The following is a 144179-nucleotide window of genomic DNA, read 5'->3' as shown; positions in this document are numbered from 1 at the left end:
CCCGGGTAGACCGAGTTGGTATGGGTACTCCAATATCTGAGGAAAGCAAAGTTGCTGGAGTCAAACTTAATATGAGTAAAACTGAACTAATAATTTTTCCACCGTCTCTGTTCACCTCCCTGCCTGAAGTAACAATAAATGTTAATAACATTCCCATAACTTCAGTTCCCAAAGCTCGGTGCTTGGGGGTGATATTCAAATCATCTCTCTTTTATTCCTCATGTTCACTCCATAACCAGCTCCTGCCATCTCCAACTCAAAAACATATCTCGCATTCGTCCTTTTCTCACTCAAGACACAACTAAAATGTTAATACATGCTCTTATAATATCTCGTCTGGACTACTGCAACATACTACTTTGTGGACTACCGTCTATCAGACTGGCCCTGCTCCAGTCGGTACTGAACTCAGCTGCTCGTCTCATTCATCTTTCTTCTCGATCTTCCTCTGCCGACGCTCTTTGTCAAGTTCTTCACTGGCTGCAAATTAACCAGAGGATTCAGTTCAAACTCCTAACCCTAACCTACAAAGCTCTCCACAATCTCTCTCCCCGGTACATATCCTCACTCATTTCCAGATACAAACCCAATCGCAATCTCAGATCGGCACATGATCTTCTGTTGTCCTCCTCTAGAATCACCTCCTCACATTCACGCTTACAAGATTTAGCACGCGCTTCACCCCTCCTCTGGAATGCCCTCCCACAACACATCCGTCACTCGCCAACCTTTGTTGCCTTTAAACGCTCTCTAAAAACACACTTGTTCCGACAAGCATATGCGCTACCTTAGGCCACTTCCCTTTGCCCTAAGACCAAATTGCACTCCTACTAGATATCCTAAAACACACAGCCTCTATATATTTGCTGCATACTACCCCTCCTCTTGTTTCCCCCCATTCCCTTTAGATTGTAAGCCCGCAAGGGCAGGGTTCTCTCCCCCTTTTGTGTCTTGGCAACCATCATACATGTTATTCATCATGTTAATTTTATCACTGTCATCACCAATTCTATAATTTGCTTTTGTATCATTCTTTGTATTTTGTCACTAATTATGTATCTTGTATTTTGGTGTATAGCATTGTCTGTATTATTATGTACCCCATGTTTGTTTCTTACTTTGTACAGCGCCACGGAATATGTTGGCGCTTTATAAATCAATAATAATAATGGGGCCGTGTGGATCGATAGCCGACCGGTTTCGCTGGGTTACCCGGCTCTTCAGGGCACAAGACCGTGTAATCTGCCGGCAGATGGGATGGGACACAATCTAAGATGCTGTCCAAGAAAGTATAGCACTCACGAAGTGCTGCTGTGTATAAACGAAGCCAGCGCTCTATATGACGCCTTCCCGATTGCATAAAATGAATAGAGCGATTCCCAATTTGTGCCCTAAATGCCAGGCTCCTGTGTACCTTCCTTCTTTCACCTGATATGGGAAAGCCCCTGTAACCAGAAGTCCAATTCAATTGTTTATTAGGTGTCTTTTCTGATGAAGGTGTTTAAACTAATACCAGCAAATTCATGAAAAAACCTTCTTTGCTGCAAGGCAGGAAATTACATTGAATTGGTTCACACCTAATTACCCTACTAAAGCCAAATGGATAATAGCTTGACCAGGCTCTCCCACATAAAATGCTTATATATGCTCATGCAATATAGGGCAAATGGCAGGAGCGCTAACAACATGACTAAAGTCATCTGAGGTGCCCGATAATGACCACCTCAGTTGTTAGGCGTGTGTATAGTAACCCCCAACCACCGCTACACTAGCAGTTTGCCGGGCGAATCAACTTAGCTAAGCAACGACCAACTCCTTTGTGCACAGCTGACTCCGTGTCTGTACTGGTCGGTCCATCGATGTTGTCAAGGGGATCGGGTCCCCGACAGGCGAGATCAGTCAAACGTGTACTTTAATGCATAACAAACGTCAGTGCTCTCTTATCGGGAGAACCAGTCGTTTAAATTCAAAGTGCGCATGCCATGAATATGGTGCTATATGTCAGCACTGTGTAAGGACCGATGCACACCTAAAAGCTCTAATGTAATCGCGAATGCTCAGCGCTTTTAGAATTGTTTTTTTTCTAAGAGATGTGCCTAGCGATTTTCTATTTATATCTAGCGATTTTTGGAGCGTTTTTGTGTAGCATTTTTTTTAATGTACAGTAGAGCTGCTAGTGTACTGGCTAGTGTACCAGAAAAAACGAGAAATTCCACGATGTCCATTACTAATCAAACCCAAACTCCTTAACCCCACCACCAGCAAAGTTGGTGAACCATATGTTCTCCAAATGCACACTCAGGGGTGTAACTAGAAATCCCCGGGCCCCCCTGCAAAAAAAAAAATCCCGGGCCCCTCTCCAATCTCTAAGAGCTTCATGCTACTTCCTGTTTACACAGGCAGTAACATGAAGCACTTACTGATCGGGAACCTCTGGCGCGATGGAGGTATGTGTTCAGCCTGCCGCCGCCTGCCCACTGCCACTACTGATTGCAAGGGGGAGCGCTGAGAGGAGAGCCCGGAAGGGGGGGGAAAGTCCCCCTCCCCGCTGATCTGTGACATGCTCTCCTCTTATGTTGCGACCCCTCCTGTACCCCAAAAAGACCCTGAGCGGGCCCTAAGGGGGCACCGCCCCCCCCCCCTGCAGGGGCAGAGGTCGCATCTCCTATTGTTATGCCCCTGTGCACACTGATATCTTTTTTTTACTCATATGACACATAGGGCATGATTCACAAAACTTTTTCACCTGTTTTCTCCTTATCTGTGTTCCCAAAGAGCAAAAATATAATATGATTAAGGTCAGAAAAGTAACATTGAAATGAAATTAATCAGGTACAACTTACTTTGATTATTTTGCTTGTAAATGTGCTGAAAGGTTATTTTCATCAATGGTGATAAATAAGTCATTAATAAGAAGTATTGTGAATAGAGCCCATAGTGTTGATATATTACATTTATTAAGATATGTTAAGGTAAACATTACATTAAACAAATGCAATAAGGAAAAGCATACAAAACATTAGGTTTCACAGTCTTCCTTGATATGCAAAAAGGTCCACGACAACGTTGACCAGAACTTAAGTAAATTAACAGTGGAGTGAAGTGCAAGTACATCCACAGCCAATAACTTGGACCCATCCTACCTTATGCTATGTACACGCAATAAGATAGTTTGGCACAGGGGTCTAGTCCTGGGAAAAGAGGTGAGTGGACTCCCCCCAATAACCCCTGCGCCGCGCTTAGCGTTGCGCAACAAAATGGGCGTGGTCAAGCATAACATGGGCGTGGTCATGGGTGGGGCCAAATATACATGACCTTAGCAGTGATGTAAAAGGTCTGCCGGGGAAGTTTGAGCTTTGCCGTATTGTATCCCCCAAAAATAGATGTAATCTGACAGTATTTCACCAAAAAGACACATGGCCTCAATTCACTAAGGTTAACTCCTGTCTTAAATAACTCTTCTGAGCTGTTTTACAGTTATCACCATGGTGATATAATTGTGATAACTGTAAAACAGCTCTGAAGAGTTATTAAAGACAGGAGTTATCCTTAGTGAATTGAGGCCATAATCTGGTAGAAATTCCTCCAAAATACAGATAATATGGCAGTGGTTCCCCCAAAATAGACAATGGCCTCAATTCACTAAGCTTTATCAAACACTTTATCAAACGTTTGATAATTTACCTCATGGTTAAAATCTAATTTTGAATTCACTAAGGTGTTATAGATTTATTGAATGTTTTATTGCTAAAACGTTCAATAAATCTATAACACCGTAGTGAATTCAAAATTAGATTTTACCCATGAGGTAAATTATCAAACGTTTGATAAAGTGTTTGGTAAAGCTTAGTGAATTGAGGCCAATGTGGCAGCAGCAGTTCCCCCAACATACACACAATCTGGAAGCAATTCCCCAAAAGACGCGAAACCTGGCAGCGGTTTATCCAAAATACACGTAACACCCAAAATACATGTAATCTGGCAGCAGTGGTCCCCCAAACATAAACAATCTGGCAGCAGTTCCCTAAAATACACGTAATCTGGCAGCAGCCGTTCCTCTAACATACACATAATCTGGCAGCTGTTCCCCAAAATACACCTAGGGCTTGATTCACTATGCGGTGCTAACCTACTTAGCACGTCTAAAGTCTTTTGGCGCGCTAACCAGGGTGCTAAGTAGGCTTTCTCAATCAGATCGTGCGCTATGTACCGCGCGCAAAGTTTTGCGTGCGCAAAGTCCTATGCGCGCGCTAAGTCCCATAGGCTTTAATGGGCACTTCGAGCGAAAAGCTTGTTTAGACGTGCTAAGGGGGTTTTCACAGGCGTGCTAACAGTTAGCACCGCTTTGTGAATCAAGCCCCTAGTCTGTTAACAAAGGTTCCGCAACAATGCAGATAATCTGACAGCAGTTCCCCCAAAATAGGTACCCCCAGCATAGGTAGCAAGGTCTATAGGTGTCCCCAGTATAAGTAGCCATGAGTATAGTAGTCCCCAGTGTATGTAGCCAGAGGTATAGGTGCCCAGTATATGTAGTCGGGTATAGTAGTCCCCAGAATATGTAGCCAGAGGTATAGGTGCCCAGTATATGTAGCCAGGGGTATAGGTGCCCAATATATTTAGTCAGGGGTATAGTAGTCCCCAGTATATGTAGCCAGAGGTATAGGTGCCCAGTATATGTAGTCAGGGGTATAGGTGCCCAGTATATGTAGCCAGGGGTATAGGTGCCCAGTATATGTAGCCAGGGGTATAGGTGCCCAGTATATGTAGTCAGCAGCATAGGTGCCCAGTATATGTAGGCAGGGGCATAGGTGCCCAGTATATGTAGCCAGGGGTATATGTGCCCAGTATATGTAGGCAGAGGTATATGTACCCAGTATATGTAGTCAGGGGTATATGTCCCAGTATATGTAGTCAGGGGTATAGGTGCCCAGTATATTTAGCCAGGGGCATAGGTGCCCAGTATATGTAGGCAGAGGTATATGTCCCCAGTATATGTAGTCAGGGGTATATGTCCCAGTATATGTAGTCAGGGGTATAGGTGCCCAGTATATTTAGCCAGAGGCATAGGTGCCCAGTATATGTAGGCAGGGGCATAGGTGCTCAGTATATGTAGCCAGGAGTATAGGTGCCTAGTATATGTAGGCAGAGGTATATGTCTAGGGGAAACAAAGAGCGCTCTCTGGTGCATTAACCTTTTAATGAGTCTCTTCACGCACAAGTAAATAAAAACGTACAATGTATCACTTTAAAATTCGCATATCACACTTTACGTGTAAGTCTCAGCTCCTCCTCGTCCTCTTCAACTCCACTCAGCACGCATCCACACTGTGGCCAGTAGTGAGGGGGACCCCAAAGAAGTCCAGCGCCAGCGGGTACAGGGACGCGGAAGGAAACTCCGGCAGCTGCCTTGCGCCTATTGCGTCATTACGCGTTTCGGCGTCCTACGCCTTCGTCAGATGACGCAATGGTGCAAGGGACGCATAGGAAATACCATCTGGTTGCCTAGCGACCAATTGTATGGCGGTCGCATAGGCTCAGGGAAGCGGGGAAAATGCGAGATCCTCGCAAAGGGTGACCACGGGAGGCGTTACCAAACTGAGTGTCTTAGCAACAAAAGCGTCCCCCCGCTGCTATTATCATCAGCGGGATGTTTACGGGAGTTTTTCCCCGGGATTGTCTCTACATAATTTATCTAAAATTAAAAAGTTATTATATAAAAACAAGTAGTTTTATATCAGGATGATACCATTTATTGGCTAACTAAAAATGAATAAAAATAAGCAAGCTTTCGGTCTTGCAGCCTTCGTCTGGCTTAACAGGATATAAGCCAGACGAAGGCTGCAAGGCCGAAAGCTTGCTTATTTTTATTAATTTTTAGCTAGCCAATAAATGGTATCATCCTGATATAAAACTTCTTGCTTTTACTGATGGCTAACACGGTATAATACCCTACTGCTATTATTATATAAAAAATGATTTCTTTTTTAGAAAAGGTAATTTCATATAAAAAAAAAATAAAAAATATATATATATAAAAAAATTATAATACAAATCTAAAAAATCGATATCTTATGTATGTATCTTATGATATATTAAATAGTTTATAAATTTCTTGAATTTTATCATTTAAAACACAGGATCTATAATTAAATCCATTTATACTTTTATAGGGACCAAAAGTGGAGTTATACCCACATAGTGATCTTCAAAAAAAGGGGGGGTTCCTTCATTATTGCTCACAGTTCACCACTAAAATTCACATGAAAAGAGGACTATACTAAATGTGTTCATGTATAGTTACCATACAGTCTAAAACAGTTGCAATTGAACACAAGAGCAAAATTATATTGTCATGCCCAAAAGCCCGGGGGAAGCAAGGAAAGAGGGGTGGGACTGGAAATGAGGAGGGAAAGGGGAGGGAAGGGTGAAGGGAAAGACAAAGGGAAAAGGATAAGGGGAAGGGGAGGGGGAAAGGGAAGTGTGAAATTATATCCCAACTCTCTAATTACCAGCAAGAAGGAAGGCTTATTAAATATATGTGGCGACCTCCACTGCCTCATTCAAACCCACTGGGGTTAAAGAGTTTAGCTTGAAAATCCAAAAGGATTCTCGCTCACATAGCTTCTTATATCTTAACCCTTTATTCATATCTTTAGAAATCACCTCTAGACCTAACACTCTTAAATCATCTGTTTTTCCTTCATGACTCTCCTGAAAATGCCTAGGAACGGAGTGCTTCACACATTTACTCTCTATTTTTCTTCTGTGCTCCCCTAATCTTTGGCGCAAAGGCCTTGTGGTTCTGCCAATATAAAATTTATTTGGACACCCACATGTTAGTGCATAAACCACAAAGGAGGAGCCACAGTTAATGAATTCTTTAACTTTCACTAGATCTCCATTACTATCCAAAAGTTCTGAGGTGCGGTGACGAATAAACTTACAGCACCTACACAATTTTTTATTACATCTATAATTTCCCACTAACTGTGGAAAAAATGAACAGTGATTAGGTTGATTAGAGGAATCTTGTCGGGGACTACTAATATTACTAGGAGCAATTTTATTTTTGATAGATTTAGATTTTTTGAAAATTACCTCCGGATTTTCTGACAGTTCATTTCTCAACAATGGATCCTGTAGAACTAAGTGTCAATTTTTCTTTACAAAACTTTTGATTTTATTGGCACTGGTATTATCTGCTGTCACAAAAGAGGGCCCTCTTTTGGCACCTCCTTTAGACTTATTGGACGGTGAATATTCTATTTTTCCTTTATTTCTAACCTGAATCCCACCTTGAAATTCCTCAACTACACTGGAAATATATTGTTCGTCATAACCTTTCTGTAGGAACTTGTTAGCAAGGATCTTGCTTTGTTCATCATAATCTTTAGTCTTAGAACAATTCCTTTGTAAATGGCAGAATTGGCTTTTTGGTATGTTGCGAATCCATCATGGATGATGACAGCTTGACACATGCAGGTAAGAATTCCCTGCTGTAGATTTAAAGTGGGTCTTGGACTGTATACATTTATTTTGGATATCTGCCATTAGAACGAGATCTAGAAAGACAATATTCTCATGATCAAATGTGTGAGTAAATGACAAGTTGAAGCTATTTGTGTTACAGTACCGTACAAAACCTTCAAATTCCTCCTTTTTTTCCATCCCAAATGATCAAAATGTCATCAATAAAAAGAGTGTAAAACACCAAATGTTTTTTGAATGGATTATTTTCCCATATATTTTCCTTCTCCCAGAGGGCCATAAACAAATTGGCGAAGCTGGGGGCGAATCCCGCCCCCATCGATGTGCCACAGAGGTATATGTCTCCAGTATATGTAGTCAGGGGTATATGTCCCAGTATATGTAGTCAGGGGTATATATCCCCAGAATAGGTAGTTACGTGTCCCTCCAGCAGGAGGGGAGCAGCGCAGTGGAACGAGAGTAGTGGGCAGCGGTGGAGAAGGGGGGATGCCTCCCTCCTCCTTCCCTCACCTTGGGGCTCTCCATCCCTCGCTCTCCCCTCCAGAAGAAATGTGCGGGTGGCTGGCAGCGGGCGGGACTTACCTCCTTCTCGTTCCGGCGCGAGAGGGAGCACTCCACTGCCGCTAGTCTGGTGTAGACCAGAGCAGCGGCACGCAGATCTTACCCGGCGCTTGGACCGATGAAGAGGTAAGTCCCGCCCGCTGCCAGTCTCTCGCACATTTTAGTTCTGGAGGGGAGAGCGAGGGAACCCAAGGTGAGGGAAGGGGGGGGGGAGACATCCCCCCCTTCTGAGACATCCCCCCCTTCTCCATCGCTGCCCACTACTCTCCTACCACTGCGCTGCTCCCCTCCACACATGCCAGGGTGGACGGCGTCCACCCTCTGAAAAAAGCAGATGGACATCGTCCACCCGCGTTCACACCCCAACTTGACCCCTGGTATAGCAGGTAGATTGTTCAATAGATAATTTCTGTGGAACGTTTTTCTGATTGATTTCTCATAGAAAAGAAAATCGATTGGAAAATTGATCAGACAGTAAATCGGCTGAAAAATCTCATTGTGTGTACCTAGCATAAGAAGATCATATTGTCTTGGCAAAGAACTGTATCAACCCCATTAAAGTGCCCCACATACTGTTAACGATTCTGCTGTGCTTCCAAACTCAGGCGCACAGGAGGTGCTGATTGCATTGTTGTCAGTGCCGCACCTTCAGGACGTCGAGTACCTGGTATAATCACTCCGTTTACAAGTCGTCCTTGTCCACTGCTGCATTTATTTTGCTCCATTTTGCCTCCTTAGAAATTACACAACAAGCCAGCACAATTTTTTCAACTTTCTTCAGTGCTACATTGATTGCAGTTTGAAAAATCTGGAATCTTTGTGCTATAATTCCAAAAGCGTTTTCTACAAATGCGTCTGGCTTGGGACGAGCTGTAGTTTTACGCTCATGATTCAGGGCCTCATGGGGAAGGGTTTCAGCAAGTTCTCACTCAAAGCAAATGCTTTGTCTTCTACAAATACAAAGTTGAATCCTTCAGCGGTTTCATTGTTTGTTGGTAAATTTAGGGACTTGCTCTACAGTCAATTGCCAAAAATTGTATGTTTCATGACTACACCATATGATCAGAGAGAGATCTGTTGGCTGCCCATACACTCCAGGCCAATTCCCTATCGATTTCAGCATGAAATCTTTCGGGAATTGGCCTCTTGACGCTGCCTCCCCACACCTGGCTTCATCCCCCCCAAATGTTTTATGATACCCGTGCATTAAGATACTTTTTTTTTTCTCACTTTTTTTTTATTTATTGTTATTAAAGGTAAACTTTAACATTGTAGAAAAGAAGAAAACATTTTACAGTTGTCAAAGGCATTTCTTCATGTTGGGACAATCAAGAATAGAATAAACGGGGAACAAAAGTCTTTCGTAGTAGTTTGCTGATGTTTGATGAGAAATGGTAAATAAGTTCAGGTAGTCCCGGTAGGTATTCCAACATATTGGGAGAGCTGGTAAGTCCTATGACAGTGTGTGGAACATTTTAAAAAATTTCACAGTAACTATTGGAAATATAGCCTTAAAGAAACACTAAATATCTAAAGATTATAAGGGAGTTCACATTGGTCGACAAGCCATATAGATAAGTCTAGCATATACGTAGGGATTTAGGAATGAATGAGTGGGTGCATTAAGATACTTTATGTGTCACACTGTTCCCCGAGTGTCCACGTTATTTACACATTGGTGCCCACGAGGCTGATGGCCATATAGCACTTGAGGTGCGTGTGATATCATGTGCTCTATGCCGGTAGTCTCCTGAAACCCGAATGTGAAAGTACGGTGGACACAGAGGTGGGTACTCGGGGAGCACATAACACAATTGTGAGGGACAGTGGCCGGAGGCAGTATTGCGTTCGTTATTCACGATTATCGCACGCCGTTACTGCTGCGCACTCGATTGACCACATTGGCCCGTGATTTCCCAGCATGTCTGATCAATACATTCAACCAATATTAACCCCGAATCAGTTGAATTGTTGAATAGACGTTAGTGGCTTCACCGATTTTCATCTGATTCGATAATTAGCTGTGGGCAGACTGATAAGGCTGTTCCTGAACGATCCGCCCGACAGTGCATACACACGCACTACAGTCTGCTGAAAACCCGCCCAGCGGGAGGAGCCGACGGACCCATCATTGGCTGCTGTAGTGCGTGTGTACGCACCTTTACTCGTACATGAGGCTTTACAATAGAAGAAACAGTTCATTGTAGTAGATTAGGACAGCATCTTTAGTAAAATGAGTGCCCTTGATAGTGGTTATCTGAATAGAAAGTTTACTTATGCAGTAATTCTGGTGTGTCTTTATCTGTTTTTCTAGAGGTCAGCTTAAAAGTAAATCTGCTTAAAAAAACATAAACCCATCATGTAAATGTAGTGTAGGAGCCAGGAATTAACTGCATATGTAATGCACCTTTTGTGACTTTTCTCTCAAATCTCACCATTGGTTAATGAGATCTTTCAGACTTGAAAGGTTGACTAGGACTGGGCACATACAGTTCAAGCAGCCTGGCACCATCTCAATAGGGAGTCAGGGCTGGGACCCACTAGAGCAGGGGTGTCAAACTCAAATACAAAGTGGGCTGAAATTAAACACTGGGACCGAGCCACGGGCCAACCGCAATGTCTAGTGGCTCACTCCCCTATACAGGTCCATGGTGTCTAATACCTAATACACACAATTAGATTTTCTGGCAGATCAATTATATCCAGCATGTCCGATTTGATTTTTGATCGATTTTCCATTCCCTTCTATGGAAAATTGATCCAAAATCAGATCGAACATGCTGGAAATTTCAATCGCTAGCAATGTCCCGAAGCGCTTTGCCAAATGTAAGTGGATGGAGTAAATCTTACTGGAGCCACTGTGATTAGGGAAATCGCAATCGCAGAACATGCAGCATTTTGGGAGCATTTCCATTGTAATTCATTGTATAGGAGCAGGGAAATCACTTCGCTTACAAAGCACTACCACAAATCACTAGCGATTACGATAGCACTTTGCAGCGGGTCCCAGGCCTCAAGGCCGGTTCACATGCCTGACTTAAGTCGGCTGAGGCAAAACTTTGGTTGGGGACCCCCACTCAGAAAAAAATAAAAATTATATACAGAATATAATTTTGTTTTGAGTGGGGGTCCCCAACCAAAATTTTTCTATGGGGCCTAGTGATTTCTAGCTACGTGTCAGGTTCTGATTAATCAAGAATGTCATTGTACATGTTAAAAATTGGTGAATGAATTTGCTCCAAATTGATTAGTTTGGACTGCTTTGTATAATAGGAAAAGCCGTAGGATAATAATAATTAGTTTTTGTAAAATGCTTTACTCCTGTCGGATTGAAAGTGTTGCGAGGCAGCCACTAGAGCACACTAAGTAATAATTCCTATACTGTATGTGTACAGCGCTTTTCTCCTGTCGGACTCAAAGTGCTTGTGAGGCAGTCACTAGAGCGCACTCAGTAGGCAGTAGCAGTGTAATGCTGGGGATACACGGTACGTTTCTGTACCGTGTATCGACCAGCTGATCCGGCCAGATAATAATATTCAGCTGGCCCGATCATGCCACTCGACCCGCGCCCGGGGACGAGCGGCAATCGATCCGCGCGCACGCCCGGGGATGCGCCGGCATCGAGCCGCTGGCTCGATCCCGCGCAAAAAACGAGCCGTGTATGCCCGGCATTAGACAAGACAAATAACATTTATATTGCGCTTTTCTCCTTGTGGACTCAAAGCGCGTCCTGAAAGAGGCAGTTTCCTGCCTCCTCCTGCTTATCTTGCATCCTGGCCGCCCAGGACACTCCACCTTTTATCGACACTTTGTGAACCTATGGATTCCAGGCTTGATCACCTCTGGGCCAGCCCAAGGTCATGCCCCCTTTCGCCTAAGCTACGCCCTGCTCTGGGGATCCTTGACCCGGGCATGACCCAATGAGGCGACCCCACCCTTCACCTGAATAGCCAGCTAATAATACCGCCATGGAGTCTTGCCCAAAGACCTCCTTACTGAATAGGTGCTGGCTTACTGAAATAGGAAGAGCCAGGATTTGAACCCAGGTCTATTATGTTATGCTGGGAATACATGGCTCGATTCTCAGCCATTTAGATGGCTCGATAAATAATTTCCGACTTGTCCGATCACCGGCCCGATCATTTCACCGCTCGAATCCACATTGAGGACAATGCAAAAAGATAAGAAAAATGAGCAGACGATAAGAGAATTGCCTGCGTAATTGAGTGGGGAATCGAACGAGCGGGAAAACCGAGCTGTGTATGCCCAGCATTATAGGCAGTGCCCTTAACCATTACACTATCCAACCATTAAAATGGCACAGTTCATAGTAGGAGAATGCAACTTCAAAAGGATTGTTTTGCATCGTTCGTATAATCGTTTTAAATTGACTCATTTATGGCCAGTTTAAGTAACAAATATAGAGGCTTGAAGGTATGTATTACAGATTTGATTAACACTAGATACTGGTTTGATGGAGGCTGTTGTCTGGTGTGGTATTGAGTGCACCAGATGGTCTGTACTTGTGTAAATAACTACTGCATCAAACAAGTGACAGAACTGCTTTAATGTCTGATATTTTTAGCAGGCTTTTCATGAGGCATATGTATAGCGGAAAATGACGAGGTTGTCCACGCCAAGGAACCATCTGACGCATACATTTGTGAGCTAAGGCTTTCTCTTTACCCAGGGGCACAGAGTGAGCTTAGTCATGTCTGCTTGAATACGGACATTTGTTTTGTAGTCCCTGCCTATCCTGCTGCAGGGCATTCTGGGCGTGGCGGAATCCATAGTGTTTGGAAGTAATAAGTCACAGCTTATTAGCATGTACTTGACATTTTACAGTTATTTAGCTTACTACACTGAAGCTGTTTGTTATGGAATGAGAGCCATGCTAGGCCCATCACCTGAAAACTTACATTCAGTGCTGTGCAGCTTCTGACATTTTGATTGGAATTTTGTAATATTAAAGTAATGCCTTTCTTTTATTTAAAGTAAACCTAAATAAGAACTTTTTATTTTCTGTTGAAATCAGCTATTGGGGCATATTCATCTTTGTGTTATGGGGCCAGGGCAGCAGCAGTGGGGGTTCGATGGCCCATAACAATTTACTGCATTGAGTAGTACAGGGCATGCAATGCTCAACAGATTTTGGCAGAATAATTGGGTGTAACGTGTGGTGGGTAATGCAAATGTATTCCAATCAGATAGGGATTACAGTAATCGCGGTTTGGCATGTAGGGCCATAATTGACTTGTATATATTGCTAGCAAAATATTTTACTTTACTATTTTATAGTGCAGACGTTTCCTCCGCACAGCCTTCCAGTGACCAGAGACTCTCCAGACTGACTCAGTTCAGCTAGGCATATACTGCACATTGTTTTTTACAGATTTTATGCTACATTTGAAATACATTTTGGATCTAAGAATAATCTATAATTAGGACATTTCCAATCAATATTTGATGAAGATATGGCTAGGACAGGAATTCAGAATTCACTTCTGCCTCACTTGTGTCATTCAGCCAGTCCGGTTTTAAATGTACTGACAGTACAGCAACAGTGAGACTCCAGCCTCTGTTAATGCAGCCACAGTAAAACCCTAGCTCCTGTCAGTATAGCCACTGTCTGACTCCACCCTTTGTCAGTACCGTACAGCTATAGTGTAAGCCCAAACGTCTGTGAGTGCAGCCACAGTGTGGTGCCAGTTTTCATCATTGCACCCGCAGTATGGCCCTAACCTCTATTATTTTAAGCCACAGTGTGACCTCAGTTTATATCATTGCAGCCGCAGTGTGACTGTAACCTCTGTAAGTGCAGCTACAGAATAGCGTTTCCGCTGCATTTGCAAACCTAATCAATTGTCACTGTTTGTCTGAATGCACATGTCCTAGCCTTGCCTATCCAGGAATGGGAGTGTAGTGGGAATATTAGGGGAACCCCGATGAAGCAAGATTGCGAAATTGGTCGGGAAGGAGATGGGCAGCATCTGTGACACTACCCCAGTGCTGGCCAGCATACACACGCATTTTAATATTGGGGTTTAAATTGCTTGATCCCCGTATGTAAGTTTTATTATTTTATAGTTTTTACTTGTAACATGCTTAATGCACCAATAAAAGCAGTCTACACTCAGTACTGCCCTTTGTCTTTTATGATCACTTTTTGAGCTGATATTTGTGGACGTCCCACTGGAAACCTTTGCAGTGCCTGAAACAGCTTGGGAACAGCATAAACACCCATTGGGGATAGATGAGTACTTGTTTATAAATTGTTCACTCTCATTCACAACCTTATCAGGGCCGGTTTAAGCAACAATGGGGCCCCAGGGCAAAATAAACCTGCCCCCCCCCCCCAACATATACCCAGGAACAAAAATCGGCATTAGGGGACCTTTTTTGCAGCTGGTATAGTCAGGGTGTGAAGTCCCAATCAGTCGGAGCTCCACATTCTGGCTATCCCAGCCTGCATGGGGGACAAGCGGTTAAAAAGTTTCAGGAGGGGGGACCCCACATAATTTAAAAAAAAAAAAAAATTCCACACTCTAAACATAAAAAAAAATTGGGAAAATAGGCAAAAATGCCAGGGATCTTCATACAGCCATATTGCGGCTGTATACCGATCCCTGGCCAAAGTGCTGCGGCTGCGTATAGACCCCCTGGAAACCCCGTCAGGAAATTTATTGCGCTTTCGTTTGATGCATGTAAAACTACACTACCGTTAGGTTTGCTACTAAAAGTGACATTTACCGCATTTAAAAGTATACTTTTTTCCTTCGAAACTTTAAAATCGATTTTCTCAAAAACTATAAGGTCTTTTTGAAAAAATGTTTTTTCCTCTTATTCCTAATAATCTCCTTAACATATCTTGCAAATTTAGGGTTTCTAGCTTTTAAGATGGATTTGCTATTAACCATTAAAGTTGGCAGGTTTTTAAATGTGTATTTTTTTTCCTTTGAAACTTTAAACTCGATTTTCTCAAAAACTATAAGGCCGATTTGAATTTTTTTTTTCCTCTTGTAGCCACCGGGGGCCCCTACAAGCTCTGGGGCCCTGGGGCAGCTGCCTCCTTTGCCTCTATGGTAGCGCCGACCCTGAACCTTATAATGTGGTATGGTCTATGCTGGTAGGCCTTTATTTCCCTTATTGGTGGTGGGCATCACAAGAGTTGGTGTAATCAAAAGATATCACACTTTAGATTAAGTCCTTATTATAAGCACTGTTTTGATCCATGAGACCTGCGCCGATTTCTATATATGCATACTGGATTGTTGTGGCTATGTAACATGCTGACACATCATTGCATTCCAGTGGTTCTGGAGGTGTGTTTAGCTTACAAGGACAACAAAGGAGAAATTTGCATGTTTAGCAGTGATGCATTGTGGGACACCTCATATGCTCACTAACCTAAATAATCGCAAATACCTTCTGTTTTAATAGAAACCAGAGACTAAATTTAAAAAAAAGTTTTATACATACCTGGGGTTTCCTCCAGCCCCATGTGCACACATCGCTCCCACGCCACTGTCATCCACTGCCTGCAGCTCTGGTATTTGGTCCCGTTAGTTCTGCCAGTCGCAGCCAGTCTGCGCAAGAGAAGTGCGCCCTCTACATATCTCTCCAGCAGCCGCCAGAGAGGTACGTAGAGAGAGCACTTCCCCTTGCGTAGACTGACCCCGACTGAACTAACGGGACCCGGTACCGGAGCTGCAGAAGGCAGAGGACGGAGGCGTGGGAGCGATCCATGCACATGGGGCTGGAGGAAGCCCCAGGTATGTAAAAAACTTTTTTTTATTATTTCGCCTCTGGTACACTTTAAGACGGCAAATTTCCGATCCAATCCAATCCAAAAAATCTTTATTGACAGGACCAAATACATTTAGCATTGCCAAAGCAAAACAAAACATTAACATGGGGGGTGGGGGGAGGGGATTGTGGGAATAGGGGAAGGATATAGGGGGTTGGGGTATATAGTCCATAGGTGTGTGGAGAATGTAAGGGACAGTATGGGGGACTGGGATATACAGTCCATAGGGGGTGTACAGTCCATGTGGTATCATGTTCCTCTCAGTTGGTGGCAGGCTGTGACATATCGGGCAACTATTTGCATGGTTGTTTCCTCCTCCCCAGTAGGATGTAGAGTTTCCTCTCCTCATCTGTGGAGGTAAAATCCTGGATCTGGTCAGAGAGTCTCTGGAAGTGGACAGTCCTCATAGGTGTGTATTTGCTGCAGTGTAGCAGGAAGTGGGCCTCATCCTCCAAGCAGCCCCGTTTCTATGGGCGTGCGATGCGTGCAATCGCCCGGGGCGATGCATTGTTGCGGCCTGAGGGGGGCGCTGTGGCGGTGGGAGCCGGTATAATAGTAATAACTCACCTTCGTTCAGCAGAATAGCCGATCTCGTCCCACGCTGCTTCAATGTACTTCCTTTCTCGGCATCTGTCTCAGTAACAGCTCCCCCTGTGTTGATGTTCCGCATGTCAACACAGGGGGAGCTGTTACTGAGACAGATGCCGGGAAAGGAAGTACATTGAAGCAGCGTGGGATGAGATCGGCTATTCTGCTGAAGAAAAAGGTGAGTTATTACTATTATGCCCGCTCCCACCACGCTGCCTGCCCACCTATCTAAGCTATACTGCAGCACTTACCTACCTACCTAATCTATACTGCAGCACCTTCCTACCTACCTAACCTATACTGCAGCATCTACCTACCTACCTAATCTATACTGCAGCACCTACCTACCTACCTAACCTATACTGCAGCACCTTCCTACCTACCTACCTATACTGCAGCACCTACCTACCTACCTCATCTATACTGCAGCACCTACCTACCTCATCTATACTGCAGCACCTACCTACCTACCTAATCTATACTGCAGCACCTACCTACCTAATCTATACTGCAGCACCTACCTACCTACCTACCTACCTACCTAATCTATACTGCAGCACTTACCCACCTACCTAATCTATACTGCAGCACCTACCTACCTACCTACCTAATCTATACTGCAGCACCTACCTAATCTATACTGCAGCACCTACCTACCTAATCTATACTGCAGCACCTACCTACCTACCTACCTACCTAATCTATACTGCAGCACTTACCCACCTACCTAATCTATACTGCAGCACCTACCTACCTACCTAATCTATACTGCAGAACCTTCCTACCTACCTAACTTATCCTGCAGAACCTACCTACCTACCTAACCTATACTGCAGCATCTACCTACCTAACCTATACTGCAGCACCTACCTACCTACCTCATCTATACTGCAGCACCTACCTAATCTATACTGCAGCACCTACCTATCTAATCTATACTGAAGCACCTACCTAATCTATACTGCAGCACCTACCTAATCTATACTGCAGCACCTACCTAATCTATACTGCAGCACTTACCCACCTACCTAATCTATACTGCAGCACCTTCCTACCTACCTAATCTATACTGCAGCACCTACCTACCTAATCTATACTGCAGCACCTACCTACCTATCTAATCTATACTGCAGCACCTACCTACCTAATCTATACTGCAGCACCTACCTACCTAACCTATACTGCAGCACCTACCTACCTAATCTATACTGCAGCACCTACCTACCTAATCTATACTGCAGCACCTACCTACCTAATCTATACTGCAGCACCTACCTAACCTACCTAATCTATACTGCAGCACCTATCTACCTAATCTATACTGCAGTACCTACCTACCTAATCTATACTGCAGCACCTATCTACCTAATCTATACTGCAGTACCTACCTACCTAATCTATACTGCAACACCTATCTACCTATCTATACTGCAGCACCTACCAAACCTACACTGCAGTCACTTACCTACCTAACCTATACTGCAGCACCTACTTACCTAACCTATAATGCAGTCACTTACCTACCTAACCTATACAGCAGTTACTTACCTACCTAACCTATACTGCAATCACTTACCTACCTACCCTATACTGCAGTCACTTACCTACCTAACCTATACTGCAGTCACCTACCTATCTAAGCTATACTGCAGGCACCTACCTTTCTAACCTATACTGGCACCTACCTATCTAAGCTATACTGCAGTCACCTTCCTAATAAGCTATACTGCAATCACTTACCTACCTAACCTATACAGCAGTCACTTACTTTCCTAACCTATACTGCAGTCACTTACCTACCTAACCTATACAGCAGGCACCTACTTATCTAAGCTATACTGCAATCACTTACCTACCTAACCTATACTGCAATCACTTACCTACCTAACCTATACTGCAGTCACCTACCTATCTAAGCTTTACTGCTATTACTTACCTACTTAACCTATACTGCAGTCACCTACCTATCTAAGCTTTACTGCTATTACTTACCTACCTTACCTATACCGCAGTCACTTACCTACCTAACCTATACTGCAGTCATTTACCTAACCTATACTGGCACCTACCTATCTAAGCTGTACTGCATTCACCTACCTATCTAACCTGTACAGCAGTCACTTACCTACCTAACCTATACTGCAGTCCCCTACCGATCTAACCTATACTGCAGTCACTTACCTACCTAAACTATACTGCAGTCACCTACATATCTAACCTATACTGCAGTCACCTACCTACCTAACCTATGCAGCAGACACCTACCTATCTAACCTATACTGGGGGCATCTACCTATCTAACCTATACTGCAGGCACCTAGCTAATTAACACATACTGGTGGCACCTACGTAGCTAACCTATACTGTGGGCACCTATACCTGGCTCCACGGTGGGGGGGGCGATTTTTACACCCTCGCCCTGGGTGAAATTTAGCCTAGAAACTGCCCTGCCTCCAAGACCCCCTGTTCACATTGTCTGCACAGTCTCTACTCCCGGGGCTTCCATGTCTGTCTGTGGCACCCTGTCTCTATCTCCAGCAGTGGCGTAGCTAAGGAGCTGTGGGCCCCGATGCAAGTTTTATAATGGGCCCCCCAAGCACACTATACATAACAATTGATACGGCGCACCAAAACTTGCCAATGGCAACTACAGTGTCAGAGGTGCAAGAAGGGGATGGGGAATAGTTTGTTAATGATTGCCATTATTCAAAGTATCTATAGAAGTGATTATTACCAGCACAGGACCAATAGGGCGCTAATACTGTAGTTGAGGGAGGGCACTTCGGGGCCCCTCTGGCCCAAGGGCCCCGATGCAGTCGCAACCTCTGCAACCCCTATTGCTACGCCCCTGATCTCCAGGCTGTGGGCACTCAGACGGTACAGACTCAGGGTCTGTCTGTCCTTGTGGTGGTGTAGCCTCTCCAGATATGGAGCCATTGTGTACTCCCTCTGTAGTGATTGGTAGGCAGTGAGTTTCTGGGAGTTCTTTATGTCACTTCTCCATTGCTCTATGTATCGTTCCTTGCAGCTTTCTATGGTCCCTTTTCTCTTTTGCATATCTTTTTTTTAGAAAGAGGGCTTTTTTGGTCCTTTTTAGCCCCTTACACACTTACAGGCATTCTGATTCACCATGAGCTTGCTGGGCAATTCTAGTTATAGTAAACTTCTGGCTATAGTAAACTGTCCCTATGTCCCAGCCAGGCCTCTTTATAAATACAATGTTTGACAAAGTCTGATATAGTAAACTACTTGGCCAGGTCCCTTGAAGTTTATTATAAAGGGATTCTACTGTACAAAGTATACAATAGTAAAACCTTCCTGTTCATTTTAATACAGTGAGATAGAAGTAAACGCAAAAGCACTCAGCACTTATCCAGTGGCCATCTGAGGATTCTGTATTGAGTCATAGGTCCGGCTTCAGCTAAACACAAAGCTTTTCCACCACTTCAGGAAGTCATTGTGTTTCCGCTAAATAAAATGTGGCTTGTTTTTCCCTCTTCACCTCAGTTTATTAAGCAATAGGAAAAATATTTGGATAGTGTGCCTGTAAATTTTCCCTTGAAGCTGTATTGGTTTAAAGAGCCAACACACCGCAGAGATGTATTCTAAAAGGTTTAAAGAAAACGTAACCTTTTTTTTAAAATTTATTTGGGATATTGCCAGATCTCCCATTCAGACTGACTATAAGCACCAGACAGGCAGGGCATAATTCTTAAAGTTTACCTGAAGTGACACATGACGTGATGAGATAAACATGGGTACATATTGTACTAGTCCTACTAAGAAATTGTCTGAGGTCCAGTTTTATTTGTTTCCATTGCAAGGGTAAAAAATTAGAGCTTTTGCCTTTGCAAAAGAGGTGATCAAGCAGCAAAACACTATTTTGTTGAGGAAATACTACTGATAAGGCAGAGCTGTAATGTTAAAACAGGTGTCATTTATATTTTTATTTGCAGCTGAATGAACCAGATTCTGCATCAAAATGTCATGGCTGTCGTTTAGAAGTCAGAAGTCTGAGTTTCAGCCCATAAAGAGAAACTCAGACCAAAAATTGAACTTTATCCCAATCAGTAGCTGATACCCCCTTTTACATGAGAAATCTATTCCTTTTCACAAACAGACCATCGGGGGCGCTGTATGACTGATATTGTGGTGAAACTCCTCCCACAAGTAACCCTTCCCACAAGAAAAGTTCAAACTTTTGTGGGAAATAGCTGTTTACAGCTGTTTCCAACTGCCAAAAACCATGCAGCAGCTACATCACCTGCCAACAGTAAAATGCTCACTGGAGTTCCTCATTAACCATTTGTACTACACACAATTATACTCATAAATGTATGTATTGCTTTTGTTTACTTTAAGGAGCGGCCTTAGGATGCTCCACAATGCCATGCAGTATTCTGAATGAATAGATCTAGAGCCTTGGCTGGCTGGAAACATATCAGAGATTTCACCAACAGGATCCCCTGATCCATCTTGAAACTGAACAACCATAAGAGGTACCCTAGATCAGTGCTGTCCAACTTCACGGGCATGGAGGGCCATTTTTTTCTCAGACCCCATGGTGGAGGGGTGAAGGTTCTTGCTAAAGCCGCAACCCCCCCCCCCCCCCCCCCCATCAAGGGAAAAAAATACAATTAAAGGACAATTAGATTGGCAGCACTTTCCACAAAATGCAATTTAAGATTTTGGTGAAGTTGCGTGGCGTACATGGCGCGCCAAAAACCATGGGGGCTCTGTTGCGAGTAGAGCGGCATGCCGAAAAATGGGTGTGGCCATGGACAAGAATGTGGGTGTGGCCACGGGTGGAGACAAATTTACATGAACTTAGCAATGTGGGACATTAGATTAGGACAGTGGTGGCGAACCTTTTGGAGGCCGAGTGCCCAAACTGCAACCCAAAAGTCACTTATCTATCGCAAAGTGGCAACAGCAATTTAAACTACATACAAACATTTTAACGCATACATGAACATTATGGAAAATCCAAGCTGAAAATAAACTCTGAAGATAAACAATTTCATCCATCCTACTCCTGAAAAATGTATTTTTTTTAGAACCTCCCAGTTTTATTTTCCGTAGCTTTTCCATAGTCTCGCAGTTCGCAATCATGTGACCCCCAACAAGACAAATTCAGCAATCATGAGGCCCCCAACAAGACAAATTCAGCAATCATGAGGCCCCCAACAAGGCACATTCAGCAATCATGAGGCCCCCAACAAGACAAATTCAGCAATCATGAGGCCCCCAACAAATCATGAGGCTCCCAACAAGACAAAATCAGCAATCTTGAGGCCCCCAACAAGACAAATTCAGCAATCGTGATGCCCCCAACAAATCATGAGGCCCCCAACAAGACAAATTAAGCAATCATGAGGCCCCCAACACGACAAATTCAGCAGTCATGAGGCACATAAATAGAGAGCATTTCACATAAATAGGCAGAAGATAGTGACAGGTGCCCCCCCAGTAAGTGACAGGTGTTCCCCCAGTTAGATAGTGACAGGTGTCCCCCCAGTTAGAGAGTGACAGGTGCCCCCCCAGTTAGAGAGTGACTGGTGCCCCCCCAGTTAGAGAGTGACAGGTGCCCCCCAAGTTAGAGAGTGACTGGTGCCCCCCCCCCCAGTTAGAGTGACTGGTGCCCCCCCAGTTAGAGAGTGACTGGTGCCCCCCCAGTTAGAGAGTGACAGGTGCCCCCCAGTTAGATAGTGACAGGTGCCCCCCCCCCCAGTTATATAGTGACAGGTGCCCCACAAGTTAGATAGTGACAGGTGCCCCCCAAGTTAGATAGTGACAGGTGCCCCCCAAGTTAGATAGTGAAAGGTGCCCCCCAAGTTAGATAGTGACAGGTGCCCCCCAAGCTAGATAGTGACAGGTGCCCCCCAAGTTAGATAGTGACAGGTGCCCCCCAAGTTAGAGGGTGACAGGTGCCCCCCAGTAAGAGAGTGACAGGTGCCCCCCAGTTAGAGAGTGACAGGTGCCCCCCAGTTAGAGAGTGACTGGTGCCCCCCAGTTAGAGAGTGACTGGTGCCCCCCAGTTAGAGAGTGACAGGTGCCCGCCAGGTAGAGTGACAGGTGCCCCCCAGGTAGAGAGTGACAGGTGCCCCCCAGTAAGAGAGTGACAGGTGCCCCCCAGTAAGAGAGTGACAGGTGCCCCCCAAGTTAGATAGTGACAGGTGCCCCCCAGGTAGAGAGTGACAGGTGCCCTGCAAGTTAGATAGGTGTCCGCCTTACCTCATTGCAGCGCTGCCCGCCAATGCCTTCTCCTCTGTCCCCGCTGGGCTAGCGCTGCCTCACAGATCGCGGCGACTGAAACAAGCAGAGCACGCGCATAACACCCGTGCGGCAGAACGTCACATGCGGAAGTGACTGATTTCACTTCCGCATGTGACGTACTCCGTGCGGGTAATATGCGCACTCAGTCGCCTCGCTCTGTGAGGTCTGAGCTGTAAGGCAGCGCAGCGGGGACACAAGAGAGGCCACACAAGAGGGAGCAGGCATGGCGCCCATAGCGCACGCCATGCCTGCATCCCGGGGAGAGGAGCGGGCCGCAACAGGAGGCCTGGCGGGCCGGATGCGGCCTGCGGCCCGCCAGTTGGACAGCGCTGCCCTAGATAATGGCTTCAAACAGAGGCCTCAGGCAAATTAACCAAAGGCTGCAACTATGGAACAATGACCACCTAGCTTTTTTTGTACTGCGTTAAACTGCACAAGAGTAGTTGGAACAGAGCCGGGCTGAGGCAGAGGCGAGAGAGTGCAATGGAGGAGTAGAGTTGGGCCGAATGGTTCGCCTGCGAACGGTTCCATGCGAACTTCCGTGGTTCGCGTTCGCGTCCCGCAGGCGAACCTTTGCGGAAGTTCGGTTCGCCCCATAATGCACATGGCGGGTCAACTTTGACCCTCTACATCACAGTCAGCAGGCCCAGTGTAGCCAATTAGGCTACACTAGCCCCTGGAGCCCCACCCCCTTATATAAGGCAGGCAGCGGCGGCCATTACGGTCACTCGTGTGCCTGCATTAGTGAGAGTAGGGCGAGCTGCTGCAGACTGTCTCTCATAGGGAAAGATTAGTTAGGCTTAAGGCCCATACACACGGCGGATTTGCGCGAACAACGGGTCGTTTGAACGTTCCGTCGTTCGCACGTTTCCGCATGAAATCCGGCGTGTGTACAGACTATCGTTCGGGAGATAAGACTGGTTACCAACGATCCGCCGGGCGGATCACTGGTAACCAGTCTTATCTCCCGAACGATAGTCTGTACACACGCCGGATTTCATGCGGAAACGTGCGAACGACGGAACGTTCAAACGACCCGTCGTTCGCGCAAATCCGACGTGTGTATGGGCCTTTAGCTTGTTCCTGGCTGCATACCTGTTCTGTGAACCCACCACTGCATACCTGTTCAGTGAACCCACCACTGCATACCTGTTCAGTGAACCCACCACTGCATACCTGTTCAGTGAACCCACCACTGCATACCTGTTCTGTGAACCCACCACTGCATACCTGTTCTGTGAACCCACCACTGCATACCTGTTCAGTGAACCCACCACTGCATACCTGTTCAGTGAACCCACCACTGCATACCTGTTCAGTGAACCCACCACTGCATACCTGTTCAGTGAACCCGCCACTGCATACCTGTTCTGTGAACCCACCACTGCATACCTGTTCTGTGAACCCACCACTGCATACCTGTTCAGTGAACCCACCACTGCATACCTGTTGTGTTCAGTGAACCTGCCACTGCATACCTGTTCTGTTCAGTGGACCCGCCACTGTATACATGTTCAGTGAACCCGCCACTGCATACCTGTTGTGTTCAGTGAACCTGCCACTGCATACCTGTTCTGTGAACCCGCCACTGCATACCTGTTCTGTTCAGTGGACCCACCACTGAATACCTGTTCTGTTCAGTGAACCCGCCACTGTATACCTGTTCTGTTCAGTGAACCCGCCACTGTATACCTGTTCAGTGAACCCGCCACTGCATACCTGTTCTGTTCAGTGAACCTGCCACTGCATACCTGTTCTGTGAACCCGCCACTGTATACCTGTACTGTTCAGTGAACCCGCCACTGCATACCTGTTCTGTTCAGTGGACCCGCTACTGTATACCTGTTCTGTTCAGTGAACCCGCCACTGTATACCTGTACTGTTCAGTGAACCTGCCACTGTATACATGTTCTGTTCAGTGGACCCGCTACTGTATACCTGTTCTGTTAAGTGAACCCGCCACTGCATACCTGTTCTGTTCAGTGAACCTGCCACTGTATACCTGTTCTGTTCAGTGAACCCGCCACTGTATACCTGTTCAGTGAACCCGCCACTGCATACCTGTTGTGTTCAGTGAACCCGCCACTGTATACCTGTACTGTTCAGTGAACCCACCACTGCATACCTGTTCTGTTCAGTGAACCTGCCACTGCATACCTGTTCTGTGAACCCGCCACTGTATACCTGTACTGTTCAGTGGACCCGCTACTGTATACCTGTTCTGTTCAGTGAACCCGCCACTGCATACCTGTTGTGTTCAGTGAACCCGCCACTGTATACCTGTACTGTTCAGTGAACCCGCCACTGCATACCTGTTCTGTTCAGTGAACCTGCCACTGTATACATGTTCTGTTCAGTGAACCCGCCACTGTATACCTGTTCAGTGAACCCGCCACTGCATACCTGTTGTGTTCAGTGAACCCGCCACTGTATACCTGTTCTGTTCAGTGGACCCGCTACTGTATACCTGTTCTGTTCAGTGAACCCGCCACTGCATACCTGTTGTGTTCAGTGAACCCGCCACTGTATACCTGTACTGTTCAGTGAACCCGCCACTGAATACCTGTTCTGTTCAGTGAACCTGCCACTGTATACCTGTTCTGTTCAGTGAACCCGCCACTGTATACCTGTTCAGTGAACCCGCCACTGCATACCTGTTGTGTTCAGTGAACCCGCCACTGTATACCTGTACTGTTCAGTGAACCCACCACTGCATACCTGTTCTGTTCAGTGAACCTGCCACTGCATACCTGTTCTGTGAACCCGCCACTGTATACCTGTACTGTTCAGTGGACCCGCTACTGTATACCTGTTCTGTTCAGTGAACCCGCCACTGCATACCTGTTCTGTTCAGTGAACCCGCCACTGTATACCTGTACTGTTCAGTGAACCCGCCACTGCATACCTGTTCTGTTCAGTGAACCTGCCACTGTATACCTGTTCTGTTCAGTGAACCCGCCACTGTATACCTGTTCAGTGAACCCGCCACTGCATACCTGTTGTGTTCAGTGAACCCGCCACTGTATACCTGTTCTGTTCAGTGGACCCGCTACTGTATACCTGTTCTGTTCAGTGAACCCGCCACTGCATACCTGTTGTGTTCAGTGAACCCGCCACTGTATACCTGTACTGTTCAGTGAACCCGCCACTGCATACCTGTTCTGTTCAGTGAACCTGCCACTGTATACCTGTTCTGTTCAGTGAACCCGCCACTGTATACCTGTTCAGTGAACCCGCCACTGCATACCTGTTGTGTTCAGTGAACCCGCCACTGTATACCTGTTCTGTTCAGTGGACCCGCTACTGTATACCTGTTCTGTTCAGTGAACCCGCCACTGCATACCTGTTGTGTTCAGTGAACCCGCCACTGTATACCTGTACTGTTCAGTGAACCCGCCACTGCATACCTGTTCTGTTCAGTGAACCTGGCACTGCATACCTGTTCTGTGAACCCGCCACTGTATACCTGTTCTGTTCAGTGAACCCACCGCATCAGTGCGCATACCTGTGCAGTTAAGTGAACCCACCTACCTACGTGAGTGCACGCAGTGTGATATACCACTCCGTGCATACCCGATATGGACAAAACAGGTAGAGGAAGAGGTAGTGCCAGAGCCAGAGGAAGGCCACCCGGCAGGTCTGCGCGAGGTCGTGTAAATGTAATTTCGTGTGGACCTGACCCACAGTACAGTGCTCGGAAGAAGGCACGTCCCATCACCTCCCAAGATTGTCAGGACGTGGTTGAGTATTTAGCGACACAGAACACCTCATCTTGCTCAGCCACCAGCGCTACTACTAGCACCACTTCCGCTGCATTTGACACTTCGCAAGAATTATTTAGTGTTGAAATCACTGATGCACAGCCATTGTTGTTACAGCCAGATGAATTTTCACCAGCTCATATGTCTGAGTTACGCGGCAACACTATGGATGTAACGTGTAAGGAGGATGAAGGACCTACTGATGGTGCATGTTTGGATTTGTCTGAGGCAAGCGAAGCTGGGCAGGATGATTACGATGATGACGATGATAGGGATCCTCTGTATGTTCCCAATAGAGGAGATGAAGAGGGGGACAGTTCAGAGGGGGAGTCAAAGAGTAGTAGGAGGAGAGAAGTTGCTAAAAGAAGCTGGGGCAGCTCTTCGTCAGAAACAGCTGGTGGCAGTGTCCGGCACCATGTATCGCCACCTATGTACAGCCAGCCAACTTGCCCTTCAGCATCAGCTGCTGAGGTCCCCATAGTGCCCACATCCCAGGGTGGCTCAGCGGTGTGGAAATTTTTTAATGTGTGTGCCTCAGATCGGACCAAAGCCATCTGTTCGCTCTGCCAACAAAAATTGAGCCGTGGAAAGGCCAACACTCACGTAGGGACAAGTGCCTTACGAAGGCACCTGGAGAAAAGGCATAAACAGCAATGGGATGGCCACCTGAGCAAAAGCAGCAGCAGCACACAAAAGAAAAGTCACCCTCCTTCTCCTCTTCCTCCTTCAGGTGCATCATCTGCTTCTGCCGCTTTCTCCCTTCCACCTTCACAGGCACCCTCCTCCACTCCGCCTCTGCCCTTGAGCGCTTCCTGCTCCTCTGCCCACAGCAGCAGTCAGGTGTCCGTGAAGGAAATGTTTGAGCGGAAGAAGCCAATTTCGGCCAGTCACCCCCTTGCCCGGCGTCTGACAGCTGGCGTGGCGGAACTGTTAGCTCGCCAGCTGTTACCATACCGGCTGGTGGACTCTGAGGCCTTCCGTAAATTTGTGGCCATCGGAACACCGCAGTGGAAGATGCCAGGCCGCACTTATTTTTCGAGAAAGGCCATACCCCAACTGCACCGTGAAGTTGAGAGGCAAGTGGTGTCATCTCTTGCGAAGAGCGTTGGGTCAAGGGTACACCTGACCACGGATGCCTGGTCTGCCAAGCACGGGCAGGGCCGCTACATTACGTACACAGCCCATTGGGTCAACCTGGTGGTGAACGATGGCAAGCAGGGCGCAGCGGACCAAATTGTGACACCTCCACGGCTTGCAGGCAGGCCTCCTGCCACCTCCTCTCCTCCTGCTACATGCTCTTCGCTGTCCTCCTCCTCCTTGGCTGAGTGGCAGTTCTCCTCTCCAGCTACACAGCCCCAGCTCCGCAGGGCCTATGCTGCATGCCAGGTACGACGGTGTCACGCCATCTTAGACATGTCTTGTCTCAAAGCGGAGAGTCACACTGGAGCAGCTCTCCTGGCTGCTCTTAAGAAACAGGTGGATGAGTGGCTGACCCCGCACCACCTGGAGATAGGCAACGTGGTGTGCGACAACGGCAGCAATCTGCTTGCCGCTTTGCATATGGGGAAGCTGACACACATACCCTGCATGGCACATGTCATGAATCTAGTTGTTCAAAGATTTGTGGCAAAGTACCCTGGCTTAGCGGATGTCCTGAAGCAGGCCAGGAAGTTCTGTGGGCATTTGAGGCGGTCTTACACAGCCATGGCACGCTTTGCGGAAATTCAGCGGAAAAACAACATGCCGGTGAGACGCCTCATTTGCGATAGCCCGACTCGCTGGAATTCGACCCTGCTTATGTTCTCCCGCCTGCTAGAACAGAAGAAAGCCGTCACCCAGTACCTCTACAACTACAGTAGAATGAAACAGTCTGGGAAGATGGGGATGTTCTGGCCCGACAACTGGACACTGATGAAAAATGCATGCAGGCTCATGCGGCCATTTGAGGAGGTGACCAACCTGGTGAGCCGCAGTGAGGGCACCATCAGCGACTTAATTCCCTACGCTTACTTCTTGGAGCGTGCTGTGCGTAGAGTGGCGGATGAAGCTGCGAATGAGCGTGACCAGGAACCGTTACGGGACCAATTTTCATCAGACCCAGCTGTTTCCTCAACACCTGCGGCAGCACAGAGGGGGGAGGAGGAGGAAGAAGAGAAGTCGTGTGCAGAAGATGAGTCAGACTCAGAGGATGATGAGCAAGGTGTTTCTTTGGGGGAGGAGGAGGAGGAGGGGACGGTGGCAGGAGAACACCCGCAGCAGGCGTCGCAGGGGGCTTGTGCTGCTCAACCTTCCCGTGGTATTGTTCGCGGCTGGGGGGAGGAGGTTGACTTACGTAACGTGACGTCACTGAGGAAGAGCAAGAGGAGATGGAGGGTACTGGATCCGACTTTGTGCAGATGTCGTCTTTTATGCTGTCCTGCCTGTTGAGGGACCCCCGTATAAAAAACCTCAAGGGGAATGAGCTGTACTGGGTGGCCACACTACTAGACCCTCGGTACAGGCACAAAGTGGCGGACCTGTTACCAACTCACCTGAAGGTGGAAAGGATGCAGCACATGCAGAACCAGCTGTCAACTATGCTTTACAATGCCTTTAAGGGTGATGTGACAGCACAACGCCAGCAAGGTACCACTGCCACTAATCCTCCTCCCGTGTCCACGCAGTCAAAGACAGGACGCTCCAGCGATCTCATGGTGATGTCGGACATGCGGACGTTCTTTAGTCCAACGCCTCGCCGTAGCCCTTCCGGATCAACCCTCCACCAACGCCTGGAACGGCAGGTAGCCGACTACCTGGCCTTAAGTTAGGACGTAGACACTGCTGTGAACAGCGATGAGGAACCCTTGAACTACTGGGTGCGCAGGCTTGACCTGTGGCCAGAGCTGTCCCAATTTGCCATCCAACTTCTCTCCTGCCCTGCCGCAAGCATCCTGTCAGAAAGGACCTTCAGCGCAGCTGGAGGCATTGTCACTGAGAAGAGAAGTCGCCTAAGTCACAAAAGTGTTAAGTACCTCACCTTTATCAAAATGAATGAGGCATGGATCCCGGAGGGCTGCTGCTCGCCCCAAGACTAAGTCAGTCCCCGCACACACAGCATCTCTGCCTGCACGCCGTGTGACTGGCTGCCTGGCCTGCCCCAAGAAGACTAAGTCGCTCCCAGTCCCTCCACACAGCATGTCTGCCTGCAGGCCGCTTGACTACCTTCTCCGCCACCACCAACAGGGTCCGGGACTCCAGGCGGATTGCTGAATTTTTTAGGCCGCTGCTAGCAGCGGCCGCTGTAATAATTTTTCTGGTGCGTGTACATGACTGAATGGTTTAACTGCAATGGTGAGCAGAGCTCCAGAAACTGGACTATATTACACACCCAGCATACACTGCAGGCAAAGAGAGGGAGGGGGAATTAGTGATTAAGCTGCATCAGTGGGCAGAGCTCCAGAACCTGGACTATATTACACACCCTGCATCACTATAGACCAAGGGGGGGTGTTAGCTTCAGTGATAATTAGTGCACAAATTATGACCTAATAGACTTCCCCACGGCGGTGGCGTACCCCCTTGGGGAAGACCTACCTCTAACCTAGCGATAAAAACATAATTCCTCGTGCTGCTATTCATAAATGGTATACACATTTCATAAGACAAGCAAAACAGACAGATGATAAGCGCTCAAGGATGCACCTGAATTGTAATCCATCAGCGGCAATGCAGAGCCCCCTAGGGCTGAATACATGCCTCTAATGCAAAACAGATACAAAATTATGTGCTAAACTCTAATCTAAACATTTGAGAGTGAATTTAAAACAGTGAAGGCAGCTAGCCACTAGTATACTTACATTTAATTTTGCACAGTGGGAGATATGGCAGCGCTTTCAAACAGACCTCATACCTGAATGGTTTAACTGCAATGGTGAGCAGAGCTCCAGAAACTGGACTATATTACACACCCAGCATACACTGCAGGCAAAGAGAGGGAGGGGTTCTGGTTCTGGAGCTCTGCCCACTGATGCAGCTTAATCACTAATTCCCCCTCCCTCTCTTTGCCTGCAGTGTATGCTGGGTGTGTAATATAGTCCAGTTTCTGGAGCTCTGCTCACCATTGCAGTTAAACCATTCAGGTATGAGGTCTGTTTGAAAGCGCTGCCATATCTCCCACTGTGCAAAATTAAATGTAAGTATACTAGTGGCTAGCTGCCTTCACTGTTTTAAATTCACTCTCAAATTTTTAGATTAGAGTTTAGCACATAATTTTGCATCTGTTTTGCATTGGAGGCATGTATTCAGCCCTAGGGGGCTCTGCATTGCCGCTGATGGATTACAATTCAGGTGCATCCTTGAGCGCTTATCATCTGTCTGTTTTGCTTGTCTTATGAAATGTGTATACCATTTATGAATAGCAGCACGAGGAATTATGTTTTTATCGCTAGGTTAGAGGTAGGTCTTCCCCAAGGGGGTACGTCACCGCCGTGGGGAAGTCTATTAGGTCATAATTTGTGCACTAATTATCACTGAAGCTAACACCCCCCTTGGTCTATAGTGATGCAGGGTGTGTAATATAGTCCAGGTTCTGGAGCTCTGCCCACTGATGCAGCTTAATCACTAATTCCCCCTCCCTCTCTTTGCCTGCAGTGTATGCTGGGTGTGTAATATAGTCCAGTTTCTGGAGCTCTGCTCACCATTGCAGTTAAACCATTCAGGTATGAGGTCTGTTTGAAAGCGCTGCCATATCTCCCACTGTGCAAAATTAAATGTAAGTATACTAGTGGCTAGCTGCCTTCACTGTTTTAAATTCACTCTCAAATTTTTAGATTAGAGTTTAGCACATAATTTTGCATCTGTTTTGCATTGGAGGCATGTATTCAGCCCTAGGGGGCTCTGCATTGCCGCTGATGGATTACAATTCAGGTGCATCCTTGAGCGCTTATCATCTGTCTGTTTTGCGTGTACATGACTGCCTAATTTTTCTGGCTGCACTGCGGGCAGCTGCAACAACAAAAGAAAAGGCATGTACATGCGCCCATTCCCCTTCGTGATCATTACCTTGCCGTGGTGAAGGGGCTTGCGTATCACAATGAAGCAATGACCGGCGCCTAGATGAGTGTCTCGGGGGGGCACACAAAAGATAATAAGGTCGTTGCTTCATTGTGGTCAGACCAAATTTGATCAGCTGGACAGTCACTGTTCTGTCATTCAGCTACATCAGCCAGGCGACCATATGGGCTGTAAAGCCACCAAAACCTGCACTCTCGCCATGGTGCGCACCAGTCCAGCACGGCCGTCACTACACAAACAGCTGTTTGCGGTGCGTTACACGGTGAGTTTGGTGTGTCAGTGTGAAGCAGTACCTTAATTACACTCCCTGATTGATGTATACACATGCAAGATGTTTTAAAGCACTTTAGGCCTGTCATTTAGCATTCAATGTGATTTCTGCCCTTAAAACGCTCCTTTGCGTCAAATCCAGATTTTTCCCGGGGACTTTTGGCGTGTATCCCACTCCGCCATGCCCCCCTCCAGGTGTTAGACCCCTTGAAACATCTTTTCCATCACTTTTGTGGCCAGCATAATTTTTTTTTTATTTCAAAGTTCACATCCCCATTGAAGTCTATTGCGGTTCGCGAACTTTAACGCGAACCGAACGTTACGCGAAAGTTCGCGAACCCGGTTCGCGAACCTAAAATCGGAGGTTCGGCCCAACTCTATGGAGGAGGGGGCGCACAACTCACTCAGCTATCATTCCCCTATTGTGTATGAAGCAGAGAGAAATAAGAAAAGGGGATACATAGCAGTGACTTCAAGCCAGATAACTGGAGATGAATGTGTTGGGGGCCCTGGGGCACCTTTTAGTCTAATAGCAATCAGGGTGTGACGGCTGGGGTGGGAGGGGTGTAGGGGCGCACTTTGGTGTCTCAGCCTTGGGTGCTGGAGGACCTTGTCCCAGCTCTAGTTGGAAACAGCAGTTTCATTGATTTTCGATCAGATTATGAGATTTCTGCAGACGAATTCTCTGCTATAATCAATCATATGCTATAAACTGTTCCAATGCATGCTTGAGCAGTACAGGTGAATGACTGCCCCAGATGATAACTTGAGGAATTAATGTTTCCAGAGTCTAATCACACATGACTATGCAGAGCCGGGTTAAGACCACACAGGGCCCCAAGCAGAGCAATAAATTTGGGGCCCCCTTCCTCAGCCACCCTGTTGAAAGGATGCCCCTCCAATATAGGTGGTCGGATGTCCCCCTACTATAGGTAGTATCCAGATGTCCCCCAAGAATAGATAGCAAGACAACCCCCCAGGAAAGGTAGCCAGATGTTCCCCCAGTATAGGTAGCCAAGTGACGTCCCACTATAGGTAGCCAGATGACCTCCCAGTATATATAGCCAGTTGTCAAGCCACAGTATAGGTAGCTAGATGTCAACAGATGTATGGTCACTTTAATTCCCCAAGGCTCATTTTTCCGCCCCCCCCCCCCCCCACACACACACACACTTATGTACTCCCCTTCGCCACCATCTCTACTAATCCCTCAAATATGCCCCTCTTCCATCTCGTATATCCCCTACCTCTTTATCAGACCACCCTCAGGCAGGTAACACATCTTTACTGACCTCCCTCCTGGCACCATGATCCCTGCCTCGCTAATGCTAATTTCCAAAAGTTTTGGTACCCCTCCCTCCATCACTGTTTTCACTCCAATCCCCCTGGTCCCCCCCCCCCCCCTTAACATCCATGCCTTTTTGGTGGCCAGTGGGAGTGCATCACTGCCTGCACACAACCCACTTTATTATAATGAAACCCTATAGGCAACATCCATACTCAGTACTGACAGGTGGAAAAGCCATTATGATCTGATCATAGTGAAAGAATCTACCTGTAACAATTGATGCATGCTTTAGATTATGGTTTCTAATAACAAGATTGGAGAAGGAAGAAGGCAAAGCAGGCAGTTTTGGTCCACGGCGCTCAGCACCGGCTACCCAAACCAGGAGCCCCATAGCAGCAATAATATGCTGTGCGGGGCGCGCAAGGAAAATTCGGGCTCCGGTGATCGCCATACCCCAAATTACACCTCTCTCAGAGTTGCGACGGCTTGGAGGGGGAATAGTATTTAACGCCGCCGGGGAGTTTAGTGGCAGCAGGAAGAGCCGTCAGTTCTGCGCTCCCTGCGCCCAACTCACCTGCAGCGTACAAATACTAAGGGCTCAGACACACTATAAGCGATTTTCTGAGCACTTTTAGCCATCAGAGCTTTCTGAGAGCTTTTAAAAAAAACATTCAAATTGACTTACATTAAAATCATGGTAAAATCGCGATTGCGGTAAAATCCCTCAGAAAAGTGCTTATAGTGTGTCTGAGCCCTTATGCAGAGAAGGGAAGAAACAGTGAGGAGAGAAAAGCTGAAAGAGGGCTGGTGCACACCGGAGCGGTTCTGAAGCAGTTTTTAAAACGCTTGCAGGAGGTAAACCGCTTGGCTAATGAAAGTGAATGGGCTGGTGCACACCAGAGCAGCTCGTTTTTTCCACGAACGCAAACTCGGGGGCTGCAGCATTTTTTAGATTTCTAAGGCGTTTCTGCCTCAATGTTAAAGTATAGGAAAGTGGAAAACTGCTCTGAAAAACGCTAGATCAGAGCGGTTTTCCAGGCGTTTTTCTTACAGAAGCTGTTCAGTAACAGCTTTATTGTAACAATATTTGTAATCTGCTACACAAAAACGCTCCAAAAAACGCTCGGCATGTTTAGAAAACGTCTCTAAACATGCCTAGAATCGCTCTGAAATCTGCTTCAAAAACCTCTATCGTTTTGCATATCTCACCAGGATTGCACTTTTATTTAGCTTTCCTGTATGACAAGAAGACACAGACACCCAGCACTAGGGGAAGCTGGAAATAAAGGTTAATGAGGGAGGACTGGTGCACACCAAGAGCGATTTGAAAAGCGCTTGGCTAATGTTACCCTATGAGGCAGTTCCCACAGCAGCGTTGTGATTTTTTCAAAATCGTAAGCATGCTGCATGTAGCATTTTTTGGAGCAATTCATTCAAAAATCGCTCTGAAAACCGCTTCACAAAATCGCACTCGCAAATTGCTAGTGATTGCTATTGTGATTTTGCATTGCACTAGCCCAGAGGAGGAGTGGAGAGAAATTGAGAATAACCTGAGATGGAGCAGAGAGCTTATCTGTATTGCAGTCTCACATCACACAGAGGCTACTTGCCTGTAATAGGACTCCTGTCCCTGCTGATCTCTCACACAAGACAGAAAGCAGCCCTCCTGGAGTCTAGAGACTGTCAAAAACTTTTCAACTTGTAAACACCTTATCAGCACATGCAGCCAGTCATTATCACAATGGGGATAGACCAGACAGATTTTTGCCCACAGACATTCCAGGCAAGCTCTGCATCATGCTGTGTATATTTACCAGCTTGCCTGTTCTCTAATTGCACTTTTATCAGCTAGCCTAGTGTTTCACATTGCCTTACAACAACAAACCTGAATACACCAGGCATTGACCAAGCCCTAAATCACTGAATGAAATCTCTATTACATCTATTACAGGGGGGCTGTAATAGATACTTTGCTCCTCTCTGCTCACACTCTGCAAATAATGCCACAGTGTCAAACTATTAGGGCTCTTTTCCACTATGAAATGCGATCGCAATCGTGTTTCAATTGCCACCATGCGATTGCGATTGAGCTACTATACTCATTATAGTACAGCTTAATGGCATACAAAACGTGTCAGAACGACGATTGTGCTTTGACCAAAATCGCATCGCAATCGGATCGCACTAATGGAAATTGCTGCTGCAGTTTCCATTAGTTTAATGTACCTTGCGATTTGCGATCAGAATCAAATCGCAAATCGCAGGCTAGTGGAAAAAGGCTCTTACTATGTGTCAAAACATTTTTATTAGTGGAGAACGCTGGACAGAGATCACACAAATAACATTAGTCATTCCAGACCCCAGCCTGTGTCTGACAGGTAAACTAAGGAAGGGAGGGGAATATCCAGGAGGAAACACTGTATGGCCTAGTGCACACCAGAGCGGTTCGGCAGCGTTTTGCGATCCGTTTGCAGATGTGGAAATGCTTGGGTAATGTATTTCAATGGGCTGGTGCACACCAGAGCGGGAGGCGTTTTGCAGAAACGCATACTCCCGGGCTGCTGCAGATTTTGAATTGTGGAGGCGTTTCTGCCTTAATGTTAAGTATAGGAAAACCGCAAACCGCTCTAAAAAAACGGCACTTCAGAGCGGTTTTTCAGGCGTTTTTGTTACAGTAGCTTTTCAGTAACAGCTTTACTGTAACAATACCTGAACTCTACTACACCAAAAATGCTTCACAAAACCGCAAAATGCTAGGAGAAACGCTACAGAAAAATAAGAAAAAGCGTTTCAAAATCTGCTAGCATTTTGCGGATCTGCTAGCGGTTTTCGGTGTGCACCATAAAGAGTTACATCAACAGGGGCAATAAATCTTTATTGGGGCTGCCGGGGCCCTGACCTTTCACTAGATCAAAGCAGCTGCCTGTGTTGCCTGTTGGATAATCCGGCTCTGTGACTATGCTGACAACCCAAGGCACAACAAGTCACGTTTATGTAGGAAACAAGCTACTATTTAAAGAATGAAATTCTTTTGAAATGCCATGTCACAGAAAACGCATGCGAGTTGCCCCGAGCTCAAGGAAACATAGTAAACAAACATTATCACCGTTGCTGCTAAATAATAGTGAATTGAGCAATAGGAAGACCGAACATCAATCAGAACATCAATTGTGGGTGGAGAGCTTTAAAGAGACACTGAAGTCTCCTAAAATTCAGCTTTTTATTCCAAAAACCTCTAACATTATTGCCCTAACTAAAACGCCGCATCCCTGCGGCTAAACTCTAACTAAATCCCCCCTAACTCCCCTCGCAAAATCCACGACTTTCTTGGTCGTGGATTTTGCTGCTCCGGGAGGCAGAGCTTTCAGCTGAAGCTCTGCCTCCATGCGGGTCTATCAGCGTGTATCTCCACCTCTGAATGAAGACTGAGAGGGGCGGGCGGAGGCGGCGATCCGACGCGTGTAGAGGCAGAGCTGCAGCTGAAAGCGCTGCCTCTCATGGAAGCACTCCCCGCAGTGCAGGAGAGGACTTGGACCTTTAGGCCTGGGGGGAAAACACAAACTAGAGGCCCTCGTTCATGGCAGCCTCAGCCCAAATGGCCCCACTTTCTATATGCCGCTAGTCACATGGGGTGCCCATACGGAAATACAGCAAGGACACTTGCAGGACAGCATGACAGGTAAAGTATAAATGCTCAGGCATTGGGGGTCACATAATACATTTGGAGGGATGACAGCCAGGGGTTTCCGTTGTGTCCGTTGTCTGTGAGTATCGCACGCGGTTACCGCTGCACACCGGATTAACCACATCAGCCTCAGATTCCCCAGCACTCAAATTCAACCAATTTCTGCCCGAAAACAGTCAAATCGTTGATTAGGCATGTTTGTGGCAGTACCGATTTTCATCCAATTGGATAGTAATTATCAAAACAGTTGAGTCAACAGATGTATGGCCACCTTAATTCCCCAAGACTCACCCACCACACACACACGCACACACTTATATCCAAAGAGGGACTAGATTGTCCCTTCAAAAGAGGGACAATTGGGAGATATGATGGTGAGAGAGCAGACAATTTTTTTCCCATGGACCCTCCAGGCAAGCCTCTGCTCTGCATCATGCTGTGTATATTTACTACCTTTCCCACCCTCTAATTGCTAATTGGGCTTTTATTTTCCTCAGTCAGCCTAGTGGTTCACATTGTCTTATACAAAAACCTGACTGCAGCAGGCCATGCACCAGCCCTAAATCATTAAATGAGAGGCAGCCTGGGGGGAAATCTCCCCCCTTCCCCCCTAGCCAGTCCTCCCCTGCCGCAGTGTGCCCCGGGGAGTTTGGGGGTATTTAGTTAGTGTTCAGCCACGGGGATGCAGCGTTTTAGTTAGGGCATTAATGTTAAAGAGGACTTTGCAAAAAAATGGTTGAATTTTAGGAGACTTAAGAGTCTCTTTAAGGTGCACACACACACACTCTCTCTCTCTCTCGCAAAAGTGAGTACACCTCTTATTGCCCCCCCCCCCTCTCCCCTTCCCCCATGAAAACATCCCCCTGGTGCCTGTGCTCTTTACATGTCCGCCAGAGCGCCAGAGAAATTCATGGCCTCCTGCACCGTCAACTCCGAGATTGTAAAAAAAACTGCCCTCGGGCACGGAGGGACTCTTTACACTTGGGGGATAACGCCTGGGGTCCATCGGTCATCACAATATCCAACACCATTACCACTACACACCATTTCAAGCAACTGAGATTTTCCAGCATGCCCAATTGGCCCTTTGAATTAATTTTGGTCCAAAATCTGTTGAAACAGCAATCAGGCGGACATGTTAGTTAGGGCAGACATGGCGTAGCACCAATTTTCCTCAAATTCTATACAATTTACAAATTGGAAGGTTGATTGGTCTGCCAAAATCGCCTGATATAGGGCCACCTTAAGTTCTACATGGCACCTCATGGCAGATAACTCTCTGAAGATCTTAAAAAAGCATTGTTGCTCTACATAAGGATGGCCTAGGCAATAAGAAGTTTGCCAACATCCTGAAACAGAGCTGCAGCAGGGTCGCCAAGGCCATAATGTGGTTTACCGAGACAAGTGCACATGCTCAGCATCCTATCCAGAGGTTGTCTTTTTGAAATAGACAAGAGTGCTGGCAGCAAGCTGCAGAAGTTGAAGTGGTGGTAGGTCAAGCTGTCAGTGCGATGACTATACTCCACACACTGTATCAAATTGTTCTGCTTGGCTGTCATCCCAGAAGGAAGCATCTTCTAAAGATGATGCACAAGAAAACCTGTATGTAGTTTGCTGAGGACATAGAGCACTGGAACCTTACCTTATTGGTCTGATGAGACTATGATAAATATATTTGGTTCAGATGGTGTCAAGTGTTTGTGGTGGGGACTGAGGAGTACAAGGACAAGTGTATCTTACCAAGCGTGGTAGTGGGAATGTCATGGTTTGAGGCTGCATGTGTTTTGCCAACAGTGGGGAGCTACAGTTCATTGAGGGAACCATAAAACGTGTACTGTGACAAACTTAAGCAGAGTATGATCCCCTCCCTTTGGAAATGGCCACAGGGCAGTGTTTCAACATAACAATCCCCAACACACCCCCAAGATGACCACTGCCTTGCTAAAGAAACGGAGGGCAAAGGTGCTGGACTGCCCAAGCACGTCTCCAGAACTAAACCCTATTGAGCATCTAAGGGGCATCCTCAAACATAAGGTAGAGGAGCATAAGGTCTCCAATGCCTGGTACACACCATGCAATTTCCCATCAGATCTACGGGTCAAATCGATAATTTCCAACAGGTCTTTCTGATTGATTTTTCGATCACTTCTGTGCAAATTGATCAGAAAAATGATTGGAAAACAGATAGAACCATTTGGAAATTATCGATTTGCCCCGTCAATCTGATGGGAAATTGCACGGTTATGTACCAGGCATAACATTCATCATACATTGCAGCAGAAGCCTGTGAAGCTCTAGTTAACTCCATGCCCAAAGGCATTAAGGGAGTGCTGGAAAATAATGGTGGGCTCACAGAATATTCACATTTTGGGCACAATTTTGGAATTTTTCACTTAGGGGCTTACTCACTTTTGTTGCCAGTGGTTTAGACATTAATGGCTGTGTGTTGAGTTTTTTTTTGTGATACAGCAAATTTCCTCCCACGAATACTTTGATTATGTTTTGTTACTGGTGCTGTGACTAGCACACAGCACCATCCTTCCCACTCCTGTGCCCTCCTTCTGCTCAGTTGTAATCTTTGACTGAGCCAGAACGTTGAATATGTGAGTGGAGGAAGTGGCAGTTCTTCCTACCCTCTGCCCGTCCATAATTTAGCCCCCTTCACTCCCCACTATAGTTCCCCTTATTATTCTCTGCACAAAGCGCGCAAGGGAGCTGTGCTGTGTGCGGGCTTGTGGTATTTGAGGTCGGATATTCTTCCGACCTCAATTAACTGCGTGCTGTGTGTTGAGTTTCATATGGGGAACTACAGCGGCGAGTTGAAGGAGTGAGGCTAATGGCCCATACTCACGGGCTACAATTGTCGCCTGTGAGTATAAGGCGTTGCATGGGCGCGCACCCCGAACCGTCGCTCGTCGCTGATTTCGCCAGGCGATTGGCGCGGTCAATCGCCTGGCGACAGTTGCCGCCGCAACTGTCGCTAGTCCGCTTGAGTATGCGGACTAGCGACAGCAACAAGCAGGGAATACCTTGCACTTCCGGCGGGGGGAAGATCAACAGCGACAGCTTCCGCCGCATCAGTTGCCAGGTCCCTCCGCCGTGTGTATGCGGAGGGACCTGGCGACGAGCTGTCGCCGGCCTGTCGCGCAAACGCTCCCGTGTGCTAGCGACAGGCCACAAATGTTGCCCGTGAGTATGGGGCATAAGGACTGGCAGAAGGGAGGAAGAGCTGCCACTTCCTCCCCCGCACATATGTATTGTCAGAATGGGGCCGCAGGGGGCTCTGGAGGTGGGAGGATGGTGCTGTGTGCTAGTCACACAGCACCAGCAGCAAAATATATTAAAAGTATGGGGGACCAGGTCAATGCTACTTTAAATGAACTGGTTGTTGGCTGAGGCTGCCGCTGGCATCCATCTCTGCCAAGAATCTAGTGTGTCTACAGCCTCCCTGATGCATCGCCAAGAGATCTGGCATACCACATCATCTTGGCTGAGCACATTGTTTCACATTGTACTCCTCCCACTCAAGCCAGCTCCATTAAGCGCAATGCAGTTATCCCTCCTTGCATATCCTAGCAAGAGGAATGCTACTCAAGACTATGTGCAGCATACGGCTCAAAATCTGTCACCCTAGAGATCAAGTTCTGAACCCGGCAGGTGTGAGTGTGTGTGTCTGTGTCTCTCCACACATAGTGGCCCATTACATAGGGTAATTTTTACCACCTAAACTACTTAACCCATTGTTTTCAGTCTAAAACAAATATAAATGTACATGAAGAGCAGGGAAAGTATATCAACAAGGCACCTAAAGCAAACATGCATTTCAAAGTGAAGATATGTAAATCGTCCTTTGTTTTTTGGCATTAGCTTATCATGAAATGTCTACAATTGTCTTAACTGGAATGTCAGCGGTTGGTGGACAAATACTTTATATGTCCCTCACTTACCGGTACTTATTTATTATAGCTTTGTCACAGTTCCCTCACTCAGCTTTTCTATAGCCATTTTCCTCAATTCATAAAGCTTTACCGCATGCGGTAATGCTAAAAACAGCAGACTTTCCTGAGCACTTAGCAATGTGTCAATTCATAAAGGCTGTTACCGCATGAAAAGCTACAATTACCGACCAGGGAGATAAATTACCGACTTGGCTGTAGTTACCTCCCCAACACATGTCAGTAAATTGTCAGAAAATGTCAATTCACAAAGCCTTCAACAAGCAGTAAGCCTGACAATAGTTACCGACACCTTGTGAGGTCTTAATAAGTTACCGACAGCTCTGGTAAGGTGTTAGCAATGCAAAGTGCAGGGAACCGAAGTCTGTGTGAGTCATCTGTGCAGAGAGCCGTCTGTGTTCTTAGCTGGTTTCAGACCTTCCTATCTGGCAGGACACAGCAAGTATGTCTGGGCAGACACTACTCTAATCCAGTGCCACTTGCCTATGGAGTTCCACAGGGTTCTGTACTATAACCATTACTCTTTGCAGTTTACATGCTCCCACTGGGCAAAATAATCCAGAACTATGGCCTAGGATACCATTGTTATGCAGATGACACACAACTGTATCTGTCCTTCAAGCCAGGCACCCAAGACCCATCAGCATCCATAAATGCGTGTCTAGTGGATTTACAAAATTGGATGAACACCAGCTGGCTGAGGCTAAACTCTGACAAAACAGAGGTGTTGGTGGTAGGTGGTCCACACATGATGGATAAAGTTCAAAACGCTCACCACCTCAAACTAGCAATTGGGGGAGATACTGTACAGTATAAAGACTCTGTGCGAAACCTTGGGGTGATCCTGGATGGAAATCTAAAACTCAGACAGCAGGTATCAACTGTCGTCAAGTCTTCCGTCTTCCATCTAAGAAATATAGCGAAAATCAAACACCTTATCCCAGCCAGGGGCGCTTCTAGCCATCTTAGCACTCCAGGCGAGAAAACCTGTGGTGCCCCCCCCCCCCCCATGGTGCCCTGACACGCTCCCCCATCCTCCCCCTTGTGGTGCCTCCCTATGAAAATAATCTTGATGCGGCTGCGTTTCACTGGAAAATAATCGTAATTCAGTTGCCACCCTGCTCTGCATGCCACAGACCCCGCAGGCTGAGTCCTAGGTTTGAACATTGGTTAGGGCAAAATCTGCATGGAGTTACTATCTTCCCCAGGAATTAATTTAGGCACTTCATATTCCCCAACATCCCTAAAACACACTAATAAGTCAACTGGTTTCCCCCAAAACAATCCTATATTGAAAATATTAGACTTTAACTATGGTGGGATTAGATTGTGAGCTCCTCTGAGGACAGTCAGTGACATGACTATGTACTGTGTAATGGGCTGCAGAAGATGTCAGTGCTATATAAATACATAATAATAATATAGTAGGACATTAGACTGTGACTATGGTAGGATTAGAGTGTGAGCTCCTCTGAGGACAGTCAGTGACATGACTATGTACTCTGTAAAGTGCTGCAGAATATGTCACTGGTATATAAATATACAGTATAATAATAATATGGTAGGACATCAGACTATGGCTATGGTAGGATAAGATTGTGAGATCCCCTGAGGACAGTCAGTGACATGACTATGTACTCTGTAATGTGCTGCAGGAGATGTCAGTGCTATATAAACACACAATAATAATATGGTAGGACTTTACACTAGGACTATGGTAGGATTAGATTATGAGCTCCTCTGAGGACAGTCCATGACATGACTATGTACTCTGTAATGTGCTGCAGAAGATGTCAGTGCTATATAAATACATAATACTATGGCAGGACATTAGACTATGACTATGGTAGGGTTAGATTGTGAGCTCCTCTGAGGACAGTCAGTGACATGACTATGTACTCTGTAATGTGCTGCAGAAGATGTCAGTGCTATATAAATACATAATAATAATATGGTAGGACATTAGACTATAGGTGCGTACACACATGCGACTATAGTCGTTTGTAACGATCGTTCCCCGATCTTTACCAACGACGATCGTTACAAAAAACGAACCACCGACTATTAAGGCAAACGACGAACGAGCCAAATCGCTACAAAAGAAAGTTCTGTCTCGGCGGATTTTAACCAACGACGATCGTTTGCAAAAGTAGTACATCGTTGGAAACGATCGTTCGTACTAGGCTTGACATGCGCATTTCACTATTTCTCCATGGAACTTCTCATTTTTATGCGCAGGCGCAATAGTTGCTTTCTGTGATGTAACGTTCGTTCTAACGATCAGATCGTTACACACATTTTAAAACTACCTTTACTTAGGTCGTTCTTTCATCAATTAAAAGTTCGTTCGTCGTTCTTAACGAACGATCGTTGTCGCATGTGTGTACGTAGCATATGGCTATGGTAGGATTAGATTGTGAGCTCTTCTGAGGACAGTCAGTGACATGGCTATGTACTCTGTAATGTGCTGCAGGAGATGTCAGTGCTATATAAATACATAATAATAATATAGTAGGACATTACACTAGGACTATGGTAGGATTAGATTATGAGCTCCTCTGAGGACAGTCCGTGACATGACTATGTACTCTGTAATGTGCTGCAGGAGATGTCAGTGCTATATAAACACACAATAATAATATGGTAGGACTTTACACTAGGACTATGGTAGGATTAGATTATGAGCTCCTCTGAGGACAGTCCGTGACATGACTATGTACTCTGTAATGTGCTGCAGAAGATTTCAGTGCTATATAAATACATAATAATAATATGGTAGGACATTAGACTATGGCTATGGTAGGATTAGATTGTGAGCTCCACTGGGGACAGTCAGTGACATGACTCTGTACTCTGTAATTTGCTGCAGGAGATGTCAGTGCTATAAAAAAAAATAATTATCACTTGTATATGAACAATTATCCATTATTATACCTTTGTAAGATCCTTATAAACCACTGTGAGATCTACAATTACCAGCATTTCTTTGTGAAGATGAACTATAATTCCATACATGACACATACATAATCACAGTAAGACATGCTGGTACCTGTAGTTCCCCAGTGTGCACTGCAGTCTATGATTTGGTCAAAGAATAGGCAGCCTGTCTGAGCAGCACCTTATACAGCAAGTAACTATATTCACATCCTGATGACCTGGTCTCCCACTGTGCTTCCCCCTCCCTGAGCTGCAGCCAGAATTTAACCTTTTGTGTGCTCAATCAGTGACTAAAGCTTTTCATTTAGCTAGTTGACCTGCTATTCACACAGCACCTTATCAGTGTGGAAGCCATCACATTCAGGTGATGGGGTCTGGTGAGGAAATACAAATGTCCCTAGTGCTGCAAAGGACAAACAGTATGGCTGGGGAGATGGTCTGTGCCCAGTAATGTAACTGTCTGGGGATTGATTTTCTCTAGCTGGAGCTCTGCACTCCTGGCATGTCTTGCATGCCTTGTTATTACCTCCTCCAAGGCTCCAACAGACATGCTCTTCTGCTGTTTTTACTTTTCCTCTTTGGCACAGGGAGGGGCGGGAGCCTCCAGCAGTCACACAGACACACTCTAGATCCCGAGATAACACATTAGGGAATGCCATACAAAGTGTTGTAGACAAAAGGTTTGTAGATTCCTTATTTGAGGCTGAGCAGTAGAGGCTTTCATTAGAACTTTTTATCTCCGTTCCCTGAGTTTTCAGCCTCTAAGGACAGGAAAAATAAACTTTTTTCTCCCTCAAAGCCGCCCTGCAATAAATCTGGCGCTCTAGGCAATTAGCTGGTCAGCTGGTCTCTAGGAGCGCCTCTGATCCCAGCTGAAGACCTACCTGCCCTGGTTCATGCATTTGTATCCTCCCGCCTAGACTACTGCAACGCCCTGTTCATCGGATCTACAGATAAGGTTCTGCGCCCCTTACAGCTAGTACAGAATGCTGCAGCCAGACTCCTAGCCAATGCCCCCCGCAGCTCACACATCACCCCAGTACTGCAAACTCTTCACTGGTTGACAGTAAAATGGAGAATCAATTTTAAGATTTGCCTGCTGACATTCAAGGCTCTACACCAGGGGTCCCCAACCACCGGGCCGCGGCCCAATACCGGGCCGCAGGACACGTTGTGTTGGGCCGCGGTCCCCTGCCTCACTGTAGTGCAGCCGCGGTTCACTGGCAGCTGCGGCTGTAACTTACAAAAATGTATCGATCGTACCCGGAAGCCTTCAGCCAGTAGACAGAGGCTGGTCCCCGGGTGGCTGAGCCAATACAAATCACTTCCTCTGTCCCACCCTCCCTTCCTAACACCAGCCAATCATTGAGGCTCTGGCACAAAGAAAGGGAGAGAGGCAGCCAATGAAACATGCCCACACAAAACCCGGCTAGTTCAAGCAGCCTGGAAGAGTGAGGAAGCCTAGTCCAGGAGGAGGGCGGCACAGTGAAGAGTCAGCTACCATTATTCCCTCAGTCCTGACTCTGCAGTAGCGAGGTAATTTTAGCTTTCTTTCCATGACTGGAATAGAAGGGGAGAGGAGCTGCCATGCTTGAGCTGGGAGGAGACACAGGCAGTAGGAGAAGGGATTTGTTTAGCTCTGCACTTTTTCACCTACGGTTCAGAAGCACACAGAGCAGACAAACAGCACACGCTGCCTCAGTGACAGCCTGTCACTCAGCATGCAACCATCTGCTCTGCTTGCTTCTGAAGTGTAGGTAAAGAAGTGCAGAGCTCTGACTGACAAACCCCCTCTCCTATTCCTGTGTCTCCCTCCAGCTGGCAGCAGGATTTGGTTAGCAATTGTCACGCTTGGAGGTGTAATCTCCACAGTCAGCATACAACACATAAGCTGACGTGAAGGAGGTACACACACCAGCACAAGGAATCAGGATATCCCCAGTTTAGTGGAGGAGAGGACTGACTCCAATAGGAGATTGTGGTGCACAGAGCCGGTGCAGATCCGAACAGCCACAAACAACACTTTCGTAATAACGTCTCAGCGCAAAGTAGCGCTGAGCGCATAAACCAGGACTGAGGAGATTAGGACAGGTAGACAGAATGAACGCTTGCTAAACTAGCCACTACTTAGTGACAGCAAGCGTCCACAATAAAACAGACTGGAATGAGGTAGCCAATGCGTTTGCAGCAATGGCGTGCCTCACAAAGACAGGACAGGATAGTCAGGAAATAGCAGGATCAAGATAGATGAACGTAACACAGATAAATATACAATAAGTATGATTTCCTAGCGTATTACAATTACAGTTATCAATGAAACTATTTGTAACGTCTGACTAACATATGTATATATCGGCAATGAACCGATATATGACATAAGCAGGAACTCTGACTAAGACTGGAGTAATACAGGGAACAGGACTCAGAAGGATTCGCTATCTCTTCGCAGAGATGAACGCAATCCACAAACAGGACCAGGAACAGGATACTACCTCAGCACGGGTGCTCACGATACGCGCAAACTACCAAAGCGTGCTGGAAGGCTGACTGACTGAACACAGGAAATAAACAGTTCGTGTACGTATATATCAGCGACACTGATGTATCAACGTAACACGAATACAAAGAAAATAACAAAATGCGCAAGTATGCGTATATATTGGCGATGAACCAATATATGACACAAGACAAGCAAGTAACAACTTCTAGAACAAGAGCAGAACTAGGAGGACTCGCTGACCCCTTCGCAGGAGTCAGCGCAGTCCACAGTGACTAGGAACGCGGTGGGGCACGAGCAGAGTAACAGACTGAATCTGAGACTATGGTAGCCCATCAAGCATTGCAGGAAGCAGTTCTTTATACTGAGGTCATCCAATGGGAGCAGACCTGCAGATTCCCACACAACTGAATGGTAATTAATCACAGGCTGACAGCAGGAAAAGGCAGACAATGATATGCAGCCTGCAGGAAAGGGATTGCCCCTCCATTGCAGCAGACAATGTTTGTTTACACAAAAGCATATTAAACTGTCATTAACTTCAGAGCGACTGCAGATGGAATCAGTAACTAGTTTAAGTGCAAACCAAACTATGCAAGAAAATGTATGTAATGACATCAGAACTGCTTGGGTTACAATACCACTGCAGCCAGCAGTAAACGCTGCAGACATGATCATAACAGCAATGCTGCTTATCCCATTCTATAAGCTGGGGTCTGTGTCTCCCCACCCCCCTGTACTGCCACTGACCTGCTTAAGTACTGTCTCCTCCAGTTAGTTCAGTGCTCCCACTTCTACAATAACAGAAGCACATTGCTGGCAGCCTTGACTTGAGCACCATGTATTTTAGAATCAGAGAGATTTTATACTTACCTGGGGCTTCCTCCAGCCCCATAAGCACCACTGCCTCCCTTGCTGTCCTCCCGTGTGGCTCTGTTCAGCCACAGTCAACCCCGGTAATCTGGCTCGGTTGCAAGTTGGGCTCTTCTGTGCATACGCACCTATGTATGGGGCTGGAGGAAGCCCCAGGTAAGTATAAAATTTTTCTGATTTATGCTCTTGGATACATTTTCATCTGTATACACATTAGCAACTGATGTCACCCGTCTGGGATCAGGATTTGATCCCCTTGGTCGACTTCTCTGGGCCGGGCTGCATACACGTTTTAGTTGAGTAGCGGATTATGCGCTGTGTTGCTATGGAGGGGGGGGCGCGTTGGGACGTCGAGCAGCGTGCTCGATTTCTCTCCATCCCGGTCTGCCGGGCCTTGGAGAAAATGTCTTGCAACAAAGCGGTCCTCGGGTCCGAAAAGGTTGGGGACCCCTGCTCTACACCACATGGGACCCAAATACATAGCGGATCTATTGGAACTTTATGCCCCTCCACGCACCCTCCGCTCTGCCAACAAGATGTAGCTGGTTGTTCCCAGGATACACTTAACATTTGGTGCTCGGGCCTTTTCCTATGCAGCCTCTACTCTATGGAACTCACTTCCACAATCAGTACGAGAGGCTCCTTCTCTGGACAGCTTTAAAAAAAGGCTATAAACTCACCTCTTTTCCATAGCCTTTGAGACTGCATAATGCAGGGTCACAACGCTTTGAGTCCCCAGGGAGAAAAGCGCTATATAAATATTATTGTTATTGTCGTTGTTGTGCAAGTCATCTGTGCAAAGAGCTGTCTGTGTGAGTCATCTGTGCAGGGAAAGTCTGTGTGAGTCATCTGTGCAGGAAAAGTCTGTGTGAGTTATCTGTGCAGAGAGCCATCTGTGTGATGCAAACCTGATCCTGGGAGCACCCACTTATGGGCTCAAGTTTTCAAGTGTGTGCCTTGATCCTCACCTCTGTACCATGGGGTCTCTATCCAAGTATTCAGCGAAGGATCGGCACCACACCCAGTATTAATAGCTCAAATACTTTTATTTAATCATTAAAAAGACCAGCTGGTCTTTTTAACCACCCTGGCGTTCTGATTAAATCGCCAGGGTGGCTGCGGGAGGGTTTTTTTTAAATAAAAAAAAAACTATTTCATGCAGCCAACTGAAAGTTGGCTGCATGAAAGCCCACTAGAGGGCGCTCCGGAGGCGATCTTCCGATCGCCTCCGGCGCCCAGAATAAACAAGGAAGGCCGCAATGAGCGGCCTTCCTTGTTTTGCTTATATCGTCGCCATAGCGACGAGCGGAGTGACGTCATCGACGTCAGCCGACGTCCTGACGTCAGCCGCCTCCGATCCAGCCCTTAGCGCTGGCCGGAACTTTTTGTTCCGGCTACGCTGGGCTCAGGCGGCTGGGGGGACCCTCTTTCGCCGCTGCTTGCGGCGGATCGCCACAGAGCGGCGGCGATCAGGCAGCACACGCGGCTGGCAAAGTGCCAGCTGCGTGTGCTGCTTTTTATTTGATGAAAATCGGCCCAGCAGGGCCTGAGCGGCGACCTCCGGCGGTGTTGGACGAGCTGAGCTCGTCCAGACCGCTCAGGTGGTTAATGATTAACCACTTGCCGACCGCACACTCATAACGTGCGTCGGCAAAGTGGCAGCTGCAGCTGCAGCCTAATTAATCAGGAAGCAGCCGCTCGTACGAGCGGCTGCTTCCTGTCAAATCACGGCGGGGGGCTCCGTGAATAGCCTGCGGGCCGCCGATGTCGGCTCGCAGGCTAGATGTAAACACAAGCGGAAATAATCCGCTTTGTTTACATTTGTACGGCGCTGCTGCGCAGCAGCGCCGTAAGGCAGATCGGCGATCCCCGGCCAATCAGCGGCCGGGGATCGCCGCCATGTGACAGGTGACGTCCTGTCACTGGCTGCACAGGACGGATAGCCGTCCTGTGCAGCCCCGATCACCGGGGGAGGCAGCAGGTAGGAGAGGGAGGGGGGAATTTCGCCGCGGAGGGGGGCTTTGAGGTGCCCCCCCCGCCACCCACAGCAGGCAGGAGAGATCAGACCCCCCCAGCACATCATCCCCATAGGGGGAAAAAAAGGGGGGCAATCTGATCTCCCTGCCTGCACCCTGATCTGTGCTGGGGGCTGCAGAGCCCACCCAGCACAGATCAATCAAACCAGCGCTGGTCCTTAAGGGGGGGTAAAGGGTGGGTCCTCAAGTGGTTAAATAAAGTATTTGAGCTATTAATACTGGGTGTGGTGCCGAGCCATCTGTGTGAGTCATCTGTGCAGGGCAAAAGAGAGATATCGCCACACTGCTCTACTCTACCGCTCAATGGGCTGCAGTAATTTACAGACCTTCAAAGGCAGCTGGGAAAATCTTTATGAATTAGCACACAGACTGGGAAAATACCGAGTGCGGTATTTTCCCTCCCAGATTTTTTTTATGGCACTGCTTTTTTATGAATGGAGGCCATTGTATGCAATCTGCCACTTCAGATAGGCAAGAGCATGGAGGAGATACTGGTAGACTGCTTATAAAGCCCAATACACACTGGGGAATATCTGATGCCCAGCAGGGATCCGGGACTCAATCCCTTCGAGCGACAGTGCACTACCACTGCTGTACAGACCTGTACAGACGTATTACCAGGCTAGCAATGGGTATGTTGCTATGGAAGGAGGCAGAGGAAGGACAAGTGGCACAATTATTTAAGTATTTATATAGCGCCAACATATTATGCAGCGCTGTACAGAGTATATTGTCTTGTCACTAACTATCCCTCAGAGGGGCTCACAATCTAATCCCTATCATAATCATACAATAGGTGTCTATGTATGTATCGTGTAGTGCATGTATCATAGTCTAGGGCCATTTTTTTAGGGTGAAGCCAATTAACTTATCTGTATGTTTTTGGAATGTGGGAGGAAACCAGAGTGCCCAGGGTAAACCCACACAGACACTGGGAGAACATACAAACTCAGATGTTGACCTGCCTTGGATTGGAATCAGGGACCCAGCGCTGCAAGAGAAGAGTGCTAACCACTATGAGGAAGAAAAAAGCGATTCTCCAAAGTCTTCCCTGTGGCCTTCTTCCTCACCGTTCCAGAGCTGAGACCTCCACAAGCCCTTCAACAAGGGCTTGTCAACGGAGCTGTCCGCACTGCGCAGACAGCTTGCACCTGCACACAAGCACAGAGCCAAATGGGTTTGACTTTTTCCGCTCGGCCCTAATGGTGGCTCCATGCTACTGCATAGGTGCAAGGAACTTTGGGGATCCCAGTGCTGGAACTAATGCATGGGGGAAGCATCTTGAGGATCCTGAGGCCTCCCTCTACGGAGCTCTGAATTAAAATTAAATGTGGACTTACCTGGGGCTTCCTCCAGCCCCTGTAGTCCCTTCCATGGTCCTGGTCTCGGCTCCGGTAAACCGCCACGCATGCTGCACAGCACCACGTCGGCCGGCATAAGAGGCATGTGCAGGACTGAACCGGGCATGCACAGTTCTCTTGCGCCGGCTGGCGTGATGACGCTCATCATGCACCACGGGGGGTGGGGGGGGGTTGCACGCATGGGCGGCTTCAGCCAAAGTCGCTGGATTACCGTAGCCGGGACCAGGACCATGGAGGGGAAGACGCCGGGGGACTTCACGGGCTACAGGGGGCTGGAGGAAGCCCCAGTTAAGTCCAAATTTCATTTTTATTCAGAGCTCAGGGCCCCTTTAGGTATCCACATTTTTTAACCTAACGATCTCCCAAGATTACCTTAATATCTGACATGAATTGCCAGTTTGAGTGGTAAATGGACAATTCCATTGTGTAATGCTGCCCCATAAAGCAGGAATGCCAACTGTTGCTAGTTATCATTGTGTTTGTACTGGAAAGCAGAGCTTCTCAGGTACCACAAATAGAACATTTTTATATTTACAAATTTACATATCTAGAATCAGAAATAAACACCACATAAGCATCACCACTCAACTATCATAGGATACACAAAATTGTATTAGATTCAATAATAAAAAAAACTGTAACATGATTAATCCACACATAAAAATTATTAAAAAAGTATCATAAAACTTGTTGCCTCCTATCCACCATATACCTGTATAATATGTCAATTTAATAATTACGGTACATGCACTGTCCCGCAGGTGTAAAGCTGTAATGAGCTAGTAAAGAACTAGAAATTAAGGATCATGAATGGATCAAATTTACCCGAGTTCATATAAAGTCAAATATGCTCATAGAATTCATATGTATCTCCAGAAAGGTGCAAGTGCAAAATACATACAGAAACAAACAATTAATTCATGTGAAAAACAAAAGTAAATAAACCTTGCCTGTAGAGTTGTAGTTGGAGTCGGAGTCAGAGTTATTTTGGGTACCTGGAGACGGAGTAATTTTGGGTACCTGGAGTCGGAGTAGGGAACAAAATGCACCCCCTCTGATGATTCCTAATAAAATTCAAGTTCTTTTCAACACATTTCACTAATTACAAGAAAAAATGTTAAAATGTTCTATTTCTCAAATAATAGACACCATAAATAACATATATATATATATATATACACCTACATATACAGTAATAGTAGTGCTTAGTCCACAAAAAATGAAATACTTGTGCTGCTGCAATAAAGCAGACACTGTATTTATAAAATCAGATAAGCATATCTGATTGTTACTGTACTGGGTGGGCCATTTATATGGATACACCTTAATAAAATGGAAATAGTTGGTGATATTAACTTCCTGTTTGTGGCACATTAGTATATGTGAGGGGGGAAACTTTTCAAGATGAGTGGTGACCATGGCGGCCATTTTGAAATCAGCCACTTTGAATGGAACTTTTGTTTTTTCAATAGGAAGAGGGTCATGTGACACATCAAACCTAATAGGAATTTCACAAGAAAAACAATGGTGTGCTTGGTTTTAATGTAACTTTATTATTTCATGAGTTATTTACAAGTTTCTGACCACTTATAAAATGTGTTTAATGTGCTGTCCATTGTGTTGGCCCTCTTCACACACTGATAGCAACACCGCAGGAGAAATGCTAGCACAGGCTTAGAGTATCCATAGTTTCAAGTGCTGCACATTTCGTATCTTCACTACTGTAGGAGTAAAGCCCATATATGAAGTTGTGTCACTAGCGGGCATGGTCAAGGAGATGCAAAAATTCTCCATTGATGCAGGTTTATGCAAATTTTGTATGCAAATTTATTCACTCCCTTTGCTCATGAAATCAGTTAATTTGATATGTTGTTCAATTTGGGGTTATACAGTAGTACTATACTCCACATATGCACTCCCTGCAGAACTGTTGTGAATCCACTGAGAATGTTGTGCACCTTGAACGCAGAGGTGTTGTCTATTACCCGCAAACCTGCTTCAGACTGTGCATGAAGAATGTGTAATAGAGGAAGAATGCCCTCATTCTCCAGCAGAGCGGCCATTAACGGTACAATTTTTAAATCAGATGCGATCTTTTAATGCACTTCTCACACTGGTAAGTAATCAAAAGGTAATTATCGATTGTTCCTATAAACAGGTCAATTAGGGCATTTTCTCTCTTCAGATATGATCGTAAAATCCAACTTTCGGATTACATTTTCTGTTCCAATCGACCAAAGAATCGTATTACATCGATTTTCAAAACACTCTGGGCAGTTTTCTGTACAATTCGTTCATAAAAAGTGTGTCGAAAGATTGCATGCTAATAAAATTGTACTGTTAATGGGCACCTTAAGATGTACCCACAGTTAGACTGCCTAGTGCCCAATCAATGTTCTTTGTTCTTGTCTGTACCCTCTCCACGTACTCTTACCAAGGACTAGTTTTGATTTCTATTTAGCAGCTACTCTCCAGCTATATCCAAAGTTAAGTTAAAGTGCATCTCTGGTGTAAATAAAAACACAGAGGTACATTAATGCTTAATAGAATGTCCCAACACATTGTCCGTATAAGAGTCGCTGGAAACCCGTATCAGCTGGGTTGTGATGCATAGATCTGCCCCCTTGCAGAAAATGGACCTGGTCTTTTCTATATCACATATAGAACAGGTAGAGGTCTTTTTCTGCAAGGTGGCCGGTCTACAAGCTGGAGCCCAGCAGATATGGGGCTCCTGTGAATCTTATTATTCAGACAACATACTGACAGACAGCATAGATATGAAATCACAGAAGGGAGACTTGGGCGCAGGATATAGCCGCTATATGGCTTACCCTGCTCCTGCACAAGTCCCGGCGGCGATAATTACTATTTCCTCTCCAGGTCCGCGTGGATGGTGGGGGAAAGATGTAATTTGGCTTCCAGCTATTGCTGACGGCCGAATTACAGTGTTTTAAAAGTAACTTCAGCTCTGTCCGCTAACAGCGCCGAAGTTACTCACTGTGCGCTGCTATAGCCGTAATACCTATTATGGTCTATGGTGGTGCCGGCTGCGCCCAAATCTCCTGCGCTGTTATTACAGCGCTCGTGACATACAATATTCACAATGGCAATGACAGGCCAGGATGGCTTAAATGGGAGTGTTAGCTTCCTGGCTAGGAGCTTTTTGTTCCCAAAAGCAGATACCATCTTAATATAGCAATACAATTCCTACGCATTGGCAATGATGAGATGCCTTTTATGTTACCTACTTTCAATAAACAAGATAATATCCAAATTAGAGCAGTCAGAGTCGAGGAGTCGGAGTTGTTGGAATCCTAAACTGAGGAGAAAACCACTTCCCCATACAGAGAAAAATTGCAGGAAAATCGCCTTGGAAAACGCCAGTGTGAATGGGGCCTCAGAAACAATGGCAGTGCAGAGATTCAGTGCTTACAAACAGCATTTGAGCCAGCAGCAGAGGGCAGTAAACGCAATGAAAAAGTATTTGCTCCTAATCTTATATGCCACAATTTAGATCCAGACATGATTCCATTTCATCATGCCTGGAAAAAAAAAAACCATTGAATTCTTCATACAGTCTTATGCTGGAAATGTTCCCATCACTCCCCGTAGCTGAAACAGCTATTTGGATAGTCATGAAATGCCTTTTGGATTGCTCAAGTGCTCCACTGGCATCTGACTTGCTTCTGTTACTCTTACACAGGCTCAGGTGGAGAATAACCAGGTTCTTTCATTAAGGCCTCTTTCACATGATACGCTGAAAAACTGATGCATTTTAACTTTCCATAGCAGTACACTGTGAAAAAGGTTTCAGTTAAAACTTAAAACACGTATAGTGGGAACTGAGCCGTAGAAAATCATGGGCATTACTTTGAAAATCAGTTGTCTTTTCAGTTATAACAGAGCAACTGATCTAGAAGTTGATTCAGCAAGTTGCGTTAATGCAGCAGCACAAGGTAAAAATCAGCGCATCCACGCTACGCAGAGTCCTTCCTGCGCTTCTAAGCTACACACACTCCTTTAATTTTCTAGGATGCTGTCCTGGAGACAGCCCTGGGAGATGCCCAATAGTTAGAGAAGAAACTTCGATTCCAATGATGGTCAGCTGTCACAATTAACTGACAACTGGCACTCATAGTTTATTACAATACAGGTAGTCCCCGACTTACAAACCACCCACCGATACGAATGGCATGGATTCTGTGGGAACAAGACAAAAAAAATTCTTAATTTGGACTTGCAGTTTTTGAGAAAATTGATTCTAAAAGAATTCAGAGAAAAAATGGATTTTAAACTTCTATAAGCGGGTACAGGGGCCGAGGTCACACAGAGGGGGGCACTGGAGGTACAGGGGACAGAAATGGCACAGTGTTTTGACTTTAGAACAGATTCAGGTTAAGAACGGACCTACAGTCCCTATCTCGTTCGTTAACCGGGGACTACCTGTACAGTATGTCTTTAAGCCAGTGCCTCAATCTCCTAAAGTCTGGTACACACATCCAATTTTGATTGGCCAATTTTTTGAAACACAAGGGCCAACAGTTTAGAACATACTATGAACAGATTGTGCAGGTAAGCTCTCATACTACATGGAGGTGGTAATACTGGCCAATTATCATCCAATGAAAACTGGATGTGTACGCACCATTACTGGCAGGCAACTAGCTTCTCCCCAATTGTGACTGTCACCGGAGGGAAGTCTCATTTGTATTTTATTTTCATTCTATCCTTTCCTTTTCTTTCTTCGAAATCTGTTCTTAACCAGATAGCACTAAACTGAAAAAGCACAGAAAGCCGTGGTGAAGACAAATTGTGTCCAGAGATCTTCAAGTATCATCAGTGTGGATATGATGGGTGATCTGGCAAGCCTGGAGTGGATAAATCAGCAATTATATGTTGGCTTTTATTTACAATTCTTACCTTGGTGAATACTTTGGTGGAGGACGATAATAAAAGGGATGACCGATATGTGAAGTCTGCTTTTTTTTTTCTTTTAGGCTGGATTCACACTCTGTGTGTGGTCTAATGTATGCATTATAATACATGTTCCACAATGGACCCTGTGTGTGTAAACACACAATATTTCAAAGCCTGACCAACCTCTGTGCAGTGTGCATACACACACACACACACACACACTTTATCAAGCAACACACTGCATACAGCAAATTAAAGTGCCCATACATCATTGGACTTGGCAGCTGATCGACCATTTGAATCTATAATTGAAAATTGGTGCCGCTAAGAGCATGCCCGATCGACAATACGACCAATTTCGAACCGAAATTAGTTGCATTAATCGATTGGACATACTAGTAAATCTCCAAGTGACATGCTAGATTGGGTGTGCGGCAGTAACAGCGTGCGATATCTGGACAAGCGATGAATGTGACGGAACCCACGGCGCTGACCCCCATGCCTGTCCGCTGTTGCCCATCCGTCTTCTGCTTCCTCCATTTGATTTCACACACCGATGCTGCATTGCACGTGATGTGTTCGTGATGTCACCCGCACCACGCGCTATACACCACCGGCACATGAGGTGCAAATGGAGTAAGCGGAAGACAGATGGGCACAATGCGGATGGGCTATAGCGGACAGGTATAAGCCGGCACGCTTGGGGGCCACATTTACACAGCGACAATGTCACAAGGCCGATTCCCAGGCCTGTGGTGTATGGGCAGCTGACAGATCTCTCTCTGACCAGATTCAATCAGAGAGAGTTGTCTCTTGGTGGAATCTGCCCATCACCGCTAGATGTAGGTGCACCTTTAGGATAATGCAATCAGTTACATTAACATTCTCTTATTCATTTAAGAATGTGCTTTTGAGTTTACTTGGGCTTTAATGGTGACCTGGAACAAGCCTGCGCAGTCAGAAGCCCTGGCCAGCATGCCTGTGCTAGGTCCTGGGTTCTCATTACATGGCACCTGTAGACCAAGGGGTACATTGCCTATGATCGGGGGTACTTGAAACTGTCCTAGTCAATATATTATAGTAACTCTTCAGATTAAATCTGAATCCTAATTATGGAGTACTCCTAACAAATCTAAATTAATCAAGGGGTACTTGATATGTTACTCACGGTAAGGGGTACTTTGTTAATGCAGTCATTAATAAAGGGGTGCATGTTATAAGAATGATGAGAAGCACAGATTTCCTAGCTATTTCATTGCATATGTAAAATAGCAACCGTGTAAAAAAAATCCCAATCGCTTGCGACTGTGATTAGCGATTGCTAGTGGAAAAGGGCACTAAGGGACACACAGGAGCTGTTTTAGCAGTGATTTGGAATCGCTAGGCTAATGAAAGGCAATTGGGGTGATTGCACAGAACCGATTGCGATTTCCCCAAATGCAGAGATTTTACTACCCAGAAGCGCGCGCGCGCACACACACACACACACCACTGGCTACATATTAACTGCAGTGCTTTTCCAGCGCTGCACTTCAATCTTTTGCAAACTTTCTGCATGCTGTATTTTTTCTCCGTGTGCAATTGGCCTGTTAGCCATTTTCAATACCCACTAAAAACATATTCATTTTAAATGGAGAAAATCGCTCTTGCATTGCAGCATGTTTGTGATGCGGATCACTATTTTCATTGAGAAAAAAGCCCCAATGCAGACTATCAAACTTTTTGACAAACTTATTTTGGGATGAAAATAAATTACTACAAAAAAGTATCTACTAAAGAGGGACGACTTGTAAGTGTAGTGAGAATGGGCCCTCACACAGCCTCTTGTAGCAATTAAAATTGATGGTATACTTTATCAAACTAGGAAAATCAAGTTACACTCCACAAACATAATACAATGTGGCAAAAAATAAATGTATTTACCTGGAAACAGTAATGGCTCACAAAATATAGATTACTCATGGTGCAAAGCAGAATATTCCATAAAAGTTCTTACAATGCATGTGGAGTAAGATCCAGAGCCTAGATTTACCGGTTTGTGTACAAGCCAAGGATTCATGAATAAGGTTATTGCAAGTCCTAATATAATCATGTACAGACCAGTCACAAAGACCGAGACCTTTCCTTACTTGCTTTGCATGAGCAGACATCTGCCAGCCAAACATAGTCAATACACTAACACTATTTCTTCTGACCTTTTAAGGAAAAAAGATTGGGGCTAAGAGACCCTGAAATGCCACTCAGTCATGCATTATGTACATAAATTTCTTCTCTAAGTTTTACTTGAAGGACACGTCTTAGGAATAAAACAAAAAGGAAATCTACTTACCTGAGGCTGCCTCCAGCCCCTGGAACAATCTGTCCCTTGCCGCAGCTCTGGTGGCCCAAGGTCCCCTCCGTTGGAGATGTTGATCTCTCCAGGTCGGCATCTTCTGCACCGCTCGTGACTGCGCTAACATGGTCTGGTGCGTTCTGTGTCAGCGAGGGACAGATCGGCTGCCAGGGGCTGGAGGAAGCCCCAGGTAGGTAGATTGTTTTTTTCCCCTCACACTTGTTTTTAAAAATCATCACAATAAAAAACCTTTGCTCTACATGAACACGTTTATTGAGTTACTCAGCCTACACGCGTGAGAGGATAGTCGCCCAACGCTGTCATGTTGTCAGAACAGGTAATTAGCTCACTTCTGCAGACCATCTGCCAAATACACGAGTTGATTTTAGCAAAAGGTGAAGTGATCGTGCAAGTTGCTAAACTGGGCAGTCACTATTGTCTGTAAGCTGCATTACCCGATCACCAAAAAACGATTAACTGTGCGTCTTAGTGCTCAGATGCAACTACATGGGGGGCTGCCTGTCCACCGCCCACTGCCTGCGCAGAGCACTAGCAAGCACCTGGCCGGTGGATGGGAGCAGCTGATAGCGGTGAATTAAGCTGCTCGTGGAAAAGCCTTAAAGTGTTGTCTTCCTTATTCAGCCAGCTAAACATGTTCTTGAAATTCAATCAAGCATGGTGAAACCTGCTGCTCTGTCTGGCCTCTGTGCTAATCTTCTCTTCCACCTCTAGTCCAATAAGTCATGCTGTGCGCAGTTCTCTGCTCTTCAGGCTTTTCAGGAGAGACAGTACAACCCACAGAGTAGCTGTCTTGGCACAAAGCGAGCAGACAGCATGACATCAGGAGGTGGAGTTGTGTCAGGGGAAGAGATGGTCAATGAGAGGTTAATAATTCCAGCTTGCAAGCACGTTTCAAGCAAATGGTCTGCAACTTGGAATTGGGACTATCATTACTTCATGCTAATTTTAACTGACCAACTTCTAAGCTGCACAGTTTGCATAAAATGTGCATGTACATCAGAAATATTTGCATCTTACTGACCATCTCCATCAATCTGGATTGCTTTGAACTCAGTAGGTGGCTGGCTGTGACTGAATGCATCCTGGAACATGTTGCGCTGCACTTGTGTATTGTGTTGCACACAAGGCATAAGTAATATCCTTCTCAATGAGGCCAGTTTGAACAGTGTGACACTGGCAAGATTTCTTCAAAATCCCACTACAGACATCTTTGGTGGTATGTACAGTAAGGGCCCGTTCAGATCACAAATGTGGATGGCCATGCGTGCGGAACGCGTGCGGACCGCAACGCGTACGAAGGCACGCCATCCGTGTTTGTGTGCGTTGCGTGGCTGATCCCATCACTGAAAAGTGAATGGGACAGCCGCGCGTTTTTGCAAAATCTGCGTGCAGCATGCGTTCCTGGACCGCACAGGTCCGGAACGCATGCAGTGTGAACATCAGACAGTGCACTCTATGCACTGTCTGATGTCGTGCGTGTCGGCCTCCTGCACGCGTTTCCAAAACGCGGCTGGAAACGCGTGCAGTCTGAACGGGCCCTAAGTAAGAAATGGCCCTCCACAGGAGTCAATGGAAATAGTCTACAAGTGCCTGCTAGAAAACGCCAGTCACAGCTTATAAAAGCCTGCAAGGTCACAGAATAGCGGCAAAACACCAGTCAGTATCTGACAATGCCAGTCACAGCCAGCCAAAAGCATTAGTCAGAACCAAGCAACTCCTGCTACAGCACTTATCCAACCACAGTTACCAAAGGGCTGCCAGGGTAAATGTGCTCTCAATAACCATTGGAGAGGCTTGAAGCGTTCCTCTTAACACTTAAGTTACAGCACTAATTTGTAAAGTAGACTCTTGGGTAAAGCTAAGGGACAGAACACCTTGTCATACATATTTCATTGAAGCCAAGCACCAATTATAAAAGATTTAGTATCACATGCTCAGGTTAAAGTTTAGTGCGACGTTAAGGCAGTTGAATGTGAAGAGAAGATGTTTCCAGTGAAGCATTACAGAGTTCAGTTGAGAAAGAGTAACAGGAAATCCAACTGCCCATCCCTACACTATGCACATGCACATTGAATAGTCCAAATAGATTTCCAAGAGTACAAAATTTCATGACTGAGCAACGATAAATAGATCTGTACATCTTCTATTGGTCAGGACTATCAGCTGAGCTCTTGGGTGCCTTTGAGACTTGATTTCTGCTTCTTCTTTTCTCTCTGTCCAATAGCACGGAAGAGCTTCTTTCTGGCCTCCTTCTGTCTTTTCAGCTTGTCCTCTTCCTCCTTCTGCTTGCTGCGCAGGAACTGCTTCCTCTGCTGTTTGTTCTTTGTCTTGGCCTTCTGTCTCTTGTAGTTGTTCACTGTGCCCAAAGCAGTGAGGAGGGCAGATATCTACGGAAAATGGTACCATTAGTGTTTTTTAGGAGAATAATGTCATGTTTAACTTAGATATGTCTACAGCTACAGTACTAAGGCCTGGTTCACATTGGCACAAAAATTACAATGGAGCTGAACACATCGCTCCATTAGAACAGATCCGATTGGCCCGTTCCGCCAAACGGACCGCAAGTTTGGGCCGGCAGCAAAAATTCCGCAGCGACAGATGTGGTGCATTGAGCGACCACTAACGGAAGAGATGAAAAACTGATACCTTTTAAAAACTGATCCATTCCATGGATCAGTTTTCCATCTGTGCAGTGTGAACTGGGCTTAATGGTCAGGTGCTTCAGAAAAATATTCATACTGCAGTGTCAAATAATAGTTAAATATGCTGTTCAGTATGGACAAACTGGTAAAAATAAGGCCTATGAAGACACTGGGGCAGATTTATTAAAGCCATTGCTAGAAAAACTGGAAAAGAACTGGAGCAAATACCCAGATTGAGGACTATTGGGCCTGGATTTACATCACAGGAGCCTATAGGCACAAATTGTCCTGGCACCTTAGACTTCGCCCTCCAAGAACCTACAAACGCCTGCCAAACTGCAACGCAAGTGTGCTGGCTGTCCCAGCTGTCACTTCTCCCTTACCCGTCATAGCTACATGTACCCCTTAGTATTTGGTAGCAACAGCTATCCTCAGTATTAGGTAGCCAGAGTTGCACCCAAGTATTAGGTACTGTAGCTAGAGGTGCCCCCGGCAGAAGGGAGATCTGGGCAGTGGAATTACGAGACCCGGGTGAGTAACCTCTCATTTACACTCCACTCGGGACACTGCATAGGGTAAGGGGGGCACTTGAGGATGGGAGTGAGCCGCCTTTCCATCATCATGGCGCCTGCAGGCATATGTGCCTTATGGTAAATCCGGCCCAGAGGACTATGGTTGGTTGCTTTGAGCAATTGTGACCATGTCTGCTTTGTACGTTTTACCAGCTTTGCTACTATTCATGCTAAACAAACATGATCATTGTGCCTTCAGGATCTCACAACTAAAACCTTGGGTTTAGTCAGACATTCTATCCCTCAGTAAAAATGTAGATTCATAACCACTGGTACAGCTGTTAGTAGAAATGAGTACAGTTTTACTGTCTATCTTTGATACAAGCTTGTCAGGACAGAATGGCAAATAGCTGACATGTACTGTATTTGAACAGTGTATTCAGACATTTGCCAACATTCAGAACCCAGGTTGTCAAGTAAATAGCATAAGGAGGGTTTCGTTTCGGTGATAACTAAGAAGTAGAAATTTACAGACGGGGGAATCTTTTTTAAACACAGTATAATAATGATGAGACGTGATGTATCAAACAAGAATGCCCCCTACCTTCCGTTCATGAGGTTCTTTTATAACAGCAGGCCGTAGTTTGTCCTTTGTCACCTTGGCCTTCTTCTCCATCATTTTCGGCTTACTCTTAAATGGCAGAGCTTTCTGCAGAGCTTTTGGAATGTGGAGTGGATTGAAGTGCCTTTCCTTTCTCACAACAGGCTGGAAAAGAAGCAGAATCGCGTTGCTTGTTTAGATAAACCATTTTTGTGCTGGTAATATTTTTGGATAGTATAAAATGTTTGTGTACCTTGTAGCGGGAATCTTTGCGCTGTTTCTGTTTGATGCCGAGCTCATAGCGGAGCTGTCCTACAGTCTTCATGCCAGTCCAGCTCTCTTTCTGCCCCACAGGCTTCAGCAGGGAGGTGACCGGATTATAGAAGGTGGGCACAGAGACTGGGAACCAGGTGCGCAGGAACACGATATCTGATTGGAGAAAAAGCGGTGGTTTATAGTGACTCTCTTATCTGCCAAAAGCATTAATGGTCCATTCCCTGCAAGGGGTGGCATTATGAACGTCTGTGGAGGACACATGCTTTTCTGTTAACTCAACAATCACTTCTTGCCAAAAACACAATGCTGCAATACATAGGCAGCACCAGGGCAATCATACACGAAGCAGTTAATAGCGCGGCCAAATACCACTATTTAGCGGGTGGCCCTGAATAGCTGCAGGGGGGTATTCGTTGTTGAGGATGGTGCATTATTTGGGGGGAGGGGTGTTATTAGTTGCTGGGGGAGGGTTATTAGTTGCCCAGGGAAAGTGGGTGGGGGGGGGGAAGAGGTTTATTAGTTGCCCCGGGGAGAGGTTATTATTCATCCAGGGAAAGGGGAGGGGGTTATTAGCTTCCGGGGGAGGGTTATTAGCTGCCCGGGGGAGAGAGTCATTAGTTGCCAAGGGAAAGGGGGGTTGTTATTAGTTGTGGTTGCAACAGGGAGAGATTATTAGTTGTCCAGGGAAAAGGAGGGCGTTTATTAGTTGCCCTGGGAGGAGGGTTCATTATGGAAGTAGGGAGAGGTTAGGTCATAGTGAAATATCAGCAAGTACAGTATTGCCGATATTTCACTATAAATCTGATAAATCTATCGATATTCTACTACCACAATTAAACTGTTATTTACCGGAGTCTTTTTGTACTTAACGTCGCACCCAAATTAGCGCGCAGCTTTTTCAAATGCATCACATCCCTCAAGTGGGATCACACGTATTGCATTACATTAGAAACAGCTTTTCAATTCACAAACACACAGAAAAGTGCTCCTCGTGGGTTCCAGACCTAACTGAGTATTTAACATGTTTAAAGCGAACCTTGCTCTTGTCCAAAAATATCTGGCACTTTCCATAATCTGATTAAAGTTAGTTTTGGGAATTTACCGGCCTTTAAACTACCTGAAGCTTGAGAGAAATTATTAATGAAAAGTATGAAAAATGGACTATACAATTGTTGATGAAATGAAAGTGCTAAAAACTAAAATGTGTCCAAATAAAAATGTCACAATGTAAGATTTTGCAATTGGTTCTAATAATAGGTTTGAATAAAAGTATGTTAAAGCTATCCGCGCTTGCATTAATTTGCACAGGGAAATCACGTTACCCTCAGTAGGAGTACATGGTATGTACAGTGCTGCAACTCACCACTCATAAGGAGCTTGTCTTCAAATGTCGCTCTAAACGCCCCCTCAGGAGTTCGCAGAGCTTTCTTGATTTGTCCCCGAATACCACTGACCGTGCGCACGGCGGCGCCCTCAAATTTAGCCACTTCTAGGACCGAAGAGAACATCCCCTAGTGACAAAAATCAACACAAAATTTTTTTTAAAATACAAAAATTATAATAGAGAACTGCTACAAACCCTGAAAGATTATTATAAGGAAAATGGGATTGATGGAAAGTGCTTGTAAAAAAAACAAAAAAACAAAAACAGATTCTAAAGATTTAGATTGTGTCAATGTGGTCTAACGGGTACATTTAGTATGTATTTTAACGCATGTGTCACCTACCATAGACTGTCAACACCTGCTGGCCGTCTATGGGAATTACACATGCTTTTTTTATGCAGTGTGGAATCAAGGTTTACAGTACAAATGATTGAAGAAAGCATCAAGAATCATACACAGACTGTGCAAACTGATGTACATATAAATACACAGTCACAACAAGATATCCTACGAGCAAGACATGTTTTCCAACTGAGTTATCAGGCGGACAGAATATTAAGGGGATACTGAGCAGCTTTAAAAAACAAAAAACAAAAAAAACACACAATCTGTTTGTACTTACCTGGGGCTTTCCTCCAGCCCACCGTAGGCCGTGAGGTCCCCCGACATCCCCCGCACTACGCATCATCACGGCAGCTGGCAGAATTAGAGAACCGCACATGCGCAGGACTCTCACACCGGCCGCTGTGATGACGCATAGCGTGCGTGGCAGGGAATCGTACTGGCGACTTCAGGCAGGATTCACCGATTAATGGAGCTACCTGTGGGACCGAGAGAGGAGCCAGGACAACGCCGGGGGACCTCGCGGCATTCAGTGGGCTGGAGGAAGCCCCAGGTAAGTATAAATTGTGTTTTTTTAAAGCTGCTTAGTATTCCTTATAATCTACATCTAAGAAAATAATCCTTCAAAAACTATGTCATTTGTCATGTTACCCAATAATTAGACCTATCCCTACAATTACATAGGAGAAAAGATATGCACAAACATCCATGAGGCATAAAATCTGGTACAATAAAGTACCGGATTTTATGTCTAACAAAGGTCTGCGAATCATCTCATTTCTCCTCACAGAACTCTGCTAGGCATACCGGATCCTGCACCTGTGAGTGACACAGTAAGCGTTACAAACTTTGTTCTTTCACCTACAATTACACAGGTGAAAATCAAGTTTTTTAAACTAACATGAATCGCGGTAGAAAAAGTCCTGAATGAACACGTGTGTCAGTACTGAAAAGCATTACGTACGATTTCACATTGCAGGAAATCGCACAGGATTTTAAGCAAGTGTGATCCCAGTCTTAGAAATCCCTAACTTAACACATTCTGAAGATGACATGTGTGTCTCAGGGAGAAGAACCCACTGAGACTATTATTGTATGCAAAGAGATTTAAGCTCTCAAATCAGAATGTAAGAATTTGTTCCTGGAAAGCAAGAAACATCCGCAGGGAAGGAGCAACCTATTCTTACCAATACCAGTCATCTGTAGGTCATACATGTACCTCATATGCAACATACATGCTTGTAGTAACTGTAGTCTAGAAAGGTCACTCTATGGAGAGGGGAGGGGTACTGCACTGCAGGGACAATTGTAGAACAACAATGGAGGTCAGTTGTTCGTGATACAACACTACAAGTCACCATCATTGGATGGCCATATCATCTTTCCGTAAAATATTTTTCCAGCTAACGGAAATCTAGTGTATGCGCGTAGCTGTTGACTGTGTCTGGCAACTAATTTATTTCATTTAAAGCGCAATATAACCCTGCATTTCAACTTTGCTCTAAAACATTATTTACAGTATATTATATGCAACCAGCATTTTTTTTTTTTTACTAGACCAGCATTGGAAGGGTTACACAGGGCTTTAAAGTCCCTGGAGATTTCTGCAGACGCATCCGAACTGGAGTTAGATACATTTTGTTTACATAAATGTATCTAAGTGTTGAATGTGACTCCTCTCTCTCACTGAGAAGGAGTTGGAGGACAGCCAAAGAGTGTGTAACATTTCTAAATATATACATATAACTAAATAGAATGTAACTATCTGAACGTCTGCACAGAACTTAAAACCTCTGTGTTTAACCCTTCCAATGCTGGTCTAGTAAAAAAAAAAATGCTTTTTGCATATAATATGCTGTAAATAATGTTTTAGAGCAAAGTTGAAATGCAGGGTTATATTCCGCTTTAAGTATTTATTTAGCGCCGACATATTACGCAGAGCTGTATAGAATATATCGTCTTGTCACTAACTGTCCCTTACAGGGGCTCACAATCTAGTCCCTACCATAGTGATAGGTCTATGTATGTATAGTGTAGTGCATGCATCATAGTCTAGGGCCAATTTAGAAGGAAGCCAATTAGCTTATCTGTATGTTTTTAGAATGTGGGAGGAAACCAGAGTGCCTGGAAGAAACCCGTACAGACACAGGGAGAACATTCAAACTCCTTGCAGATGTTAACCTGGCTGGGAGGCTGCAAGGCGAGAGCGCAAACCACTACGACACCGTGCTGGCCAACTAATGATACACAGCATTAACATGGCTGAACTAATAACATTGCGCAGTAAATGGTACCTTAATAAATGCTGTATTTTTATAGATTTTGCATGGATATCCAATTAGCTTTAACTTCTTCACCACGGTAATAGATTTGTCCAGATCTAGAACAACACCTGTTGCCGCTATCCGGAAATCTGCCTGTAAAAGAAGAAATAAAAATTAGTTTTCAGATAGAAATGACCAGTTATCACCAGGACTTAAGTGTGTAACTGCTGGACTGTAATTTAACCAAAGTTGGACTAAAAAAAATAAAAAATTTTTCCTGCATTAAACCTAAAGCTACGTTTCCACTGTATCATGACATTTTCGCAACCAAATAATCGTATAAGATTTTTTTGATTGGTGAAAAGTAGCTTGTAAATTTGTACGTGTTTTTAGTCTAATTTTCCTAAGCGAAAATTCACATTAGTCAAATATAACAATCTGCCTAGTAACAGCTTAGTCATGACTGCTGACAACTTCCTGTAACCATAGATTTAATGAGAATTTTCGCTTAATAACGCAAAATTTTGCATTGCTATGTGTTGCCTATGCAAAGCATTGTACACAAATCGTACACAATGTCCAAAAAAATTAAGCAGGTCCTCAGATTTTATTTACGCGTATGAAAATTCACATTGAATGAAAACAGCCCCACTCACCACCATTAGTTGCAAAATCAATGCAAATTTTCTGAGAGAAAAATCTGACAACGCACAAGTGGAAACGTAGCCTTAAGCAAATCTGAAGCGAAAATAAACTTAAGAATTAATGGACTGTATGTGTAGTACAGCAGCTAACAAAAAAAAACACATTAGTAGCAAACAGAGTCTCATTTTTATTTTCAGTTCTACAGCCATTTACAAGCTATTTATAACATCAGATTTTCACAGTGGCACTTTAGAATCCACTCTCTGTATTAAGGGCAGGTTTCCATTACAAAGTGATGCAAATGGGTCTACGTAGACGCATCACTTCCACCGACGGTCGCATTACTTCCGCATCTCCCGATGCGGAAGTGAATGGAGGAGATGGGGCGCGGCTGCAGCCGTGCGAAAATCTGCAGCATGCTGCAGATTTTCGGATCGCTCCACACCGCACAACATGCACACAGTGGAAACTCTTCCACTGGCGTGCATGTGTTTCAGCAAACCTGCGGTGCGATGCGGCTATTTAGCCGCATCGCACCGCTCTTAGTGGAAACGGGCCCTTAAAGAGACTCTGTAATAAAATTTTCAGCCTTAATTCTTCTATCCTACAAGTTCCTTTGCCTGTTCTAATGTGCTCTGGCTTACTGCAGCCTTTCCTAATGGAACAGTGGCTGTGTTATCTCTGTTATATGATCTAATCTTTTTTCCTCTGTCGGCACAGTCGGGCTAAGGCTGGAATGTGTGGAATGTGCAGGGCTGCTTGTGATTGGATAGAAGCGATACACACCCTCTGCAGGCTCTGTATGACTCACACACTCTGCTTATGTGAGCCTGTCACAAGCTGGTTAGTTTGTAAACACTGCCTAAAACTGGCAATTACAAGCCAGGTTTGCAGCAGAGAGTGGCAGAAACAGCACAGAGGGGCCCAGGAGAACATAATGAATAGAATGGTATGCTTTTTGCTGTAAAAATTTTAGAGTACAGATTCTCTTTAAGCTGTTAAACAAAGCAGATGTAATGACCCTTTGAATCTCCCTGCAGTAAAACCTTATCTCAAACTGTCTCTCAGTTTCTTGGCTGTTTAAGTTCTTCAGAAAATCAGGACTGACTTCCACCAAGTTGGTGGAATAGCTCAGAGAAGCTCTTTTGTATAGATAACACAAGTTTGCGTTTTTTTTTTTTACTCTTCCTATACTGAAAAACAGAAAGGGACTTCACATAATTTTTTTAGTAGGGCTAGTACTAGACATGAGCGAAGATGTTTATCTCATGTCACACATCGTTTCAGAGAGAGGAAGCTCATTGGTTGTAGCATAATACAATGCACATTCTGCACGTTATAGAGTGCACATTATTTTTCATACCATGAAGATTTCTATGGTAACTATGCTCATTAATGCACACATTATCCAGAAACGCAGTATAGAATATGCCATAGATAATAACATGGTCTCTTACAATGCCAAGATGTGAACATGCATATACAACTGTATGCATGTGGCAACACGCATAGTGTTAACACACCCCATAGGGGGTGTTTTTTTTTTTTTCTTCAAGTAAGCTTAAGTGGATCTGCAGCCAAACATTTTCTTTTGTTTCTGACAGAATAATGAAGGGCAATACATTTTTGCAGGCTGATTATTTTCCCAATGGAGAGATTTCCACTGTCGTCCTGCCCCAGAGACACAACAGGAAGTTAGAAATATTTCCCAGTGGAATGGAAAGCCCATCAGCCATCAATGGAACAGGTCTTCTCATTAGAGAACTCTTATCTCAAACTCCTGTACTGAGAACTGTAACATCTTATATTCTAATCACCTCCTAATCCAGAGCATGAGGAGGATACACAACCACAATAAAAAAATAAAAAAAAAGACTATTTGACTGGAGTTCCAGCCTTAAAGGGACTCCGAGCAGTGACTAGACTCAAAACCTGAACTTACCTGGGGCTTACTCCGGCCCACCGTAGGTCGGGAGGTCCCTCGGCGTCCATCTGGCTCTTCTCCCAGGCCATGGTCAGAAATGGCTCCCTGGTGGCTCCTGGCGACACTGGGCCCGAGTGTTGGGCTTCTTCTTCCTGAAAGGTGACGTCAGACATCACCATGCCGGCCGCCTCGCGTCATCACGGCGACCGGCGTGACAGTACTGCGCATGCGCGGTTTAATCGCACATGCGCAGTACTGTTACGCCAGTCACTGTGACGACGCGAGGCGGGCGGCATGGTGACGACTGACGTCACCTTTCAGGAAGAAGGAGCCCAACACTCGGGCCCAGTGTCGCCGGGAGCCATTTCTGACCACGGCCTGGGAGAAGAGCCAGATGGACGCCGAGGGACCTCCCGACCTACGGTGGGCCGGAGTAAGCCCCAGGTAAGTTCAGGTTTTGATTCTAGTTACTGCTCAGAGTCCCTTTAAAGGACTACTGTAGGGGGGGGGGGGGGGGGGGGGGTCGGGGAAAAATAGTTGAACTTACCCTGGGCTTCTAATGGTCCCCCACCGACGTCCTGTGCCCGCACAGCCACTCACCGATGCTCCGGTCCCGCCTCCAGTTCACCTCTGGAATTTCCAACTTTAAAATCGGAAAACCACTAGGCCTGCGAGGTCATGTCCTCGCTTCCGCTGACGTCACCAGAAGCGCACTGCGTAGGCGCACACTGTACTGGGCCTGCACAATACACTCCTGGTGACATCAGCAGGAGCGAGGGCTCGGCCGAGCAGGGGCAGTGGTTTTCCGACTTTAAAGTGAACCGGAGGAGGTGACCAGAGCATTGGAGAGAGAGAGAGAGAGAGAGAGAGAGAGAGAGAGAGAGAGAGAGAGAGAGAGAGAGTGGCTGCGTGGGCACAGGACGTCTGTGGGGGACCATTAGAAGCTCCAGGTAAGTGCAACTCTTTTTCCCCCTACAGTACTCCTTTATCTCAGATTTAGCCTTCCATATGGGATGTGTTTTCTTACACACTTTGGATTCTAGTGCAAGCTGAGAATTATTAGTTTCACAATAGCTGGAGATTTGTTACTCACTGCTGGTTGTGAAGAAATCCTAGGCTAACTCTTTGTGGTAATAAATGTTTCTATAAATACAGGTATACACTTACCTTGGTGGTGTTAACTGACTGAACAGCCAAGAATCCAGTCCCTTGAGGAGTGATGGGTCCTGCAAAGAAAAAGAAATGTGTAAGTGGTTGGATTAAACAACAGGTGACAGGATTCCACAAAATGGCTTGGTATGGCCATAACATAGCTAATCATGTGCTGTAGAGTAATGAATATACCAAACCACATATACTGCGCCTTGGAGGAATCATGAGGAATAAAACCTATACTCAACAGCTACAAAGAGAAGCGTGATATATTGCCCCCAAGAGTCTAATGGTCACTAAATCGAATGTCGTCAGACCTGGCGTATCTAACCAAGCACCCCATATTCTTTCACATTTATGAACTCACAGCTTAACAGTCTCAGGCACATTCGTACTCCGTGTGCAATAAATTAAGAACTCCCGCCCAGTACCTATGCAATTATTGTAATGCCATAACACTGATCAATGTTTGATTAATAAAATGGTCAAATTGTAAGCCTTTTTATTCAATTGATATTCATTACATCTGTTTTTATTAAATGCAACAGCTAATCTATAAAAATGAAGTGTATTAAGGCATTGAAACAGTTACACTGCTCTGCAGCTTGCTTAAGGCGGACCTGAACTCGGAACTTCCTCTCTGCTCTAAAAGATAAGCAACAGCATAATAACCTTTCTTTCTTTGTTACAGATGATACAAATCCTGCAATAAATCTGCAGAGTGTCTACTTCTTTGCTTTCATGGAAGCATAGGGTTAAAATCCAGTGTTTACAAATTAGCTGCTCTGCCGAGGCAGCCAGTTGCAGATCAAATTACAGTTGTGAGAGGGAATTAGACAGGCTAAACTCTCTAAACACATACAGGGTGCATTTCTCTGTTTCCTTCTTTCCTGTGCAAGAGTCCGGGTCCACTTTAAATTTAGGGAGAAGGTTTGGCCTTCTCTTAGCCTTTATGATTGGAGACAGTACTCACCCCAAATAGTGGCCCCGCAGTGCATATGCTCAGGTGTATACTTCAGTAGCCGGTGACGTCCATTGTGATCTTCAATATAATAAAGGGGGATAGTCTGGAATCGTCTCCAACCCAAGGAGAAGATCAGGGGATCTTTTGTCTTCAGAATTCTTTTGTGCCATCTGTGCTTTTTCAGCCTCATCTAGAAAGAGTTGGCATGACATGACTGTATAAATGCATCTATTACATACAATGCTGATCACTGAGAGACAATATGAAGTGCTGCATTATTACCTGGATGTAGCCGACGTTTCCTTCACTGTTACCCAGACCACCAAGGATCATGGGATAATGAGGGTCAAAATTCACAACAAACTCACAGGGCATATTTTCAATTTCTATACGGAGGTACATGCCAGGCCGGAAGCCTTCATACTGTACACGGACGTCATCATCCTGGTCTTCAAATTCTGCACGATTCAGCTAAGAGAGAAAAAGCAAACAAGAACCCTTTACAGCTAAAGCAGAACCTGCTGTTAAGGAACTGTAGTGAAAAGAACATAATGAATAAAACTGATTATTGTTTACAATATTAACTTATACATTATTAAGTCAGTGTTTGCCCATTGTGAAATCTTCCCTTTTCATGATTTACATTCTGACATTTATCACTGGTGGTGACCTCTTTAGATCTGCCAGCTGATCTGTATGAAATGTTTGTTTACTGAGAGTTCTGTGCACAGAGGGAGATACTGCTTGCTTGGCAGTTGGAAAAAGCGGTTATTTCCCACAATGCAACAAGCTCCATAGACAGCAAACTGTCAGGACATTGGTCATGACATCACCCTGTGGGAGGAGTTTCACCACAATATCAGCCACACAGTCCACCCTGATGATATATTTCAAAAAGGTTTAAGAGGAAATGGAGCATCATCAAAATGAATTACTACACAAAATCTCTGCTTTATAATTTAAACATCAATCTGAATAAATAAGAAAAAACAGAATTTTACAGTCAGACTTAAACCCTGTACACATGCTAGAAAAAACATAGCTGATTGTACAGCGCTGTCTCAGCCAAGAAGCTTGCATGTATGAAGCTGTCCCATAATGCCCTATGGTTTGCTAAATTACAAACAAGTGCATTTTTTTTATTTTGTTTCCCGTGCCCGCTCATTCATCACCCATCAACCGCCTCCTCCTGTCCACTGAATAGTACAATCTGCCTAGCTAAAGCTGAACAGCGTTTTTGTACAGTGCTCATTCCCAACAATATCATCCTAACCATCAATGATCATTTATCGCAACATTAACATTGTGTACCAGGCTTTATGTATTTCAAGTGTCAACGTCAGCAAAATTAGATTTCTGTAAAATTACGGCTTACCTCTGCTTGTTTCTGCATTTCCCCTTTCAGATCATCAAAATACGTAGCGTCAGCATCCCCATCATCATACTCCGAGTCAAAGCGCTCCTTCAGCTTCCGCTTCCTCTCCAGACGCTGCTTCTGCTTATCCTCCTCTTCTGGAGCAGCAGCTTCTTGCAGTGGTTCCTCATCTCCTCCTTCATCCTCACCTTCACTCTGTGTGAAAAAAGACAGGTGTTTGGTTTGAGCCTTCTTGTCTCAGAAACATCAGAGGTATTTTGAAGTAAGTCTCAACTCAATGACAAAACCATAGTCAAAAAGATGACTGTATAATAACAGCACCCCCACTTGTGTCTCATTGGTGGGTAGGAAGGTCTCACTTACCAAGAAAGGGAAAAAGGTGACTAAGAGGTGACATGATTAACATGTATAAATACATCAGAGGGCAAAACAAAAGCTTGGCGGATGAGTTTTTTTTTTACATAGGTTACAAACGGACAAGGGGACATGATCTGCATATGGAAAAAAAATATTTTTGCCATCTATTTAGAGAGGGGTCCTTTACAGTAATAGTTAAAATGTGAAATACCTTACCTCATAAAGTAGTTATGGCAAACTCTATATCTGCATTTAAAGAGGTCTTGGATGCTTTCCTTGCACTGAAGAGCATCCACGGCTAGAATTTCTAGGTCAGTGGTCCTCAAACTAAGGCCCACGGGCCAAATGCGGCCCACTGCGGCTTTTTCGCCGGCCCTCCACTCACAACCTGTATTACTTATAGATGCGGCCCACTGAATCTTTAAATAACGGTGGCTCACATATAGAATAGCAGTGCTGGCACCACTAATCCACAGGGAAGCCAGTGAGCAGTCATTCATTGGCTTCCAATTTCTGCATCAGGTGACACTGCTGTCCAATTGGACGACAGGTTGTCCCCTGGGTATGCTTCACTGTCTGGCGCAAAGAGGTTTTTTACTATCTGCACATGCTGTGTTGGGGACATAATATTTGCACATGCTGTTTTGTGGGGGCATACTATCTGCACATGCTGTGATGGGGGCACAATATCTGCTTTGGTTAAATGGGAGACTAAACGGCTGCACATGTTAACAGGTAATAGTTAACAACACCTAGGTTCAATTTAATGTTTTCTACGTCATTATGTATGCTCCAGCCCCCCATTAACTTGAAGTATGTTGACCCAGCCTTTGAGTGAAAACGTTTGGGGACCCCTGCTCTAGGCGATTCCCGGGAGAGTTGATTCGGAGATTTATCTGACTGCCATCTGGAGTTGGGGAGGAACTTGTAGGAAAACGCGGAAAAGCCGCCGCGATTATTCAGAGTAAGGCGGCTGATTCCGCGTTCAACATGGTAGCTTGTGCGATTGGGCCTGCATCCACTAGCCTGACGGAGCGCGGAGAAACCGCCGCATGCCCAGTGAACAAGGCGGCGGATTCCCCGTCCGACGCGGCGGTTTGCACGCATGGGCCTACCACTAGCAGTATGGTGGAACGCGGGGAAACCGCCGCATGCTCTGACAGCGTTGCGGCTGGTCCCGCGTTCAAACCAACAGATGCATTACAACACATGTCTGGTGTAGCTGGGACTGATAGTCCACACAGGTTCAGAAGGGCGCGCGCTAAGAGGCAGAGCCTTTATGGCAGTCAGAAGGGTGTCAGCTGATCTAGCCAATTAGCTGACAAATTCTATCAGGTTTCATTGGTTCAGCACTTAGGGGAGGCGCTGGAGAGCGCTGGTGTATATATACTGGGTGCTGGTCATTTCTCTGGTGTCTGGCGTTGCGATCACTACGCGGTAGCACTTAGACCTTGTCAGTATCTGTGATATTATCTGTGTTGTTATCTAGACCAGTTCCTGGGTGTTGACGATCAAGGACCTCACACCTCAGTCTAGGGAAAACTATATATTATCTGAGTATTATTTAGACCAGTTCCAGGGTGTTGATGATCATGGAGCTCACACCTCAGACTAGGCATTGTTGATTATTTGTTATGACCTTCTGCTTTCCTGACTACTCTTCTGATCTCTGATTAGGTACTTCGCTATATCTGATACTCTGTTGCCGAACTCTGCTATGCTAGTCTTAGGATTCCGCATCTGTCTCCTGTCTCTGTCCCTGATCTGTCTGTCTGTTGCCGACCCGGCTTGCCCGACCTCGAGAGCTATCTCCTCAGTCAAGAGATAGCTCACAGACCTGGGGGTGACACCCTTCCTTGGTGTCACTCACACTCTGTCCTTCCTACTCCTAGCCTGACCCCTCCCTCGGGAGAGTCTCAGGCTTGCGGAAGGAACGTGTTATTGTGCAGTATTCCTTACTGCAGGGCACCTGCTCCTCAGGTGCAGTCCTCAAAGTATTTCTGTTTCACCAAACACTCTTACTACCCAGGTGTCCAGAGGTTAGAGATATATCTGATTATCGGTGATACTGCAGATCATCAATAATCGGGTATATATTTGTATTCTCTGTGATACTGCAGATCACCGGTAATCAGACCCTCTCTGTGTTACACCGATCGTTACAGAACTTTTCCCTTTTAAGACTAATTGGCCCAGGCCTTGTAAGGTTATTCGCCATTTCCTGGATCAACTGGGATATGTGCAGGTTCAGCACGGTGTTTTTTTTTTCTGGTTGAACTGGATGGGTGGATGTCTTTTTTCAACCAAACTATGTAACAAACAACAAGTAGGTTCTGGCATCACAATGCCCCATTCCCACAGCATTGCTGCCTAACTGTCAAACTGTACATAGCGACTCAGTTCATATTAAAGCAGCATCAATGTAAAAGGCTTGACCAGCGCTACATAAAACTTGTGTGATTCAATTTCTTTAGAATCTTTTTTCACACAATTGAATGATAACACTTGGAATATTGGTCTAAGTGTGGAAAAAGGATTGGAGAGGATCCATTTTTTGGATATCTTGATATTTAAGGAAGGTGGTAAACTTTGCACCAAGAGTTTCTTTAAGGATACCAACCGTAACGGGTTCATGCCTGTAAATAGTAATCATCATCCTAACTGGATTAGGGGAATACCTAAGGGACAGATGACTCGCATGAGAAAGAACTGTACATGGAAGACTATGTTGACCAGGCTCAACTGATGATAGAGAGAGATTTAAAGCTAAGGGCTATGATGAGACAGAATTGCAAAGATGTATGATGGAGGTGGGAAGAGGGAGTAGAGAAAAATATCTTCAGAACCTCAATAGAGATCAGAAACATCCATCAGGAAGTGGCATTCATCACTAATTTTAGTGGACAGTATAGAAGGATCAAGCATATTGTTTGGAAACACTGGGAAGTAAGAAAGAGGACCCTGGACTCAGGAATGTGATACCTGATAGACCTAGGTTTATTTACCAAAAAGCTCAAAACTTGAAAAATATATTGGTACCAAGCTGTGTCGATCCCCCAAAAACCTCTTTAGGTCCGTTCTGGGCTTCTTCCCATGCAGGGACTGCGTGGGGTGTAGGGGCGCTAGGAGAACTAAAATGTCTAAAGTAAAATATCAGTCAAATGGAATAGAGAAAAAAATTAGACAGAACATTACATGTAACACAAAGGGGGTTGTATACCTACGTTGGTGTACATGTGGTATACAGTATGTGGGACGCACAAAAAGGTCACTACAGACCTAAATAGGTGAACATGTCCGCAACATAAAAAATGGGGTTAAGGGACATTAATGGCCTCAATTCACTAAGCAGTTTGGACTAGTCTACAGATTTTTTAGTTTTTAGTCTACTGATGGTTTGATGTAATGTTTTAGACCTGCTTATAGACCTTACACAATTCACAAAGGCAAACAAGGAGTAACCACACCCACTTTTTCTGACAGAGATTAGACCAGCTGATTTCTGTCGGTAAAGTAATTCTATGAGGTATTTTAGACGTGAAAATGGAACCTTTTGAGTTAATTATGCAGGAGGTTACTTGTATCCAGAGGAGAGCTCATCAAAGGAGAAGGATGTCAGTCATAGATACTTGTTTGTGAATTGCATCTTTTGATCATTTCCCCTGCTTTACTCACCAAATTACCAAATGGTTTAGACCAGGTCTAAAAACAGGTCTAAAACATTTGGTAATGGTGAATTCCCCTTTGATGCAACTGGCCAAACCATTGGTAGACTAAAAACCATCAGTAGACTAGTCTAAACTGCTTAGTGAATTGAGGCCATTGTGTCCTCTCACTTTAGATGGAGACATCAGCAAAATCCAGCTCATCTATTCTTCTGTGGACTTGAGAAAGTAAAAAATCATTGGAGAGGGGGTAACTGCATTACATTGTTGTCCCAAAAGGAAACGAAATGGATATATGAACTTGAGACACTAACACCCAAAGGGTTTAACATTGATATTGACCTAAAATGTTTTATTGAACAAGGCTAGATGGGGAAGGTTCACTGAATGACTGCCTGCATGGAAAGAAGCCCATACCTATACTTATTGTCCGGAATGGACCTTCCTCCTTTAATAAAATTATAACTGGATTAAAAAAAAAACCTTTTACCCTAGGGAGCAGGCATCCCTTAAATTGAATGGAACCATATAATATTACCCATATTATGCATTCAATTGAATGTACAATTTCACTGCAGTGTAGTAACAACTTTGCCCCAGGCAGTGTTGAATTTTTATTAAGAAAGCTACTATAGTAGGTAATGTGTGCTGCAGGATATATTAAAATGGGAGTGGATATGAACTTATTCTTTGATTTATTATATAGAGTCTTGAATGTAGCACATCTCTTAATGCATATTTATATAGGGCATTTTATACAATGATAATGTTATGTAAACTGCGGGGTCTCATTTGCGAAACCGGACAGGATGTCCGTAGTTATCTAAATTTCACTGGGGATCTTCCTTTTATAATCTCCAAATACTTCAATGGAATATACTTCCTCATTTTAACTAAATGTCATTTTAACCTTCATCCAGGCGTGAGTTCCAGCAAAACTTTCTTTGTTAACCATGCTGGATTGCATAGTTTAATAAAGTTTTGTTGAGGGGAGGGGACACGGGCAGCCCTGAACCAATCATAGAGCACGAGTATAATATATCTAACAACAGCGCCGCCGTAGCTCCGTGCCCCTGATGAGTCACGTGTTTGTGACGAAGTCGATTGGGCGGAGCTGCTGACGGCGTTCTTCTTCAAACAAGCAAGTGGTGGGAGGCCAGAGCGGGTCCATATGAACAGGGATTGAGGAAACCATTCGGCCATACCGGGAGGCAGAGCGGGGGAGAGCCCGCGGGACAAACTAAGTGCTACCTATCCCTGGAGCTTTTAAGTGCAAAACTGGAGTAAATGTTTACAATTTTACACAGTGTTGCGCTATGAGATTTATTTTTTCTGCTACTTCCTGCTTTCATGGAAGCAGACAAAGGGTTAACATTCTGAGTTTACATATTAGCGGTGACTGTAGAGTTTCTGTGCTGACACAGCTGAGAGATCAAATTATACTTGTGATTACTTGAAGATGAAAGGGAATTAGACAGGCTCTTCTCTCTAAAAACACACAGAAAGCATTTCTCTCTGTTTTGCTTGTGTCCTGTTTAACCATTTAAGGACCAGGGGATTTTCTTCTGATCGGTGCTGCGTGGACTCTCCAGCCCGCAGCACCGATCAGGAAATAGCCAGGGCGATGAGACTTCCCCCCCCTTTTTTCCCCACTTTTTTCCTGCTGGGGGGGTCTGATCGCCGCCGGCTACCTGCACTTTCTGGGGGGGGGGGGCTCTTCAAAGCCCCCCTCCGGAGCGCTTTCCGCCCTCCCCGGCTTTCCCTCCCTCTCCCTTCCCCTCTGAGCGGCGCAGGACGGATATCCGTCCTGCGCCTGATAGGATAGGCTTCTGCCTATCAGATGCCGGCGATCCCCGGCCAATCAGAGGCCGGGGATCGCCGATCTACATCACGACGCTGCTGCGCAGCAGCGCCGTGTGATGTAAACAGCGGGGATTTCTTCCCCGCCTGTTTACATTTTGCCGGCGAGCCGCGATCGGCAGCTCTCCGGCTGTTCACGGAGACACCCTCCGTGAACTGGCAGTGAAAGGCCGTTTCCATGCTACACGACTAACGACCCGAGAACGCCTGTGGGCGTTAGGCGGTCGTTAAGTGGTTAAAGTGATTTACTCAACTTCCCACCTACACAGGAAGTACCAATCTTCCCACACACAATGCATGTAGCCTAGGAAGAAAGTCTGATTGTCAAAAAAAAAAAACACAAACATTTTTGAGTACTGGAATATAAAATTATAACTTGTATACAAATACATTTGTATGCGTTTAATCATTTAAAAGCACAGGAAACATCTACTAATGTCAATATATCAAAGGGTAGGGATAAAATGATCCCCACCAGTAAGAGATACATTTTATAAAGCGGCAGTTTTACTTTAATAAACACTGCATTAAACAAAATAAAATAAAAATGTGTATTTTGCTATTCCTTGTTTTTCTTATTAAACAGTGGAGTGTGACGGTAAACCTAATGCAGTCCCTCCCTGCTCAGCTCTGCACTCGGCTCCATCTCCTTTCATCTAGATTTAATTGGAGTATACAGTATTGATAAGCGTCATAAATGGTTATCAGAGATGATCAGAGACATAGCTGCAGCTTTGCAAGATTGATGCAAATAAAGTACTATGAGCCAAACATATTCAGTAGCTACTGACAGGGGATTTTTACTTTGTCAATTTCAAGCCGCACATTATGTGCAATAAGGGTCAGTTCACATTGGCACAGACGGAAGACTGATCCATGTAAAAACTTATCTGTGGAATGGACCAGTTCTTAAAGGCATCAGTTTTCTATCCGTGACCCTCCATTCAGTTAGCGTGCGGTCAATGCGGCACATCCGTTTATACAGAAAAATCACTGCTGAGCCTTTCAAACGGACCGTTGTGAACAGATCCTTTGGTTAACATTGGAAGCGTTCTAGTCCGTTCAGTACTGTCTGCTAAATCTTTAGGTTTTTTTGGCCAATGTGAACCAGGCCTAAATATGAAACAAACTCAGAAGATGAGCATCTCAATAGACACTGGTCTGGGTGTTACAAGAAAGTGGTTCCTGGAGGGGCAACTGAAGTTTCCTGATCTCTTTCGAGACCCGGAGGGCCGACAAGATGGGTGCTGCAGATAGAGATGGACAAAATGAAAAAGCTAAAACTTATCTTGCACTTTTGTGGGGGGTTAAAAAAACGTTAACATTATGTGTTCTGTCATTTCAGAAATAAGGCTTCTTAAATATGCTGGGATGCAATTCAGCTCTTAAAACCATCTTTTTCCTTTCTGCTAGAATAAAAATTGATTAATAATGAATTGAATCAGAAAGGGATTGTGGAGATTACCTCTTCATTCTTGGACTCCGGTTTGCCTCTGTGCACTTCTCCTGTTTCCAAGTCTTCAAAATCGCCATACAGCTCGTCTGTAAACACAAAATACATTCTCAAAGACAAGATTGTGAGCTCCTGCGAGGGACAGTTTCAGGGGCCATACTGTAGGTTTGGCAGTCAATTGACCATCCGATTTTTGCCAAAAGTATGCTTAATCAATGATGCAACCAATTTTGGGCTGAAATTGGTCCCAAGTATTGATTGGACATGCTGGAAAATCTCGAGCCAACATGCATGGGGTCAGTAGCGGTAACGGTGTACAATGATTGTGAATTACCCTCGGCTGCGTCCCCCCGAATGTATATGTACCCCCCCCCCCCCCCCTTCATCCCCGGTGCCACTGCATTAATACTTTACATTTCCAGTGTCTGCACTTCTTTTCCGTGTTAGCTCCTTCTGCAGTATGCTGGCAACCAGTGCGTACACAGGACAGGTAAAGTATTAATGCAGGGGCACCGGGGGTAAATCTACATTTGGGGGGATGCAACTGGGAGAAAATCCTGAAAGATTTCATGCTGAAATTGATCAGGAACCAGCCTGCAGTTTATGGTAGCCAACAGAGCTCTCTGCGATCAGAGAGCGATCTGTCTTTTGGGTCGATTGGCCGCCAAAATTGCTAGATGTATGTAGCGAGGGTACCTTTAGTGAAACAACTATGTACACTATGCAAAGAGCTGTGGAAGATGTCTGCTCTATATAAATAAACCATAAGAAAAAAGTCTGCTATTTTCTACTGAGAAAAATCGCTATTCTTTTATTAAATAGGCATTGTGTGATATCAAACGAGGTCAGTTTACATAGTACCAATAATTATTCTCATATCACAAACAATTATGACCATTTTATTCGTCGGTCAAATCGGCTGCCGTTGCGGCTTTTGTGGTTTGGCATTTAAACTCTTTCTAGCTATCTTTAGATCTTTCCAAGTTCTTAAAACGTTTATCACAGACAGACCATTGCAGAGTTTCTGTATGGAGCCCACATAGACACTAGCCTATAGGAGCTGAAATAATTGCTTGTGATCATTTCAGCTGACAGACTGCCATCTTGGTGTGGCCGAGCAGCATGTATTCTCCGGTAGCAACTGGCATAGCAGTCACTCCCAACTCACATAGCAGTCACTCCCAACTCACTGATTTGAATGGGAGAAGAGAGGGGATACAGTAATGCAAATGAGGGAAAAGCAAAGGATCTTCTACACAGAAGGATGCAGTCAGAGGACACAGGACAAGAACAGCTTTTAGAAAAAAAAGCAGGCAGTTAAGCTTTCCTTTTGTAAACTGTAACAACTTCATATTATTTATCTGTTTTTAGAGGAACACTAGCAAAGTTTTACTTTTTTTCTGATCTCTTTAAGGCTACTTTCCCAACAAGACGTTGCGTTTTAGTGGACGTTATGGTCACATAACGTGCCCCTAACGCAACGCATGGTGGTGTTGAAGTTGGACGTCAGATTGAGCAGCTCTCAAAGCAGTCGCTCCAGGTTAGTGATAGGAAGTCCAGATCTTTTTAAGGATTCGGATCATTTGAATCGGATCATTGAAAAGATCCGGATCTTTGAACCGAATCATTTGAATCATTTTACTAGGGAAGCAGACTGGGTGAAATGACTAGCAGGACAGGACTTTCCCTGCACTGAACATTCTGTAGGTTCCTGTTTCTTCCAGACAGACATCCACTGTGAACCGAATCTTTCATTGTGATGATCCGGATGATTTGACTCACAAAAAAGATCCAGATCAAATGAACGATTCGTTCATGATCCGGACAACACTAGGAGTCCCACCACGATTCATCACAGTGCAGTGAATATTAATTAGCCATGTGGCTGGGCGCAGAGGAGGAGGGGAGACCTCCTCCTCCAACATTACTGAGCATGTGTACACAGTCTAACGCGGCTAAAGCCGCATATAACGTACTGCATGCTGCACTTTCCCAGAACATGCAGCGTTACTATGTAACGCAACGTGGGCACTGTGAGCAGCCCATTGATTTTTTCATTACTATGCGTTGGGCTGCGTTACAGGCTGCACTAACGTGCGCCTGTAACGTCTTACTGTGAAAGCAGCCTAAAAGGCAGAAGGGCGTTAGTAATGACTCAGATTTTTTTTCTTTTACTACCACTGTCACTTTATTAGATCTTACATTTGCAGTGCTTGGAGTGGAGCCAGTTCATGGGCTGTGCATGGCAACAAGATTAGAAGCCACCCAACTCCACTCCTAGCACTGCATATGTAAGATCTGATAAAGTGACAGTGGTAGTAAAAAAAAAAAAAATATCTAGGTTTCATTACTAACTCTTCTGTCTATTAAAGGGGATCAGAAAAAAAAAGTAAAACTTTGATAGCGTTCCTTTAAGGAGTACCCCAGCCCCGGGTACAAAATGAGATACTTACCTAAAGAAAGAGAAACCTCAGGATCGTGCTGAGCCTTCCCTTCCTGCTCTGATGTACTCCGTCGCTGAGCGTGGCCCCCCAGAAAATGATATCGGTGCCGCGCAGGTCTTCTTCCTGAAGCGTGGCAGCGCAATTGCCAACCGAGCCTGTCCGCGTATGTGCAGTAAGCCGGAGGCACGGGCTCCAAGGTACTGGGCCTGCGCAGCTACGTTTCAGGAAGAGGAGCTGTGCGGGCCAGATGTGAAGTGGGGCCATGCTCAGCAACGGGGAACAAATAGTAGTGAAGGAAGCCTCAATACAATCCTGAGGCTTCCCTCTCAAGGAAAGGATCTGATTTTGATCCCGAGTTTTTTTTTTAAAGCTGTGAGCCTTAGATGGGTGACAGTAGGGTGAGGCTGTTCCACTCGTACCTCAGGCAAGCCAGAACAGCAGGAAATATGTAACATCCCTCATACGGACACTGACACATATAGGCAAGTTTGCAGTGTAGACTGTGTAAATGGCACACACAACTTGGTTGGTCTTAACACCAACTTGAATTGTCCAAATGGTTCCACCTATCGCATGATCACCCGCAGATAGTAGTCAAAAAGCGGGACGAAAGTGCCAGCCAGTCTTTTCCTGTAAACACAAAGCTGCCCCTGCCAATAAGAGCAAGGTAGTGGGTGGAGACAGGTGATCTGCTCTGCAAAAAAAGAAACTCCCACAGTACTTTGGTATATATCAACACAAGAGACCATTTTCAGTGTGATGGCCACAGATTTGCTTTAAACCCACGTCACCAGTAGGCCTGCCTACTTTTGTATGAGCAGATGCTGTAGCAGTCTATGCTTACCATCCTCTTGCAGCAATTTTTCTGCATCTTTATCAGCTTCCCAATTCCCAGTCACAAAACAGTCCCGGATGCAGTCCATGACCTAAGAAAGACCCACAGAAAATGTTCAGTCTACCACAATTACAGATAACTGTTTATGACCATGATTATTGGTTATATGGAACAATTTCATCTACATGGTGCAAACCGCTCTAATGTTTGTATTTTTTTATAAGAAACAAATAAAATATGGTTTTGTAAAAAGCGCCAAATGATGGTAATGGTTTGGGACCACAATCCTAGTAAGGGAATCAGTGAGTGCGCCTGTAATAGAACCAGGAAATAGAAGCACACTATACAACTGATGATTACTAGAAAGCTATTAGAATGAGGAAGATGATAAAGGATGGTGTCACAGCAGCTGCTATGGGGTCTGGAATATGGGGGTGGGGCATCCAAGTCAGGTGGATCACTGCCCTTTGAATTTTTCTGCACCTTGTACGCAGAGCCGAGACAAGGTCCTCCAGCACACAAGGCTGAGACACCAAAGTGCGCCCCCCCATCCCTCCCAATCCAGCCGTCACACACTGATTGCTATTAGACTAAGAGGCGCCACAGGGCCCCCAACACCTTAACCTCCTTGCCGGTTATCCCGAGCTCAGCTCGGGGTAACCTGCGTAGGAGGATTTCTCAGGCCCCGCTGGGCCGATTTTCAATTTTTTTTTATTGCACGCAGCTAGCACTTTGCTAGCTGCATGCCTATCTCGATCGCCGCCGCTCGCCGCTACCCGCCGCCACCCCCCCTCCAGACCCCTTGCGCAGCCTGGCAGCGCTGAGGGGTGGATCGAGATTCCCTCTGACACTCTGAACTGGATTTCCTGCTTGCAAAGATCGCCGGTGGCGATCGAAGTACGTAGGGGCATGCCGCTTGTCAGCGGCTATCATGTAGCTAGCGCTAGGCTAGCTACATGAATGGAGAAAAAAAAAAAAAAAGTGCTGCGCCGCCCCCTTGTTGATATAATTGGAATGGCAAGGGAAGGGGGGGGGGGGGTTAATCCCTAGTTATCTGGCTTGCAGTCTCTGCCATGTATCCCTTTTTCTTATTTCTCTGCTTCAAACACAATAGTGGAATGAAAGCTGAGTGAATTGAGCACTGCGCCCTGAGGCTGGAGCCTTTCTCGCCTCTACCTCGGCCCGTAAATGGGGGCATATTAAGTATACATGGGGGAGTATTTAGTATACATGGGGGAGTATTTAGTATAAATGGGGGGAGTATGTAGTATAAATGGGGGGAGTATGTAGTATAAATGGGGGAGTATTAAGTATAAATGGGGGAGTATTTAGTATAAATGTATATTTAGTATTTAGTATAAATGGGGGAGTATTAAGTATAAATGGGGGAGTATTAAGTATAAATGGGGGAGTATTTAGTATAAATGGGGGAGTATTTAGTATAAATGGGGAAGTATTTAGTATAAATGGGGAAGTATTTAGTATAAGGCTGCTTACACACCAAGACGTTCCAGGCGCACGTTAGTGCGCCTGTAACGCTCCCCCAACGCACAGCAATGTAACACAAGTGGGCTGTTCACACAGCCCACGTTGCGTTACATGTAATGCTGCACGTTCGGTGCAAAGTGCAGCATGCTACGGCGTTGGAGCGGCTATAGCCGCGTTAGACTGTTTGCACATGCGCAGTGGGGGGCGGAGAGGAGGCGGGGAGAGCCAGCTACAGTAGCCGCGCACATGGCTACTTAATATTCACTGCACTGGCGGCAGCTGATTGGCCGGCGGGACCACGTGATGCGGAGTGTCTCGCTCCGCATCACGTGGTCCCGCTGGCCAATCAGCGCCACTCTGGGAGACATTATAGGAATCGAGCCGCCGAACGCGGCTCACTCTACCGTCGGCTTTTGCAGCACCATACGTTGTGTTAGGTGCACGTTATGCGACCTTAACGTGGCACCTAACACAACGTCTTGGTGTGCAAGAAGCCTAAATGGGGAAGTATTTAGTATAAATGGGGAAGTATTAAGTATAAATGGGGAAGTATTAAGTATAAATGGGGAAGTATTTAGTATAAATGGGGAAGTATTTAGTATAAATGGTAAAGTATTAAGTATAAATGGGGAAGTATTTAGTATAAATGGGGAAGTATTTAGTATAAATGGTAAAGTATTAAGTATAAATGGGGGAGTATTAAGTATAAATGGGGGAGTATTTAGTATAAATGGGGGAGTATTAAGTATAAATGGGGGAGTATTTAGTATAAATGGGGGAGTATTTAGTATAAATGGGGGAGTATTAAGCATAAATGTGAAGTATTTAGTATAAATGGGGGAGTATTAAGTATAAATGGGGGAGTATTTAGTATAAATGGGGGAGTATTAAGTATAAATGGGGGAGTATTTAGTATAAATGGGGGAGTATTTAGTATAAATGGGGGAGTATTTAGTATAAATGGGGGAGTATTAAGCATAAATGTGAAGTATTTAGTATAAATGGGGGAGTATTAAGTATAAATGGGAAGTATTTAGTATAAATGGGGGAGTATTTAGTATAAATGGGGGAGTATTTAGTATAAATGGGGGAGTATTTAGTATAAATGGGGGAGTATTAAGTATAAATGGGGGAGTATTAAGTATAAATGGGGAAGTATTTAGTATAAATGGGGGAGTATTAAGTATAAATGGGCAGAGCAGGGACAAGGTCCTCCAGCACTTAAGGCTGAGAATCCAAAGTGCGCCCCCCCCATCCCTCCCACGCCAGCCGTCACACACTGATTGCTTTTAGACTAAGGCCACATACACACATCAGACCATAGTCTTTTGAAAATGAAAGATCACAGACCAATCTTACCACCCTTCATGTAGTATGAGAGCCATACTCTACACAGTCTTTTCTATGGAGCTCAACTTCCCATCAGAAAAAAATCTTTGCATGATGCTGCACACACAGATGCTGTACAGACACAAAAGATCAGTATCTGCAAAAGATCTGTTCCTGCCAAGAATCCATTCCTGCAAATTGCAATGATAGTCTATGAGATCTGCAGATCATCATACACACATGATTTAACTGACATGCATCTGCAGATCAGATCCACCAGGATGGATTTTCAGATCTGCGGATGATTGTCTGATCTGCAGATGAATGTCAGTTAAATCATGTGTGTATGATGATCTGCAGATCTCATAGACTATCATTGCAATTTGCAGGAATGGATCTTTTGCAGGAACAGATCTTTTGCAGATACTGATCTTTTGTGTCTGTACAGCATCTGAGTGTGCAGCATCTTGCAAAGATTTTTTTCTGATGTGGAGTTCAGCTCCATAGAAAAGACTGTGTAGAGTATGGCTCTCATACTACATGAAGGGTGGTAAGATTGGTCTGTGATCTTTCATTTTCCAAAGACCATAGTCTGATGTGTGTATGAGCCTTAAGAGGCGCCCCAGGGCCCTCAACACCTTAATCTCTAGTTATCTGGCTTGCAGTCTCTGTATCCCTTTTTCTTATTTCTCTGCTTCAAACACAATAGTGGAATGAAAGCTGAGTGAATTGTGCGCCCCCTCCTACACTGCGCCCTGAGGCTGGAGCCTCTCTCGCCTCTACCTCGGCCCGGCCCTGCTTGTACGTATTATACATAGCTATGAGTGCATGCTGTTATGTCCACTCATGTATGTGATGGAGTTATAATTGCTCTAGTGTACTTCTGACTGGGAGATGTGGGAACAACAAAATCTTTCTGTGAGGCCTCTTGAAATGTTGTTAAGCCACTGGTCTGAGCGTTCATTCTGGGAAAATTCTATGTAACAAAAAAGAATGGTTGTAGCACTTAACAATAATATGAAGCAGTTAGAAGAATTACAAGAGAACGACTCGTGTCTGAAAGAAAAAAAACAAGATATAAATATATTGCCTGATCTTCAAAATAACTGTTTATTGACACCCTGATAGTACAGCACTGTATCTAGATACAGTATTTATATAGTGCTGTACTATCAGTGTGTCAATAAATTATTTTGAAATGCAGAAGTTACATTTATTTCTAGCATATTCTATTTAACACATAATTGTTGACATATCACAGACTTGCTTTGATATGTACCGTATTTTTCGGACTATAAGACGCTCCGGACCATAAGACGCACCCAGGTTTAGAGGGCAAAAACCAGGGAAAAAAAAAATATAGCAAACCTGGTGTGTCTATGGTCCAGGGGCATCTTGTGGATGTTCTCACAGCAATTATTATAGCCCTCCTGTACTTTGTGCGTCTCCCTGTGTCCTCCTATGCCCCTTGTGTCTTCCTGTGTCCCTATCTGTCCCCTTGTATCCTACTCTGTTTGTGCCCCTGTATCCTATGTTTGTCCCCCTATGTGCTATGCTTGTTCCTCTGTTTGTCCCTGTGTGCTATGCTTGTCCTGTTGTGCCCATGGCTTGTCTAACTGTGTCCTCTGTTTGTCCCCCTGTGTGCTATGTTTGCCCTGTTGTGACCTCAGCTTGTCAACCTGTTTCCTCTGCTTGTCCCTCTGTGTCCTCAGCTTGTCCCCCTATGTGCTAGGCTTGTCCTTTTTGTGTAATCTGTGTGTCCCTAGCTTGTCCTGTTGTGTCCTCAGCTATCCCCCCCCCCCCCCCCCCCCGGGGGCATTGCCCGAGTGTTATGTAGTTATTGGCAGCCATGTGTCACCGCCCCCCGCATTGTAATTAGCTACATAAGTATAATCTGATTGGCCCCCGCTGTGTAGTTAGCCGCTGCCATGAATACCTGATTGTCCCCGGGCCTGCAGTGTAATTCGCCGCATCAGCATAATCCAATGCGCCCCGCTGTGTAATTAGCAGCCATATCTCACCCGATCTCGGGAAGTCCACGCTGCTTAGAGACCCCCGCTGTGTAGTTAGCCGCTGCCATGGATAACCTGATTGTCCCCGGGCAGGCAGTGTAATTCGCCGCATCAGCGTAATCCAATGCGCCCCGCTGTGTAATTAGCAGCCATATCTCACCCGATCTCGGGAAGTCCACGCTGCTTAGAGACCCCCGCTGTGTAGTTAGCCGCTGCCATGGATAACCTGATTGTCCCCGGGCAGGCAGTGTAATTCGCCGCATCAGCGTAATCCAATGCGCCCCGCTGTGTAATTAGCAGCCATATCTCACCCCATCTCGGGAAGTCCGCGCTGCTTAGAGACCTCTCATATACGTCATTCTTTCCCCTAGTGCCGGCCGCCTGTAATGACGCAACATGAAAAGCCGGCACTAGGGGAAAGAATCACGTATATGAGAGGTCTCTAAGCAGCGCGGACTTCCCGAGATGGGGTGAGATATGGCTGCTAATTACACAGCGGGGCGCATTGGATTACGCTGATGCGGCGAATTACACTGCCTGCCCGGGGACAATCAGGTTATCCATGGCAGCGGCTAACTACACAGCGGGGGTCTCTAAGCAGCGTGGACTTCCCGAGATCGGGTGAGATATGGCTGCTAATTACACAGCGGGGCGCATTGGATTATGCTGATGCGGCGAATTACACTGCAGGCCCGGGGACAATCAGGTTATCCATGGCAGCGGCTAACTACACAGCGGGGGTCTCTAAGCAGCGTGGACTTCCCGAGATCGGGTGAGATATGGCTGCTAATTACACAGCGGGGCGCATTGGATTATGCTGATGCGGCGAATTACACTGCAGGCCCGGGGACAATCAGGTATACATGGCAGCGGCTAACTACACAGCGGGGGCCAATCAGATTATACTGATGTAGCTAATTACAATGCGGGGGGCGGTGACACATGGCTGCCGATAACTACATAACACCCGGGCAGTGGGATTAAACAAACCGGGACTCCCTGTATTCGGACTATAAGACGCAGTGACTTTTTCCCCCCACTTTTGGGGGAGAAAAAGTGCGTCTTATAGTCCGAAAAATACGGTATGCGATATGACAACAAATTCCCATTAGTACAGTTTGTTGTTTTTTTACAAGTGGGATCACAGCTCTACCCACTATGATTAATGGTTAACATTTCAGGTTAATAACCTTTTCTTTTTTTGTAGTATAAAAACACAACCATTCTCCAGACCTCCTAACAGACTGTTAAAGAACAAGTGACACCCATGCTAACCTAGAAATAAAAAACACATATACAAGTAGATAAATACTATTTCTACTTGTATAACAGATGTATTGCACTGTCTGCATTATGCTTCCTGTAAATTATATAAAGGAAAAGCAGAGAATCCTATTCTAGACAGTTTCCATATTGGTTACCTTTGACCTCCTGACATTTCCTCCCTCACTCTTTCCTCCTCTTGCTAATTATGTATTCGTGACCCGCCCTCCACCCAGAGTCTTCAGACACTTCCACTGAGGTCTATACTAGGAAGTGCACTGTCATAGGTCATTAAAAGGAGGGGGAAATAAAGGGAAGAGGAGGAATATATTTTAGATAAAAAGACCCCCCAGCATGCAACTGTTTGGCAATGGCAATTAAAGGGTCAGTGCTTCTAAGGTATGTGATAACTCCAAACCATAACAGCAGAAAAAGTTTTGAAAGTTTTGAATGCAGGATTAGCATCTTTATTACTTAATACACTCAGACCAGTTGCTGTTGAAATTTTATTTTTATAGTGACAATCCCGCTTTCAGGTAAGCTAATGATCCAATCTTTTTCATCCAATTTTACCAAATCTATGAAGTATAAGGGTATTGAGTCAATATATTGAATGGATAATTTAGGCAGTTCCCTTATATAATGCTGGGAATAGACGGTGCGTTTCTTCCTTTATAATCGAGCCGCTGATGGCTCGATTGATAATTTCCGACGTTTCCGTTCATGCGGCGGATCGATTCCACGCTCGATTCCCGCGGGCGGACAATGGAAGAAAACGAACCGCTGATAAGGAAGTGCTCGCGGGGACGAGCGAGAATCGATCTGGGCAGCCGCGGAAACGCGCGGCGGGAGTCGATCTGGCGGCTAATCGAGCCGCCGGGTCGACGCGTGTATTCCCAGCATTACATAAAAATGGTAATATTGGATGAAAGAGATTGGATCATCAGTGGCCACCATTAGGTGGAAGTGTAAACAATCGGGTTCAATCTGCACTACCTTGGTGTATGCCATAAAGAAATAAACAGAGTGCTGAAGCCAAAATTTTAGGGGCAATTGACAGCACCTTCTTTTACAGTCCATTAACAAATGCAGCAGACCAGCACTTTCACCATTAGTAAATTTACTCAGCAAACAATGGCCAAACGTTCTGACACACAGAGGTCCCTTCTTTAGGGCAATCAAGTCTCTCAAATACCATACTTTCAGAATATTTTTGGAATATAAACCACTTTTTCTTCCATCAAAAAGTTGGTGCGTCATATTCAGACGATATGGTAAAAAAAAGTGCAGAGTCCGAAGGAAAGGACTAGTTAATGTAGTGTAAGTACAGTGTTGTGTTAGTGTATTGTAGTGTGTAGTGTAGCTTAGCTGGTAGAGCAGCAGGAATTCGTGTAGTTTAGCTGATCAGTATAGCTTAGATAGAGTTAGCGGAGATACAGTTTGGAGGGCAAAAGGTTCATAAGATGCCCCTGCATTATAGACAGACCAAAGTTTAGTAGTTGATTTTTGCTCTTATTCCTAAGTGCGTCTTATAGTCCGGAGCGCCCTATATTCTGAAAAATATGGTATATCTAATGATGTCAAACAGGCATATAATTGCCACTCGCTTGCAAGCTATGAAATTCCTCTGGAGGCCACAGCACAGCGCTGGAACCACCAGAGAAATCACATCCATTGCTAATGGAGAAACAGATTCCATTGTCTGTTACAGTGGTGCAAAGTAATAGACACATTCATAAATGCATAATATATTTTTGCACAAATTTTCATTTGTCCTGAAAAATTCCCTGTGCACAAAATTCATACCCAAACAATTAAGTCTACCAAGGAATTACAATAAAGGCTACAAAGACATTAGGAGGTTGATTCACAAAAGGGCGGTAACACTGCCTATCGTGTGGTTATGTAACTGGCCTGTACTGAAAATAGTAGTGCTCTTTGTGTAAAGAGTGTTACCACAGCAACACATGCAAACAGTGTACCGTGCGTTAAGCAGTACAGTGTTCTCCCCAGAAATATTTTCCAGCCGGGTGGCATGAAAAAGTAGCCGGGTGGGGAAGTAAGGTTACGCAGGGTGCTGCTGGGTCAAAAAGTAAGGAAACGCTGAAAGGAGAGTGAGGGTCATACTGGCTGGGGAATCGCACTGGCTGGGGAGAGGTTAGCATCACACTGAGTGCTACTGGGTGGGACGATAACTTGTTCAAGAAACAAAAATCGCATTGCGAATGCTCACAAAATGCTGTATGCAGTGCATTTCTGATTTTCATACAAATCGCAACTGCAGTGTGAATGCCACCATAGGGCAGCTTTGTCATAGCGATTCTCTGTTCGCTGGCGTTCAGCAAAGCTCTAAGGATTCCCTGAAAAGCACCTGTGTGAATGGGGCCTTAGTGCCATAGCCCCATCATCACATATATGACCTGACACCATTCACCATCCCTGCATGCAATGTATGTTACTCCTGCTGCTGCACCGACACTAGTTGCAGAGGAGTGCTGACTTAAAGCTGATCACACGGGCAGGCGACATGAGTGGTGAGAACTCCAGCGAAGACTTTGCAAAAGCCATGCTAGTTTAAAGGGGAACTGAAGTGAGAAGAATATGGAGGCTGCTATATTTATTTCCTTTTAAACAATACACATTGCATGGCAGCCCTGCTGATCTACTTGGCTGCAGTAGTGTCTCAATCAGACAAGAAACAGGCATGCAGTAATCTTGTCAGATCTGACAACAATGTCAGAAACACCTGATCTGCTGCATGCTTGTTCAGGGGCTATGGCTAAAAGTATTATAGGCAAAGGCTCAGCGAGGCTGTCGGGTAAATAAAGATGGCAGCCTCCTTATACCTCTCACTACAGTTGTTCTGTACAGCACAGTGATTTGTGAACATACAAGTAGTCTGTCTGAACTCAATGGATGGATGTCTTTCTCAACCTAAATAACTAACTGCTGAGACAAAAAAAAGGCTAAACTTGATGTAAAATGCTGAACTAAACTTTTTGCCATTGCCCATACTGAAAGCTGGATATCACAGTGATGGAACTGAACTGAACAATTTGGGGTTAATAGCTAGCAAACCAAGTGTCAGCTTGTGATAAAGTGCAGAGACACAGGAGGCAGAATGAAAGCTGCCTTTTACAGCCTCTGTAAACCACGTATCTCTCTCACTGAATGCTCCAGAATAAAGAAACATGTTGATATGTTAATGTGCCACACTTCTTTGAGGTCTCTGACATTCTTGTGACCTGAAGGACCTGGGGAAGGGGGCATTGTACATGCTGCTCTGACAGAGAGGAAGAGAAGTGTCTGTCCACTGTAGTAGCCAGCGGGAGTGACTCACCAAAAGATAACAAATCAAACCGCACATTCTTTTCAGTGCGGACTCCAGCTGAAAGTTCCTTCGGTCTGCCTGTTCCTCTCTCTGCTATGATTTCCCCGCCCTTCTACGCTGCTGATAGGAAGGAAGGAGCTGAGGAGGAGGGCGGAGATGGTGTCTCTGCTTGCGTTCCAAGCTGTCATGTCTATCGTGCGGAGGAAAGAATTAATGATGCAGAAAGCGGCCAATCACAGCAGCCGGGCGGGGACAGAGATCTGGTGGGCGCTCCGCCCGGGTAATAGGCTCTGGGGAGAACACTGCAGTAGCATGGAGCACGCTACATCACTTTCGTAACACGTATACACGCGTTGCTAAGGTAATGCTCGTCACACTAAGGCGCAATGAGCTTTAATATTTTCAGTACAGGCTGATAACACTGTCGCCCGGTGGGCACATTGTTACCAGCATTTTTTTAATCAACCCCTACATTTGATATAAAGCTAATTATAACGTATTCTGCGCATACCTCCTCATCATCCCAATCCTGAGGACATTCAGTCACAAACTTGGAGCAGTCTAGAGCATTTGCCGCTCTTTTGGATGCCTTCTCTGGTCGACTCACGTGAAAGAGGCCACCCAGTTCCTCTCCCTCATCTCTATCCTCATTTTCCTTGGTGTCGGCCACTGAGCGAATTGTGAAAAGTAGCAAACAATTAGTGAGCAAGGAAAATATGAAAATACATAAAATGTATAATCAGATGACAAACATTTATTTCCTCGCGTAGTGGAAAACATTGGCTTTCAAGCAGTTCGTAGGGGCAGGTCGTTCGTAAGTCGATGAATACCTGTATATACACCCCTGCAAACAATCTATGGGGATATCTGGTGTTCATGCAGCTATATAAAGGAACAGGAACTCGCAATTTAAAGGGAACCTAAACTGAGAAGGATATGGATTTTTCCTTGTCAAATAATACCAGTTGCCCGATTCTCCTGCTGATCCTGTGTCTCTAATACTTTCAGCCACGGCCTCTGAACACGTTTGCATATCAAGCTGCATGCTTGTTTCAGGGGCGCGATTCAGCCACTACTGCAGCCAAAGAGACCAGCAGGACTGCCAGGCAACTGGTATTGTTTAAAAGGAAACATCCATTTCCCTCTCAGTTTAGGGTCCCTTTAATTAAATAAGTCAGTTCAAGCCAACGTACCAGTTCCATACACGAGTTTTCGGAGGTTAGGAACGGAATGCTGATGACGGAGAAAAACCTCAGCTGCCTTCTTCTTCAGGTCTTCTTTCCACTTTAAAGCACCTGAAAAACATATACTTTGTTAAAGCCATACAAATTTAATGACCAGTCTGCAACCTTGTGTAAGAAGCTAGGACTTACAAGGGAAGAGTCAGACAATTTTATACAGACTAGAATGACTCACCAGTTGTGTCGTCAGAAATATCATGATCTTCCGAAAATGCATCATCATCCTTGAGCAAGTCTTCCTCATCATCACTTTCCTCATCAGGGGAACCTTCAGAATCTTCTTCCTCCTCCTCAGAGCCTTCATCATCAGATTCCTTATCTTCTGTTTCATCTCCCTTCTCCTCAGTCTCACTGTTTTCCATTTCTTCAGAAGATGTCCCATCTTCCCCAGTGCAGTTCCCACTGTCCAATACTGGCGGTTTCCTACTTCTGTCCCCAATTTGTGCTGAATTTGTACGGACACGCCCCTTCTTCTTTACATGTACTTCCTCATCACTTTCTGATGCATCCTCATTTTCCACATCATCATTCCTTGTTGTGCCATTTTGTTCATCATCACTATGCTCTAGGTCGTCATCACTATCAGCAAAAATTGGAATCTCAGGTAAAGATGGCTCTTTTCCCCCCTCAAGTTTCATACGTTTAACAGCTCTTGGGGCAACCTGCTCTGCTCTAGGTTTTTCTTCATCACTCTCCTCCTCAGACGCTTCATCATCCTCACCACTTTCTTCACCACCATCATCTCCATCTATCTCCTCCTCCTCCTCTTCATCATCATCATCCTCCTCCTCTTCATCATCATCATCCTCCTCCTCCTCCTCTTGTTCCTCCCCAGTCCCATCATCTGGATTATCTTTAAACACTGCTTTGCGACGAACGCGTCCAGTTTTAGCATCAACCACTTTCTCCTCAGTAGGCATTGCAAAACTGATGTACAGCAGAAATAAATATAGATTACAAATCATAAGAAGGAGAATAATACTATACTTAAAATGTTCTATAACCTGCATTAACCAATCATATTTTAATCATATTCTAATCTGAAGAACATGAAATCTGATGAGCAGCTTTTTGCTTCTCTCAAACATTACGTACAAGAGAAGAAGAAGAAATAAAATCATGTGTGTATGTATTAGATACGACAACACTCACTCTTTTCTTTCGATATCCTCCATGCCCAGGGGTTTGGAGTCTGTGAATAGGGACACTTTGCTGGTGGACATCTTGGAATCAATTGTGACATTTGTGGATTTCAGACTCTGGACAAGTTCATGTGAAGGCTTTGCTGCTCGCTGAAATGATATAGATATTTTCACAATTAAGTTAATTATTTTCACAAATAAAGTTAAAATGCCTTTTAAACTGCCAGCAAATGCTCAAAATAATTTGTACAGTATTGTTTCAACTACTTTTTGGTACTTTTTCAATCGCAAAGTGCTAAAAACATGTTTTAAATCAAAGATGAAAACTTATCTCTCAGGGGAAAAAGTGAATTGCATATGAACCTGTATGTCTTACCTGCTGCTCCCATTGAACGTGATGAGGTCCAAGGTCAATGTAAACGGCATCTTTATCATACACAACACCACCCACACCCGATAGAGGGGCATAGATTGTCTTCTCCTTTTCATTTAGCGAACGCTTTTTTAGTTTATCAGGGAGAGGACACGGGTCCGGCAAGAAGCTCACCTCCGAGAGTGCAAAGTCACCCACACCTAACGGGGGGGAAAAAAAAGGTTTACTTGATATAATATGAATCAGCATGAGTGCTCCTATACTTATAATTTAGACAAAGATAACACAATTATGGATTTACTAAGATGAAAAGTTACAAATTGTGATATTTTGGATCAGTATGCTGCAGATTTGTTTATTTCCAACCCAGATAGCAAACAGTGGACTCACAGGAGCCATCAGCTCCACTGAAATGAATGGGAAATAGTGAATACACATGCACATTGTTTGCCCATCGCCAGACAACGCAAGGCACAGCAGACAGGCCACTTGCATCAGGAAATTAATTTATGGTTATGTCAGGGCTTTTGGTCAGTTGGCTGCAGGACCATACTAAACCGAAGGATCCCTTCCTACATCTTATATAATAGCTCTGTGTACCTCAATGTCCAGCCTAAAATTAGAAACCAATTTCCACTGCTTTCATTTAACCCTTTATACTCATTGCTTTTTCTTCTACTAGGTAACCCTAGGAGATAAAAAAAAGGTAAGGAGCAAGAGGAATTACTGCAAGTTTCACCAGGATGAACTGGAAACCCAACTTCATAAAGACAGAATGACAAAGAATCTTCTTCTAGCAAGGGAGAAATGTATTATTAACACGTTTACTGCTGAGGAGATGCGGTGCATAAGGACTCCCTATCAGAATACAGAATGGTATGCCGTTAGAGCTGTGTTCCCCAACCCTGTCCTCAAGTACCAACAACAGTGCATGTTTTGTGGAAATCCACAGAGGTAGTTAATCAGCTCTTCTGAGACACCTATTGCCTCGCCAAAACATGCACTGTTGGTGGGCCTTGAGGACAGGGATGGGGAACTGTGTGTTAGAGAACTCCAGGCCAAACTGGAAGCTTAATGGCTAATGGGGATGCATCTAGACTACAGGTCTTTAGGGGTTGGTTCACACGGACGCTTGGCGGCATTTACTGTTTGGGACTTGTCGGCTAAACGCTCCCATTCAAGTGATTACCGTTGATTGCGCAAACACAGCATTCCCATCCCGATTTACCACGTCGTTTCAGCCAATCGCAACGGGAAGCCGACAATCGCCATACTACCGCCCCCGAACGAGACGCCACAGGACGTTGCGGCTTCCAGCTGCTCCAACGCCTCCTGCCATCCATGTGAACCATCCATTATTCTGGTACATTAGTAAATTGGTTTTCTGCAGCAGAGATAGTGATGGAGTGGTTGAGCTGGGGTTGGGAAGGGTATGTTTTATGTAACAGGTTTTTTTTTTTTTGTACAGAAGTCCTATTTTGTGAATGGAACAGTGAGATGAGACATGTTGATTTGTGAGTTGTTTAACTGTAAAATCTTTTGAAATGAAATATGATTAAAAATAAAAGGTAAGGAGCAGAAATGGAGTACAGTTACATCAGACGTCTCTTCATTTGGACACCTGGTGTTGCCAACGATTTGAATATCAGTAATGTAGAGTAACTACAGACTTACATGATCCCTAACACTAGCTAAACTCCCCAGTCAAACTGCAGCGCTGTTAGCCAGCCACCCAAAACCGATACCCAGAGCTCAACTGATAATAACTTAACCTGGAGAATTTACCCAGTTCACTAGCACCCAACAGAAGCAGATATCCAGAGCTTGGCTAATAATAATAACCAAACTCCAGTGCCCTACCAAAGCGCCAAGTGCACCATAGCTGCAAATTTACACTGAGGTTTATAGCTTCACCTATTGTGCTGAAATGACCTGATTAGGCTGTAATGACCCCTTTTATCTGGGTCGGTATGGCTTAATTAAGAAATGGATAGCTGACGAGGGAAGTATAGATGGAATGGGACTTGTAAAATGCGAGATAATTCACAAACTAAGTGGCTTGTTCTGTAAAGGCTCTGTGGCCCAGGTCACACAGCAGAAGGCATGGTAAAGCCTATGAGCAGCAGAACAGTGTATTGTGCCATTGCTGACAGCTGAATATCAGCAGTGTTTCAGCCAGCGATGGAGCAGCAATGCTCTCTCTATATACTGACACTATGTTGATGAGTATTAAGTACCCCTTTATGATACCACACAAGCAACAATCACATTGAGTGTGTCATAGGCCATAGATACCTGCAGGAGTTACAGGCAAAGGGATCTATTCACAAAACTTCTCAAACATGACTTATTTATAACCTATTTGATAAAAATAAACTTTCAGCACATTTACAAGCAAAATAATCACTCAAAGTAAGTTGTTCCTGATTTACTTCATTTCAATAGTACGTTTCTTACCTTAATTATATTATATGTTTGGTGTTTGGAAGCTTAAAAAAGAAACATAGATAAGGTGAAAACCGGAGGAAAAAGCTTTGTGAATAGAGCCCAAAGTTTCAAGCTCCGTACACGTTAGATGAAACTCGACCAAGGTAACCAATAACAACTGCCTCTTTCGAGAATCTAGCTTGTATTATGGCAGCCTCCAACCTCTTTTTGCTGCTCAGCCAGTAAACCATCCTAGCGTATCACTTGTGAAGCGACAGCATTGTCGTTCCTACTTACCCGCCCAAACGATCACACTTTTGTGCCACTTTTTGCTCAATCCACTTCTCCTGGCCACATATTTGTGTTAATACAATAATGCAGCCGAGCTTTGAGCACCCACATCTCCAACCTATCTCCCTTACACATAATATGACAAACATTAAAAAAAGCAATATTGAAACACGATTTGCAATATGAAGCAAAATATAACCTGGTATGTGAACTTGGCTTTTATTCTTCAGATAGGCCCCCCGCAGGTACCCATACAGAGATACCTTCCGATCACACTTAGGATTAACTCTCATATCTTCTGGATTCGTTAAATCTTCCATTCTAAGAATTAAACAAGACAGAGTGCATAATAAATAAATAGTAAAAAATTAAGTATAACCAAAACAGAGAAAAACTTCATTTCTTTAAATTATTATTTTCTTACGCAAAATACATTTACATTCTCAGCTATCACAAATAGTTCATGCACAGTTTTTAGAGACAAATAAGTAGCTCTGCTTTCTTTATATGCACTGCAACAGATTTATATACTGCAATATTAAGTAAAATTCAAAAAGCTGTGCGTCTTAGGTGCCCAAGAAGTAAGACAAAGCAGAAAAGCATGATGTCTGGGTCATGCTTTAAGATGCTGCTAATTCTCTTATAAAAATGTCAGGTATACTTCATTACAGTAGTCCTGGTTATCTGGAACTCAACTAACCTGCAGTCTCAACAAACCATCACAAATTGCCGGGAGGTTTCACAGAGGAGAAGGGTGATTTGTGATGCAATTGTTGAGCTCTGCTGGGTTCCAAGGCTCCACAACCTTTTCACTGGTCAGAAAAGTGCTACATTAAGCATTTTTTCGTAAATTATGTCTGTCACGGAGCATGCACCATCTGCAGCTGCCCACAATGAATTTAGTCCCGCCTTCTGAATTGTGGCTATGCCAAATTATGCAGAAACAATCCTCAGCTCTGTGCCCTCAACACTGCTCCCACTCTCCTGGGGTCCTGTTAATGGGCTTAACTGCGAACCGAGACTCTCCTGCATTGAACTGCCATAACTGATCAGACTTCATGGCAAGCTTCTGCCGACGTGTCTATCAAATGCTTTTCTGCAACCATTTGATAGCATTTGATAGCTTCTGGTAGCTTCAGGCTTTTTTCACCACCACTGCGGGACACAGAGAAACAGCGATAAGCAACCCTAGAAGGAGCATGTTGCTACCAGGATCGCTTGAAATTACAAGAAAAATTGGGATCAGAACACAGCTTTTGCGCAAACGACAATACAGATGCTGGCCTTCACTTGAATAGGTAGCGCTTTAGCGATGAGCATGTTTAGTGGTAAATATTTATGTGAACCTTCCCTTAATTTTTCATTAACTCAGATTCAGGCCAACTATTTAGCTCAGACTGCATTCATATTCAAGGTCACATAATTTGATAATATCAAAGATAAACAATCTTCATTACAACAAACAAGCAACATTTTTAAAAGGGGGTCACTAATGGCAGCCTCCGTATTTCTGAGTTCCTTTAAAACTCATATCCAGGTACTGTTCTAAGAATTTCATGTAATAGTCTACCAATCAGAGTGCTTAAACGTTACCCATTTGTGTTAAATAATTAATCTGCAGCTAAAATTTCTGTTTTTTAAGATCATGTTATCAGAAGTGGCGAGTTTTCAGATGGGGCATGTTGATCAAATTGCATCAGCCCACTGTTCAAAGTGCAAGGGGGCAAGCACAAGCTGAATCTCTCTAAGATGATTGTCAACTGTAGCAGTACTGCTCTATGGAGTAGGAAGTGGCCTGTGTCTGGGCTCCTAACCAGGTATTTTTAAGTCATTAATTTGACATCAGCTGGTCAAGGAGTTCAGGAAGAAATAAAAGAAACAAGTTCTGCAAGTGAGAACCTGTACAGCTTTAGGAAAATATCTGAGCCCGGACTGGGGCCTTAAAATCTATGACATGGTCTTTCCTGTGCAATTCTTTAATTGTTGTACCTACCACTAATAAGGCCTCTCATGCAGATCATAATGACTTCAAAGGCTTTGATAAAAAAAAAACAAAAAATCTCACCTGTCTGCAAGAACATATGGATGCGATGTCTGCCAGATCAACGGGCGAAACTTCATAACAGAGATGAATCTGCCCAGATTACGGATTTCTTGTTTTTGATACTCCGCATACACCATGCCAGAGAGGTAGAAAAGCTTGGCACCCTAAAGAAAGAATTAATCAGGTTATAGATATTATGTTATGTTATTTCCTCACACATTCACCAATAAAGCTGGCCATAAACTGCACCGCAAATGACATCACCAAGAACCAACATTGCAGTTCTGCATATCAATCGTCATGTTGATCAGAAACACCAAAAACTACTACAATTTTTTCATTTCTCTAAAAATCACATCGCTCTGGTGTGATCCAACTCATAGAAAACCATTAAGCAAGAGCATTTTAAAGCGTTCTGAAAAGCGCTCAGAAGCGCTCTTGGTGTGCACCAGGCCAGAGCTGGCACTTTGCATGCAAGTACGCAGACCACACAATAGATCAAAACAATCACACTCAAACTTTGGCCTTTAGAATTACTATTAAAGGAGAATTGTCATCGTTGTGGGCACTGAATAGAAACAAGACAAAAACATTTAACATGTACCTGAAGCAATTGGAAAAAAGGAGTTACTTACCCAAGTAGGGGGAAGCCTCTGCTTGGTCCAGAGGCTTTCCCGATCTTCCTACACCCCTACATTGTTGAGCTGGGACCCTCTTTTACAATATTCAACAATAACATCAAATACTGCTTGTGACCACGCTCCCACACTGCACAGGTGCAAAGCACAGCCTGCTCAGTAGCTTGGAGCCACTCATGTATGACCGTGCACAGGCAGCTCCATGCTACTGCGTGGGTGCAAACCCTACTGGCGCCTGTGCAATGCAGCCACGATTGAACACGGAGGGGAGCATGTCCAGGAAAAAAGTCCAGCAGGCAATGGAGGGGTCATGGACATTGGGGAAGCCTTTGGGGCATCCAGAGGCTTTTCTTTAGATTGGTAAGTAACTAACTTTATAATTTTGTTTAACCGCTTATTACTTACCTAAAGGGATTGAAGACTCAGGATCCTATTCCCTCTGTATTCTAAAGGTTCCATCGCTGAGGGAAGGCATTGTCACTATGCACATTGTGGCCGCGCAGCTCTTCTCCCTGTATCTTGGCCATGCAGTAGACGAGCGAGCCCACACATGCATCCACAGTAAGCTGGACCCACAGGCTCCATGCTACCCGGCAAGCATGACCATGCTCATGTTTCTACTGCACGGCCACATCTGCAAGACGGGAAGAAGCGCGGCCCCGATCTGAAGGGGAGCCGCACTCAGCGACGGGGGACATCCGAGGAGGGAAGCCTCAATAGGATCCTGAGGAGAATATCTGATTTTGATCTTGAGCTTTGGCTGTGAATTGCTTTAAACACAGTCCAATGACCGCGTTGGACACTGTGGAAATGTTCTCATCATGTTTACCACAGCAGGAGTAAAACAGTATCTTCTTGCAGTTCAGATAAACTTGAAGGAGCTAATGATTAATACACACAATGCAATATTCCATCAGATTGGCGGTCTAAAGATTATTTCCTACAGGTCCGATCTGATTCTCGATCGTTTATTTCATCGATTTTGTATAGGAGTTATCAGGAATCAGATTGGACCTACCAGAAATAAATCGATTTGACCATCAATATGACCGAAAAATGCATTGTGTGTACTAAGGGTAAAAAACTGTTTAAGATATCTTCCTGAGCAGATTAAAAGCAGTGGGAAAATATATCAAACAACTGCAGTAAAGCTGGCCATAAAAACATATAGATTGCCACCCAATTGCTGAAAGGAACGGATTCAGGAAGAAATCGATCATTAACACACACACTGCACATTCATTTTCAAGATTCACGCAGGGAATATATTAAAATTGATCAAATCACGACGTTGCACTGTTCAATGCATTGCAATGCTATGGGTCATCAATCTAGCAGTGCTCCCAGCTCAAATCAACCTAGATCCTTTATCTTGTCCGATCGCTACTGTCGATACATATTTTTTTTTTTTGTCACAATCGACCACAAGACATTTAGGGGAATGGATTCCCTGCACAGCAATTAAATCTGCAGAGAATCGAATGGAAAATCGACAAGTGTATGGGCATCTTAAGAAGTATTTTGGCGGTATTTGAAATCATTACATTGGTTTCAATTCATAAAGGCATGTTCGGTCGATTTTTTTTCCCTTAACATTTCTGAATGCCTGTTCGTCCGGTTACCACCTGCTGCAAGCAGGTCTTAAATAGCAAACACTTTGATTGCTTTACTAAATGCTCTAATTTTTGAAATTTTAAATTGACATTTACTGACATTTTAGGTATTAACCATACAAGTCGGTAATTTACCTCACTGGTCGGTAATTTTACTTATCCATGAGGTAAAAGACTTAGTGAATTGATTTTACCAAACATTTTAAAACTCTGTTTTCTGCATTACCACATCTAGGTAATGCTTTGGGAATTTAGGCCAATGAGTACTTCTTAGTTAAACTCAAGTCTTGAAAGGATTACAAGAGTGACTAATGCTGTCTTGGCAATAATCCAAAGAGAATAATAAGCAAGGGGAGAAGTAACTGATAACTAGGAAGATTACTTGACACATCCGGGAGTCTTCCAATAAGAACTAGAAGTACCTGATACACTTCAGTCCAGAATCTGTGCTTAAGCCTTTTCTTGACCTTGCGCAGTTGCTTGTTGTTCTTGAAGGAATCCAGATGAGTAAGGACCCCCATTATTTTAGGAAAACCATGGACTTGGCAAATGTTGAGGAACTCAAATGTCTCCATCTCAAATCCAAAACTAGCATCAATCAGCATCAGGACCTATTTATAGAGAGAAGGGACAACGTTTACAGATACTCAGTATACATCTCTGTCAGGTATTAAAAGTCCCCATTAGGGCTTTTTTCACTGGGAGCAGGGGCCGTTCCCCATTCGGCCGCGGCTCCTGTTCTGCTGCGTGATCGGAGCCCGAATTGCTAAGCTGTGCCATGCATGGTTATAGTGATTCAGCTGTGTGCTGCAAAAATTTGCAGCATACCATCCACATTCGCATCAAAGTGTAATCTGTATGGCAGGTCATGTAATAGATATGTACGGTTTCCCCGCCCCTCTTGTCTGTGGACAAATGCTGCAGATTCAGCCCTGTTTCGGGCATAAAGGATATGGATACTCTGGGGTGGGCAGGGAGCAGGGTTTCAATTGTTACAAACAATATAAAATCTTGTCAGAGGATCTTGTCACACACAAAATGCAGTATTTCCCAATTGGTAAATAACAGGGCTAAACACTTTCTTAGGATTAGAGTTTGCTGCTGGTGTGGAATATTTTTTTCACAGATATATACTTATAAAAGCCAAGTGAAAAATATATCTAACAATAAAACAAATAAAAACCAAAACCACACATCAGTGGTTTGCAGAAGAAGGTTTTGCTTTAATTATGCACTTTGGGTCCTCTGGAAGAAAAGCGCTTTACAAATTTTTTGTTGTTATTATAGTCTGGAGTTTGTTGGGATACTTCTCTACCAACTTTGCAGATCTAGACTGTGAAATATTTGTCAACTTCTCTTTACAGAACTGTTCAAGCTCAGTAAAACTCGATAGTGACTATTGGTGGATTACAATCCACAGATTTTCAATAGAGTTTAAGTCTGAGCTCTGACTAGGACAAGGAAATCCACCTTTACCACCTTCATACACCGTTTGCTCAATTTTGCTTTGTGTTTCAATAAATGTGTCCCACTGAAAACTTTCTGGAAGAGAGCAACAGGTTGCTTCTGGTATTTTATGGTATTTTGTAGTGTTAGTGCTCCAATTCAGAACACCTGCATACTCGCCAATGCTCAGCACCAAACAAGCAAAAAGGTCAGGATGACGTCACTGTCTTGTGTGTCATGTGATTCCGATACTTTCTCCTTCAGATTTCAAAAGGGGAAAGCGTCAGAGTCACATTAAACGTAAAGTGACACGCAAGGCGTTTCTTCGGTGTTGAATAGCGGCAATCGTGACAATTTGTGTTTTCCCAATTGGAACACCAACACTCGTTTTTGACCCTTTCCTTTTTTCTTTTACTCACTCTTTGCCATAAATTGGTCTTTTGTTAGCCTCTCTGACCAGTTTCCTCCTTGCTCTTCCATCCAAATCGGATGGATGACCTAATGCAGGACGGGCCTAATAACACCAAATACTTTCCAATTTGAATGGACGTGTATTTATCAGTGTCGCTGAGCAATGGGGAAAACGACAAGAGCCACATATTTTATTGCTTCCAAAAACAAAACAATTTTGTTTTTACCAGGTCTGCAACTTTAGCCAGATCTATCATGGTGTTGATGTCAGAGCCGCATTCTATTATAGTCAGACGTCGCTTTTTTCCTAAAAATACAAAAGAAACCATCAAAAGTGAAAAATTCAACAAAACTTTAAAAAAAGGACTACTTCGGTGAAATCATTGACATGAAACATTGGGGTTACTGCACTGCTTCACTCAGACAGAAATATATTTCTATATATTCTGTGTCTGGTAAGCAAATTGCAGTGAGGCTGCAAAACCTAAACACGTACATTGCTGCCCATAATTATTCATACCCTTAGCAAATGTTGACTTAAAGTTACTTTTATTCAACCAGCAAGTAATTTTTGATGGGAAATGACACAGGTGTCTCCCAAAAAATAATAAGACTATGTACAAGAGGCATTATTGTAGAAAAAAATATATATATTTCTTAGCTTTTATTTACATATGAGCAAAAAGTGCCCAGTCCAAAAGTATTCATACCCTTCTCAAACTGTCACAGTCTGTGGGAAAATCCAAAGTTCTATTGCATTCCAAATAGTCCAAGCTGTTCTAAAGCATCCTAATTACCTTGATTAGTTGGGAACCGCTGTTTTAATCAACTTAACAGGTGAAAAACAGCAGCTCTCTGCAGATGGATTGTGAATAGTCATGGCTAAGACAAAGGAGCTCGGTGAGGACCTGCGGCTGCGCATTGTGGCAGCTCACAAGTCAGGAAAGGGCTACAAGGCCATTTCTAAATGTTTTCAAGTTCTAATGGCTACAGAGCAAAGTATTATTTAAAAATACAAGATGTTCCGCACTTAGGAAAATCTCAGAGGACGTGGTCGGAAGCCAAAAGTGACACGTGTGCTGGCCAGGAGGATAGTGAGAGAGGTGAAAAAGAATCCAAGTATCACCACCAAGGCCATCCTGGTGAATATGGGCTCTGCTGGTGGCAATGTCTCAAGGCAGACAATCCAATGGACACTGCACACTGCTGGGTTCCATGGATGTAGACCAAGGAGGACATAACTTCTCCAGATAAGGCACACAAAAGCTCGCTTGGCCTTTGCAAATGCCCATCTGGACAAAAAAGAAGACTTCTGGGCTTCTGTGTTATGGTCAAATGAAACACAAATTGAATTGTTTGGTGACAATGATGCTTACTTCATTTGGTGTAAGAAAGGAGAAGCCTTCAACCCAAAGAACACCATCCCCACTGTCAAACATGGTGGTGGGAACCTAATGCTTTGGGGGCGTTTTTCAGCCAATGGACCAGGGAACCTAATCACAGTAAACAGCACCATAAAAAAGCAATACATAATGATTCTTAATGACATCATCAGGCAGTCTGCAGAGAAACTTGGCCTTGGGCACCAGTGGACATTTCAGCATGACAATGAATCAAAACGCACAGCAAAAGTGGTGTAGAAATGATTAGCAGAAAACAACATTAACGTTTTGGAGTGGCCCAGCCAGAGTCCTGACTTGAATCCAATTGAGAATCTGTGGAGGGAGCTAAAGATCAAGGTGATGGCAAGACCACCCTTCAACCTGAAAGATTTGGAATTCATTGCTAAAGATGAATGGGCAGAAATACCTGTGGAGACATGCAAAAAGCTGGTTTGCAATTATAGTAATAGTTTGATTGCTGTAATAGCCAAGGCTTTTCTATTGGTTATTGAGAAGGGCATGAACAATTTTGGACTGGACACTTTCTGCTTAAATGTAAATAAAAGCTGAAAAAATGTGATTTTTTTCCCACAATAATGCCCCTTGCACATCTTTTGGGAGACACCTATGTCATTTCCCATCAAAAAATTACTTGCTAGTTGAATAGAAGTAACTAAGTCAAAATTTGCCAGGGGTATGAATAATTATGAGCAGCACTGTACATACTTGCTGCTGCATGCTGGTCTATAACCATTGTATTTAGTTAACCTCCCTGACAGTAAGCTCGAGCTACACTTGGCTGGGCTAGCCACCGGGAGCTCAATGCAGAGTATAGCGTGCAGCTGGCATGTTTACTCACCTCCCGGGGGATCCAGACGTCGGTAGCCATTCTCCTTCCTGTCCTCCGAATCACTCTAGTGAGATCGCCGTCAATGATCTCACTACAGAGTTACAGCGCCTCCCGGAGGACAGAGGGAAAATTACAGCGCTGGAGCCCAGGGAGGTGAGTAAGTGCTGGGGCTGTTGTAGGCATTCTGACTTTTTCCTGATTTTAGGGTCTGAAACTTGATGAAAAGACCCTAAAATCTGGAAATAAATCATACCGCCAGGGAGGTTAAAGAGGTATGAAACTCAGCATTTCTTATTTGCTCAAAAAGATTATTTACAGCATAAAATATACAACCTCAAAAACTGCATTCAAACAGTTAAACACAGCTCTTCAACTTCTTTAAGAAAGCTTGCTGCTGCATCCAAAGAGATGATAACATGAACTTTTGTTTACATTCCTTTATTCCTAGATGTGCTGAAAATCACCTCTCCCTGCTGTAGAAGCAGAGAGCTGAGAAAAGATCTCAATATAGATTTTACTATATAAATACAACAGCTATGCAATAAAATGCAATGGCAGCTTTCAGAGCACATAAACTGTACTTTGGGAACTTTTTAATTTGTAAACCGACAATATTACTTGTGCACAAAAGCAAATACAACTGTATGGGTAGTAAAAAGTAGGAAAACTTATTTTGATTGAATGTTACGTCACTGTTTTCTCCCACTTTAAATATTTTGTCAGAGGATCACTATGTGAATCGTTATACAACTGAGATCTTCCATTGTTTTGAACACCTATAAATACTGAGAGTATAGAGAAAATCTGATAAATGTTTTTACAAAGCGACTATACTCTTTTCTGGTAAATACAATAGAGTAAAAACAACCGATCCCTATGAAGATCCATTCTTCTGGCAGGCTTGGAATGAGTGTCACAGGATGTGCACTTATTAGGGCCACAGAGGGCCCCTGAAGAAATGTGACAGGAAGCAGAAGAGAGTAAAGATGCTCAGATCCAGCCTATTTACACCTCCTCCTCCTCCTCCTTCTGGTTTCCTACAGTTGCATCACTCTGAATTCCGCTTCCTGTACCTGCCAACATACAGAGAAAACTAGGAGGTGGTCCAGTTGCCCAACTGGGAGAGAAAACCAAAGCAGACAAATAACTATTCTTCTCAGCTACCGCCCTGCAGATGAAGGGTAGAGGAAGAACAGGGGTCAGTGCTGGGGCAGCATAGCAAGAGGAGATAGGAAAGAGGTCAGCAAATCACCTGGGGCAATATCATGCTTCAGCATGTCTTATAGGCACTTTCAGAAGGCAGCATAACACAAATGGCACCATTAGGGAACACATCAGGGGACACCATAACAAAGGGAGCAATATCAGGGGCTGCTACATAACACACGGTGTTCTGTAATAGGACATGACAACACAGGGCACAATCAAGTGGCAGCATCACAATAGTCGCAAAATAAGCAAAGAGCAGGATTAGGTAAAAGCATAACATGGGTCAAAATGGATGGATAATATATTACAGGGCATTATATAAATAAAAAGGAACTATTAGTTGGCAACATAACACAGGGGAGCTCTACCAGGGGGCAATACACAAAGAGTAATACACGGAAAACGCACACTAATATTGCTGCTTATACATGAATGTCCATACAGGGTAGCAAAATGTGGAAATGTACACTTTAGCGGATATTTAAAGGAACAATACTTTTTTTTTTAAACTGGAGGCAGTTAATGACTTTTTTTTTTTTTTTTTAACAGGTAAGTTTTTTATTGTTTTTTGTTCAATACATTAGTACAACATAACTTTTATTACAACTATCCAACATATAACCCAACAGTAAGTTGTAGTAGGTCCAGATCCCAGAGGGACATAAGAAGGAGGTGAGGAAAAGAAGATAAGGGAGATAGAAGAAACAAGAGAAGAAGAGAGAGAAAGATAGTGATCTCTGTTATGTATAATACATTGTTCAGTAGGATATAATAGTAGTAACAGAGTTCAATTAGTGATGTGTCACATGTATCATTGCCTAGTATCGGGTATCAAAAGTGCCTTTTTAACTGCATTACATTTGTCATGAGAAGATTAGTAATTTAACAAGCTAGTTATATGGAGGGGTTTTCCCACTCCCACAATATGACACATATAACGCATTTACGTTCAGTTACAAGCATAATTATTCAAATGTCTACCTGCACACTTCTGCAATATTTATCGCACCATCTGGACCATATGTTGTCAAACTTGTTAGGGCAGTTTCTGCTTTTGTACGTCATTTTGCATAAAGGTAGCATATGATTGACGGTAGCGATCCATTCAGTCTTAGAGGGTGTGACTGGCTGATTCCAATGTATCAGAATTATTTTTCTAGCTATATGACAAAGTGTAAAGATCATGGCTTGCTTGTATTTATTATATGCATTTTTTGCAAAGATTCCCAGTGTTGCCATTTTTATGTCTAGTTTAAACGGAGGATCCAGGACTCTCCCAATGGTTTTTTCTACCTGCGCCCAAAATCTTTCTAGTTCTGGACATGTCCAGAACATATGTAGGTAGGTTCCCACCTGTGTGCCACATCTGGTGCATATATTGGAATGGGTATGGTTAATTTCATGTAGCCTACTTGGGGTGAAGTATACTCTATGGAGATACTTTAAGTGTATCAGTCTATCCCTGGATGAGATCAAGGTCCCATTTCCCCTGCCCACCACGTCCTCCCACTCCTCCTCGTCTATCTCCCCAATATCCCTTGCCCATTGTACGTGGAGTTTATCGGTATTGTGACCCATTTGGGCTAATAAGTCCACATATATAGCTGATAGGGGCTTTGCAAGGTTCTCCTGTATAAGAAGAGACTCCAGTGGGTCAGATTCCAGCTGTGTGCCTTCTTTACCAAACTGAGCTGTAAATGCATGAGAGAGCTGCATGTATCTAAAATACATGTGTTGGGGGATATTGTAAAGTTGCCTGAGCTCCAGAAAGGGTAGTAAGGTTCCTGTTCTGGAGATATCCTTCAGTATTTTAACCCCGTGTTGTGCCCATAATGCTGGATCCGGTATAGTGGAGAAATGAGGGATATTAGGGTTGCCCCAGAGAGGGGTGTATGGGGACCACTTTAGAGGTGTAGCAAATGTTTTTTGGATATATTGCCATGCACGGATCGTGGTCTTCATAACTATGGTGATATTTGGGGATGAGTTTGGGCCTCTAAAGGGGAGGTTCAGAAGGGCTTCATATGATCCCATAATTGCCGCTTCCACTACTATTGCAGGGTTAAGTTCATTTCGCGAAAACCACCACCGTACTGTAACCAGCAGTGCTGCCAGGAAATAATAAAAGAAGTTGGGCATGGATAGTCCACCTTCTGAGGTCGGGAGCATCAATGTCCTTAAGGCTATTCAAGGGAGTTTGTTGGACCATATAAAGGGGATTAATATTTTGTTTATAGTTAATGACTTTTATGACTGTATAAAAAGTAAAATTACAGATATTTTAATTTGTATTCTTTTAAATCAGGGGTAAGGAACCTTTTTGTCTGAGAGAGCCATAAACGCCACATATTTTAAAATGTAATTCCGTGAGAGCCATACAATATGTTTCAAACTGACAGCAGGGCTCACGTCCCTGTAGCCATGGTGATGTGTATAGAGTCGATTCGTCAGGCAGCGGCAGGGTCAGGCACGTCTTCAGCTTCTCTTGGGGTTCAGCAACATCAGCAATTTCCCCGAGAGCCAGACAGGAGAAATGTACAATTAGCTAGGTAACTCAGGGGTTGATTCACTTTGTAGGACGAGATCCCTGCACTTTGGCCCAATAGGCTGCCTGTCAAGTGACAGACAGCCTATTGGGCCAATCAAAGTGCAGGGATCTAGTTCTACTAAGTCACTGGACCTGACAGGGTCCAGAGTGGGACAATTGGAGCAGACGTCCGTTTTGGGGTTGCACGAGTAAGTTAGTAGTGCAAGCTACATCAGTAGCTGCCACACTAAGCTGGGCTGCAAATCCCTACTGATTTGTCTGGGTGCCAGATGTAGCCATCAAAAGAGCCACATCAGGCTCCCAAGCCATAGGTTCCCTACCCCTGTTTTAAATAGCGTAAGATTATACTCAACTGAGTAAAATAGAAACCTTATGTACACACCATACAATTTTCTGGCAGATTTACCTGCCAGACGATTATTTCCAACATGTCCAATCTGAATTTTATTTTATTGTTCGTTTTTCCGAAAAAAAATTTAATTGTTTTTTAAAAAAAATGTTTGTATCCATTTTCATAGAACTTAACGAAAATTGATTAAAAAAAAAAAGGGGATTGAAAAAAACGATCAGAAAATTGAAAAATCTATTGAAATTCAGGCCAGACAAGTTGGAAATAATCGCTGTGGCAGGTAAATCTGCCAGAAAATTGTATGGCGTGTACCTAGTATTAGGTTTTCCATTCAGCATTCACAGGGGATTAATATGTCGCTTAGTTAGAATATCTCACCAGAAACAATGGTCACAGGCCCACGGATCTCACTTAGCTTCTGCTTGGTGAAGTTTTTAATCAAACATCTGATCAGGGTACTCTTCCCAACCTTTGGGGGTCCAACAACTACCACAACCACAGGAGGGGGCTCTAACGGCGTGCGATCAACAACTGGAATATGATGCTTCTTTGTTTTCAGATCTTGCGCTCTGTAACGGAATAGCATTATATACAGATTAATACACTGTGCTAGAAAACTGCTGATTGATGCAGCAAGACGTAAAGGAAGCCTGAAATGACATAACTACAGAGGCTGTCATCTTCATCCCCTTTTCAGAAATGCCAGTTGCCTGGCTACAGAGGTCTACTGTGCATAAATAAATAACTTCCATTAATAATTGGTTTGTCTTTTGAGTAGGAAAGACATTACACTTCTCTATATAGTAGCTTTAGTTGATGTATATCATCAAGAAAGCCTCCACCAGTGTTTTTAGCACACTCCATACCCTTTGGGGTTTAGGCCCCGTTCACATCACAAACGCGGATGGCCATGCGTGCGGAACGCAACGCATGCGAACGCACACCATCCGCGTTTGTGTGCGTTGCGTGGCTGATCCCATCACTAAAAAGTGAATGGGACAGCCACGCGTTTTTTGCAAAAAAAGCGTGTAGCATGCATTCTCGGACCGCACAGGTCCGGAACGCATGCAGTGTGAACATCAGACAGTGCACTCTTTGCACTGTCTGATGTCGTGCGTGTCGGCCACCTGCACACGTTTCCAAAACGCGGCTGGAAACGCGTGCAGTGTGAACTGGGCCTTATAGTCACGAAGACCCTGCATTCCTCACAACTATCCAAGGAGAGCGACCAACTACCATCAGCTTCAATAGATCTGGAAAACGGAGTGGGAATGGTTATATTCCCACAGGCTCCGACAGTGGTTGCAAGTTCTTGTAACCCACCTTTGCGAGTATATTTCTTATACTTTTACATATACCAACTCATCCTACGGTACTTGGGCTTCTGGTCTGGGGAGAAATTTTTTTTTGGTTGGATCTGTGGATCATTTTGCGTGGGTATTTTCTTACCGTATCTTATCTTATTTGGCTCAGATATATATGTTTGGGATTATTTATATATCAGTTTGAGGGGAGAATTTATCCCAGTCTACTATTAAATGATCTGAGGATCTTCCAGGTCAGTGACGTCTTAGGAATAAGGATTCCATGTGAAGATTGAAATTTACGAGATTTTTTTCTGGGCAGTTTTTAAGACACTTCGAGTGTACCTGAGATAGAAGACATCTCAGCTACCATAGTTACCTGGGGCTTCCTTGAGGCCACTCAGTCCCTTGCCGTCTCCCCGGGTGGCTCCTGTTCCCTGCAATACAGCCAGAAACCCTGAGTCACGCTTCGTCGCGCACGCGTTGCCTGGTGCCCTCCCATGGTTGGTATCGTTTTGCACTTGTGCGGAACATTCCCAGGGACAGGAGCGCGACAGGGGCGTGCGCCTGGCCTGTCATGTGTGATGAAGCGCAACTCGGTAAGGCTTTCGGGGGACAGGAGTAACCTGGGGAGACGGCAAGGGAGTGAGAGGACTCACGTGGGCTTAAGGAAGCCCCAGGTAAGTATAGAACCTGAGATGCCTTTCATCTCAAGTTCACTTTAAAGTGAAGGTCCGAGAAGGAAAAAACAAAATCTACTCACCCAAAGCTTTTTCCAGCCCCTAGCAGCCGGCCCATGCCCTCGCCGCAACTCCGGTGGCTTCAAATCCCCTCCGATGCAGATGTTGACCTCGCCAGCCATTCCATCAATTAAACCCAAATGGAAAAAAGTGCCCCTGGGAGACACTTACCTCCAGAGGAAGAATCCTTTGGGTTATAGTGCATTTTTCACGTCTCTTTTTGCCAGCCCGATCCAGAAATGGCAAACCGGAGCAGAAGCCAACCTCAATATTTACATCTGCGCTCCTGTGCAGGCGCATCTCTCCGCTCAGTAGCTGAGCCCGGTTGAATCTGCTCTACTGCACCTCTACTATGGCTCAAGCCTGCTCGGTACAGTGGACCCGATCAAGCTTAGCTATTTCCGCCAGAGAAAGTCCACACGAGTGGAGAGCGGCTACTGGCAATGCGTGCACATCAACAAGTGCGGACAAGAAGATCTTCGGGAGGAGTCCCCAACGATGAATACCTTCTGCTACGTTGGATAGGGAAGCCTCTTTAGGATTAAGAGGCTTCCCCCTCCCAAGGTAAGTACACTCCAGGGACTTTTTTTTTTCCCTAATAGGTTTACTTCAAAGTAAACTTGAGATAAATACAGTAAAAGGATTTATACTTACCTGGGGCTTTCTCCAGCGACCTGCAGTCTGTCCAGTCCTGTCCACTCTCCCACTGTCAGTCCCAGTAGTTGCTGACTACTGCGCATGTACGGCCCTGGCCCCACAACTCCATGGTCACGATCCTGTGGCTGTTCTGCCCTTGTGCAGTTAAAGTTTGTAACTGCACAGGCGCAAAACTCTCCTGGCCAAGGGAGCGTGACCAAAGAGGCGCATGGCAGAGTCGGGGGCTTTACCACAGCTGACTACAGTAGAATGGACAGGATAGGATAGGATAGGCAACGTGGGTGCCTATGAACTAAAGTAGGTCACTGGAGGAAGCCTCAGGTAAGAATAATTCCTTTTGTTGCATTTATCTCAGGTACACTTGAAGATCCATAAAGGATAATCTATGTTACCATTTGTTACTGTGTGCTCTTTTTGGGCTGCAAACTTTTTCATCATGTTTTTGTGAACATTCACCTCAAGTTTTAAATATTGTATATACTCAACTAGAAGTCAGAAAATATATGTCTGATTCAATATCAGTTAGGGGGTCCCCTTATCTACGAGTCAGACCGAAATGTCTGACTTGTAGCTTTCATAATAATCAGAGTGGCCACCTCTCTCTAGCCCTATGTTCCCCAAGGGTGCTCGCTTCTTTCTTCTCCCCAGTGCCTATATGCCAGCGCATACCTATGCCACCACCGGGCCCTCCACACCTCTTTAGTGCGCTTTGTACGCATTAACGTCTCTCTGTCAGAGTAATGCTAGTGCTTGATGACCGAGCTACACTGAAGAGATGATGTTCCCGGCTGTGGAATGTGTATGCTCGTTCCGTTGCGCTAGCTCTGCATATAGGCAAGGGGGAGAAGAAAGAGGCAGGTGTGTGTCCTCTAATTCAGTCCTGTCTTTTTTTTCTCCCCACTGATGATACATATGGGGCTGGCTCCTCCTATGTTTGTTGTCCCCACTCTGGGATTGGGACAGGAGCAGTATCTTTCTTCTATACAGTGCACTGTCAATAACAGCAGATTGGAGTCACATTACTCCATGGTTCCATAGTCAGGCTTTTTATCTATCTTGCTTTACCAGCATTAACCACCAGTGGGTGAAAGTCTGTGATAATTGTAAATACTCTGGCCCTTATTTTTAGGTAGTTAAAGTGAACCTCCGGACTAAAAATCGACTCAGCAGCACTGAAAAGGCTTGGTATTTCTTTAACAGTTTCACAGCATCAGAACCTTGTTTCTCTTATACAAGCCTCATTTTTAGCTGCACATGAGAAAACTGCCCGGGCTTTTTTCCCCTGATGCTGTGCAAAGCATGATGGGATTTCTGGTGATGTTGTTCTCGTTCTGCTGTTTTGGTGCAAATTTTTTTTTTTTTTACATTTTGAAATTGACATTTGAAGCAGCTGTGTGTGCATGTGCAGCTGGGAGCCCCTGCCCCAATCAGGACACAGGACAGTTAGAATTGTGTCTCCTGCTCCTTGTCACCTCCTTTCAACCAAAAAGATGGCTGCCCCATGACAAAGATGGCAGCCCCCATTAATCACAAACATTTGCCTGTTCTTTTAAAACAGGGTGGGTAAGAGATTATATTACCTATCTATTCTAATTAACATAACTAATGTAACTTGATGACAGTATGTTTGTTTAGGCTGAAGTTCCCCTTTAAGACATATTGCTTGATCATGTAATTCACTTGTGTGGATGCGATTATTAGTTCTGTACATTGCTCATCAGACTGAAGTTATTTCAACCAATTTGGCTGTTGTATATTAGTGTATAATGTACAATAATATATTGTTTAATATTGTACATAGAAATTCAATTATATTGTAATGTACAACTCCCTTGTCTAGGAAATTATTGTAAGGGTCGTTATGGTTTTATTGGCTGTAATAAAATGTATATTTAGCCGTCTCTCATCCCGACTTGTTACCCCTGAAGACGGCGAGTGCTGAAGCTAGTCGAGACGAGAGCGGGTACTGCCTATCTTTAACCAGGTGCACAGAGTTCGTAGTACCACGGAAGAGGGAAGCGGAGTTTATCAGAGAGAGTCTTAAAGCGGACCCAAACCAAACTTTTTTAATTCAAAATATTTAGTTGCACCACTCTGAAACATACAAAGATAAATAAACACTCCTTCAAGCCTATGAGCATTTCAGTGCATGCTTTTCACAACTAGGGTTATACAAGTGGCAGCCATTACTTCTGAGCTTAGTAGGAGGTTTTAGATCATGGGTGTGTTTGTCATCAGCTACCCTCCCTCACAGGGGCGTCGTCTATGTGAAATCTCACAAAAGCTGAGATCACCTTCCCTGTGACATCAGTAGCAGCCTGTGTTTTGTTTTTTTATCTCCTCCACCAGTTTACCGGAAATTCCCGGCAATATGAAAGGAAGGGAAGGGTTCCTCCAATAAATGTAAAATATTTTATATTTGTCATCATGCAGCTGAAAAAAGGCTACTATTTATCACTATAATTTAGAAAATAGATTTTATTTCTGAAATCTTCTATTTTTAATTTGGGTCCACTTTAAGTGGATTAGGACCCACGTTATTGCTTATACAGGCGGAACAGCAACCACAGAGGGGCATCGCAAGTGGAGTTTTTGTGGTCTTTAAAGAGCACAACCCTCCTATGTATCCATAACGCGCCACAGTACACAGAACTACACAGTGACTTTGTTGGATAGAGGAATATATTAGACTGCGGCAGCATTGGTTTTGTGGGCTAGGCAAGAGCCCTTAGGTGGTATAGTATTGGGGTGCCTCAGATTTCTTCAACTTATATTTGATTCAGAAAGACATTCCAGCTTAAGAGGGTCACATATTGGGGTCGACTTACAGTCTATAATATACAGAATGCAAATTACTTACTGCATGAAGCTTTGTAATACTATATGTGGGTGCTTTATAAAAGATACCTAACAAGGGATCAGTATGTGGCAGATGAAATAATTCCTCGCGGTTTGAGGATTAGGAAGGTTCCCACTACTATTTATTCGGATAATTTTGTCTTAGAGTGGAATGCTATTTTAAGTGATTGCTCAATAAAATTGATGAAATTGATTATTGTATATGAGGAGCAACGTTTGGTAGATCTGAAGCTGCAGGTCTCAGAGGTCAAAAGGACTCTTTCCAAACTCGACACGTTACAGCAATATGAAGATTTAAATAGAAAGCTTTTGGATAACGTGGCGAGGTTGGAGTCTTTGATCACTGATACCAAACGGGTTAAGTACCTTCGTGATGTTAATGATTATAAAAAGGGTGTGGTTTATGAGTGGGGGCGGTGGGAGGCCACCTTCCGGTCACCTAGACCTATAACTCGACGTCTTAGAACCAAATCCTCTAAGAAAGTTACATTTAGTTCGCCTGAAACATCTGACTCTCAGTCAGAATTATCAGATGGTTCTGCTGCTTTGATGCAAGGAGCTGTGGGGGGTACACATCCTGTCATGCATCCTGCCCCGGTGTCGTCCTCCCACGGCTCACTGGCAAAAAACCAGCAGTCTTCTTTCCCTTTGCCCATCCACCACAAGAGGTTCAACAGATACAGGAAGAAAAAAGGTCGAAACGCACGAGAAGAGGGGGTATAAAGCATAAGAGACAAAGCCCAGCTCCGACAACATTTGACAATCATACTGTTGTTAATCTTTCTGCCTCCATTTTGAACTCCTCTGAGATTTCATTACTTTCACGGGGACTTTCTTTTGCCCCCACGTCACATTTTGATGTGTTTGCCACACTTTTGGACGTAAATAGATTTGTTAGGTCCATCCTTTTGAGAAAGCATTTTATGGATGAACGGATGGCGGATGGTGCTGCTGACAATATAGCAGGTAATGGGGACTTAGCCTTTCCTGACATAGGGAATTTCAGAGACACTAAGTCTCTTTTGTCCTTAGAGCAATTGCTTACAGAGACGGTGCCTTTGGTTTCGGAAAATGAGGTCAGGCCTGTGCCTATCCGCAATCCAGCATTTTACCCCTCAGCTGCCCGTAGCCCCCCTGTCGATACCTTTCAGGAGGTTATAGAAAGAGAATTACTTGAGCTTGCCTCTGTCAGTATTCCCGATATTCATGGTAATCTTTCTTCTGCAGAGAAACAGGCCATTTCCTCCCTTAAAGACAATACACGGATTGTTATCAGGAATGCTGACAAAGGTGGGGCAGTGGTTGTGCTGGATGCGGAAGTTTATCGTGGTGAGGCACTAAGGCAGCTTCAGGATACATCTATCTATTCTCTTTTGAAAAATGACCCCACTATAGATTTTGGCAGACAACTTCAGGCACTTTTGTCTTTAGGCGAAAGTCTAGGAGTGCTTTCCAAACGGTTGGCAGAATATCTGGCCGTTCCCTTTCCTGTTCTGCCAGTGTTTCATCATCTACCCAAGATCCACAAGCAGGGCTTCCCCCCGGAGGGCAGGCCAATTGTGGCTGGAATTGGCTCCCTGGGGGAACGCCTGGGAAATTGGGTGGATGAACACTTGCAGCCTCTAGTGCGACGACTTCCGGGCTATATACGTGACACCAAACATGTGCTTAGTAGTTTACAGCATTTTCAATGGCAAGAAAAATATAGTTGGATTGCCATTGATGTGAAATCTTTATATTCATGTATTCCCCATGGTCTCGCTCTGGAAGCCTTAGAATACCATATGGCCAGATATTCTGCCTTTTCTTCGGATCTCCAATTCTTCGTCGCATGTGCTGTCCATTATCTGCTTACCCACAACTATTTTCTTTTTGATTCTGATTTTTATTTACAATTGTGTGGAGCTTCGATGGGAGCGAAATTTTCTCCCTCACTAGCTAACCTATATATGGGCTGGTGGGAGGAGCTCCACATGTTCAGCGACTCTAACATTTTTTCGAGCCACGTTGTGTGGTATGGCAGATATATTGACGACCTGTTGGTCGTCTGGGACGGCACGTGTGACGAAGCTCAGCAGTTCGTTGATTTTCTTAATGTTAACAACTTGAACCTTGTGTTCACTTTTCAGTGGTCACCCCTAGAGGTCAATTATCTTGACCTTACTCTTAGGGGAGATCCTTCCTCGGCCTCTGTTGTCTCCAGCACGTACCGCAAGCCCTGCGGCGGCAACTCCACCCTGAGGGCCAATAGCTGTCACCCGTCCCACACTATCCGTGCGGTCCCGGTGGGGGAGGCTATTCGGGCGCGCCGGAACTGTTCTGACGCCGCGGCCCTTGGGGTGGAGTTGAGCGCTGTGGGTGCTCGTCTTGCGGAGCGTGGATATCCAAAATGGATGATAGAAAGGGGAAGGAAGCAGGCCCTTCTGAGAACAAGAGAAGACCTTTTGGCATCTAGTTCTCGAAGGATGGTATCACAGACGAAAAGAGACACAGTGTTTGTGACTGCTTATAGCCAGGAATATACACAGATTACACAGATTATAAGAAAATGTTTACCTGTGTTGCAGGCTGATGACACCCTTAATGTGATCCTTAAACAGGGTGTCAAATTCGCTAGTAGAAAGGCCCCCACACTAGGGAGTATTTTATCTCCCAGTTTGTTTTCCAGCAGTTCCTCACGTCCATGCTGGTTAACCACTCGTGGCTCATATAAATGTAATTTTTCTACTTGTAATTATTGTGTTGTACATCAACCTGCCCGGTCTGTTACTTCGTACTCGAATGGAAACATTTTCCCTATGAAACAGTACATTAACTGCCACACAAAGTTCGTGGTCTATTTGATTTCATGCTCCTCATGTCATGTTCAATATGTGGGTTGTACTACACGTCATCTCAGACAGCGTGTAGGGGAGCATTATAGGGGAGCAGGATGGTTGACTGTGGAGGTATCCAATGTGGCCAAGCATTTTAGAGAGGTCCATTCTGGTGACATGGCTTCATTTTCATTTCAAGGTATTGAGCGTGTCCAGAGGCCCCCCAGGGGGGGAGACGTTTACAAGCGTCTCCTCACTCGGGAGGCCTATTGGATTTTCCAACTAGGAACGCGTTCGCCAAGAGGCCTTAACGCCAGATGGGACCTCAATACAGTTACGTAATTTGGGTGTACTGTCCCTGGTGTGCATATCTATGTATGTAACTGCTTGTCAGATTCATATATATTTTATTTTTTGTACTTTCATTGCTGCGTGAAACTGTAATGTGTTCAATCATGTGTACTTACATTTTATCCTTGTGTTATATGTTTTTATGTATTGATTACACTGTTGAGGATGTTCCTCAAGTTTTATGTATACACCTCTTTGTGGGTGGGGCCTGATCATGTGGTATCGGGTGTGGTCCTATCCTTTATATAGGTCACCTCTGTTCACATGCACCTATGCTATGATTAAGGGCGTGTAACGCCCGAAACATGTCAGCGTGTGGTGATGGATTTTAGCCTGTCATGTGTTTGATTCAATAAAGGTATTTCGACTCTACCTACATCGTGCGGAACTCACTTCCTACAAATCTGTAACAAGGGATTACACTGAGCTCTTCTGAGGGACAATTAGTGACATGACATGACTATATATGTAAAGCACTGCAGAAGATATCAGTATTATATAAATGTATAATAACGATAACATGCATCTTTTTAGCCTGGCGTCACATCAGACATGTGCAAAGTGTACACGGTCAGTGGCTGGGAATGCTTTCTTAGATCACCTGTGAAAGGTTCTCGCCATGCGTACTGCAGACTGCACTGCAAAAGCTTTAGGGTTCCTTTTTCTTGCATCGTCTTCGGTGGGGATTCCAGCCTCTGTCTGCTGACGATTCTTCTTCTTGCTGGCTTTAGGACCGCTGTTTTTCTTGCGGTGTTTCTTCTTGTCTTTTTCCTCCATCTTTAAAGCTGCTTAGTGTTTTCACTGCCTGTGGAAGAAAAACCATCATCAGAACAAGAGCTCAAAAAAACAAAAAGGACCTCAAGAGATGGACAAAGTAAACACTGAACCAACGTAGAAAATTTCTCGAAAATCACTGCTCCACAAGACTTAGGCTAGGCACACAAGCGCTGCCGGAAACGCTGAGTTTTTGCCTCTAATGGAAATCTATGGACCGCATGAAAAACCGCATATGCGTTTTGTATGCGTGTGCGTTTTTAAAAAACACTAGTTTTGTTGCAAAATATTTAAAAGCACACATAAGGAAAGTCAATGGGAATGCAATGTATTGCGTTTTGTATGAGTTTTTATATGCATTTTTTTTTGTGATGTAGTTCCGCTTCCTGTTTTCTTCCAATTGATTTACATAAAACGCAATGTAAACACGAATACAAAACGCATATGCACATTAAACTCCTTATCTGCACACAGATGTGTTTCTCAGCCACACAGAGTTTTACAATCTCTAATTATTTTTCAGTGAGAATTATGCAATGGTTCTGACCCACAAAGTGGCATGACCAGTACTGACGTCGGTACAAAAAGTCGATTTTATTCACTTGCAGAATGGGAATAAACAAAGCCAGGACATCCAACATAAAGGTCAAGATGTAACTATAGCTCCATATATACAATATGCAATGGACTGTCGCCGTTTCGAGTGAACAAACCGTTCTTTGTCAAGTGATGGCATGATGCCATCACTTGACGAAGAACAGTTTGTCCGCTTGAAACCGCGACACCATTGTGCTTAGAAGACCTACACTGCATTGTAAACATGGTCCTGTCCTGGAGTATACCCTCTGTTTACAGCATGTAGCAGGAGCTATATTTTACAGCTAAAGTTACATCTTGATGTCAAATGTCCTGGCTTTGATTATTCACATTCTGAAAGTGAATAAAATCTACTTTTTGAACCGCTCGTGCAGGTCATGCAACTTTGTGGGAATTTAAAAGTCTGTTGCAGTCTGATGGACTAGACCCTGCACGACAATAGCAAGTAAGGAGGCGTCTATTTGAAAAGGGCGCCTGGAAAAAAGGGCACCTGTTGTAGCCCATATATGCAAAATTCAGCTACAAAAAGGGCGCCTGGTGTAGCCCGCATACCAACATCGGCTACAAAGGGCGCCTGGTGTAGCCTATATATTCCAAATTCGGCTACAAAGGGCGCCTGGTGTAGCCCATATATGCCAAATTTGGCTACAAAGGGCGCCTGGTATAGCACATATATGCCAAATTCAGCTGCAAAGGGTGCCTGGTGTAGCCGAAAAAGCTAGTTTTAGTTTATAAAAAGGATGCTGTTATAGGCAAAATTTGTTGGGCTATAAAAGGACTCTAGATATAGCTGAGAAAAGTGATTACTATGACCTAACTTATCCCTACTCTCACACAGAACCCTCCCCTGATGGTGCCTAACCCCAAGACCCCCCCCATCAGGTGGTGCCTAACCCCAAACCCCCCCCCCCCCCCACCCGGTGGTGCCTAACCCCAAGACCCCCCCCGGTGGTGCCTAACCCCAAGAACCCCCCCCCCAGTGGTGCCTAACCCCAAGACCCCCCCCCAGGTGGTGCCTAACCCCAAGACCCCCCCCAGGTGGTGCCTAACCCAAAGACCCCCCCCCGGTGGTGCCTAACCCCAAGACCCCCCCCCCCGGTGGTGCCTAACCCCAAGACCCCCCCCCCCCCCCCGGTGGTGCCTAACCCCAAGACCCCCCCCCGGTGGTGCCTAACCCCAAGACCCCCCCCCCCCGGTGGTGCCTAACCCCAAGACCCCCCCGGTGGTGCCTAACCCCAAGACCCCCCCCCCCCGGTGGTGCCTAACCCCAAGACCCCCCCCCCGGTGGTGCCTAACCCCAAGACCCCCCCCCGGTGGTGCCTAACCCCAAGACCCCCCCCCGGTGGTGCCTAACCCCAAGACCCCCCCAGCTTGTGATACCTAATGCTAACCCCCCCTGCACCCCCGAATCAAAAATCTTGGCTATAAAAGGGTGCCCTTTTGTAGCAGAATCAAAAACCTTGTAGCCAAAAACCTTGTAGCTGAATCAAAAATATGGGCTACAAAGGGGCACCCTTTTGTAGCAGAACCAAAAACCTTGTAGCCAAAAAAATATATGGGCTACAAAGGGGCGTCCTACTGTAAGCCGAAAACCTTGTAGCTAAAAAAAATATGGGCTACACAGGGGTGCCCTACTGTAGCCGAAAGTAGCCAAATAAAATATGGGCTAACAAGGGGCTTGTAGCCTATATCAAAACTCGGGCACCCTTTTTCACCACCTTGTAGCACCAGCATGGGTGTGCCATTGGAAAATAATTGCATCATGTTGTGATTATATTGTCTGTTGCAGGGCAACACAATGGACGTAAAATGGAAGGACACTTAAAGCGGATCTGAGATGAAAAACTAACTATAACAAGTAACTTGTCTATATATCTTATCTAAAGTCTAGATCGTTTACACAACAAATCTAGCTGCAAACAGCTTATGATTCTTTCTTCCTGTGATACAATGACAGCAGCTATGTTGTTTGTAAACATTACACAGAGGCAGGCTTATCTGCATCTTGAAGAAAAAAAAAACATAATCCCCCCTCCTCCCCTCTGCCTCTGAAATCTCTGGCTAGTAATACCTCCCCCTCCTCCTGCCCAGACTGAGCTCCCATGAGCCCTTGCTACTGTATGAAAGTGCCTTGGCTCTCTGAAAACCTGTGGGCGTGGCTTGTTTAGTTTATAGGGAATTACAGTATTAAAACAAAAAACAAAAAAGTATTTGGCTTGAGGAATGCCCTATAAACAATAGGAAAGGAACCCAATTATGCAAGGTGTAAAAGTTAATCTCGGATCCACTTTAAGCCCAATCTACACGCTACGATTCTATTTACGATCCGATTAAATCCAGCATGTCCGATCAGGATTCGATTCAATTTGCCATTGCAAAACAATGGCAAATTGAATTGAATCCAATCCCTATCGGACATGTTGGATGTAATCGGATTGTAATCGAATCGTACAAAGAATCGTATCGTGTAGATGGGGCTTTAGGCCTGGTTCACATTACAAATCGCTATCGCAAGCGCTGACCAATTTGGTTAGTGATTTTCTAAGAGATTTTCCCTGTGCTTTGAAAAGAGTTTTTGTGGAGCGATTAATGAGGTCTAAACTACTGGTGCTGTAACCACTGTTTTGGTCCACTAGACTCTTAACCAGCTGAGCGGTCTGGACGAGCTCAGCTCGTCCAACACCGCCAGCGGCTGCCGCTCAGGCCCTGCTGGGCCGATTTGAATGAAATAAAAAGCAGCACACGCAGCCGGCACTTTGCCAGCCGCGTGTGCTGCCTGATCGCCGCCGCTCTGCGGCGATTCGCCGCGAGCAGCGGCGAAAGAGAGTCCCCCCAGCCGCCTGAGCCCAGCGTAGCCGGAACAAAAAGTTCCGGCCAGCGCTAAGGGCTGGATCGGAGGCGGCTGACGTCAGGACGTCGATGACGTCACTCCGCTCGTCGCTATGGCGACGATATAAGCAAAACAAGGAAGGCCGCTCATTGCGGCCTTCCTTGTTTATTCTGGGCGCCGGAGGCGATCGGAAGATCGCCTCCGGAGCGCCCTCTAGTGGGCTTTCATGCAGCCAACTTTCAGTTGGCTGCATGAAATATTTTTTTTTTTATTTAAAAAAAACCCTCCCGCAGCCACCCTGGCGATTTAATCAGAACGCCAGGGTGGTTAAAGAGAACCCGAGGTGGGTTTGAAGAATATTATCTGCATACAGAGGCTGGATCTGTCTATACAGCCCAGCCACTGTTGCTATCCCAAACCCCCCTAAGGTCCCCCTGCACTCTGCAATCCCTCATAAATCACAGCCACGCTGCTGACAAACAGCTTGTCAGAGCTGGCTGTGTTTATCTCTATAGTGTCAGTCTGCTGCTCTCCCCGCCTCCTGCAGAACTCCAGTCCCCGCCTGCATCCCTTCCCTCCCTGCTGATTGGAGGGAAGGGACGGGGGCAGGGACCGGAGCTATGCAGGAGGCGGGGGAGCAGCTAAGACTGACACTACAGATGTAAACACAGCCTCACAGCATGGCTGTGATTTATGAGGGATTGCAGAGTGCAGGGGGACCTTAGTGGGGTTTGGGATAGCAACAGAGGCTGGGCTGTATGGACAGATCCAGCCTCTGTATGCAGATAGCATTCTTTAAACACACCTCGGGTTCTCTTTAAAGGAAACATCAAGCAAATCGTGCCTCCTCATGATATTTTACCGGGGGCTTCCTCCAGCCCCTTGCAGCTCACATCCCACGCTGACAGCTCCGCTCGCAGCACCCAGCCTGGGGTCCCACCAGTGCAGAAGCCGACCTCGAGGTCATGTTAACTACGCCTGTGTGGAGCGTCACTGTCAATCAAGCCCATGTTGTCCACAGCGTACAACGCAGACAATGTGAACTTGATAGACAGCGGTTCTCGCGCAGTCGCAGTACAGGTCAACCTCTGCACTGGCGGGGACCCCGGGTTGGCAGCTGCAAGCGGAGCTATCAGCATGGGATATTTTAGCTGCAAGAGGCTGGAGGAAGCCCTACGTAAGTATATCATGGGGAGGCACGATTTGCTGGATGCTTCCTTTAAGCCTGGTACACACCTCCAATTATAATTGCCCAATCGCTGACCAACTTTACCATCTCCATGTAGCATTAGGGTAAACAGATAGCGTAGTTAACCACTTGCCGACCGCGCACTCATAACGCGCGTTGGCAAAGTGGCAGCTGCAGGACCAGCGACTGCAGGCTAATTAATCAGGAAGCAGCCGCTCGCGCGAGCGGCTGCTTCCTGTCAATTCACGGCAGGGGGCTCCGTGAATAGCCTGCGGGCCGCCGATTGCGGCTCGCAGGCTAAGTGTAAACACAAGCGGAAATAATCCGCTTTGTTTACATTTGTAAAACGCTGCTAACAGTAGCAGCGTTGTACCAGATCAGCGATCCCTGGCCAATCAGTGGCCGGGGATCGCTGTCACATGACAGGCAGAAGCCTGTTAGAGGCTGCACAGGACAGATCCGTTCCTGTGCAGCCTCGGATCTCCGGGGAAGGGAGGGAGGAGAGGGAGGGGGGGGGGAATTTCACCGCGGAGGGGGGCTTTGAGGTGCCCCCCCCCCACGCAACACCCAGGCAGGCAGGAGCGATCAGACCCCCCCAGCACATCATCCCCCTAGTGGGGAAAAAAGGGAGGCGATCTGGTCGCTCTGCCTGGTGTTTGATCTGTGCTGGGGGCTGCACAGCCCACCCAGCACAGATCAGCTAAAACAGCGCTGGTCCTTAAGGGGGGGGGTAAAGGCTGGGTCATCAAGTGGTTAAAGGGGAACTGAAGTGAGAGTGATATGGTGGCTGCCATATTTATCTCCTTTTAAACAATACCAGTTGCCTGGCTGTCCTGCTCATCTATTTGGCTACAATAGTGTCTAAATCAAACCAGAAAAAAGCATGAAGCTAATCTTGTCAGATCGGACAATGTCAAAAACACCTAATATGCTGCATGCTTGTTCAGGAGCTATGCTTAAAGTATAATGCTGGGCATACACGGGCTGATGCACCCTTAATAATCGAGCCACTGATGGCTCGATTGATAATTTCCGACAGGTCCGATGACCCGCCGGATCGATCCCCCGCTCGATCCCCGCAGGCGGACAATAGTGGGGAATCGAGCGGAAGATAAGGCGCACCCGCGGGGACGAGCGGGAATCGACCCGGCAGCCCGCAGGGACGAGGCTGGAGTCGATCCAGCGGCTAATCGAGCCCAGCATTAGAGGCAGAGGCTCAGCAGGGTAGCCAGGCAACTAGTATTGCCTAAAAGTAAATAAATAAATATGTCAGCCTCCACCTATCACTTCAGTTGCAATTTAAGCTCACACCACATAGAGGTAGTAAAATGTCAGTAATTGGCCAATTATAATTGAAGGTGCGTACAAGGCTAAAAAAAAAAACTTTTGTACATTACAAAGCTGATTTATTTTCACTGAGACTGCAAGATTCTGCTTCCTGCTAAAGAGGGTGAATAAACAATTGAATCTTCAGAAATGACTTGTGGTAATTGCTCAGCATCTGCCTAAACTTAAAACTAGCAAACTGTGATTTAACATTGTATAAGGACATTTTCATTCCCAAAACTATTTTGGGAGACCCGAGGGCTCAGATAGATTTAGTTCTTTGGAAGCCAAAAAGTAACTCCCGAAACCACCATCCCTCCGTTCCTTCCCTCCCCCACTCCCTCAGCAGCAGGGAACGGGCAACACAGAACATTCATTCCCCTATCAGTTTTCGCTCACCTCCACCATGCACCATAAGAATTTCCTCCAGTCCACACTAGTCTACAGCTGCCACATGCTTCCCACTTCCGCTGGAAACGTTACCTACTCTAATATGACTCGTGAGGAAACTCAGCAGCCCGGAACCTCTCTGTCTGCACAGTGTTCACTGCAGTTCCAAGCAGCACTGGTGCAAAACTATTGTCATTTGTCAAGTAGTATTTTGTCTTTCAGTTATTCCCTCTACTCTTCTTGTGTCTAAGGATGGGTACAGACATTATATAATAGTTTGTAGGAAAAAAGCATTCATGAATCCGTTTGCACACATACATGCTCTTTTATAGTTCCCAACTGTCCCTTTTTCAGAGGGAACAACAAGTTTTGAAATCAGAATCATACCATTTATTTGTAACTTCATAGCTCACAAATGGGCTCAAGTCACTAAGGCAGGGAACACACCAGCTGCAAAAGGCACACATTTGAAACACACACAATTCCACAGGCTATTGAAGTCAATTGCCTTGCTGGAAAAACGCTCATTCCGACCATTAGCGCCCATTCACACTTGAGCGTTTTGCCGGAGATTTCGGGCAAAGCACTGAAACGCTAGCGCTTTTCAAAGCGCTAGTGTAATAAAAGTCTATGGGCCCGTTCTTACTTGGACGATTTGCGCAAATCACCCAGAAACGCAAATGCTTTGCCTGCACCATTTTCAGGCGATTTCCCAGCGATCGTGTTTCAGTGCTATAGAAGCGCTACATGCAATCGCGGAAAAATCGTTGCAGTGTTCAGTGATTTTTCCGAGTGAAATTGCGGAAAAATCACTCCTGCAAAACGCCGGCAAAAATCACCGGCGTTTTGCAAACGCAAGTGTGAATGGGCCCCTAGTTTGTGTTTTGGATTCACGATTTTCCACATGTTCTTTTACCGCACAGCTTTCCATTTTTTCCTACATGACCTGCATGTTTGCAATTGCAGTATATGCCGTAGCAAATGGAAAATTGCAGAACCAGTGTGGAAAACGCAAATGCAAAAGCCACAGAGATTGTAGGAGAAAATGGCCCTGCAAGTGTCCCCACCCCCCAGGTGTTCTTAGTGGTGATATCATTTCTGGAGGTATTTACTCATTTCATTTGCATATGTTTATCACTGAGGTGTATTCACTAAGCTGTTTGTTCTTATTTTACCAACTTTGGTACCAAAATAAAGACGATTCTCAAAGAGGAACTTTAACCAAGGATTGAACTTCATCGCAGTCAGTAACTGATGCCCCCTTCCCCACAAGACATCTTTACCTTTCCTCAAATAGATCATCATGGACATCTGTATGGCTGATATTGTGGTGAAACCCCTCCCACAGTATGATGTCATGACCAAGGTCCTGACGGTTTGCTGTCTGTGAACCTCATTACACTATGGGAAATAACAGCTTTTTCCAACTGTCAAGCAAGCAGTATTTCCCTGTGTGCATGGAACTCTCAGTAACGAACATTCTGCCCAGATCACCTGGCAGGACTAAATATGTCACCACCAGTTATACATTTCAGAATGTAAATCAGGGAGAGGAAATATTTAAAAATGAGCAAACACTGACTAAATAATCTGTAAATTAATATTTTATTCATTGTTATTATCTCTGCAGTTCCTCTTTGAAATACAAACAAATTACAGACGAATTTCATAAAATAAAGCATGTGTGTCAATTCACTAATGCTATCTTAGGTGGTAATAAAGTCTAAGGCCTGGAACCCCTAAACGCTCTGTCAATGTAAATAAATGTAACAAATTCCACAATAGCAATTAGCAAAATTACAAGTGCAGGACATGCAGCATTTTGGGAGCGTTTGTGCTTCAATGTAAAGTATTGAAGCGCTGGCAAATCGCTCATGAATCGTTACACATAGCGATTTGTGTGGGATTTTAAATTGCTGCACACTGTAAAAAAAAATTAAATACATTGAAAGGACCAATCAGAATTAAAATCGCTAATCACAAATCGCTATCACAATCGCTGACAAAAAGCTTACACTATTTTTGAATCGCTACCAAAATCGATGGAAAGCGCTCATGAAATTGCTTATAAAGTACTAATTAAAAATGCTAACGATTGCGCTAGCGATTTTCACAGTGTAATGGGTTCCAGGCCTAAGCCTGTTCTTGTTTATCACCACTGTCAGCCTGTTATTATTTTACCTCACCTGTAGAGGTAAGAGGAAAAAGTGTTACGTGGGAATGGGGCCTTTTGAGCCTATCTGAGGGCTGTTTTTTTGTTTTGTTTTTTGATCGTTTGCTTTAAATCGCTAGCAATATCCCTAAACGATTTGCCAATGTAAATGGATGGGGCAGATTCCACTGGAGCAATTGCGGTTAGGCAAATCGCAATCGCAGGACATGCAGCATTGTGGGAGCATTTCCATTCTAATGTATTCTATAGGAGCAGGGAAATCGTTCCCAAAATCGCTTGTAAAGCGATACAACAAATCGCTAGCGATTGCTATAGTGCTTTGCTATTTGTAGTGGGTCCGAGGCCTCACAATTTTAAAAGACTGTAGAGGAAGAAGGTCTTTGTAATTACTGCTACACATATATTTTGTTCAAGTCTCCAGTTTATACAAAACTTCAATAGCCAAGTGCATCCAGATATAAGAATGAAGTATTCACAGAGGAAGTCCGCAACAATCATTTGGGGTCCCAGTCTGGGACCTCTTCTTCAAGGCACAGGACACCAGTTTTTGTTTTGCTCCTTGAAGATCATTGGTGAGCAGCCTGACGTTATAGGTGTGATGAAAGAATTAGAGTCAAGGTTACTGTACAAGGTAAACTCATTCTGTTAACATTTGGCTGTTGTGTATGACTCCTGCAACTGAACTCCATTAGGTGTGAGATTGTGTGGATTGTTCATAAGAATAAAATACTAGTGATGGGCTCACGGGTAGAAAAGTATCCGAATCCGTGATTCTAATGAGGCTTAATTGCCTCAGGTGTGTGCATGGGGGACGGGGGTTAATTACCCAGATGTCCGGGCACTTCTATGCGTATCAAATGCTCACACGTGTCCAATGGGACGCGTTCCACGACTCAATACTGCCCACTTCCTCCTTCGGCCGTAAGGAGGAAGTGTGCGGTATTGAGACGTGGAACGTGTCCCATTGGGTGCGTGCGAACGTTTGATACACATAGAAGTCAAACATAGTGGTGGCAACCTAATGCTTTGGGGGTGTTTTTCAGCCAATGGACCAGGGAAACTTATCACAGTAAATGGTACCATGAAAAAAGAGCAACGACAACATCAAGCAATCTGCAGAGAAACTTGGTTTTGGGCAGCAGTGGACATTTCAGCATGACAATGACCCAAAACATTCAACAAAAGTGGTGAAGAAATGGTTAGCAGACAACACCATTAACGTTTTGGAGTGGCCCAGTCAGAGACCTGACTTGAATACAATTGAGAATCTGTGGAGAGAGCTGTCTCTAATTATAGGAAGCGTTTGATTGCTGTAATACACAGTTCTCCAACCCTGTCCTCCTCAAGGCCCACCAACAGTTTTGCAGGAAACCACAAACATTCACGGGTGAGGTAATTAGTGTCTCAGTAGAGCTGAGTAACTACCTCTGTGGATTTCCACAAAACATGCACTGTTGGTGGGCCTTGAGGACAGGGTTGGGGAACACTGCGACAACAAAGGCTTTTCTATAGATTATTGAGAAGGGTATGAATAATTTTGGCCTGGACACTTTTTGCTCAAATGTAAATAAAAGCTGAGAATTTTTTTCTCCACAATAATGCCTCTTGTACATCATCTTATTATCTTTTGGAAGACACCTATGTCATTTCCTGTCAAAAAATTACTTGCTGGTTGAATAAAAGTAACTTTAAATCAAAATTTGCCAGGGGTATGAATAATTATGGGCAGCACTGTATATCGCAAAGGTGCACTGCATGCAACATTTTGGCGGCAGTTGGGATGCCATTCTCATTCTCTGGAACGGGAATCGAAAAACGCAATCACTGCAAAATGGAGCCACAATCGCATGGCAAAAACACAATCACACTCCCTAGGCGATTGCGTTTTGCGATCCGAGTGTTGAACCAGGCCTAAGGGGAATCAACTGGATCCCAATAACTTTTCAGGTGGTCAGCGTGTTCCCACTCAGACTTTTCTCATGAGGGCGTAAGAGGGGTACCCATTACGACCACCTATCCCCCTCATCCCTCTCCAAACCCCTATCCCCTATACCTCTCTTACTCCCATCGCCCCAACCCACCCTAAAATAGTCTACCTTGCCGCGGTGGATGGGCTTACAATCTTATTGGTCAAAATGTGTTTTACTTTTAGCCAACTGGATTAGCTAAAGTACTCTGCCTCCAAAAATATAATTAAATATCTTAGAGCAGCCTTTCTCAACCTTTTTACCCTGGAGGCACCTTTCAAATAATATTTGGATCTCAAGGAACCCCTGCATTTATTTTGAAGCATGGTATTTAAAAGTAGGTGTGGCTAGAATTTTCTATGACTGGTTTCGTACCCCTGCCCAGCTTGCTAAATGGGGACTAATCCCCACTAGCTTATGCTATAGGGGTTGCCAGGCAGAGGCGGACCAAACCCATTGCTGGTGGTCTGGCCCGTGTGTGGCAAACTTCTGGGACATGAGCTTTTCTCTAGCATCCGAAGTATTGGGCCTAGAAATCCAACCAAACCCCTGGTCAGCCCTTTTCCACAAACCCCTTCCCCAACTCAGCAAACCCCAAAACAAATGGCTGGGCCAAGTATGCAACGCAGCTAAAACCCTCTTAGCCAAAAATTGGAAGACACTTCCCCCTTCAAAATCTGAGCTAATTAACAAAATCCAATCGATTTATATAATGGAAAAACTAACCTCCACACTTAGAGAAACTACCCCATTATTTGATAAGATTTGGGACCCTTGGGAAACTTGGCTCTCTTCTCGGCCCTGAACCTCCCCTATCTCACTTCTCTTACCCTAAAATACTATGGCGAATCCCAATCCACTGGCCCGGATTGAACCCCACCTGATGTTAGTTCTCTCCCTTCCCCCTCCCCCCCCCCTCATTTGTCCGCTTGGTTTAATGCGGCCCTAACCACCCTGTTAAATTTATATCACTACGATATTTGTAATAACTATGGATAATGTGCCTGAATATAATGTTGTAGTACTGTTGATATAATGTATAGTACCAACTGCTTCCTCCCAGGTTTTCTGGGCCCTTATCTGTACTTGTTATATTTAAACTCAAATAAAAACAAATTTGAAAAAAAAAAGTAGGTGTGGCTGTTTATGTCACTTCCCCCTATTACACTGCCACTCATTATACTGTCTCCTTCTTCTAGTGCTTTTTATTAATGTGCTCATTATTATTCTGACCCCCAATTTAGTGTTTTCTTTTACAGTAGCCCCTATTATAATGTGCTCTATCATACTTCCCCCACACAATGGGGGGAAATGCCAAGGAACTCCTGCAGAGTCCTCAAGGAACCCCGGGGTTCCAGGGAACCCTGGTTGAGAAAGCTTAGAGGGAGAACAAATAATTAGAGCCCTTTTCCACTAGGCATATTTTGATCCAAAAATCGTATCATGCCTGTTTTGCCAATAGCAACAGCAAGGCGTTGAACATATAAATTGCAGTGCCGGGTTTTTGCTAGTGCGATTGGTATTTTCCGGGATTGCAATTCTCGACCTGCAGCTTTTTTATTTTGTTTGTTATTCTATGCTTTACACCTTTTTGGTGAGGATTGGTATGGCTGTAGGGGAGGAGGAGGCCATAAGTATAAATTAGGGGTATATTTAAATATGCCCCTGAGTGCTACTCTGCAGATTGCAACAATTTGTAATCACTAATCACCAATCGAGTTCTCTCAAGGGCCAATTCACAATTGGGGTGCTTTTGGTTGGGAGCGTTTCTGCTCTTTGCTGATAGCTGGTATTCAGCAAAGCACTGTGGTAAATCCCTGCAGTGCTTGGGATGTGCATATATCACAAAGGTATGCATTTTGGTGACAGTTGGGAGGCCATTCTCATTCTCTGCAACGGGAATCGCTGCAAAATAGAGCCATAATTGTGTGGCAAAAATGCAATCACACTCTCTAGGCGATTCGATTTGCAATCCAAGGGTTGAACCAGGCCTAAGGGACCAAATGGATTCTAACTCCTTCTCAGGTGGTTGGCGAATTCCTGGCCTTTTCACTTGAGGGTGTAAGAGGGGTACTCATTATGACCATCCCTCTCTACACCCCCATCCCCTATACCTCTCTCACTCCCATCCCCCCAACCTGCCCTAAAAGGGTCTACCTTACCATGGTGGGCATGGCTTACAATCCTATTGACCAAAATGTGTTTTACTTTTAGCCAACAGGATTAGCATTTGAGCATTTGGAGCATCTGGCTACCTATAGTTTGGGGTGGCGGGAGCATCTGGCTATATATATGACGGGGGGGGGGGGGGGTATTGGTTGAGATGCTGTTGGAATTGAGGCGGCTGTTATCAGTTGGACTTTAGGCAGTAAAAAATACCAACCTGCCCCTGGATATTGTCGATAGTGTGCAGGGGCCATGTATGATTATCACATAAGGTCCCTGCACGTTGTCTGCAATACTATCCCCCTCACCCGTCTGTGCATTCGTACAACTGTAAAGTGGGAAAGAGGGGCTACCTGCTTTATGGAGGATAGATAGGCAGTACCCGATCGCTCTGTGTGAATGGGTAGGTTTTATTTTATTATTTTTACGTCCACTGACTCTTATTCAGGCCCGGAATTATGTCATAGGAGCCTATAGGCACAGATGTCCTGGCACCCTAGAATTCACCCACAAACCCCCACCGAACTGCACTGCAAGTGGGCTGGCTGGCCCAGCTGTCATCTCTCTCTTAGTTCCCTTGTCCATCATAGGTAGCTAAAGGTGCCCCAAGCAGGGCCGGCCCGCCCATGAGGCGGGGTGAAACTTTTGCCTCAGGCGGCACTTCCCCGCCCGTCCGTGGGTGTGGGGGGCCGCCCGAGCTGGAGGGGATAGCGGGCAGGAAGGGGGTATTGGGCCTAGCGGCGGGGAGGGGGTCGGACCCCCCTCCCTCGCCTGGGTCCCCCGTCCTCCGCTCCCCTCCAGCTTTAAAAAGTTACGTCGCGGGCTGCAGCTATTGTAAGAGGCAACCGGCGGGGATCACTCACCTCTTCCTCGTTCCAGCGTGCGCTCCACTGACGTCACTTCCTGCTACACCGCAGGAAATGACGTCAGTGAGTGGTTAGGGAGGGGACTGTGTGGGAGATGCCTACACGTGGCGGTCCCTGTAAAAGATGTAATCAATGATTACGTCCAACCAAGCCTCCCACCTGAATGCTAATTTGTGCAGATCCTGCTAGATCGGTATGGCAGGCAAAGGGTGTATGACCATGCACCTGATTGGCTGACTGGCGCCTGCTGGCCAGATAGAGGTAGGAAAATGCCTGAACTGGTAGTGAGCTATTGTGTGTGTTGCAGTTTGCATTCAGTTTGGAGGTGATGGGGGTGAAGTCCCTGGAGGTGAGAGAGCCAGGGCTCGCCCACATTTCCCTCTGGGTATCGCATGGTGGTTTGGGGGCCCCAGCAATTGAGAGAGGCTGGGGCCCCAGGCTGTCGTGCGAACCAGTGTTTTATACATACCTAATCTTCATAGGCAGCCGGCGGTAGAGGCTTACGTCTTCTTCTGCGTCATGTGACTTCATGACTAGTCACATGACGCGCTATGTAGTCACGGCGGAAGAAGAGGAAGCCTCTAACGCCGGCTGCCTATGAAGATTAGGCAGAGACGGCCTTTGAGGGGGGTAAGTGGGGCAATCGCCCCAGGCCCCGCACCTGAAGAGGGCCCCGCACCTTCTGCTGGGTCTGTGCAGCCAGCCCGACCCAATCCGCAGCAGCTCTGCTTCAGAATTTGCTGCAGACGGCCACGGACTGCCGTTTCAGGCAGTTGGGGATGTAAGGAGGCAGTGGGAGGTGATAACGCTGCAGGCTGCTGACAGTCAGTGACGTCCTCTATGCCTGCAGCCTGTCGCTCGGAGTCCTCCCCCCCCCCTCTCTCTTCTGTACGGACTGTATTCTGCAGCCAGCCACACGCCCTTCCTCTCCAGGCTGCTTGTCAGATTCAAGAGCCAGCGCTGCTATCAGTGGTAAATATCGGAGGAAGCTTGCCTGTCACAGGCAAGTAATAAACAAGAATAGATAACAGAGATAGCTGCAATAAAGCCAAGCAGGGTTCATGCCAAACCACCGCACAACCGACCACATCTACACACTGCACAGCCTCATCAAGACCCATGTCCACAGCTCACGTGGCAAAATACACGCTTGCTTTGTTGATTTTAAGAAGGCGTTTGACTCAGTGTGGCACCCAGGCCTTTTCCTAAAACTCCTAGAGAGTGGAATAGGAGGAAAAACCTATGATGTCATCAAGAGTTCATATACTGGGAACCAATGCAGTGTGAAAGTAGATGGGAAGAGAAGTGCGTTCTTCAAGCAGGGTCGAGGAGTCAGGCAGGGCTGCAGTCTGAGCCCAACACTCTTTAACATATACATTAACCAACTGGCTGTAGCCCTGGAATCCTCCCCAGCTCCAGGCCTCCTCCTGCATGACCGTGAGGTGAAGTTCCTGCTGTATGCAGATGACCTTGTGCTGCTCTCCCCAACAGAGAAAGGACTACAGGACAGCCTGTCAGTATTGGAGACTTTCTGTACCACATGGGCACTGCCCATCAACCCAAAGAAGACAAAAGTGATGGTGTTCCAGAGGAAGAATGGAAATAAAACCCCCACCTCCTCATTTATATTAAATGGCTCCCCACTGGTGTCCACTAACAGCTACACCTACCTGGGGCTGGAGATCAACCAATTAGGAAGCTTTAAACCAGCAATACAGGCCCTGAAAGACAAAGCCTGCAGAACATTTTATGCCATCAGAAGACAGCTTTACCACCTAAAACCACCAGTGAGAGTGTGGGCAAAGATATTCGACAGCATCATCACCCCAATCCTGCTCTATAGCAGTGAGGTATGGGGCCCGGTCACCTACCCTGACCAATCAAAATGGGACTCCAGCCCAACAGAAATCTTCCATCTAGAGTTCTGCAAGTATCTCCTCCAAGTCCATCGAAGCACTTCAAACTCAGCCTGCCGGGCAGAGCTAGGCAGATTCCCACTATGGCTTACTATCCAGCAGAGGGCACTCTCATACTGGGCGCATATACAGAGCAGCAACCCCAGCACTTACCACCATAAAGCCTCACTGAGCCAGGGTGGCGAGGCCATACCACGCGCTCTCAAGCAAAGCATCAGCAGCCAGCCCAGCCAAGGACACCAACACAGGCTGACAAAAGCCCAAATAAAACGGACTATAGAAAGCTGCAAGGAACGATACATAGAGGAATGGAGAAGTGACATAAAGAATTCCAAGAAACTCGCTGTCTATCAATCACTACAGAGGGAGTACACAATGGCTCCATATCTGGGGAGGCTACATCACCACAAAGACAGACAGGTCTTGAGTTTGTACCGTCTGAGTGCCCACAGCCTGGAGATAGAGACAGGGCGGCACAGACAGACATGGAAGCCCCGGGAGGAGAGACTGTGCAGACAATGCGACCAGGAGGTCTTGGAGGATGAGGCCCACTTCCTGCTACACTGCAGCAAATATGCACCTGTGAGGACCGCCCACTTCCAGAAACTCTCCGCCCACATCCAGGATTTTACCTCCACAGATGAGGAGAGGAAACTCTACATCCTACTGGGGGAGGAGGAAACAACCGTGCAAATAGCTGCCCGATATGTCACAGCCTGCCACCAACTGAGAGGAACATGATACCACATGGACTGTATTCCCCCCAATACCCCCCTATAGACTGTATATCCCAGTCCCCCATGCTGTCCCTTACATCCTCCACACACCTATGGACTATATACCCCAACCCCCTTTATCCTACCCTTATTCCCACAATCCCCCCCCCCCCCCCCCATGTTAATGTTTTGTTTTGTTTTGCTTTGGCAATGCTAAATGTATTTGGTCCTGCCAATAAAGCTTTTTTGGATTTGGATTTGGATACGTCCACTAATGGGAGGGAATGGGGGGGGGGGGGTGTATGGGGGCTGCTGCTGAATGTTTACTTGTCTGTCCTCCCCAGCATGTCAGAGTACTGCTCAGGCTGCAATCCTGGTAAGGAATGTCTCTTTCACTCCTCTGTTTCCACTATCCTCACCATCACATTCTCTGTATTTTCCTCTCCCCTCTCTGCTATCTAGTGTTCTCTACTCCTTATCTTTCTATCCTATCTTACAGTCTGTATCACCCTCTCACACATGTTCTGCAACACTTTACAGAGTACATTGTCATGTCACTGACTGTCCTCAGAGGAGCTCACAATCTAATCCTACCATAGTCATAGTGTAATGTCCTGCCATATTATTATTATTATGTATTTATATAGCACTGACATCTTCTGCAGCACTGTACAGAGTACATAGTCATGTCACTGACCTCAGATGAGCTCACGATCTAATCCCTACCATAGTCATAGTCTAATGTCCTACCAAATTGTTATTATGTATTTATATACCATTGACATCTTCTGGAGCACTTCACAGAGTACATAGTCATGTCACTGACTGTCCTCATAGGAGCTCACAATCTAATCCTACCATAGTCATAGTCTAATGTCCTAGTCTAATGTCCTACCAGATTATTATTATGTATTTATATAGCACTGACATCTTCTGCAGCACTGTACAGAGTACATAGTCATGTCACTGACTGTCCTCATAGGAGCTCACAATATAATCCTACCATAGACCTAGTCTAATGTCCTACCAGATTATTATTATTATGTATTTATATAGCACTGACATCTTCTGCAGCACTGTACAGAGTACATAGTCAAGTCACTGACTGTCCTCATAGGAGCTCACATTCTAATCCTACCAAAGACCTAGTCTAATGTCCTACCAGATTATTATTATTATGTATTTATACAGGGCCGGCCCTAGACTTTTTGCCGCCTGAGGCAAATTTTTTTTTCCAAAACCACCCCCCCCCCCCGGTGGAGGTGGGCTCGCTCTGGGGGGCCGCCGAGCTGGAGGGGTAGCTGGCAGGACGGGGGTATTGGGCCTAGCGGCGGGGAGGGGGTCGTACCCCCCCCTCCCTCGCCTGGGTCCCTCGAACTGCGCTCCCCTCCAGCCTTACATAGAAGAAGCAGCCGCTATTTGTAAGATGCACGGGCGGGGAGGACTCACCTCTTCCCAGCGTGCGCTCCACTGACATCACTTCCTGCAGCGTTGCAGGAAGTGACGTCAGTGGAGCGCACGCTGGATCGAGGAAGAGGTGAGTCCTCCCCGCCCGTGCCTCTTACAAATAGCGGCTGCTTCTATGTGAGGCTGGAGAGGAGCGGAGGACGGGGGACCCAGGCGAGGGAGGGGGGGGGGTCCGACCCCCCCTCCCCGCCGCTAGGCCCAATACCCCCGTCCTGCCAGCTACCCCTCCAGCTCGGCGGCCGGCTCCCCGCACGGACGGGCGGATGCCGCCCCTGGAAATTTGCCGCCTGAGGCAAAAGTTTCACCCCGCCTCATGAGCGGGCCGGCCCTGTATTTATATAGCACTGACATCTTCTCCAGCACTGTACAGAGTACATAGTCAAGTCACTGACTGTCCTCAGAGGAGCTCACAATCTAATCCATACCATAGTCATAGTCTAATGTCCTACCAAATTGTGATTATGTATTATATAGCACTGACATCTCCTGCAGAACTTTGCAGAGTTCATAGTCAAGTCACTGACTGTCCTCAGAGGGGCTCACAATCTAATCCTATCATTCATAACCGAGTGCCCGTAGGAAACCCATGCAGACACGGGAAGAACATACAAACTACGTGCTAATGTTGACCTGGCTGGGGACCCAGCGCTGCAAAACCAGAGTGCTAACCACTAGGCGTGTGTGTGTATCTATCTATCTATCTATCTATCTATATATAGAATATCTATGTGTGTGTATTCACAGCATATGTGTCACCTCTAGGCCCCGCATCTGACACTTGCCCCAGGCCCCGCGTTCTTTAAGGCCGCCTCTGAGATTAGGTATGTATTGCCGAGTGAAAACGGATCCGATCAATTATTGATCAGACACGGTTTTTTACAAATGTGAACCAGGCCACGGACTGAGCCATCCGGAGACGCGGAGACTGGATCCGCTCACCGGATCCTTTTGGCTCATTTTGTTAATGTAAACCAGGCCTAAAGGCTGGTGCTCATTGGAGATCTATAACAAGCATTTGGAAATTGCCAGCGCTTGCAATAGCACTAAGGTAATGAAAGTTAATGACGGTGATTCCACAGTAGTGATTGCAATTTTCCGCAAATGCGGTGGCTGCAGCATTTTTTAAGCAATTGTGCTTCAATGTAGAGTATAGGGTTGCTGCAAAATTGCTTTGCAAATGCTGTACAGAGCAATGTTGTAGCACTTTTACTACCCAGGCCAAAACCAAAATAAATAAAATCGCTAGTGCAAATCGCAATTGCTATAAAAATTGCTTGCTTTAAATTCAAAATTGCTTCAAACACATCGCTCTGGAAGAAGTTGCAAAAATCGCTCATCGATTGCGATTTCAATGTTTTTAGGAAATGCAATTTTAAAGTGCTGTGCTGCTGGTAACAGGCTATACCAGGCAGGCCACAGTCCCCCGCTGTGTGACATTACCATCTGCTTGTTTTGCTTTTGACGTGTCTTTAAAATAAAATTAATGTGACCCTGTAGTGAGAGGGATATGAAGGCTGCCATAATTATATCCACTTAAAAATACCAATTGGCTGTCTGCCCTGTGGCTTTCTTTGGTTTTAGTAGTGTATGAATCACATACATGGAACAAGGGATTGGCTTGTGAGCCCCTGAGCTGCGTAGGTCCAGGATTGCCCAGGGCTCTTATCCCTGGGCAGCATGACTGTGGGAGACTCCCTCTAGAGCTTGCAAGGAACAGGGGGTGGATTAGCTGGGGGGTGGAGTTTAGAAGGATCAGGAAGGTGGGGAGGAGTATTTGGAGAGGTTAGGCAGGGAAGGAATTGACTGTGACTGCGAAGTGGATGCAGCAGAGGAACATCTGTATTGACTTCTCCCTGCTGCTCTGTGAAGCAAGATTGCAGCTACCAGCGACCTTTGGCAGCGGCTCCAAGATGTGGCAGCTGTGCATGGGGATACCTGGCTCCAGCAGTTCATGGACCAGCTTCCCCCCATTTCTGCTCCTTCTCCTGCAGCTGTGGCAGATCCAGTGCAGGCCCGCCCACAGAGGACCCGGCGTGTGACAGCATGGCTCTCTACCTCACCCCCTGCAAGGTCACATAGGACATCTGTAGAGCAGGGAACATCTTCCGGTGGGTGGTCGGCCCCTCCTCCCAGCCTACTCAGCCCAGTAACTGCTAATGTTTTGGGTCGGGGGCGAGCTTACTACCAGCAGCATGGCGCGAACTCCTGGGCCTCTGTCGATCTCTGCTAAGGGCGGGAAACGGAGGCCCCAAAAGGGGGAGGCTGCAGTGGGCAAGAAGTAAGGGAAGGCCCCTATGACTAAACTAAACACAAGCCCGGGGGAGGGCGACCCCTCCCCCTCTTTGCAACCCAGCACAGTTGAGCCACAGGGACCTCCTCAGGTACTGCTACACATGGGTTTGGATGCAGCAGGGTCCCCTATCTTGGTCCCTTGGACGGCTTCACAGCATTCGGTGTTGCAGTGCATGCGGGTGGTGCAGGGGTTGCGGGTTTGGGGTCTCCAGGGATTAGCACAGTGCCTGGCCCTGTTCTTCTGTGATTACAGCCACCTTCAGCTGGATATGGTGGAGGGAGTCCTACAGTGGTCCAGGCACTGGGGCCTGCAGATGTGAACATCCAGCCAACTGGTGTATCAGATGGCGGAAGTGATACCCCCGCGCATCCCGCGGGTAAGTCACAGCTTTTGTCATCGTTAAGAAGTTACTCCTACATCTGGGATGGTGCCTCAAGGAGGCAGGGATTCTGCACTTACGGAAAAGCTTAAGCGATTTATTAGTTTTTCGACACACCGGCAAGCTCGGAGTGCTTCTCGGCACCCCGGCAGGGTCACTAAGAGTATGGACTGACAGTGGGGATTTGGGTACTCAGGTGGTAAGCCCACCTTTGGTGCCAGTGGAATCCCCCGTGGGCCAGAGGGGCGGTTCCGGATTTGGCAGTGGCTGCAGTGTTGGCTGTGATAGAGGATTCAGGCAAAAAGAATACTCCCATTTCGAATACGGCCAAGGGTCACTTACTCCTACATTTGTTTTGAGGGGTCTTTGGGGGCACAACTGAAGCTGGAAGTCTGGGAAAAAATTTTGGGATAGGTAATATTTCAATATCCTCATTCGGGTGCACAACGTGGCTCCTGTATTATGAGCAGTTTGCTCCTCACTATTATTTATTGCTGAAAGCACCCCAAAAAAGCCCTTTTGAGGGCTAATATTGTTCTGATGTGTGTTTTTTTGTGTGTGACACACTGCATACAGCCCACAGTCCCAGCTGGCCCTTGCTGTAGTCTGCCAGCACACTGTATTACCAGTGCATACCTTTCAACTGTATATGTGATTGAACTTACTATAGCATAGCGCTCTGTGTGGGTGACACACTGCATACAGCCCACAGTCCCAGCTGGCCCTTGCTGTAGTCTGCCAGCACACTGTATTACCGGTGCACATCTTTCAACTGTATTTGGGATTGAATTTACTATAGCATAGCTCTCTGTGTGGATGACACACTTCATACAGACCACAGTTCCAGCTGGCCCTTGCTGTAGTCTGCCAGCACACTGTATTACCGGTGCACATCTTCCAACTGTATTTGGTATGGAACTTACTATAGCATAGCTCTCTGTGTGGGTGACACACTTCATACAGACCACAGTCCCAGCTGGCCCTTGCTGTAGTCTGCCAGCACACTGTATTACCAGTGCATATCTTTCAACTATATTTGTGATTGAACTTACTATAGCATAGCTCTCTGAGTGGGTGATACACTGCATACAGTCCACAGTCCCAGCAGGCCCTTGTAGTCCACCAGCACACTATCAGCACAGCAGTGCATATCTTTCAACTGTATTTGTGATTGAACTTATTATAGCATAGCTCTCTGTGTGGTTGACACACTGCATACAGCCCACAGTCCCAGCTGGCCCTTGCTGTAGTTTGCCAGCACACTGTATTACCAGTGCATATCTTTCAACTGTATTTGTGATGTATGGGTTTTTTTTTTCAATTCTATTGCAGGTTCAATTAATGTACTTTCCATGTTTGTGTTTTTCTTTTAGAGCAGAGACAGTTTGTTGTTTGGTTCATGGGCAATTCGTTCATATACTGGGTGGCTCGGCGAACAAGCATTCGGTGCAGCGGTCTGCGGTTGGGGATGCCAACACAACAGGCCCAGGTGAAGTGGTTGGGAGTGAGAGGCCTCTGCTGGGAAGAGCTGCCTGTGCAGTTCTTTGATAGAGCCATGGTGCAAGGCTTTCTGGATGTGTTGGTCATCCATGCTGGGGCAACGCTTTAGTAAGGGGACTGATGAGAGTTCTGATTAGGTCAATTAAGAGGGACTAGTCACACTTTTGCACCATTGCCTTCGATATGGTGATCATATTGTCGGAAATTATGCCCAGATTTTATTGGTGTAACCTGCACAATATGGGGGGATTGATCGAGCACGTATTAAGGTCAGCAATTTCGCATCTGGTAGCCGAGCAAGGGGGGATGGTGGTCTTGCATATGGTGTTTGAGGGGATGCTTTGTTACTTTCACGCCAATGGGGTCCATCTCACGGATGTGCAATCTCACCTATGCACAGGTGGGATAATTAGTGTCTCAGCTAGGTGGATTCAAAGTAGCGGACACACTAATTACCCCCAGGGGCGTATCAAGGTAATATAGAGCCCCCTTCCCCTCTAAAAATAGCATCCTTTCCAATTATAGTTGCCTATAAACTTCAGCAGTATCTTGGCTCGGGATGCTGCTGAAGTTCCTCTTTTGGAAATTTCTCATCTTATCTACTCTCTGTCCTCTTTTCTTACACTAAGCCAAGTGTGCCCTACATACATAAATGAAGTAGCCATGTTCCCTATATAACAGAATGAATCTGATCTGAGGTCTGAGTGATGGGCAGGCATGGCGGCACAGCACAGGGGCAGGCGCCCATGGTTCTGTGGTGCCCATGGCACGTGCCATGTCTGCACCCCTCTAGATACGCCTCTGATTACCCCACCTGGGCATAGGTGAGGTTGCCTGCAAAACATGCAATGTTGGGGAGTCACGAGGACAGGTTTGAGAAGCACTGGATTAGACTGTAAGCTCTTCTGAGGGCAGTTTGTGACACAACCACAGGGATTAGCAAGTGAACTTTCAGAGAGAGCACCGTGAAGCATATCGGAAGGGAGGCAACCCGAGCTTCCTCACACAGTCCAGAAATAGGACAATTTTGTTTTTGCTCATCCCTGTCAGAACACTATAAAAACAAAAAACAATGCCATGTTCCATGACATAAATGAATAACCAATAGCACACTGCATACCTCAAATATGCTACTCAGTTGCCTCTGTCTCCTCTCTTCTGCAGTTCAGACTCCCACGTCTATGCCTGAGTGCCTGATGTATGATGTCACCTAGCGCCATGTACCTTGCAGCTCAGGGAGTTTGGGTCACAGGGACGTCATTCCCACTGCCCCAGCTTCACTTATAAAGGAATACTAAGGTTGGGATGGGAAGATCACATTTACTTACCTGCAGGGCCGGTTCAAGTAACAATGGGGCAGGGGCGTACCTAGAAATCCCCGGGCCCCCCTGCAAAAAAAAAAATCCACCCCCCCCCCCAGGGCCCGCTCAGGGACTTTTGGGGGCAGGAGGGGTCGCAGCATAAGAGGAGAGTGTGGCAGATCGGTGGGGAGGGGGGAAATTCCCCCCCTCCCTCACCTCGGGCTCTCCTCTCAGCGCTCCCCCTCCTGAAATCATTGGTGGCAGCGGGCAGGCAGCAGCGGTGGCGGCAGGATGACACATTACCTCCTTCTCGCTGGAGGACTTCCGTTCTAAGAGCTTCTTGCAACTTCCTGTGTAAACAGGAAGTCTTCCCAACTTAACAGACTCTGCAGAGTCCCTGAGGAGCAACAGTTAAGATGGGGAGGGACACCTTGGGGGCCCCCACAGGCTCCAGGGCCCTGGGGCAATTGCCCATTTTTTCCTATGGTAGCTCTGGCCCTGCTTACCTGGGGCTTCTTCAAGCTCCCAGCAGTCTATTTGGTCCCTTGCTGTTTTTCTGATTCCCTCCATAATGCTGATGTCCCCTCAAAGACATCCAGCTACTGTGCATACGTGGGCCCATCCACACGCCTCCTTGTAGCCAGGAGTGTTCTGAGCAGTTTAAAGAAAACCTGTAATGGAAAAAAAAAATCCTCGGGGGATACTTACCTCGGGAGGGGGAAGCCTCTGGATCGTAATGAGGCTCCCCCCCCCCCCCCCCGTCTTCCTCCGTCCATGTGCCAGAGTTACCTAAAGAGCGGCGAGGTAAATATTTACCTACCGCAATCCCGGGCAGGCACACTAGCCCCTCTTCATTCGGGTTAAGGCGAAAATAGCCGAACCCAATCAATCTGCCCTAGTGCACAGTGGCGAGTTCTTTTGCGCCTGTGAAGTAGCGGATATGTTCAGGCTTGGCAATTTCCGCCTAGCCAGAATGAAGAGTCGCTACTGTGCCTGCTCTGGATCCTGGCATGGTAAATATAGAACACCTTGTCAAGCTTGTCGGGGGGAGGATTGGGGGAGTATTCGGGGGTGCCAGTGCTGGACTCCCTGAACCTACAGGGGAGGGGGAAGCCTCATTGAGACCCTGAGGACTCCCGAGGTAAGTATGCCCCAGAGGGTTTTTGTTTTTTTTATTACAGAGTCTCTTTAAGTCTGTAAATTGCGACCGCTAACGGGTATGGATGGGAGCGTAATTGGTAAAGCACACAGATGGGCTCGTGCATGCACAGTAGCATCTGACAATGAGTGACTAGTGAGTTTGGAGGGGCCAGTGGCACCCTAGAAAACCCTAAGAATTACAGCAAGAGAGGAGATAGCCTGCAGGAGGGGGTGGAAGAAGCCCCAGGTAAGTAACTGGCCAAGTTAAGGTTTACTGTAAGCAAAACAGACAGACTTCTGCCTTGGCTGAAATCCGGCCCTGTTTTTAGCCATAGACCCTGAACAAGCATGCAGCAGATCAGGTGTTTCTGACATTTTTGTAAAATCTGACAAGATTAGCTGCATGCTTGTTTCAGGTGTGTGATTCAGACACTACTGCAGCCAAATAGACCAGCAGGGCTGCCATGCAACTGAAATTGCTTAAAGAGACTCTGAAGTCTCCCTTAAATGAGGTTTTTAGTTTAAAAACCTCATTACCACTATTGTTCCACCTAAAACGCTGCAAAACCACGGCTGAAAACACCCTCGATCACCCCAAACTCACGGGGGTACACGCAGGCAACTTCCGCATAGAGGCAGCGCGGCTCTACCTCTGTGCGCGACAATCAGCGC

General features: G+C 45.3%; 1 protein-coding gene across 1 annotated transcript; it reads right to left on the bottom strand.

Moving 5' to 3' along the window:
• Positions 1-57936: 57936 nt before the first annotated feature.
• LOC137534112 (ribosome biogenesis protein BMS1 homolog) lies at positions 57937-125717 on the bottom strand. Its single transcript, XM_068255475.1, has 23 exons — positions 125633-125717; positions 119119-119322; positions 110169-110359; positions 103680-103759; positions 102018-102206; positions 99366-99508; positions 97500-97621; positions 94586-94782; positions 94220-94359; positions 93243-93994; positions 93020-93121; positions 92338-92495; positions 82413-82494; positions 79137-79213; positions 71790-71984; positions 70697-70885; positions 70424-70604; positions 69466-69524; positions 65760-65882; positions 63102-63249; positions 61716-61891; positions 61466-61627; positions 57937-60094 (listed from the first exon to the last, which is right to left on the bottom strand). The coding sequence occupies exons 2-23, from the start codon at positions 119292-119294 to the stop codon at positions 59867-59869; spliced, it is 3870 nt and encodes a 1289-aa protein (XP_068111576.1). The 5' UTR covers positions 119295-119322; positions 125633-125717; the 3' UTR covers positions 57937-59866.
• Between the last annotated feature and the right edge of the window lie 18462 nt (positions 125718-144179).

The sequence above is a fragment of the Hyperolius riggenbachi genome, chromosome 10, assembly GCF_040937935.1.
Source record: "Hyperolius riggenbachi isolate aHypRig1 chromosome 10, aHypRig1.pri, whole genome shotgun sequence".
In the NCBI taxonomy this organism is placed as follows: domain Eukaryota; kingdom Metazoa; phylum Chordata; class Amphibia; order Anura; family Hyperoliidae; genus Hyperolius; species Hyperolius riggenbachi.
Note: the sequence above shows the minus strand (reverse complement) of the source record. Positions and strands in the feature narration are given on the sequence as shown.

Bases quoted from the DNA above. Each gene is read 5' to 3' on its own strand.
- LOC137534112 (XM_068255475.1), bottom strand. From the start codon at position 119,294: ATGGAGGAAAAAGACAAGAAGAAACACCGCAAGAAAAACAGCGGTCCT. The intron at 92,496-93,019 runs GTACGTTGGCTT...CAATTCGCTCAG, and splicing joins AAAACTCGTGTATGGAACTG to TGGCCGACACCAAGGAAAAT. The intron at 63,250-65,759 runs GTACCATTTACT...TTTTGTCACTAG, and splicing joins AAAATACAGCATTTATTAAG to GGGATGTTCTCTTCGGTCCT.